This window comes from Anoplopoma fimbria, chromosome 19, assembly GCF_027596085.1.
Source record: "Anoplopoma fimbria isolate UVic2021 breed Golden Eagle Sablefish chromosome 19, Afim_UVic_2022, whole genome shotgun sequence".
Lineage (NCBI taxonomy): Eukaryota > Metazoa > Chordata > Actinopteri > Perciformes > Anoplopomatidae > Anoplopoma > Anoplopoma fimbria.
Window position 1 is genome coordinate 24591435 of NC_072467.1, and position 121896 is coordinate 24713330.

The following is a 121896-nucleotide window of genomic DNA, read 5'->3' on the forward strand; positions in this document are numbered from 1 at the left end:
AGAAACATTAAAAGCAGTCATTCTGCATGCAAGCAGTTCGCTGGAAGGATCTCCAAACAGCGAGCGAGGCATTCAGTGTGAGAGCGAGACGAATATCAGGATCACAAACGACAAAATATTCTCAGAGTGAAGTGCAAGACCCAAAATAAATCCAGTGCACTTGCAGAGGTGAGCGGCTCAGATGTTCCCGAAAGTTTGACACTTTTGACACTTTTGAAGTCTGCAGGACAAGTTTTTGAGCGTATGGAGTTCATTGTGACTCAATCAAAAAAGTGTGTGTTCCTCCCCTGCCTTTAGATTAGTAAGTAAGGAAAGCGTGTGCCTGGAAGACCGCCAGTTTGATTCCCTTGCATGGAGGGGAGATGTAATAATCTCCAAGCCGTCTGCTGTTTGATTACAGCACTTCATAAATTGGCAACTGCAGCGGCCATTAGCAGAGGGTTGTGTTAGGTACGAACGTGTGTGTGTGTGTGTGTGTGTGTGTGTGTGTGTGTGTGTGTGTGTGTGTGTGTGTGTGTGTGTGTGTGTGTGTGTGTGTGTGTGTGTGTGTGTGTGTGAGCAAAGATGCTACAGTAAGTATGATGTTGCTGATTAAGAGCATGTGTTTTCAGCAAAACTAAGCAAAAGAACTGACCTGGAAACTGACTGGAGCAGCCTCACACATTAACACCTTATCTGTACCTCTACTAAGCAAAAAAAAAAAAAACTTAGCTGTTATTCCCTACAGCTGGACAGACCTGCTCTTCCTCCTGGCTGAACGACTGGATGGAGACTCATAAAGAGGCAGCTGTTGTGGCTTTAAGGAGGCTACTTTGTGGCAGAATCCCCATCGGGCCTCATGCTGAAGGGCTCCAGGCGCTCGCTCTCGGGCAGCATGTTGTTGAGGCGCTCCATCAGCGGCACCGTCTGGTCGATGCCCATCTGGATGCGCCTCAGGATCATGGACATCTCGTTGACCTTCTGGATCTGCTCGGCGTACTTGGCGTAGCGTTTCTGGCGCTCCTGCATGATGCTGAACAAGGTTTCCACTGACAAGTCCATCTGGAAGGAGAGAGTCGAGAGAGAGAAAGAGAGATAAGACTTAAAACAACTTGTCAAATTCTACATCAGCAACACCCTAATGTGTGAATGTGATTAATGTGATACAAAAACGCACGGTGCAAGCATCTCTCACTAATGAGATTCAAATCCAAGTTTACAGAATAAGAGGTGTTAATTGGTGAAATCCTGACGATGCCAAGAGTCTAATAAATGTGTAGTTTCACATTTTCTGAGTCATTTTTATTGCTTAGTACTTGATTAATGACTTAAAAAGATGAATTGATGATTAAAATGTATGTAAATGTTCTCCCCCTCCCTATTTAAATACTATTTTTATTTGGGGGATGTGTAGGAGAATCGAAGTCAGATATACAGTACCAGTCAAAAGTTTGGACACACTCAATGTTTTTTCTTTATTTTTATTTTTTTCTACATTGTAGATTAATATTGAAGACATCCAAACTATGAAGGAACACATATGGAATTATGTGGTAAACAAACAAATGCTCAACAAACCAGAATATGTTTTATATTTTAGATTCTTCAAAGTAGTTGAATGAGAAGGTGTGTCCAAACTTTTGACTGGTACTGTACATGTTTCATATATTTCACTCTTGTGGTATAAAATAACTTTGAAAATCAATAAAATATGTTAACAAAACTGGATGTTGATTTTCTGATGGTCACTTTATCATTTCTGCACAACTTGAATTGATATAAAAGATATAAACACACTGAGATCAATGCAGCGTTTCACTTTCTTTCAAGCTTTCTGTCTAACAGACCCTCATCAGAGCACACAGGATGTGTTTAACCGAAAAGCTCAAGATGAAGTGAAACACTGAATAGATCCTCGGTTTGGACTCACTGATGCTTCCAGCTCCTTGGCAAAGATAAAGCCAGATAGATCAGTGTTCATCCTGCATTATGCACAACTTAAAGTAAAATATTTCCTGAAAGATAGCTATGGAATTAAACAAAAGATGCTTATGTTAGTGGATTTTATGTTTCTTAACCATTCTGGCATTAACCCTCTTCATTCAACAGCAAAACACTATAGTTAAAATGGTTATTTTGGGATTAAGGAATTAAATATCTCATGCTGGACTTCTGCAGCCTTACCTCTTTGATCCTCTTGACCAGGGCGTTCTGGTCGAAGGCCACGGCCTCGGCACACTGGTGCAGATGGTCCTGGTAGCGGACGCAGAGCTGCAGAACCTGAGCAGCATCCAGCCTTTCCAGACAAACACTGCTGGGTGACGTCTGGCCACTCAGCACTCCTGTGGAGAGCAGAATGCAAAGGACTTATACAGACATGTTGGAACACTTGACAACTGCGTGACACTATGTAATTATTGTAATTAACTCAGCAAAGGATGTGACAGAGTCTTGGTATTTCAGGAGTGTGTGCCCACACAGGCTCATTATACACCTTCTAACACAGTGCCAATGGGTTGCAGCAACGATTAGCTTTAAAAATGGACTGGTGGGAACTTGTTGAAAATTACACGAAACCCTCAAATGATGGAAGTCAGAAAGAAGATCTGCACAATCTACTGATAGCTTCCAACATAAGTACATGAATAGAGCAACATTTCATTATTAAAATGATCTTTGCCAGACATCAACACTATTCGAAACATTGTGAACTTTTATTTAATTTGTTGGAAGCTATCAGTGTAACTTTTGCTTTCAGTTTGTTTTAAGATTTTGGCACCTGCAAAAGTAATTTATATTTATGCGCTCTGCAACTGAAAAGCTGAAATGGGCGAACGACATGTTGGGTAAAGCGCTTCGAGTGGGCGAAAGACAAGAAAGGTGCTATACAAGCACAAATCCATTTGACATTTACCGTTACTTATTGTGTCTCCTGCATCAAATGAGTTTTATTAATATGCATTTCTACATATATTCCCCAAAAGTCACAGAACATCTGTCAGAGAATACGTGATATCTGCTGTGGGTGAGCAGGTGTCGATTCAAGTGTGCAACCTAATGAACTAATCGATCTGAAAGATGACACAATAATTAATATCAGCAGCTGGAAGACTTAAAAAAGTTACCTTTTAAAAGTGGCTGAAAGGTGGGTATCTCCTGGAGCTTGATGACATCTGGGTCGTTGTGGATATTTCGCATCGACTGGGTCCCCTGAGCCACGACGACGATGTCATCCATCTTTGCCTTCTGCTTTGCCGGGGACGGCACCACTGCAATGACAACATACATGTTAATACCGACAGGCAGCGGTTCCTTCACATCACCTCATCTTGTTGCAATCAGGTCAATAGCTGGTGAATAAGAGAATTATTTAAGTACGATTTTCAAGATTTAGAGGAAATATTTGCTTTGTCATTTTGGACATTTGGGAAATAAGTATTCACATCCTTTCTTGGTGTAAAAAAAAAAGTAATGTCACAATGTAAAAATACACCATAACAAGAACTTTATCCATTATTTGACTAAAGTAAAGTACATACAGTACCAGTCAAACGTTTGGACACACCTTCTCATTCAATGGTTTTTCTTTATTTTTATTTTTTTCTACATTGTAGATTAATATTGAAGACATCCAAACTATGAAGGAACACATATGGAATTATGTGGTAAACAAACAAATGCTCAACAAACCAGAATATGTTTTATATTTTAGATTCTTCAAAGTAGTTGAATGAGAAGGTGTTCGTTATAGTATTGTGATTTTTTTAATATTATATACAGTACCAGTCAAAAGTTTGGACACACCTTCTCATTCATACTTTGAATAATCTAAAATATAAAACATATTCTGCTTTGTTGAGCATTTGTTTGTTTACCACATAATTCCATATGTGTTCCTTCATAGTTTGGATGTCTTCAATATTAATCTACAATGTAGAAAAAAAATTAAATAAAAAAAACCATTGAATGAGAAGGTGTGTCCAAACTTTTGACTGGTACTGTATATATATATATATATATATACACTTTAGTAAAGTATAACAACTTTCTTTTATAAGATAAGAGAGATACATTTACAGCAGCATAGGGTATAGTGCAAACAAGAGACATAGGTAAAAAAACAAGATCAAAAATAAGTATTATAAATAGCAAATAAGCAATAAATTCAGTAAAGAATCCACAATAACTGAAATATTATATATACAGACAGAATAACTATTATAACTTTATTGCACAGTGTATTTGTATTGCACAGGTTTTTAGTGTCATGTGTCATGTGGTCTACTGGGAGCAGAGCTGGTTGTGCAACCTTTTATTCAAGTAAATATTTATTCAAGTAAAAGTAGAACAGAAAAATACAATAAATATATATACATATTTATATTGGACTTTTCTATTCTACTTTTACTTGTATGCATATAAATAAAGTTTATTTATATGCATACTTAAAGTAACAGCAAATCATGCAAAGGTATCAAAAGTGAAAGTACTCTTTAGGCCGAATGGCTTAAATCTGAGTCAGTTTTATGCAAGAAAGTCACTGTTATGGGTAATTATCAAGTAAGTAAGTATTAGTTTGTTGCACTTATTGTATTGGTATTAGTTTGTTTTTAGCACTTATTGTATTGTTCTCTATGTATTAGTTTGTTTCTGTATTTTGCTCTGGTTTATGCTTTAAGATGCTTGTTTAAGAAAGGAGATGCACTTATTGACTTCTGGTGACTAGTAGTTCTCTATGTTGAATACACTTATTGTAATAATGTAATGTAAATACTGAAGTAAGAAATACAAACAATCACTTTGAGATGTAGTATAATGCATAAAATGGGAATACTCAAATAAAAGTATGTTTCTTCAGTATGTGTATTTATTGTCTGTGTAGTTGTATAGTATGTGTATTTATTGTCTGTGTAGTTGTATAGTATGTGTATTTATTGTCTGTGTAGTTGTATAGTATGTGTATTTATTGTCTGTGTAGTTGTATAGTATGTGTATTTATTGTCTGTGTCTGTGTAGTTGAGCTGCTGCAACACTTGAATTTCCCCCATGGGGATCAATAAAGGAATATAATAATAATTTAGCCACAATAGCCAGCACACACACACACACACTGAAGCACACATTCCCAGCCATGCCACAGAGGCCGTCTCACCTGAGGAGCTGTAGTCAGAGTGTTTGTGCTCAGCCTCCACACTCTGCTCGGCCCCCATGCTGCTGCTAGCTGCTGGTAGCTTTGTCAGTCAGTGTTTCCTCCCAGACAGCAGAGAGAAGCCTCCAGGATGTCACAGCACCACCAGGTCTGCATATACTCCTCCTCCACCTCCTCCACCACCGACCTGCAGACACACAGAGACCCACAAGGAGCCAGACAGAGCCAGACACAGGGCCTCTGGAGGGGTTGGTGCTGACAGAAGAGAAGACAGGTCAGGACGAGGAATCACTTCCGTAAATATTGATCACGTGGTTTTCCTCCTGCACGTTTTTCATGACGTAATACTGCCCCCTACTGCTGGTGATGTGAATATATGAATGGGTATGTGTGTGTGTGTGTGTGTGTGTGTGTGTGTGTGTGTGTGTGTGTGTGTGTGTGTGTGTGTGTGTGTACAGTTTATGTACATTTAGTAGTTTATTTAAGAGATGGATTGTTGTTATTGTTTTAAATAACTTTTTATTTATAAGTGTTTTTGTTTTTTTAAGTGCAGTAAAAGTACTGCATTAATTATATTACTTCAGCAAAGTGTACTGCAAGTAAAAGTACTCCATGCTAATCCCCTTGTTGTTATTGTTTTAAATAACTTTTTATTTATAAGTGTTTTTGTTTTTTTAAGTGTTTTGTATCCAGTAAGTACACATGTATCCCTTTTGTTCAACTACAAATTAAAAAACTAAACAGTACAATATAAAAGTACTACATTCCACGTAAAAGTACTGCATTAATCATTTCTAACTTTTTATTTATAAGTGTTTTTTTTTTTAAGTGTTTTGTATCCAGTAAGTACACATGTATCATTTTTGTTTTTCTGTGTTCTTATGAAAAGTAAATAACAAAAAAATTCCACAATATAAAGTACTCCATTCCACGTAAAAGTACTGCATTAATTATATTACTTCAGCAAAGTGTACTGCAAGTAAAAGTACTCCATGTTCAACAAATTAAACAACTAAACAGTACAATATAAAAGTACTACTTTCCACGTAAAAGTGCTGCATTAAACATTTAATCCTCCCCTTGTTGTTATTGTTTTAAATACATTTTTATTTATAAGTGTTTTTGTTTTTTTAAGTGTTTTGTATCCAGTAAGTACATATGTATCATTTTTGTTTTTCTGTGTTCTTATGAAAAGTAAATAACAAACAAATACCACAATATATAAGTACTCCATTCCACGTAAAAAAGTACTGCATTAATTATATTACTTCAGTGTACTGCAAGTAAAAGTACTCCATGCTAAAAAAAAATTGAAAAACTGAAAAACAAAACCCCAGAATACTTAACCCATGAATAATGAGTATGACTATGAAACAATTATCAAAATAGTTGCCTATTAAATACGCAAGCAAGATTTTGAATCTTGTATCAGAGTATTTTAAAATTGTGTAATCGTAATGAAATAAATTCATATTTATTCAACCCCTGCTGATCCAATTCAGACTTCCACATAATAATACAAAACAACAAATATGCAAATCATCTTTAAATCTGTAGATTTAATGATCAGGACAAAAGCCCTTAAAAGCAGAACTGGAATAAAAACACTTCCAAGTAAAATTAACAAGTATAAAAACAAGTCATATACCAACATGTATCACTGTGGAATTAACATAGACATAAACAACATTTTAGAAACATGAATGCATTTTTTTTTAACACTTGTATTTAGAATCCAACCATTTAAATGTAGTAATCTGTAGGAGTAAAACTGCTGTATTTAACTGCTGTCTTGTTATTGATAACAGGATTATATTGACAACACTTGAAAGAAGATATAAACACAAAACAGGCTCATAAACTTACAAAAATCTTCTCAGTAAAACAGCCTGAAATTGAACATAATAATCAATTTAATAATAAAATAACTACTTTTTCCGAGAACACTGAGAACCACTGACATGGTCAAAGAACGACAGTGAAACAGACGTACATACAACGAGGCTTCATGCAGGTGTCTTCTCTGTGTCCGCCTGTCTCCCGTTGTCCTCGTCAACCAGAGGGTAGGGTCGCAGGTCAAGGGTCAGGATGCGGCTGAACATGCATTCTTCAAACTGTGAGGAAGAGAATATCAAAGTCACTGTATTGTAACAACATATAGAAATGAATGAGTGCTTCTTCTTGTTGTTTTAAGAGTTTGTTACATCTGAGTAGACTCCCAGCAAAGCGTCAGACTTGGAGAAAAACTCCTCCTTCAGGGAGATGACGATGATCTGCATGTTCTCCCTGGACTCCTCTCTGATGAAGCTGGTCACCTGGATACAAACAAAATACACACACAACGTATGCAGGGATGTTATTTGTTAAAATAAGATAAAAGTGCATAGATGAACTCACTCAAAGCCTTTAAGAAACCTAAATAATTATGTGATGTAATGTGGGATATATAACATTAATCTATTCAACTGACATTAAACTAAACACACATTTACTTGTGGGCAAAGTAAAGTTGATAGAAAAAGTCTTTGGTTTTCTGTTTGTCATTTCAGTCACAAAGTTGCTAGAAAATCCAAAGAGTGCTAACTGCTCTGACTCACAAGTAAAACTGTGCCCAAAGTAGACAATGCAGTGTTTCATATCAATGTGTGGATATGATTTATTTATTTTCTTTATTGGGCAAAAATTTAAAAATCCTAAATAACCTTTCAGCATATTGTGATTTAAGTGTTCTGAGAGAAAACTACATTTCTGCACATCCTCTTGGCTCTATGTTCAGACTTTAGCCAATCACAGGTCATTTCATAAAGAGGGCTGTCTATTGGCTGTTCTACAAATACAGATGCACGTCCTTTCGGTGAAAGTTGGATTTGAAAGCTAAAGTATCAGCAACATATTTCTCTCTATCTCTGAATCACTTCACTGATAGAGTAGCTTAATAGAGCCTCAAATCACAGCATGTCATCCTTTACAAGCCAACAAGTTTGCAATGAAAATAGTACGGTCATTCTATTAAAATTGCAAGATCAGAATCCGATTGAGATCTTGAATGAACGACTAGTACTTGTACAAGTTACTGTATGAAGCGCTTGCATATGCCCATACTCGTCTGGTGGGAGGGGCTTAGGACAGACAGGTGAGAGTTGCAGGAGGAGGCCTGTATTTTCCCCTGTTTCAAATCAGGGTGATTACTTAAAATGTTCTGTATTGTCCGTCAAACGGTCGAAATTCAAAGATATTCAGTCAAATAGACAAAGCAAATCCTCACATTGGAGAGCACGGAATCAAAGCTTACTGGCATTTCTTATTGATAAATTACTGAAATAGTAAATTGCTTATCTGATTAGTTGTTTTATCACTACTGTAGATATTCATTGTAAACACTGGACGCAGCTGGAATCGTACCTTTCCAATGTTCGTGTTGTCCAGCGCTGCATCCACCTCGTCCAAGATGAAGAAGGGAGCAGGACGGAAGCTGAGGGACAAAAAAACAAATGTGTCAAACAGTGAACCAGTGATGTGGGTCAAATGTTAGAGCCACACCGCTGGGATTAGAAAAGATGGAACATTTTCTTTAAAATAGGTGATAAAGTATTTAATTAACAAATGTTTTTTAGTACAAAAGAGAATAGGACAGAATCAGCAGCAGAGAGATGTTAAGTGTCTCTCTAGAAGAGAGTTCTTTGCATAAAGTTAATGGTGTGAAAGATGAGAGGATCAACAGGCGCTCCAAATAACATATATTTTACTTTAATAGTCCATTCATCAGTTTAAAAGCTCTTGGTCATTATAAGTTAAGTACCCCAAGTCTACTGGGGGAGCTTCTGAAAGACGTTTTGTGTCAACAGATGCTGTATTTCCTGTTTGTTGGCGTTTGTTTTTATAGCTGTGGGGAGTAATTATCCAGCTGTCCGGCTAACACAGATTTTGTGAAATGATTTGGGGAAATATGATGTTGGTAAATCAATCTCTCATTACAGATTTATTATTCTGTTTATTCTACTTGTAATATTGGTGCTTTTATGTCCAGTTTCTGTATCTTGAATTTGATGTTCACTCTCTGTTTTTACAATAACCACAATTTTCCAGTTCCCCATATTTTAAATGACTGTTAATTCAATTTATCTATTTAGCCTTATAAATCAAATCACATATATGCGTCAGAGGGCTTTGAAATCGGTCCAGCAAACGCCATCCTGTCCTTGGACCCTCGGAATCGGAAAAGAAAAACCTTCAACAGTGAAAGAAATGACATAATCTTATGTTTTGTATTAAATATTGTTGCCTAGTCTGCTTGGTGTTACTGTTACCTGTGGATGGCAAACACCAGGGCGAGGGCAGCGATGGCCTTCTCTCCACCGGACAGGTTGTCCATGGACATGAAGCGTTTCCCCGGCGCCACGCAGTTGTAGTTGATGCCGCCGAGATACGGCTCGTCTGGATTCTCTGCACTCAGGATGGCCTGGAGCACAAAAAGCAGGATGTTGTCATTTAACAACAGGTCAGGTTAGTGTAGATGTGTAAATACACCTACTTTTAATACTTTAAAATAGAGTAAATCACATTTAAAGAGCACATAAATCCTACTGGTTGGTTATGAGTAAGTATATCAAAGTAAAGCTTACGTTAAGAGTACTTTTTTACAAACATGAATGTTGGAGAGGCAAGAAAAAACAACTCAAAAGCAGATAAACACATTAAAAACAAAGAAACTTGAGAGTGTGTTTCTGTGGTTGGTGGTTTTGTTGCTTCACCTGGGCGCTGTTGTTCCTGCATATTCTTTTGTAGATCTGATCGATTACGATACAAACGTGTTCGAAGCACCGGCAAAAGAGGTTCAACCGTTTGGCTTTGACTCGCTCGAACTCCTGACTGCATTTTCTGGCCTCTCTGGTGCTGGCGTCAAACGCTGAGCGAGGGACAGGAAACAAACGGTGACTCAGCACATCCGGATACTTTAATTATCGTATTACAACTGTAGCGCTGACTACTGAGAAAGAAGTAAACCCCCTAGTCTTACACATTCATTAATATCAATAGTTTAAATTTGAATTGAAAAAACTTGATAGATGCATTGAAGAACAAAATTACCGTCCGTGACTCCCTGTAGTTTGTCCTTCACCTCCCTCATCTTAGCCAGAGCTTTGAGGTTCGGGGTGGTGGTGCGATGCAGCACTCCCTCTACGGAGGAGACGGACTCCTTCAGCCTCTCCATGAAGGCCTCCACCTCCTCCTCTGTCTGCAGTCTCTGCACGCACACACACACACATATTCAACGCATGTTATAGATGCATTTATGGCCATGGGAATAAACAGCATTGGGAGAAAATGAGGCTTGATGTCTCGCCCTGAGTTCTGGCTCCAGGCCGGAGAAGTCGATGACGAGTTGTGCCTCTCTCTCATAGATGTTCATGGTGGTTGAAGTGCTTTCAGAGTCTGTGTCCAGCTGCACAGAAGAGAGGGAACAGCCATCAAGTAACACTGACATCAAAAGTTGCTTTATTACTTTTGCAAAAACCAGCTGGGTTTCTCAGACTTTATTACTATAATGTGAGGGGGAAGCTACAGCTTATTTTATTACATTTCTTTATTATATTTCAATTTGAACTTAAATTAATATCCAGTACTTTTTCAAAACTGTGCGGGTGTTATTGAAAAGACACAGAGACCACTTCACTCTCTCCGTCTTACCCGCACTTCACTGATTTCATCCAGGCTCCCCGACAGCAGAATGATGGGCAGACTCTGGATCTTGCAGGCCAGCAGCATGTTGTGTCGGGCCAAGCGTTTCTGCTCCAAGGCCGTCTCAGCGCACATCACCTCCCGCTGAAGCTTCACCAGCTCTCTGAGAGAAAGATTGGGAAAGAAGAAACCGAAAGCCAAAGTAGATTGGAATTTTATCTGGACCCGAAAAATTGATTATGAATTGGCCGAATATCTCTGTACTGTCAGAAATATAAAGCAGAGACAGATCCCGACCGAGTTCAGGCTCAGTGACAACAACTCATTCACACAGTGTTTGTTGAAATGTCCCTGTCATACTGTATATATATTAATATATAACAATCAATGATGTTGTGTTAATTATGTGGTAATATTCTTATTATTATTATTGTGTACCTTTTTATGTTGATGCTTTGGCAACATAGTTTTTTGAAACTTTCATGCCAATAAAACAGACTTGAATTGACAGACAGGAGTTAAGCGCCAACATTTGTCTTCCTGTAGGATTTTATAATTTAGGTCATCTGGAAATTTCTTAAACTTGACTAATTGCCTCCTGGTTCTCTGCCTCCGCCAACAAGTCAAGTTGCAGTTTAAATCCATGTCTGTCCAAAAATGTCATTCCTAATTGTCATAATTAGCATATGAAATCTTGAGTTATGACCGAAAAACGCCTTTTTTGATGTTCCAAGGACCTTGACCTTTGACCAGCAAAATCCAATAATTGAATCCTTTAATTTTATGCCACATCTTTTTTCTAAACATCTCGTCTCTGCAGCTGCAAATATAGTTTCCAAGAAAAGAGCCAGAACCTTTGGTCTTGTTGCCATTCTTACATTACGACAAATGTCGAACGAATGTTTGATTTCAATATTTAAATTGGACTTTAAACTTGACACCATTTTAGACTCCAAACATTTTGCACCTTGTTTATGCAGAACTTACTTTTTTACTTTGCAAAGCTGTTGAATAGAAACTTGGAACTGAACTACTTACTAAAATAATAAGCCTACGTTTTTATTTATTTTTACTATGTATACATACATTGACATACAGTTTTGTCAAAATATAGAGATTAATGGATAGAAAATGGGTTCGTTAGTGGCAGCCCTACAGCACAGTGTGTAGCATAAGTGTTACTTGTTGATCTCTTTGAGGCTCTGGGTTTTCTGGTCCTGCTCAGCTTTGGCAGCGGCCACCTGGCTCTTCTTAGACAGCAGCTGGTTGTTCAGCTCCAGCAGCTTTTTCTGACCCTCCTCCACCGCCGACAGCAGCTTCTCCTCATCCTAGCGGAGTAGAGGATGAACACATCAGGCTGAAAAGGTCTGCTGAAATATAACCAGCCACTGAAATATCCCTAAACACGAGACTTCTTAAATCTCATTTGGAGGAAACGGATAATCCAGGAGGATTCATTTAACCATTCTGGACACATTTTACCCGTTTTACAGTTTGACGGTGAGAACACAGAATGAAGGCCTGAGTCGACTGACCTCCCTCTGCTCGGCCATCATTCTCTCCTCCTTGTCGATGGTTTCCTCCATTTTGAGGAGCTTTTTTTTCTGCTGCTCCAGTTGACCTTGTTCGTACTCCAGCCGTGCGTTCAAGCGAGTGGTCTGACTCTCAAACTCCAGCCTGAGAAGAGAGAAATATTAAAGGTAAAACTCAACATCCTTATAAAAACCAATCAATGTAAGACGAGCACCAATCATGTAACCACACACAACTAGTGTATTTTGAACCTGAAGTAGAATATTGAGGTTGACCTGAATGCTTCAAAGCTTTTACCGTTGCCATGGTTATCGACGTCCAAATCCTTATTCAAATGCATTGTTTTTCTTTTCTTTAATATAGGCTATGCATTAATCCACAAATCCCTTATATCCCATGAATATAAGAAATGATAAGAAGTAGTAATCTTGCATTATTCATTATGCATTGAAATGAATTATTATTGATTTATTCTCAGACAGATGTTTGTTGCGTGTAAAGGAGTAAATAAAGAGTAGGACGTTCTCCTTGTATCCATCTTTTCCTGTGTTTGTGTGTGTAAGCATGCATTCTGTGTGTGATTTACAGTTCGGTGATGAAGATACGGCTGTGTGGTTTTATCGTACCGCTTCCTGTCGACCTCAGTCTGCTGCTTCAGGTGCTCCTTTTCATACTCTCTGATGTTGTCCACACCGATCTCAGCACAGAAGTCAGAAAACACCATGTCCTCAATCTAAATGCACAATATCACAAATCACAAATTAGCTTCCGGAGGCTTTGCAATCTGTACAGCTTTTTCAACTTTTAACAGGGGGAAAAAGTGGAAGAAACATCTGGAGGAGCAATTGAGGAGGGCTCCCTCTTCCTGGAAAAAGAGATAGTAAAATTACAGTATGAGCATTCATATGTGACAAAATTATACACCAGTCATTAGACAATGCCCAATAGCTTTAGTAAATGTCAGTGAAATACTGTGAAAAAACAGTAAAAACAAAACAAAGCCACCTTATGATTTTAGGTACTGAGAATGATGAAGACCATACGATACAACCATGAGGCATTTAACTGAAGCTGTTGATGACACTGCGCTGTACAGCCGTACCTGGTAGATCTGGTCTCTGATCTTCCCCATCTTTGCCTCCTTCGCCTCCACACTCTCCAGCTGCATCTGGATCTGAGAGTCCAGGTTTGCTAATTCGCTCTCCATCCGAGAAATCTCCTGAAAACAACCAGCAGGAGATTTACCGTCGATTCTCCTCTGCTTCCTGTGTCACCATCACATAATAGATCCTTGTACAATCACATATGCATTGGGATTAGAAGAGTGATCGAGAAACACCAGGGGCTCTTATTTACGAGCCATGCCAAAGAACACTGTCATAATCATGATAACATTTGAGTAAAATCAAAGTTCTGTTGCCCTTACCGCTTGGCATTTAGGGATGTTTTTCTTCTGAATGTTTTCCAGCTCAGTTTTGGAGTATTTGAATCGGGTCTGAATGCCCTGAGCCTGAGCAGAGATCTGTTTCAGGTCTGAGTCCTTCCGCCTGAGCTTCATCAAATCCTGTCAGACAGAGTGAAAGTTAAATGTGAATAAATGATGCTCTCTTGAATAGTCATTTCAGCCCATTTGTGTGTCTCGTTCTTGACAAAGTAATTCAGCAATTAATGCAAAGTATGACAGCACATAATGTATAGCAACAACGCAAAGTCATGTGTCACAGCCCAGGAAATTAACTAAATCAATTAACATATTATAATTTTGAACTTTTAAGGCACTAAGTTTACATGGTATGATTTTCCAAAATATGTGACATCTGTAGTGCATGCCGTATAACCACAAATATTCTGGGTTCGATTCAAGCATTGGGATATTTGCAGCATATCAACCTCTCCCTCCTCCTCCTCTGTCCTATAATAAGTGATATTTGGTGTGTTGACTCACGCGCATCTCTGCCGTCAGCTGGTCCTTGCGTGCCTTCAGCCGCATCATGTCCTTCTCGTCCCAGCATCGAGCTTTGGTCCTCAGGTAGCTGGAGCCTCCAGAGATCACGCCGGCCTTTGTAAACAGCGTCCCGTCCAGAGCGACCGTCTACAGAAAAACACAGCTGATCACAAGTCTGCTGGCAGTTTAGTCAAACATTTCAGGCAGTAAGCATGTTTGGATTTGGAAGATTTATAACGTTGCCTCTTTTAGGTTGTACTTTTTTGCATTTTTACCTCCATGGTTTGTTAAGGGGCCAAGCTTACCTTGATGCGCGTCTGTCCGTCAAAGGCCACGCTCCGTGCTTCTTTGATGGTCTCACACACCAGAGCGTTGCCGCAGACAAACTGCACCACCTTCCTCAGCTGGGCGGCACCCACGGCCTCTCTAACCTGTACAACATCGACCACCATCTTGGCACCGGGCACCTCCCTCAGCCGCTCATTCAGAGGACTCACCTGGGGGAAACACCGTGGTGATGGTTATCACATATGCATGTTTATGTGCTACTATGATTAGCAGAGAAAGGATTCTGCATACTGAAGAACACAGAAAACGTCGCCTTCTTTACCATCTTGCATTTTTAACCATCCCCAAAATAATGTCTTACATCCAAGTAGTCGATGGGCAGGAAGGTCTCGCGTTCGGCTCCCTCCTCCTTGACGAAACAGATACAGTCCCGGGCAACTTTCTCTGAGGACACCACGATGGCGTTCATGAAGCGGCCAAACACCTTGATGACAGCCAGCTGGTACTTCTTATGGATCGGGCTGCACAAGTCAGACAGACGACCGAACTGGGACAGAAATGATCGGTAAAGGGATAATAAAAAAAGGAATGGGTTCAGAATAATTTGCATTGATAAAGTGAAAGGCTAATTATATATATCTCTCTCTCTACAGAAGCAGCCAGACGTTATGAGAAAAAAGAAGAAGCCCACAGTAGATATGAAGACAGACGAGGGACTTGAAATGATTAAGTTCTAAATGACGAATGACCACGTACTTAAGCGGTTTATAGCTACTGTATACTGTAACGATGCTTGAAGGAATAAAGACTTTGATTTAAAGGGATTATATGTATGGATTCATTATCATCTTCCAGGAAACTGAATTGGGCATGAGGGGGTGTTTGACATCAAGGAGTTGACTGATGTCAGCGCTTTCCAAGGGGCTTGATCTTGAAATGAATTTCATTAGATAGCCTTGTTTGGTTTAATGTTTCAGGGTTTTTCCAAACCAAATATTTTCTTTAACACGTCTTCAGTCTCCTGCCTCTCACCACGGATCCCTTCTCTCTTATCCCGTCTGTCTCTTACCACTGTTTCAGGGTAGAGTCTGCGGAGCCTCTCTAGCAGCTCGTTGCGCCGCTGCTGGCATCTGCTCTCCTGGCTGTCCAGATGTGCGTTCCCCAGCTCCTCCATCACCTGGCCCAGCTCCTGGTTCAGCTCCTCGCTGCGCTGGCGGCCTCGCTGCAGCTCCGCACTGAGGCTCTCCTCCCGCTGACGGCACTCCTCAAGGGACGACCTGAAGCATGCAGTGATTCTATAAAGTATGCTCGGTTTTCTGCTGCGATGTTACATCCTGATTTCAGGAAGTAAAGGATTTGTCTATGGAGTTAAATCAACACCTTCCTGTCATGGACAGACAGACAGTTTATTGTATGTGGTACTAGGTGTGCACAGGACGTACTTGCAGGACTTGGTGTACTCCTCTATCTTCTCTGCTCTGCGTATCAAATCTTCCAGCTGAGTCTGGTTGTTCCTGATGCTAGCCTACAACCGATGACGTTCAAAGAGAAATTAAAGCGGCTGTAATTATTTTCTATTTTGATTCCATCTCACTTCTCTTGTGCTTTTAAGGCCTCATCAGGTACCTGAGTTTAGCTAAAACCACTCTGTGCACAACCTGCTCGGCACAAAACGTTTGACAGATTAAGTTAGTGACCAGCTGGTGAACATAGTGGAGCTTTTAGTAGCAAAAAGAAACAGATATTTCCCTCAGGAGACAAAAAGAAGAGCTAAAAGAGAGTGAATATTGCTGCTCAATCCATGGTCATTAACTGGAAAGAGGTGTAGGTCAAATGAGCCTCTGACAGTACCTCCACTTCCTTCTTACGCCGCTGGTCGAAAGCCATCTTCTCGTTGTCCGCTCTCACCTCCCAGTGCAGTTTCTCGGCCTGCTGGTTGAGGACAGCGCCCTGCTTTCGGGCCAGCTCCTTCAGCTCTTTGTATCGCTCCAGCTGTAGCAGGAAATAAAGGATAAAGATACTTGACATTTAGTAGTCTATAAAAATACCAGTGAAATGCTAGGACTCTTGAACGAAACAAATCAATAATTCCATGCACTCCTTCATTTGCCGTTTGCAACCTGTTTTGGGGAAATGTATTATTAACCCCTAATGATATGCCTGAAGTTTCACATTTTTACATTGTATCATTATCAGGGACATTTTCTATCATCCCCAGGTCGATTTGACGCCGATTTACTTGAGTCTTGACCCTCTGTATCTATGGTACCTGTAGAAAAACGTGTATAGTCATGTTTTCAAATTTTGGCATTGACTTGGTACAGAGAGATTCCTTACAGAAATACATGAAAAAATACATTAAGGTTGTTGTGTTTTTGTGCATTGTGATTTCACGGTATCTGCAGTTCTGTATTGTGGTTATTTATTGCTATTAACATGAAAAAATTAGGATAAAAAACTTTTTTATTTTCAAGATTTTATTCAAATAAATAAATTAAAACAAACAAAAAAATGTCTAATATATATAATTATAATATACATATAATATAAACAAAAGTGTGGACTTAAAAAGTGACCTATCAGTGCAGCTCTGCCAAGGAGTTGAATGATGTTATCCAAACTCAGTGTGTGTAAGTCGCCACGGTAATGTAGACAGTGTATGCGAGTAACACATTGAAGATTTGCACCTACAGTCCACTGGGTTTATTTTTATGTTGAGAATATATGCTGCACAAAACACAAACTTTACAACCCCGATCTTTATCCTCCTATATTCAAGAACATGTTAACTGGAAAGGAGCTGCCGTTGTCTGACACGGACTCACCTGACTGTCATCCAGCTCGATGTCTCTTTCCATGGAGGCTCCCTTCTTCTTCTTCTGCTGCTTCTCATAGTTCCTCCAGGTCCTCTCCAGCTCAGAGATATCCTGCCGTCCCTCTGCGAGCTCCTGCTCTTTAATAGCAATCAGCTTCTGACTCTTCCTCAGGGCTTCACGAACCTCTTCGGCCTTCTTCATGTGATGGGAGGTGTTAACTTTGGCTTTGATGTACTGGGACCGGCACTGGGACAGGACATGATCCTGGGCGCTGAGTGACAGAGTAAGAGGGGATCTATGTTAATTATAGTAATTGGCACAGACCACCAAAGTATTAATAACATATGCAAAATCCACTGGAGCTGAACAGATGATAATCATTGGAGGCTTGTCGTAAAAACATCCCTACATGGAGAAACAAAACAGCTGGTGAGAGACAAATTAATTAAACCCATTAGCTATACTTTAGGGCATTTTCTGATGTACTGGTTAATACGTTTTTCCCACAGTTATAATTTTCAGATCCACACACACATACCGGATCTCCTTCTCTATGTGCTGCTGCTCTCTGGTGAGACGTCCATGTTCCTTCTTGTAGGTTTTGGCCGTCTGCTCTTCCTTCACCAGGGTCTTGTTCTTAGCAGCTGCAGCCAGCTGTTTCTCCTTCAGGTTGTCACTGAGAGCGTTGATGCCCTTCTCATTACAGTAGAGCTCAGCCAGGCTCAGCTGCAGGCGGTTTTGGTGAAGGTTGTCCACCAGCGCCTGGTACTTCTGGGCCTGGTAAAATGTGAGTTTGGGGGAAACCAGTCAATGGATTGAAAGGAAAGCTGAAGAGAAACTAAGGCCACTGAAATACAAAACACGTGTTTCCTGTGAGCACACATACATCAGTTATTTAGGGCAGCAAACCTATTTCTGCTGCTACATCAACAGAGAAAGCATGGGTTACATTCCAGAATGGAGAGAGCAAAGTTTATGAAAAATATCGAGAGGATTGCATGATTAACGGTTGCAGGTACGTGCATCTGCGCTTTTGGCCTCTACAAAAATAAGTGCCCTTTTTGAAAGACTTATATCTTAATTTCCTCTTCTAATTTAATATTTAAGTTTTGCATTTTTTTTTTCATTGCCTTCCAAAACTGAGAATCTGACAATCCACTTTACTGTCCCTTTTTGTGTGTAAAAGCAAGTCCAACACTATGAATGCCTTTGAGGAAAGATTGTCTAAAAATTGTATGCTGTTATCCCAAATGATTATCCCTCTATATGAGAACAGTTTTTTTTACACCACCTTAGTATTTCATAAACAGCTATTGACACTTTTGCCTTGATTCATGGTCGGACAAACTAGCTTCTAGTGAACTGAAAACAAGTTTTGATGTTCATGGATGCCCTTTTTGTTGTTTTCAGGGAGAAAGTTAAAGCCCCTCATTCTTAAAGCAGTAACAGCAGCATAAGTGACTGTTTTATAGTAGCACTGTGTCCTCCAGAATGGAACATTTATATCAGCCAGACTTTTCATTCTTTCCTTCACTGGTTATCAATGTAGCCAGCAGGTAAAATAACGTGTGGTGACCTTGGGGATTTGGGTTGAACGAGCCACTCTAGCTGGGTGTGTGACTTTTGTGACTTCACCTCTATTTTCTCCTGGGACACCTGCTTCCTCTCCACAGTAGCAGATTTCTTCTTGTTGAAGTGAAACTGTGTGTCCTCTTTGGCCTTCATAAGGGCCTTTTTCTTTAAGTCATACTCTGCAGCGTACTCCTTCGACTGACTGATGCACTCGAACATCTTGGTCCTCTCCTTCGGGTCCTTCAGAGCTATGGACTCCACCGCCCCCTGGTGAGAAGAATAACGAGTAACAGACTTGTTTGTAAGGTTTTATTACTACCAGCCGTTATGGTGACTCAACGCAAAGTTTGTCCCTACATTACTCTGCAACCGAAATGAGTGTTTGGGATTGCATGCGATTGACACGAACCTTCAGGTATAACAAGTTACATCATTTAACTTCAAATAGGGAGAATGCTGTGTTTGTTCTCCAAAATATAGAACTATATGTGATATGTATTGTGCTGTCCTGTATCCTGTCTCGTTATCTTTCAACCATGCATTTGTGTGTGTTTTGTATTACATATTTATACACAGGACTTTAAATTCATTCAGTCAGCAACAGAGTCCCCACAATGAATGAAAATTGTCTGGGAAGAGAAGCATGAATATATTGAGTACATATACATCTGCTCATCTTACAAGTTACATAATTTAACATCAAATAGGGAGAATTCTGTGTTTTTATTTCCAAAATATTGTACTATATATGATATGTATTGTGCTGTCCTGTCTTGTTATCTTTCAACCAAGTATTTGTGTGTTTTAGTGCCCATATTCAGTGTGGCTTTTGTATAATGTATGTATTCACAGCATTTTACATTCATTCATCTACAGAGTCCCCACAATGAATGCAAATTGTCTGTGTAGAATGATTATAATAAGTATATACATACATCTGCTCATCTTACAATCTACACAACAGCATGTTTATCTTTGTGTCTACATCAACAGTTTTTTACCTGGAACACCAGACAGTTTCGAGCTTTGGTCACAATGCCGATCTTCCCCAACTCCTCGATGTATTTGGCCAGAGTGACATGATCACCATTGATGCGATACTCAGAGGAGTCACCTTAAAAGACACAATGAAAGGCATTTATGACAGCATCACCATCAAAACTCTGCAAACAAAACTCCTCTTCTTGTTTATAATTAATAATAAAAATATAATATTCTCTCTTTTGCAGCTGTGCAAAATCTGTTTAATGCAAAGTAGAATTGAAAATATAGGAAATGTAATTGTGCAAACATTTTTAATATTATTATTATTATTATATTCCTTTATTGATCCCCATGGGGGAAATTCGGTGTTGCAGCAGCTCAACTACATAGAAACAGATAATAAATACACATATTATACAATAAAATAAAAAAAAATAAGAATAAGAATAAGAATAAATAATAATAATATAATAATGTACAGTATATCCACATGGGGGGAATAAATATAATATACTTATTATTATATTAATAAATAATTAAATTAAAGAAATTAAATAATTATTATATTAATAAATAATTAAATTAAATTAATTAAATTAATATATATTATTATATTATTAAATAATTAAATTAAATTAATATTCTTATTATTATATTAATAAATAATTAAATTAATATTCTTATTATTATATTAATAAATTAAATTAAAATTATTGTTATTATATTAATACATAATTAAATTAATAAAAATTATTATTATTTAATATATTAATAAATAATTAGATTAATATTCTTCTTATTATATTAACACCAAACACAGTGCATGAATTACTTCCTGTTATGTGGTGATATATATTAATTATATTAATGTATATATTATGTTATGTGATGATCACCTGAGATGCTCCTGCTGAACACCGTCTCGTGCTCCTCGTCATCGCAGTACCTGAGGGTCACGCGGACGGGCTCGTGCACGGGCCTCCCGATGTGAGCTCCGTGCACGAGGTCCCTGAGGTGCTTCACGCGCAGAGCGACCACGCGCTCCCCCATGGCGAAGCTCAGGGCGTCCATGACGTTGGACTTACCTGGTGGGGGGGGGGGGGTCAAATCAGGTCAGCGTATCCTAGCAACGGTTGCTAGGATACGCTGACGACGGGTTTTATACTTTAAACAAATAAATGTTTAAAGCTATAATAATGATCATCTCGTTTTTTAAATTATATTTAGTGATTTATATATATATATATATATATATATACATTATCATAAAAATATACATTTTCTTTTTTATTAATATAATAGTAAGAATATTAATCTAATTAATTTAATTATTTATTAATATAATAATATTAATTTAATTAAATTATGTATTAATATAATAATAAGAATATTAATTTAATTATTTATTAATATAATAATATTAATTTAATTAAATTATGTATTAATATAATAATATTAATTTAATTAAAGTTGTATTAATATAATAATTATTTAATAATTTAATTATTAATATAATAATATTAATTTAATATTAATATATATAAAATTATTTATTAATTAAATTATATTAATATTAATTAAATTATTTATTATTTATTAATTTATTAATAATATAATAATTTAATTTAATTATATTAATATAATAATATGAATAATTAATTTAATTATTTATTAATATAATAATATTAATTTAATTATTTATTAATATAATAATATGAAATAAATTTTAAAAATAATAATAATAAGTCCGTTTATTTATATATACCATTATCATAAAAATAGTAATGTTTAAAACGTTTAAGAATTTTTAGAAACGCTGAGGATACGCTAGCGTTCAAATCGGTCAGCGTATCCCAGCAACGGTTTCAGCCGTTGGCTCTCACGTTTAGCATTATAGCTAGCCAGCTAGCTAGCTAGCTCCGTTTGCTAAGCTAACACATTTAAGTAGCATTAATGTTAACACGAATAAATGTTTAAAAGCTATAATAATAATCCTCTAGTTTTTTTTTAATAACCCTTAAATTATATTTAGTGATTTATATATATATATAGCACATTATCATAAAAATAGTAATGTTTAAAACTTTTAAGAATGGGCTAACGGTAGCTAGCATGCTAGTAGCATCGGAGAAGCTAACGGCAGCTCGCTATAGAGCTAGCTTAAATAAGTTCCTTACCGGAGCCGTTTGTGCCGATTATACAGTTAAACCTCATGAAGGGGCCGATAACGGTTCTCCCTCGCCATGACTTAAAGTTTTCAATATCGATTTGTTTAAGAAACCCCATTTTACTGCAAATAAATCAATCAGCTAAACGAGAAATGTGATTTAATCATGAAGGGGCGGGAAGAACCTTTCCCTCCTAAAAACTACAAACATGGTTGTTTTTTGTAGTTCTATTTTTGCAGTTTGCAGAAATGTTGATTATTCAGGGACAAATAAATGCATCATAATACTGTATTTAATGTTTTAATAAAGTAATACCACAGTGGTTACAAGTCAAACATGTACTTAAGTAAAAGTACACAAGTATTACCATCAGAATACACTTTAAAATACTCTATTCTAATAATACTATATGCAGAAAGGCTCATTTTAGAATAATACACATGATAGTAATTAATTATATTTATTGATGCATTTTATTTTGCATTAATAATCTGGATCTGCATAATAATTAGTAAAGTTTTAGATTAAAAGTAGTGCAGAAAAACTACAATAGTTGTCTCTAAAACATAGTAAAGTTAAGTATAAATCACTAAGAATTCACTCAACTTAGTTTATGTGAAAACATTTAATATTTCAAGTACCAAAAGTAAAAATACTCTATACTAATAATACTATATGCAGAATGGCTCATTTCAGAACAATACACATGATAGTATTGAATTATATTTATTGATGCATTAATGTGTCTTTTAATGTCTTTTCCCTCCTTAAAAAACACAAAATATATCTCACTTTTGAATGGCTCATTTCAGAACAATACACATGATAGTATTGAATTATATTTATTGATGCATTAATGTGTCTTTTAATGTCTTTTCCCTCCTTAAAAAACACAAAATATATCTCACTTTTGCAGTTTTTTTATGCTACTTTTTACACCACTACAGTTAGAACTAATATTACTGATATTTTAGAGGAATTGCAGTTAATAATTCCTCTTTAAAGTTTATTTATTTATTGTGCCCACTACACATTAACTATCGCTTTTGTATCAGTTCATTATTATTTGTCATAATTACAGATGTGTTATTTTTACGATTGAATTTGAGATCGGGCTGCACAACTTATCAAATATTAATATTGGATCAAGATTTTGGCTTCGTACAATTTAATTAACATGATTGACTGATATATTGACAATATGTTGACGTGAAAGTTTATGTGAAAATTAAAACATTTAATATTTCATTCTAGTACTTTTTACTTTTGGTATTTAGAGTTTTTTCCGATGCTAACACATTTGTACTTATACATAAGTATGATTTTGAATGCAGGATCTTTCCTTCCAGCACAGTATTTCTAGGCTGTGATATTGCTACTTTTACTTAAGTAAAAGATCTGAGTACTCCTTCTGTAAAAGCTAATAATATTGTTAACTTTAATATTATTTAATGGAGTAATAAGTAAGAAATCCCCAAAAAGTGCCAGGTAATTACACCCAAATTTAAGCATCTAATTAAGTTTTTTAGTCGTTTATAAAGTCCCGTTTCAAGTAAATAAACTTTTTCACACACAGTTTGACTTTATGTGTAAAACAACTGAAAGCAGAAAGATGAAAAAACAAGTGCTGAAACACGGAAACACAAAATATTCACAACTTTATTGGTCAATATTGAAGTCAGATGTCAAACATCAGCAGACAAAGATGATAAAGTTGTTCCTCGTCAATTGATTTTAAAGTTAATCCTCTTTCCACCAGGGTCCCAGAGATCAATAAGGGTGATCACGGACGTACTCCATGATGTGTTTCAGAGCCAGCCAGGTCTCGGAGGCCGTGGGGATAATCTGATTGGCTGGCAGGATGAAACCATAGCGGCCAGTGTCCCTCAGCTCGAAGGCAAAGGAGTACTTGATGCCGATGTCGTAGGACCAGTCGATGCTGCCACCGCTGGCTTGATCTGGGAGGAAGAGGAAGAGGAAGAGGAAGAGGAAGTGATGGTAGCAGATTTACTAACCACAGATTTTTTAGGCTTTTTGACAACATTTGATTTTTAAAAATCTGATAATATATCAACTAATATACTGAGATTTGCATCAACACATAAAATAAAAATAATGCCTTGAATTTCTCAAAGAATATGATCAAAAATATAGATAGAGTAGGACATCTTATAGTTTTTATAGTTACAAAATAAACTCTTAGGTTCTTTCTACTGTATGTAAATTATCTAAAACATGTCTTAGGTACATCTGTCCTCTGATTTGTTGTTATATATTTGTTTATCTGCAATAATAAATCAATACTTTTTGATGTATCGGTACTTGTAGCTAGAATCAGGAACTGTTTCTATATGATGAGAACTAATATTACTGGTATTTTAGAGGAATTGCAGTTATTAATTCCTCTTTAAAGTTTATTTATTTATTGTGCCCACTACACACATCGTTTTTGTAGCTGTATCATTTCATTATTATTTGTCATAAAAACAGTTATTTTTATAATTGAATTTGAGATCGGTCTGCACAACTTATCAAATATTAATAGTGATCAAGATTTTGGCTTTGCACACTTTAATAAGCATGATTGACTGATATATTGACAATATGTTGTTATTTTTAATAAAGTAACATCTTATTTTGATGTAAAGATTAGTACTGAAGCAGGAATGTAGCTCAACATGGAGGTGGAAGCACAATCTATTTATTTATATGTAAAAGTGCCATAAAGATATTCTCTCCCTAAAATCAACGATTACTTGGGATAAAAAAAATCGTGATCTCAATATAATCCAAATAATTGTGATTATCATTTTGGCCATAATGGTCCAGCCTTAATTTGAGGTGCTGTGAAGTTGCAAAGACAAAAAGAGATAAAAAAAAAGTGACTCACAGATGATGTTGCAGATGCTTCCAACCTTGTACCTGGTGCCATAGAGAGACGTGAGCTTCTGCACTGCTGCTCTGCCAACAGAGTCCTACAAGGAACAAACAAAAGAAACATAATACTGTAGTGAGGTAGAAGTATTCAGATCCTTTACTTTAGTCAAAGTAGCAGTACGACTCTGTGAAAATAATCCACTACAAGTAAAGTACTGCATTCAAAACCTTAAAAGTATGTAAGTATTATAAGCAAAATGAAATAAAAGTACTCATAGTGCAGTAAAATGTTCCCTGTCAGTGTTTCACTACCATATATGATGTTTCTGGATTAATATTACTGCTGCATTCTGCATTTTACTGCTGTATAAGTTTATGATTGAGCTAATTTTAACGGCATTATATTCTACAAGATCATGTATTGTATTTTCTTGTATATACCTTGTATCTCTAAAAAGAAAAACAGCCTGTTTTCAGCTTTGTGACGATGCATTTTCCAGCTGATTCAAGAGTTTATTCAGCTTAAGAAGTAGGAGAGTTTTCTCAACACAAAGGAACATCCTTTATCCTTTAGTTTATAGCAAATATTCAACATCAACACATCTGGAGATAGGATATGACACGTGAAAAACTTTGATTTAAAAAGGAACTAAAGCTTTCAGATAAATCTAGTGGAGTAAAAAGTACAGTATTCTTCTCTGAGATGTAGCGGAGTAGAAGTATAAAGTTGCATAAAATGGAAATACTCAGGTAAAGTACAAGTACCTCTAATTTGTATTTGCCCCAAGGGTTTTGTTACATATGAGGACTGTTTGAGCAGTTTCTCTATGTTAAAATGCACAAAAATTTGAACCAGTATTGCAAAAAAAAGGATTCCTGACTGAGTTAAAGGAGATAATTTGTCATATGTAGTAGTGATGAGTTTATAATTGGCAAATTCATCAATCCTGGAGAAAAATAATTTGAATTTTCTGCAATAAAACATTAATAAGATAAGAAACTATTACCTCAACTTCTCCAGCTCAGGCTGTCAAAGTAGTCTGCAGTCAGGATATTGCTTTTTTTAATAATCATTAAACTTACTGAAGGATAACAGAGGCTGACGTTCTCATATCAGGTTATAATAATGTGCCTCCTGGTCATTTTCATGTTTTCCCCTCCTTACCAGCTCAGACTGATGGGGCACGCTCTTGCAGGAGTATCCGTAGGGGTACATGAGCAGCTGGGAGTAGGCGTGGACGGAGATGAAGGACTTGAAGTTGCCGTGGTTCCTGACAAGGTCCACCACGTTCTTCACCTCGATCTCAGAGTGAGCCGAGGGGCCGTGGTAGGAGTCGGAGCAGGGGTTCCTGCTGGCCCCGGGGCCTGGAGAGAGAAGACCAAGGAGGAAAGACAACGTGAGAAAACAATGGACATCAGGACAGGATACGTAGTTAAGAGATCGCACAGAAATCCACAGGACATCAGCTGCCAGTTTATTGGGAACAACCAACTGAAATGAATGCATTTTAATGACAAAATGACTTTATGGTCATTTGGGAGGCTGTAGTTTGTAGTAAAGGTGTTTCTAATATTTAAAACTTTTCTATTCTGAACATGGGGCGGACAAACCATTGGAAACATTCTTCAACATAAAGAATTACAATTAAAGTTAAAAAGTTAAAACAGTACTTCTTTAAAAAGAAAGAAAAAAGTTCCCTAATATTCCTTGTATGGTTGTTGTAATAGTGTGCATTAGTTGTACTTAATAAAATTGACAATTCAGTGTATATTCACATAGTGTGACACATTTTGTTTAACTATAAACTATTTCTATCCATGAAAATTATGCCTTTTAATCACTTAGATATTTGATTATATTCATTTTCAATACATGTTCTTGTATAGAAACTTTATAAAACTATTATAGTTGAGAAACTCAAGGTGAATAGGGCAGACATTTTAACTATTAAGTCATTAAATCCTCCACAATGGTTTACTTACATAAGGAAGATGAATATTCGTATTACAAGGTTTCCAAAAATGGTATGTTTAAGTATGCAAATGATGTATTATCTTATCAAATATGTGCTAATTTGCATTCATTTCCAGAACATAAATCTGAATATTGGATAAAGCCAGGTTCAAAATTCTTGTTTTATTTTGTTGACATGTTAGAGTCAAAGGTTTGTCTCTTAGTATCACTCAATGAATCAGAAAATACTTTAAAAAAAATACTCTTTCGCCATGGAAAATAGGAAAATATGTTGAATTTTAACTTATAGATATCACCATGAAACTTCAGCAGTTGATTACTTCAAATAAAACAATTGTTTTTTGGATTACAGGTTGTCTGAAATGTTATGTTTAAATATGCAAAAAAATTCTATACTGACCACCAAAGCCTGCGTTCCAGTTCCTGTTGGGATCGACCCCACGGCACACAGAGCCTGAGTTCTTGGAGCGGGTCTTACGCCACATACGGTCCTGCACATCAGCACACAGATTCAGTCAGTCAAGCACAAAAAAAGATCTTAAATCAGCCATATTTTCCTCTCTTACATCTATTTTTATACAAAAATATGTCAACACTAAAGACATAATAAAATGCCGTACGTTGGAGTGGGTGTAGGCGTAGCCGTCAGGGTTGGCCAGGAGCAGCATGTAAATGTCCATGGTGTTCAGGAGGGACGTCAGGGAGGCGTCGGTTCCATAATCAGTGGCAATCTGAGCAAGAACAAGGCTTTTATTTTGTAGTAATGGCATTCTAAATAAAAGGAAACAATCTAAACTGTCTCATGCAGGTGAGAGGTATGTCTGCAACAATAGAGGATGAATAAAAGATTATTGAGGGTAAGCCAGCTGTCTGTGTGTGTGTATTTGTTGTGTGCTTTATGTTATGTGATGCTGTTTTTGTCTGTATGTGTTTGTATTTGTGTCTATAGGAACCCCACGAAAATGAGAGGCTACGTCTCAAGAGGCTATCCTTTAATTAATTAAAATAAAAGTATAAAAGGAGTAAAACACAATTTGTTAAGTCCCTTTATGGGAAAGAAAATGTACATATTCATTTCTTGTCAACTTACACATCATTTTAAAGAATATTCATTTTCAGGGCTGCAACTAAAGATTATTTTCATTATCTATTAATCTGCTGATTAGTTTTTAGAGATTCATCGTTTTGACTGTCAAATGTCAGAAGATAGAGGACAAAAATGCCCAAAGTGGCGTCTTCAGATTACTTTGTTTTGTCCAACTAACCAAAGATATTCAATTTACAATGATATATGAGCAAGAAAAAGCACATTTAAGAGTCTAAATGTCTGCAAATTTTGCTTGGAAAATGATTGAAACAAATAAAATAATTGTCAAAATGAACTATTAACCCACTTATCATTTCTGCTCTATTTATCATAAAGAAACTTCTTTAAATGCACCTTGTTTTCCTCTGATTTTTTTTTCTCTATTTCCAGCCTCTGGAGGATATCTAACACATTTCATATCTTATCATATCTTTTGCTCTCGAGGACGTGTTGTACCTTGTTGGCCGTCCACACTCCGGTGGCCTGAGACACCCATTCTCTGGAGTGGATTCCGGTGTCCATCCAGATGGCGGGACGGTTGTTTCCTCCGGTGCTGAACTATAAAAAACAACGTCAACAGAATCATCCCGTTATAAAAAAAGAAAATGGATGAAAAGATATATATTAGTAGCACAGGTGATGATGTAATGAGTCATGTCCCACCTTGAGCACATACATGGGCCTGTTCTCATACGATCTACCGATTTCCTGCTTGGTGACGAGTTTAGGATGCTGAGCCACCAGAGTGTCCATCCAGCTGTAGATCTGAACGGAGAAAAAAGGTATAATACATATAAAGTGGGGTACTAAACAGAAATACTTCAGGTGTTCACAAGGTTAAACAATACACTATTAGTTAACTAGTTCAAGAAAGGACTCTATTTACATTTACACTGCACTTCCTGATAAAAATATTTATTAAAAAGGAAATATTTCTGTTCTATTTCATTGTTTTTTATCCCTTAAGTTTAGTTTTCCAACGACTTGACTTGATTTTTTTGTTTTTTTCTGGTTACCTTGATGATCTGACTTTAATCTCTTCCCCTCTTAAACAAAACAAATACATTTAATACTTAAATACAATTCAAATACTTGTCTGTTAACCGACTAGTCAACTAACTGACATAATAAACAATTGTTTGTGTTGCTGTTAAAAGACAGATAAGAAGTTCATCAATCTTTTCTTCATATTGTTGCTCTGATTAAGTACATTTTTAGATACTTGTACTTTTACGTTGTAGTTTAATTTACAATCTATTTTATGGTACTTTATGCTTCTACTCAATTACATTTTAGAGACAAATATTGTCCTTTTTGCTCCACTACTTTAAAGCTCTAGTTACTTTGCAGATTAATATTATTAATACAAAATATAACTAAACTAAATGTATTATTGTAGGTTAAGATACCAATTAGTACATATTGATTAATTGTACACATTAATTGAGGCATCAATAATTATATACCAGTGATATAATATACATTATGTTATTCTGAAACAATTCTGCATCATAAGTATTTTAACTTTTGGTACCAAAGATACTTTTGTACTTTTACATAAGTAAGAGAGTATTTCTACACTGTTGTTTTGCTACTTTTACTTTAATAATCTGAGTACTTTTTCCACCTCTGTGTATTTGTCATGTATCAATATTCTGGTAACTGATCATCTGTGTCACGAAGATGCTTCTCTCTCTTATCTTCTGTAGTCTGATGAGTAACTTGTGCGTTTGTATAAAACTCTCACCGTCTCTATCGGATGATAAGATCCAAAGTTGAAGCTCCTGGTGCTTCGCTCCTTCATCTGGTTCTCCATCATCTCGGCCTTCTCCTCATCCAGGAGCTCCTGAAGGTGGCAAACAGGAAACCTCAGATTCAGTATCGTCGTCATCTTCTCATTCTTAAAGATCTAATTAAAACTAAAGGAAACAGACCTGCAGGTTGTTGATGATGACGGAGTAGGGGATGCCGTGGGCGGAGAGGAACTCCGTCACAGCGCTCACACTGGAGCGAGGCACTCGGATGTCAACGGGGAGCTCAGTGGAGACCGGGTGGAGCCAGAAGTCCAGCTGGGAATCAGACAGGTTAACATCAGAAATCACAGACTGATACTTTAGTACTTTATCAGTGTCTGGTATCCTCAAAGAGATCCAATGAACATCCAGTGAAAAGATCATTGTTAACTCATAAAGTCATTGAAACACAGGTCATTATTGATCCTAAACCACATCTGTATCAAATTTCAAAAAACAATTTTGAGATATTTTAGAGGTTTTACAAGAGTATTAAATAACTACAAAATGTCCCGGTATGAATCTAAATCAAGTCAAGTCAACTAAAACATTTCAAACTCTAATCTGTTGTCGTAAAATTGATCAAAGACATTTTCTTATTCGTCTTGCTTGCTTCTGAATTTCTATTAATGTATGACATGAAGGGGCAGTGAATATTTAATGAACAGAATAAAAAAAGAGGAAAAGGTTCATCTCTAGATATGTTTTTCCTGAACCTCCTGGGCCTCTGGGAGTTATTGACTTTTTCTGACTCTTGTAAACCTTCAACCCACGAAAAAAACTGTCAAGTGGATTAAAAGTTGAGCCTGATTTGCCTTGTGTATTTCTGGAAAGGTTCGTGAGAAACTCTTTGGCACAAGCAGCTGAGAAAACTTGAGGTACGTAGGTGTTTGCAAAGTGTGTGTTTGTGTGTGTGTGTGTGTGTGTGTGTGTGTGTGTGTGTGTGTGTGTGTGTGTGTGTGTGTGTGTGTGTGTGTGTGTGTGTGTGTGTGTGTGTGCGTACCTCCCACTCCTCTTGAGCCTCCAGAGCCTGCAGGAGTTGCATCTGTTCCTCAGACTCCACGTTGACCCTGAGGACCTGTTCTCTGTGAGGAGAAATTAATTTCAGAGTCTGAGCATCATGATGTATATTTGAGATTTTTTTCAGGCGATCTCCTTTGCACAGTGAGTTCAGCAGCGGAGGAAGATTTAATTCACTGTTTACCAAAATGAAAAGCGGTTAATCGTGCAGAACAGCTAGTACTCAAACCCGTGACTCCCACTCCGTTCCTTTTAATACGACTGTGATTATGATTTAATGTTCCTCTAAACAAAAAGCTCAAGCATTTTCTGCCTGTTGAATACAAATGTACTTTTTCAAATTGGATAGTTATTTGACTTGCTGATTATAAAGCACCCAAGAGAGGTAAAAAAAACTCACATAATCAAGTCTCTTAATCATTTTATTAAATGACTAAGACTGCATGTTATTTTTAATGTTGAGTTAATGGACTCTTAAAGTACTTACTTCAAATTTGAATGTCCAAATGTAGTTTATTCTGGTATTAAGGTTATTTATTTTGTTATTTTGTGAGCAAAAAACACTCTCTTCACTTTTCACCTTAAATCAAAATGTCCTCGTTGAATTTCTATAAAAACGTCTGCAATCCTTTCCTGACTATTATAAATGGTTAAGTGACACAAATATTGATTGGATTTCAAATTATCATACCAATAACATATTGGCATTCTAGAATTGGGAAAAAAAGGTTCATTGCCACGTAGGTTTTTAGGTATTTTTGTGCATAACAGTCAAAATAATCAGCGTAAGAGAGAGGGAAAATGCAAAAGACAAAATCATGAATATGTAATAATGCAAAGTATAAATGTAAAACAAAGAGGGTTGAATGTGCAAGAGAAAACATGTATTATTGTCACCCCTGGCTGGCTTTAAATATCATTGTCTACATAAATTAAGAACTTTAATGACTTCTCTGCCAGTCACAGTTGACACAGAGTTATGCATTTCATTATGGAAACTTATAAAACAGATGAAAACCACAGCGGACGTCTCTTCTCACCCAACAAAGAGCCGCTCAGCGTTGGCCGCAGCCACGAGCACCAACAGCAGCCAGAGGCCTCTCATCTCGTCTGAATGTCTGGACTGTGAGTCTGGTCTCGGCCTCCCTCGGTCTCTTAAAACCACCAGGAGACAGGTGATCTGTTCTCACACAGGACAGTTATCTCACTCTGCTGATAGTATCGTATATAAATGCACTCCTGACGGGAACTTTTTGGAGTACAGACCTGTGGAATCAGCTTTGTTTTATCAGTGCGGAGCTCAGCTGCAGATAGTAGAGGTTTCCCTTGATTCTCTCCGGACTTTATGTAAGAGAAGTGACCAGTGGTGGTAACTACTTCAACAAAAGTACTAATACCGTTCTGTGAAAAATACTACAGTACACAGTAAAAGTTATGCATTCAAAAAGTATGTAAGTATTATCAGGAACATTAACTTAAAGTATCAAAGTAAAAGTACTCATTCTGCAGTAAAATGTTCCCTGTCAGTGTTTCACTATAATATATATGATGTTTCTGGATTAATATTAATAATAAAAGTTGCATTTGAACTCTTTCATATACTGTTGGATAGTTTAATCTACAGCAATGCATCATATTCTATAAGATCATCATGTGTTTGTAGCGTCGCTGTCCTGTGAGAACCACGTCACTCTAAAAAGAACATACAGCCTGTTTTCAGCTATCCGACGATGCATTAATCAGCTGATCCAGGAGGCTCTAAGAGTTTATTAACCTTCACATGTAGGGGGATTTTCTAATAACATTAAGAAACACTTCATCTTGCAGTTTATCAGAAAAATACTTTATTTGAGGTGTCATTTTTTAATTTTCTTGTTAATCAATGTGCCAAATCAGCATTAAGGTTAACATTAAGTTTAATTATATCACCACATAAAAATTCAGATCTGTAATATTATTCGATCAATATAAACAGCGTGCATAGCAACACCTTGAAAAACATTTTTCTCCCATAATGAGGACACGTTTTTTATATATTAGAGGCTGCCATCCTCTTGAAAACATCCACAAACTCCTGATTTAACCCTAACAACCTTCCACCACTCTACTTCTTCACCAGCCATAAACTGACAAATTCAGAGAGGAAGTCAATGAGTACTAGCCAATCAGAGGCAGAGTAGGGCGGGTCTTTGCTTAATGCCCCTGGCTAAATATCAGGCTGGAGTTCTCCCCAAAGAACGAGAGGTTTGCACTGGGAATCAAAAGTCTCCTGTATCGTGGTGGACCAAACGGCAGTTTGTGTGCCCCAGTCTTGATCCTGGGTGGTGTTCTGGAAAGGGCGCCGACTGGCTCCTGGTTCTTCTGGGAGACTCCCAAGGCTCACGTGGTCTGGGAAACCTGGAGGGGTGTGACTGGGAGGAACGGCCTTCCTGATCAAACCCCAATGGTGCGGTTGGACGTGCAAGTCATGTGTCCATAATAAACCCAATGTTTGAATAGGGAGGTTCATAAGTGTACACCAGAACACCCTAGGCCAAAGGTCTATGATCGACATAGTTGTGTCATCCGGCCTGTGGGGATGTTCAGACCCGGTAAACCCAAACGTGTAGTGAGGGTGTGGAACATCTGCTAGGATTGTGGTCAACTCCCACCTCCGGAATAATTTCTCGTGCATCCCGGGGAGGCTGGGGACATGGAATCCGTGGGCGGCAAAGCTGCTGCTAGTGGTCAGAACCCGTGGACACCAGCGGTGAAGGAGGCCGTCAAGCTGAAGAAGGAGGCCTTTCGGGCTTGGTTGGCCGAGGGTCTCCTGAATCAGCAGGCAGGTACCGGTTGGCCAGAAGGGCTGCAGCTGCGGCGGTTGCTGAGGCAAAACCCGGGTGTGGGAGGAGTTCGGCGAGGCCATGGAGAAGGACTTTCGAATGGCCTCAAGGAAGTTCTGGCAAACCGTGAGACGACTCAGAAAGGGGAAACAGGGCTTTTCTCAGGCTGTGCTCAGCAGGGGGAGAACTGCAGACCCGGACTGGGGATATTGTCGAGCGGTGGAAAGAACACTTTGAGGAACTCCTGAACCCGACCAACACGTCCTCTGTGGAAGAGGCAGAGTCTGAAGACTCAGGGAAGACTCGTCCATATGCCTGGCGGAGGTCGTTGAGGTAGTTAAAAAGCTCTTCAGCGGCAAAGCGCCAGGAGTGGATGAGATTCGACCGGAGATGCTAAAGGCTCTGGACATTGTTGGGCTGTCTTGGTTGGCACGTCTCTTCACTGTCGCGTGGAAGTCGGGTACAGTGCCTGTGGAGTGGCAGACCGGGGTGGTGGTTCCCATTTTCAAAAAGGGGGACCGGAGAGTGTGCTCCAATTATAGGGGTATCACACTGCTCAGCCTCCCCGGGAAAGTTTACTCCAGGGTGCTGGAAAGGAGGCTCCGTCCGATTGTCAAACCTCGGATTCAGGAGGAGCAATGCGGATTCCGTCCTGGCCGTGGAACAGCGGACCAACTCTTTACCCTTGCAGGTCTGTTGGAGGGTGCATGGGAGTTTGCTCATCCAGTCTACATGTGTTTTGTGGACTTGGAGAAGGCCTTCGACCGTGTCCCTCGGGGAGTCCTGTGGGGGGTACTGTGGGAATATGGGGTACCTGGTTCGTTACTACGAGCCATTCGGTCCTTGTATGACCAAAGTGAGAGCTGTGTCCGGATACTCGGCACAAAGTCGAAACACCTGCATGTGAGCACAGTAGCCAGTAGATGGCAGTGCACTACCAAACTTCTATAACTGCACAGTGATGATATTTCAGCCCCTTTATGTCTACAGTGAGTGACATCAGAATAAGAAGGCTGGAATTACCCTGAATCCTAAATTATTGATCACCCACTGAGGTATTTTTAGACTTGGTGAGTACGAGTGAGTGGGCGACCAGATCAGATACTGCACTTTAACCTCCATTTAAAAAAGTTATTTTTGTTGTGTTTTATGCTCATATATATACTTTTGTATACATATTTAAATGTAAATGTATGTGTACATAGCAGTTAAATGTTTATACTTACCTTTGTTCTACTTTGTTGTCCTTGTTTTCTTTATTTGTAAGTATGTACCTTATATGTATACGCATACACGGCCAATAAAGCTGATTCTGATTCTGATTCTGGAATCATTGGTTTGTTGATGAGCAGAAAGTGAATCAACAACTATTTTTGGACAGTTGATTAATTGTTTCAGTCACTTTTCAAGCAAAAAATATAAAACATTTGCTGGTATTCTTAAATTTGAGTATTTATTTTTTATTTTCTCTATTTTAATTCATTGTAAACTGAATATCTATGGGTTTTTGACTGTTGGTTGGACAAAACAAGACGTTTAAAAACATCCCCTAAGGAAATTTTAATTGACATTTCGTAGACTAAATTAAAGTAGAGAAAATATGAATAGGCAGATTATCAAAAAAATGAAAATACTCGCTAGTTGCAACCCTATTTATGTTATTATTACACTTAAACACAGCTCAAGTGTATTTGTTTCTTATAATAAAAATGATTTACAGTTACTTGAACACCCAGTCACCCATGTATAGTATGTCATATGGTTCTTGTTAATATGTATTATCAGATTTGATACTCCTCATACTTGATAATGTAATAAAAGAGAGAGCGATAAGGACCCGATTTACAGTCAACCCACAGTTGTGCAAACAAAATCATATTTCATGACTCCGAGGATTTGAGGGGTTTTGTGTGAAGTCATTTGTCCTGATATCCGCTGGCTGATATCTAGATGTGCATCACGCAGTCTCCCATCAGCTGCTGCGACGACAAGAATTAATAAAAAGAGGGTTTTTAACATGTCACTTCTCGTTTCTTTTCACGCCCAAACAATCCCATAAGACAAAGTGCGAAGGGTGGAGGGAGTGGAGGGGTGTGTGTGGGAGTTAAGTCGGGGCTTTCCATCTTTCTCAACATGGAAATTATTTATTGCAATTCCTGCTGTGTTTGTCTAAAAGTTTAATATTGCCATGAAAAGTGGCTTTACATGCAAATGTGGGTGTTGTAGAGTGATTTCTTTTTTCTCTCCCCTGTCATTTGCCTCTAAAAGCTATATGAACAAGGCACCCCCGACTAGCTTGTTCCACATGACTTCCTCTGCTGCTCTATAAATAGATCCATTTACATTGCATTTCATGGCTGAGCTCGCTCTCAATATTTCAGAGGCCCACCAGTAAATTGACCATTAATCATTTATTACTCACTTGTTCATCTCATTTTGCAGATATATGCGCTTTGATATAACAAGGCGTTTTGACACAACACAGTCAAACCGTTTTTTTATCTGTATTTTAAAGAAATGCGTGTGATTCCTCCGTCTGTCCAGTGACTGAGGTGAAAAGTGACTTCTTTTTTTTGATTCAATTAAACTGTTAGATATCAGCCTTTGTGTGCTTGTTCCTTTTATGGCAACTTTTCCTTCGTCCTGAGAATAACTTCCAACAGCCGGTGTGAACAAGATGTAATGAGAGTGAGGAAGTGACAATTTCTCTCTCTCTCTCTCCGATAAAAAAAGTAAAAGTCTCTGATTTAAAATGCATCGTGACTTGCAGCTGAACTTTCTGATCTATTTAGTCACCTGCCTCTTGTGTGGAATGCTAAATGTTTTCTGACGCCGTCGAGGTTTAAACACAGTATTAGTGCTGGTGATAATGTCATACATTATCATATCATTAACTAGCATTAGCATATCTATGCTACACTAGCTACTGTGAAGGTGTACTGAATGTAAACACATGCTGCTTTTGCTTTTGCAGTGAACCAACACCTAACCAACTTCACAGGAAAAGTGTTATGTTGTTCCTTAATTTCATTGTCTTCTGTCAAGTGATGTGTTGTTTCACTTTTACACTGTGATCTGTAGCTTTAGCTTCTATATTTATCTTTTTTGACCTGTTTTTACTGCTGAAGCAGTTTGACATCCTGGATATATCCTTCAAACACATATTATAAACCCTTCTGTTTGCTTCTTTCTGAAATCGCTTTTTAGTTTTCCCCAAAATGTGGTATTTATTCAGGGAGTGCAGTTAGTGACAGTGTGGGCTCCATGATGGCTCTGACAGGTTGAGAGGATGAGGTTGAGAGGATGAGGTTGTTTGCTGCGATTGAACTGTACAGTCTGTGTCCCGGCTGGACAGAAAGGCTTAAAGATCCTAAAAGCTGTGTTGAAGTGAAACGCTGGGTTTCGATTCTCAGTTGGTCTGGCAGTATTTACATGCCTTTCACTTAACAAATTAAATTGATTCAATATCAGCATCAAAATCCGTACTTGTTATTTTAAAGCTACCTTTGTTAGATTCTTGGCCACTTTGTGTCAGAATAACTCAACAAGCGGAAAATACTCACAAACCTTTATAATATATATAATATACCTTTACCTGTATTAGGTCTTATATATGATTTTGGCTGTTTGAAGCCCTGATTCTGGCAATAACATAATGTTAGTCCATGTTCACTGTGCTTTTTGCTCTGTTTTGGTCTCCACCAAAGCTTCAGTTTGTCTTTATGTGTTCAACTTTCTCATGAGCTTGTCGCTGAAACAGTTGAAGCTTTGGTTTTAGGCCCACACAGCCTTTATTAGTAACTGCTTTCACAGTACAGTCATTTTTTATTAATAATAATATGTATTTGAGAAATGTAAACATGAGAAAACCTCTGTCGAATGTATATAAAAAAAGAGAAAATCTAAACTCGCCCCATTTTTCATCATGCCGCTTTGTTGACAGTATTTCCTATCAACACTGACTTTGTTAAAAATATGCATTCAGGCGTTTACACTGATCTGTATTAAGATTATATAAGCTCTGAAACGGAGTCACGTCTCTGGAAAATCCTTCATGGCACTGTCACATTTGCATTTTCCATGTTTTTACCAATTGAGTCTTGATGGAGTCGTACATCTGTGCGACATCACAGGCGCAGCGACCGGACAGGCTTATTTCTCACCAGATGACAACGAGCTGTGATTGTTAACCGTCCCAGGGCTGATACTTTAATGGTGGAAATCTGAATTTTTTTCTCCTCTTTAATACTGTTTCCTCTGCATACTCAAGATGACATGTCTCCCTGAAGACTAACTAACTACCTTTCCCTCCCTGTCAACCATCCGAGCTAACAGCGAGCTGACAAACTGTCCTTTGGGCTGTTTAATCCCGTCAACACTCCAGCACACATCAATCTTGTTCTTGCTTAAAAAAAAAAGCCAAACTGCCTCACAGAAAGCCCTTCAACACATCCTCTCTAATCCCTTTTTTTCTCCTTTTCGCACATGACTGGATGATGGAATAAGTCACTCTGGGTCTGAGTCTGCATTATTACATCATACCATGAGATTTATTTATACGTAATAGTCTAAGAAAAGACCAGAGTAGCCCAGGAAGGCCTCATCTTGTGTTAAAAATAGAACTGCAGGCACGAAGTGATATATTTAGCAACACGCTCTCATCCGCCGCCAAGAATAGCAGGGGGAGATATTTTCATATTCACCCTAAGACTTTGCCTTGTACTCGCCAGAATGTTTCCATCCCTGTACCTTCTGAGTCGAGTGGACAGACGCCGCTTTCTGCAGGGTTGCTGTATGTCCGTGTGCTGGCTGCAGGCCTTTTTTTGAGGTGCATGTCATCAAAATTTTACACACACTATTCCTTATTCCATTACTCATCCCCGCCTATTTCACCGTGCAGGCATCTTGCAGGATGATGAGCTTGTTAGGGGGAACGGGGGAAATAAAACTGGCCCTGAAACGGCAGCTTGGGGACTCAAGTAGCTCCGCATATCGGCTCAAGTGATATTAGAATCATGCTGAGCTTGTTCGAGTCTGCTTTATTGCTTTAGAGTCTTGGCGCTCAATGCATTTGGTCACTGTGGAGAGAAAAACTATGTGATTCCCTGAGAGATGCATATTAAAAAATACATTTGTTTTGTGGTCTGATAAGATGAAGCAGACTCTGATGGAGCTAAACAAAATAATTGATCTGAGAAGCTACGTAGAAGGATCATTTCTGTTCCACAAATTTACTAGATTAGATTATATTGGCTAAATTTGAATCCTCTACAAATAAAGACACCTTATGCTGAAGGTTTTATCGCATATCTTTTGGTATTACTGTTAACTGCTTGTGTTACTATTGTTTTTCCCTCAGTGCAGCGGTTGTATCCATCAATCACACTGTTCTCATTTAAGGAATAGTTGGGCGTTTGGGAAATATGCTTATTCACCTTGTTGCTTAGAGATAGATGAGAAGATCAATACTAATCCTCTCTCATCCCTCCATTAATGATCCTGCTAGAGGGGAAGAGAGGGTTAGCTTAGCTTAGTATAAAGACTGGAAAGCAAGGGGAAAGAGCATTCCGAAGTTAAACTAGAATAACCGCCTCGCAGTTGTATGCCTTGGCCAATAGACCAAAGACGATACAGTGATTTATGTGCACGCAAAAAACAAAGAACAAGCTGCACTTAAACTCACGTCCACAACGAAAAATGTAACTAAATGTCCTTCACCTGAATGTTAAAAAGACTGTTTGTATGTTCTTCACAAAGAGGGCTTGCAAAGTGTCACCGGAGCCAGATGTTTATGTTGCTGGTGAGAGGCTACAGGTAGTGTCAGATTTTTAATATTTAGGAATTATTATTGATTCTAATCTCTTTTTTAATAAAGTATTTTAATGCGATGATTGTCCCCCATCTGACCTACTGCTTAACCAGCTGGGCACAAGCCAGCAGCACAACATTATAATCTATTCATATTCTCCATAAACAAGCTCGAAAAACACTTGATAAAAAACACAAAAGTCATCATCACTGCAATATCCTCACCAAACACCATATCTTGAGTTGGGAGAACCTCATTAAATTCACTGATGTGTGTCTGTTTTTAAAGAAATGACATGGTATGGCCCCGCCTCCACTTAGTGATTTTATTAAACAAAGCACTCAAAGCAGCAGACACACTAGATCTGCTTCAAGAGGTGTTATATATGTGCTTGTACTGTAGGTGTTTGTTCTACCTGCCGCATGCTGCAGCCTGTTATGTCTGCCCTGCTCTAGTGTCTTATGTACACTTTGGTTTTGCTTATATGTGCATTGGTTTTGTCTATACGTTACTGTCTGTTTATCTATGCATTTTAATTCTATTTTTATTTGAAAATTTGTTATTTTAGGCTGCCTTCAAACATCTGGCTGGGGACAGCAGATGAAAACTAGCCTCTCTGGCTAACTCTGGCTCACTTACAGTTTGACTGTTGATTGGTGTGCATTGTCCCTGCAAAATAAAAATCATAATTTAATCATTTTATCCGATTAGACTTTTGTGTGGAATTGTTATAGTTATAGTATTAATTTATATATAGCAAAACTATTTTTGCAAGGTCACAGCGACCTTTTATCACCAAAGAGTAATCAGTTCATCTTTGAGTCCAGGTCAACCTTTGTGCCAAATTCGAAGAAATTCCCTCATGGTGTTCCTGAGATATTGCGTTCACGATAAATTGGACGGACGGGCGGATGAAAGGACAGACAGTGCTGCCAGCCAGAAGGCATCAAAATATGGATATCAACACTTCTAAATTTGATAAATTAACAGGATATATCTCGTAAAACTGAATGGTCACTGCTGAGATCAAACATGGAGTACCACAAGGAACCATTCTGGGACCTGGTCTATTCACTATCTACATGCCACTGTCGCTATGCAGACGATACGGCGTTATACCTCTCATTCAAACCCTAGAAAGTTGGCTTCATTTCGTAGCTGCTTAGATGATGTAAACTAATGGATGTGCCACAACTTTTAAAAATCTAATTCTGAGGCTCTGCTCATCGTCAGTGAACACATTAGCCCAGTCATGTTTTATCAACTGAGGAGAACCATCCATTAGAAGGAAATCGCATCAATTCTGTCATTTAGGCACAGAGAAAATGTGTTGCTTTTTCACCCTCACGCCTCGATTATTGTGATGCCCTTGTAACAGTTGAGCTACCCACAAATTGTACAACAATTTAATTCAGCTGCCCGACTACTGACCTGAAGAAATACGTTTTTCACACATCACCCAATCTTGGCTTAATTTCCCTGAAAAATCATTTTACACTACTTTAAATTACAAACTAGACCTTGCATGGCCTGACGCCAGAGTATATAACTTAACTTTTGACCCCTTAGTTACCAAACAGGCCTCCCAGACTTTGAACTGTTCCAGAGACCAGTTTAAAAGCTAAAGATAATCAGGCTTTGTTGTACAGACTCAAATCTGAAATAGTCTTCCAGAGGTGGCGCTGCTTTTAAATCTTGTCTTACACATTTTTATATAATAGCTTTTCTACACAACTAATAGGTTCTTTCTTTTATTGTGAGACTTTTTTATTAAGCAAATTTCAGTATTTACTGTATACACATTTTATTTCTTATATTTTTTGTTTTGCAGCTGTTTTAATGCTGCTTATGTCCTTGTTATAGTTTATTTTATGTTACAAACACAGAGGAGCACACATATTTTCTATGATGTATGTTTTAATCTTTCAAAGGTGCTCCACAAACTTCATTATTGTCAGAAAGCCATTTTATCATCCCTAGCAGCAAATACAACAGATGCTCAATCTGGTTGTGTTTCTGTGATCCAACATAAACCTACCATGTTTCTGGTGTGTGTGCGTGTGTGCGTAAGAGTGCCAATTAAAGTTTCTGATTATAGCTTCAAGTGGGAGGCGACAGTAATTATATAATAATTCAACGTGAAGTTAAAAAATCACGTGCAGATAAAAGCACAGAGCAGATAGCAATGAGTGCTCATTAAAAACCTTGGACAGGACTGGAACGAGGAAGAGAAAGAGGTCTACTGGCTGTAATTAGCACACTGTCACTTTTTTTTACAAAGCAGCACGCTGTTAGCATGTCAGATCACTTCCCAACAGCATCAACCGATTAGTTTCCTGTTTAGTTTCTATTCTGAAAGCGTGTAACGACCGTGCCAGATAATAAAGCAGAAAAGGCCTCAAGTTTCATAAAGAACCATTGGATTGTGTATCTATAAAGACAGGAGGCTACTCCACTCACTCACCATTGCCTCTGCATCTCTGACTGGGTGGTCAGTTCAGCAGAACCACTGATTAAATAAAATATGACACACAAAATAAAAGATTCAGGTGAGATGCTTTTGTACACAAGCCCTATCTTTTTGGAGGTTTGATTTCCTGCACCATAAATCAGATGGTCCTATGATGTTCTGTTATTTCTGTTCAGTTTTATTACTCTCGTGATGCTCCACAAAGTACTAAATAATGAAGCAGAGATTCCATGAAATGTGATTGTACAAAGAATGTCATATAATGTAAAGGGTTTAAAGGCCTTTGAGGGATTGTTCAACTGTAATCTCCAGATGGCTCGATGTGAGCGAGACACCTCCCACCTCTTTTTTTTTTTAAAACTCTTTGGATTGCCTAGAAAAGCCATGGGAGTTTAAATGCAGACCTTTTTTTGTTAGTTAATAAATCACTGAGATTTTTTATGAACAAAGTTTTAACCAACAGTCAAGGAATACTTTTAAACTGAAATCTGTTTACTCCCCTGGATGTTGTTGCTCTCTACAGCAGCGGAGGTAATCAAATGCTGCTTTACCTGGCACAGATTATGAGAGAGTATGCCTTCCTGTTATTCAAATCCCCCTTAAAGCATGAACTAGTGACATGCACTAGTTTGTTCTTCAGAGAAACTGAAAGTTGTATTAAAATTACTGCAGAAAACAGCTTTTACACACACCTCCATTATTGTGTAGATAGTGTGTTGCAAACTTGCATGGAAAGGAACTTTGATATGATAATAGGTATTTCTTATTTTAGCCTTTTTGTGGCATTTGTTGATGCGAGAAAAGAAAAGTAAAATAATAATCAGCTTTATCTAATGAAAGGTGAAAAACAAGACGCAGATTTTCATCGACATTCAGGCAAAAAAGGAGACTGCTTTTCTCAGCCACATTTGGAGGAGTGTTTGGAATAGGACAGCCTGTCACCCCGTTAAAGTGTAATAGATCTTGAGATGCTGACTTTAAAGGTGCAATGGTGTGAAGTACATCTATTCCAGTGCGCTGGCGCTGTTTGAACAGATTGAATTGGCATCGTCAACCAGGACAGGTGCCCATCAACACGGAGAGCGAATCTAAGAAGAGTTTTTTTGTTGGTTAACACACTAGGATGTTAAAGACAGGCAACAAAAATCATTACTGGCACAAAATTGATTATATCTAAGGTTATTTTTTATAGTTTGACATTCTGAGGATCTAGTGATCTACCAAAAAACAACACAAAAAAAAAAGTTTGATATGAATATTTATTGAAAGACTTCAATTCTTACAGAAATAGTCATTTTAAATCAATCTTTAGTGGCTTCCATTATTTCCTATTAGAACAGTAAAACCTGTGCTGTCATACAATATCACTAACCTCAAGAACTGATATAAAGTACATATTATTCATCAATGGACAAATCATTTTTTGATTTGTGTAATCCCAAGCATCATGCAGAAGCCATGAATCATCTTTTTTGTGGGCTGATGAAAAATGGATTCATGAATTTGGGGGTTTCAGTTTATGATAAAATACAGATTGATTGGAACTTTAACGACGGCTGTTTGAGACTGGGCAACGTTATTCTCAGCTCAATGATTCTGTCTCTCTGTTGAGAGCGAGAGTTTTGATCACCCTCCCTCTTATTCACATCACTTCAACCACTGGGTTTGACAGAACAATGCTATGAGATGATGTCTGATGAGTGGCTGTGCATGAGCGTACCCCAAAAAAACAACAAAAAGAAAGGAATAAGTCTTCAAAAGAAACATCTGAAGGCATTGCACGACTCAAAAATTGATCAGTGAGACTTTTAAGGCATAAAAGTTGTCTAAAATAACACGTAAAGATGTCATATTACAATTATTTTTAAACCCACCGATGCATCTCTGTTAGAAAACATGCAAACTTAATGCATGCTATGAAAAAGAAAAACATCAGAGTAAAAACAGGATATTCATCACGAGCATTCAATTAAAACCACTTTGTTAACATTATAAAAGGTACAGTAAACAACTTTTCACGTTGGATGTGTGAAGATCACGTGGGCGTTCATGTGGCCTGGCATGCTGACACGGTGCCGCCTTGGCAGAGTGACACGGACGCAGCCATGAGCGGTGGAAGCCGGCGTCATTAAAGCTCGTTTGTCCACCGGTGGCTCAGGGTTGTTGTTTTTTGTTTGGTGGTTTACTTTTTTCTCGCTTTGTATTCTCCTACACAATAAATGCTTTTGATTGTCACTCCTACACCGACGCAGCCTCGGAGGAACAGTGATTTCACACATCGCAGCCCCACGTGACAAAAACCCCATGGGTTTATGTTAAGACTCCCAACTCCAACAGAGCTCTTGTGCAAACAGTATTTTAATTTCCTCGTCCTGAGGACAAATCCATGCGGTGCTAAAGAGAAGATCTACTTGCTGTCGTATTTATACCGCACAACAAAGAATCATATGGGTCATATGATGTGGCTTTGTAGTCGTCAGAGTTTCTCAATCCTTTATGGGGCTGATCTTTTTTTAATTGCTTAAAACATTTAGTCAAATAATAAAATCAATTGACCATTTATTAAACATCTACTCCTAAACAGCGTTTGTCCAAAACCAAAAACATGAGCCAAAGTTTGTAACATCTAGAAATGTTGAAATGGTTTGTCCATGAGATCTGCTATCATTAGCTAGTCTAGTTAATTAGCTGACAATCGATCATTACTTGTATTTCATCAACTTAGTTTTTAAGGTTACAAGTTACGACTATATTGTGGGACGTTTACGCTCAAACAACTCCAACACTGTTACTCGAGATAACAAAAGCCAGCCAAACACATCGGCTAGCCTCTAAAATGAGGACTGATTTTAAACGTTATTCTTGTTAAATTGATGAAATTATACTTTTAGCTTAGCAGCCAAAGAGGGGTTTATTAGAAAAAAATGAACTGTCTGATTTAACGCGTTCTCTTATCATAATAACTAATTTGCGTTAACTACTAATACTGTTTCTTTATTTCCATGTCGAGAACATTGAACTTTTTGCCTGTGACCTGTTAGCTTTAGTCTTTTGATGTTATATCATGAATGTCAGCTTGCAATTCCATATTTAAGACCCCTTTAACTGTACAAGATTCTTGTTTGAAAACAAGTGAGCTGAAAAGATGTAAAGGTTGATCAAATACAGCTTTTTATAAACAATTCATAGAGCTAACAGTAGCTTAAGTTGTTGTCATTTCAGCTGGCAAAATCGATGGTTAGCAGGAAAAAATGAGAAGTTGTTTGAAAATGGAAAGCTTGACGGCGTAACTAAGGGGAACGAATCTTAGCCTACGGTCAACTGGTTTTAATATTGTTTAGCATCGTTATCTCAGGTTAAGGATGTTGTGTTTTTCGGTCACATTTGTGTGATTGGTTAAAAGTGTTTTTAACGAATATTTCCACTATTTTTTTCATGGTGAGCTTTGTACAAAGAATCTTGAACATCTGGAACCAGATGCAGATTTAAATGTTCTAAACAGTTTATATTATCAAAAGTTAAACAAAATGTTGCTAATAAAGGATTGCACAGCCTTGGTGAGGATTTTTCTTTCAAAATAGTCCAATTGCTGTTGCCTCCAAGATCTTGAAACTGAATACTGTTTATGCTATTTAGAAATTCCCATAACAACTTCACATTCGTGACCTAAAAATGAGGTCGCAGAACATAAATAAGTTGAGAAACTCTGCTTTTAAAGCTGTTATTACTCAGATAAATGTCACGCCTTGTGAAACCACTGTTTCTCTGCGAAAACAAGCAAAAAAAATGAATCTTCACTCAACCCTGGCCTTGTTATGTAAGTGTCATGCATGTTTCATATATAAATACATGTACTGGATGTACAGTGTATACGAGAGTGTGGGTGTGAGATGAAGCTGACATTGTGTCGTGATAAATAATTGAAAGGCCCTGCCTTGTGTTTCAGGAGGAGAGTCAGAGTCCCGGCAGTTTCGCTGCAAGTCAACTCTCCGGTACACAAAAACAGTATATACAGAATACGTATTTATAATTATATATATATGTATATAAAAAGACTGTTCCTGCTTGATCTGGTCTGATACGGCTCGGTCTGGTGTTGCTCCAGTCCAAACACCAGACCTGAGACCAGTGCTACATTGTGCAATCGGCCATTAAACAACAATACTGAAGAGTACAAAATCTACCAGACCACCTGTCCCCACACAGACGGACCCTATTCAGTCAAACTGAATGACAAGCTTTTTCCGTGATGAGCCTCGGCCAACAATTAGACGCTACACTTAAAGGGATAGTTTGTGTTATTTGAAGTAGGGTTGTGTGAGGTTTTTTATCTGTAGTCAGTATATCAAATACAGTAGATGGCGGTCGGTAGGATCCCAGTTTGGAGAAGCAGTCAGTAGTACAGGACAGGAAGCAAAGCAATGTACTGCTGTGAATGGATGGCGCAGAAATTTGTGTTTTAGACACTTTTAGACAAAAACAATACAGCTGAAACCGCTCATAGAGAAAACTGTAAGAGTGATCAACCCAATTATGGATTGAAAAGCGTTGGGACAGAATCATAAGTAGGGAAATCTTCTTTACATAATTTGCTTTTAGTTATGAAATAGTCCATCTACAGTGTTCATTTTGGGTATTTTCATACAGTACCAGTCAAAAGTTTGGACACACCTTCTCATTCAACTACTTTGAAGAGTCTAAAATATAAAACATATTCTGGTTTGTTGAGCATTTGTTTGTTTACCACATAATTCCATATGTGTTCCTTCATAGTTTGGATGTCTTCAATATTAATCTACAATGTCGAAAAAAAAATAAAAATAAAAATAAAGAAAAACCATTGAATGAGAAGGTGTGTCCAAACTTTTGACTGGTACTGTACATGACAACAAATGGAAAAACATTATAAAACTATGACCCTAAGTGTGTTATTGTGTGACTTTGGTGTTAAAGAGTCAAGTGCAGATTCACCAAAGTCACACAATGAGTTAGTAACTGATTTTGTCAATGGAGTCTAGTGACTTTGAAGAGCACATATATATATATATATATATATATATATATATATATATATATATATATATATATATAACTGCTTCAGTTTGCCTTCATAAAGGGCTGTCTTAGTGCAATGTAAAGCAGTGAAAATATTCTAATTAAAGCATACAATTAAACTGATATTGATTTTTTTAAATGGCTAAGAGACATTGTTGCTGCTGCCCCGTCCACAGTAGCACATTTCTTTTCTCCTTTGCTGGTACTACTGTCTATTTCTTCGTTTGCCATCTACATCTAATAAATGAATTGAAGCAGCTAATACAACCCCACTTCAAAACACCTCAACTTTCCCTTTAACAATGTGTCAAATTTTGGCAGGAAAACGTTGCTACGTAGTGTACTTGATCACCGGGTCTACTTTAAAACACACATTAATAACTAACCATTAGCTTGTTAAAAAAATACAGGCCTGTCGTTCATGATTTAAATATGAATAACTTATGTATAAACATGAATAAGGCCTGTTAGTCATGATTTAAATATGATTCCAGGCCTCAGTATAAAATGTAATACTTACATCAGCAGTCAAGAAGCAGCATTACATAAACAGTATATTAACCGATACACAAAAAAAGGCAGAAATTTGTACAGTGTATAAATATCTGTTTTACAAGCATGTTATTAGTAGATATTGTATTTAAGCATCATCAGCCAAGAAGTATAAGATTATTTTGAGGCATAAGTTTAGAAAAAATGTTGTAAACCTTCTCTTACTTTGATTCCTTGACTGAATAGGGCCCTAAAAAGTACTGATAGGATCTACAGTTTGTAGTAAAGAGAGACAAAAAAATGTATGATCGCTGTTTGTTCACACATTTAGTTAGAAGGAGACTCTGGATACGGTGGCTGTAGCTTTTCTGGCAGGAAATGGTTTGTGCTTTGTTCAGAGTTTTCATGCACACATTAATGGGCAAAACAGCAGCAAGGTTGCATTTGATTTTCTCCCCAAAACTTGGCTAAAAGTGGCAGTGCAATTACCTGTTTTTGATTGAGTATTTCCCCTTTTTAAAGGAATACTTCCCCCGAACAACTAGGTTTTGAATAAAATACGGTGGTTAAAAAACGTCATTATACAGTTTTTGCAGCCAATTAACATAAAGTAAATCTATGTTATCAACAAATGGAAGCTGTGTTTAGACATATTTTTGTTGAAAATACTGCTTGGATGACAGAGAAGAGTCTTGAAAATCAGACTTCAAGTACTAAAAACTCACATAAACTAAAAAACTTAAACAGCAAAAGGTTGTTGATGGAAGTATTTGACATTAAGTTTTACAAACAAAATACAGAAATCTCAGAATATATAACTAAAAATATTCCAAATTTGTTGGACATCATTGCTCAGAGTAATATGCATTTATTAAAGAAAACGACCAGCTGTTTCATCCACGTACGTCGCCAATTTGGATGAAAATTCATTGTCTTCATTTGTTCAGACCCGTTCTTAATCTCACTAACAAACCTCTGAGTGGCTAAGTTGGTTGTCCATCTGGTGGATAAGCTGTTAATAAACACCAAGAGACGTATTTAAATCTATTTTTTTCTTTTTTAAAGAGGGTGAGCCAATATGGAAACTGCTGGAAAACTGCCACAAGGATCCATTATAAGTGTTTTTAAATCTAATTTAAGAGCAGCTGCTGTCATCCCAGAAGTATTCAGAGCCACCTTTCAAGCCTACAGGAGGAGAGTTTGATACCAAAAAACATTTTGTGTTGTTTTCTGGTGACTGTTCCTTTAAGGAGGTGATTAGCGACCTACTACTGTATTAAACCTTTCGGGATTATTACTGATTTTAGTTGCAACATTGTTGGACAACATGGAACATAAAAAACAAATGTGCTCACAGTTACTACTTTGATCCATAAGGGTAGTTTCTAAAATATAAGCATCTTTGCATCTTGGTTTGTTGGTTAACTGTTTTCTGTGCACATATTCACAGTGTGCTGCTAACACAAAGGTGTGACTCACCTGATCTGACAGCTACCAAAGTGCTTTTTAATTCTCATCCTACAAATATTTTATGATGTGAGAAAAGTAAAACTGGGAACTCTTCAGACTGGCACGCCGACATTTTGTTAATTTAAACAACCTTTTTTTTTGACAATACTAAACATCGTGAGAGGTAGAGAGACGTAAAACAGAACAAAAAAAATGCTGCTGAAGAACAATGTTGTTCCATGAAATAAAAAAGACTTGTTACACACACACAGTCAGGTTCGGTAGTGAGATGTGAATTTTTGACTTCTGGGCTTGGAGATCCACATTACCAGAACCCACGGAGGACACGGTGTCTGTGAACGTTATCTGACGATAAAGAGTAAGGCTGGTTCGAGTCCCTGCTGCATTTGATTTGACCCGACTCCCAAGGGAGTACGGCTTCCGTTTGAGTCAGGGCCGCTGGACGGAGCAGAAGGTGGGAGGAGTCTTGGGAAGATTTCAGGTGGGTGATGGGTTTGTTGTTAATGGAACATGGTAGTGGAGGTGATGGTGGTGATGGAGGTGGTGAGGGGGGGGATTGTGTGGGAGGGACAAAGCCCTGAGTGCAGGACGACAGTGCATGCTTCTGTTAAAACTAGCACATGCTCCATTTATTTAAAAAAAAAAAAAAAAAAAAAGATAACATACACCCTCTGTAATGAAGAATGTGGCACCAGGGCCTGAAATGTTTTTTTTGTACAAAGTCACAACTTTCAGTTTCTGCAGCCGAAAAAATAGGAATCTGAAAAAGGTTTTTCACATTGATTGGTATAAATTTCCTCCTGAAAAAAACGCTCCAGTCCCGTCCTCATTTTTGTAAACATTTGAATATTGAGAGACACGATTTTGTGAAAGATACAGGAAGTGGAAATAGAAATAGCAGATGATCAGTGTTTCAATCTGACGGCTTCAAGTGGTCCGTTTCTGTCCTGTCCAGGCTTCCAGGTGGAGGTGGGAGATCTCAGACTCCCATCATGACCCCCTTTTAAAACCCCCACTTTCATCCGCTATGGAAAAAAAAGCCCCTTCTTCCAAAAAGCGGAAGCATCCGACTCTGGGGTTATCCGCATCATGGCCCTCGGCTCATGGTCAAACGTTTCCCCGACAGTGCAACATGAGAGAGAGAGAGCGAGAGCGAGGGTTTCGCCGTGTGCTCAAAAGCTTCCAGTGAAGAGTAGGAAGAAGAAGAAGCAGAGAGAGGAGAGGAGAGACCGGCAGAGTCGGCCGGCCCGGCGTCGACAGCGAGGCCTCCGCCTTTAGATTCGGCTTACCCGTCTGCAGAGGAGCGGGTGGAGAGCCGGTGGAGGACAGGGGGTGTAAGGAGGAGGCAAGGGGCCCGGTTTGATCCCCCGGGTCCTCATGTAGGACAGGAACTGGTCCGGGATTTCGGCGAGCACCTCCTTAGCCAGGCGAGCCATGCTGAGGATGTGGTTCCCCCGTCGGTCAATGTAGTCTCTGAACGGTACGAACTGTGGGGAAGAGAGGAAAGGAAACAAGGTGAGGAGAGGGAACCATGAGAGGAGATAAGGAAAGGATAGAAAACTGAGTGAGGAAAAACTGAGAGGAGATAAGGAAAGGATAGAAAACTGAGTGAGGAGAGGAGGGGACGAAAGAGGAGGAGATCAGGAGAGAACAGGAAACAAGTTGAGTAGAGGAGAGGAAATAAAGAGAGGAGATGAGGAGACAAGAGGACATTAGGTGAGGGGGGGAGAGGTGAGAAGAAGAGGATATGAAGAGAGGATATGAAATTTAAGAGGATATAAAGAGAAGAGAAGAAAAAGAAGAGGAAAGGAAACAGTAAGTTGATAGGAGAGGAAACAAGCTGAGGAGAGAGGAGAAAAAGAGGAAAGGAGAGAAAACAGAGTAAGGAGAGGAGAGGAAACAAGGAGAGGAGATGAAGAGACAAGAGGACATACGGTGAGGAGGGGAGAGAAAACCAAAAGGGAAGATATAAAGAGGAGAGGGAAAAAGGTGAAGAGAGAAAACAAGCAGAGGAGAGGAAACAGGAAGTGGAGAGAGGAGAGGAAACCAGAGCGGAGATAAGGAGAGGAGAAGGTACAAGATGAGTAGAGAGATAAAACAAGGAACGAAGGAGAGGAGAGGAGATAAAACAAGGAAAGGGGAAAAGAGAAGAGGAAACAATGAAATGTGGGGAGATGATAGGAAATGTGGTAAAGAGGAGAGTAGAGGAAACAAAGAGCGAGGAGGCTATAAAATGAGAGAAGAGGATTCAAAGAGTCAGAGGAAAAGAGGAGACAAGGGTGAAAGATGATTTGGTAAGATAAAATATCAGATACGAGAAAGTGAAAGAAGACAAAAGAGTGAAAAGGACACAGAAGAAAAGGTGGATGTAGTGTGGCGGAGCGAGACAGCGGGAGGAATGTAGAAAAACGGCAGACTGAGAACAAGAGCGCAGCAGAGGGTCAAACACGTTGACCTTTTCCCACATTTCTCTGAAGACATTCTGCTGAGCAAACGGCCCTCTCATCCTCTCATCCTCTCATCCTCTCATCCTCTCATCCTCTCGACCCACGTCTCCTCTCCTCCGGGGTAAAAAGCTCTGTACCTGAACGATGTCCCTCTCGGCGTATCGTCCCTGAGATGAGATCCTCTCCTCGTCCCCGTCCAGCTCGATCATCTCTGAGGGGAGGGAAGCACATCAGTCACGCCTCGTGTGTGTGTGTGTGTGTGTGTGTGTTTGGGGTGGAAGCCATTAGCGCGCCACTGGGTTACATTTCCTCAGAGTGTGGGTGAAGCCAAACGTGGCATGAGAACACGGGGGTTAGCGTCGCTGAGCGTGAAGCCATCAAAGCCGTGAAAGCTGCACACGACTATGCAACAAATAGGGGGAAACATGCTGGAATATGGGTAAGCAAGAGTCAACCATGTGCACTGTATGGGGGAGGGGTGGGGGGTGGGGGTGGGGGACGACATCATGCACACTGAGTTCACGGGCGTGAGAATAGTGGAAATCCTGTTGACTTTGCAGGCTAATTAGCTCCTCGTGAGTGAGCTCCTCTGCTTACGGAGGACTGCTCTGTGGATTGTAAACACGAGAACACAGGAGAGAGGTGAGAGGCCGTCGTCGACTGACAAAAGACAAGAAATCAAAAAAAGGAAAAAGCACAACCTCTGGAAAGATAAATTAGAGGAGGAGGAGGAGGAGGAGGAAATTAAGGGGAGGACGAATGGGAGGAGAGAAGAAAAGAAAAGCCGCACAAGGAAGGGCTGAACCATGTGGGAGTCGAGATAGGAAGGAGAATGAAGGCAATGGATTACTGCATGCAAATAAACACACACACACACACACACACACACACACACACACACACACACACACACACACACACAGAGCATGCACACACACATGCACGTGATCTTCGCTCTGCTTACCGTCAAACTCTGCTGGTCCGACCCCGACTATTATAATTGACATGGGCAAAGAGGCAGCCTGTAAGAGGGGCGAAAGGAAACACAAAACAGGCTCATCAAAGGCAGAAAGGGAGGAGGAGGAGGAGGAGGAGGAGGAGGAGGAGGAAAGAAGAAGCTGCGTTCTTTCTTATTCACCATCCGCTATCTTAAACGCCGCAGGCTGTCAGTGAAACACCCCCCCTCCCCCCGAGCGACTTACTAACTGTCCATAGAAAGGAAGCTCAATTGCAGAATTAAACGACATTGTTATGGTGGGGGGGGGTTCGTCCAAATCCATCTGGCCTCTGCAGATGTTTTTTTCATAAAGCCTCTTCCGGATGGAGTTTTTTTTCTTCTAATTTCATGCATCTTAAACTTTTGTCTAAATCTCCTTAAGTTTCACGGCTTCAAAAATGACTCCCATTTACATCTTCCTCTGCCTGCCCCCCCCCCCCCACCCCCCACCCCACCCATCCGCCCTGCACCGCAATAATGTTTATTGAATCTCCGTCCGGGTGGGACAGCAGAGTACAGTTTGGAGTGATGAATGAAGGTGTTTCATAACCTTCCTTCGTTGGGTTATTAGATGAACGTTTGAAATTGCTTGAAATATGGCACGGATTCCTCAGCGGGCTAGTAAATAATTACTCTCTAAATCTTACTTTACAATAACATTACATCATGAGGAGGAGGAGGAGGAGGAGGAGGAGGGGAAGGCTGGGTGACGAAGAGCAACGAGAGCACTGAGGCTTCAAATATACGAGAGAAAAAAAAAAAGAAACGTTACACACATCAACTCTGATCACACTAATTAGAAAGCATAGTTATTAGAGCTCAACGTAGCGGGATAGTAGTGGGGGGGGGGGTCGACCTCTCACTCCCCCTTATTAGTGAAGATGAGCAAGAGAAAGAGGGACAGAGGGAGAGAGGGAGAAACTAAAAAGTGAAGGACAGCTTTTCATATCCTTCCTCTAACAATGTTTGTGCGTCAGTTTATTAGACTCCATTAGAGGCTTAATCACAGCTGGACCTCCAGGGCTCCTCACATGTTTTACACTAAATTAACTGAGGGAATATGAGTGTACAGTACGCGCCACCGCCGCCGGTGAATTGCATTTGTTAAACCGTGTAAAAAAAAAATATATAAAAAAGGCCTCGGCGACACAAAGTCTTACCGATGGAGCCTGCGACAATAACAAACATAGAGCACATAGATTGAGTGTGAATGTGGTTCTGTACGTTGACGATGGACTCCTTCGTCTGCGCCATGTCCGTGATCACGCCGTCCGAGATGATGAGCAGGATGAAGTACTGGGAGCCGTCCGTCACCGCTGACGCATACCTGTAATGAAGGGAGAGAGAGAGAGAGAGGATGGGGGTCAAAGGTCAAATGAGCACAATTAAGAGAGAGGCAGAGGCTCTTCTTTTAACATTTTATTCAAATTAAAAGGGGAATATATAGACGTCTCTTTTTTCTGCTGACATCTACCTCTTTATTCATTTAGAAAGGGCACGCCGCGGATTCAACACATCAGGACCAATTAGGCGGGGAGTAAAACTCAACCTTTGGAACTGGTGTAATGTCTTCTGTGTCTCTGGAGGAGCTTCGTAAAGTCTGAGACAATAACTCTGAAGATGTTGTTGTCGGTAACTTGGAAGGAGGAACTGTGTGTTTTGTTTTGCTTTGACAGGAAGTTATAAACTGGAGGCACAGAGTTTAAAAACACTCAGGGAGGCTGTGCTCAAACGTGTTGCATCATGGGAAGTGTAGGATCCAGTGTTTTTGGAGCTTGACCGAGTACAAGTCAGGATATCATTCTTTATTTCTTTCTGTCTCACTCAAGTCAGCCAACTTTATGGAAGAACAAAATGAACTTTCTGGAGTTTACAACTGTCTCAAACCAAATGAGTTGCTGCTGCAGTTCATATATTAGATAACGTCTCATGTTAGGATATTACCCCTCAGTGATCACTGAAGCAGACTTACTTCATTGAGAACAAATTGTCCAATTACTGCCAAAGAGTATTGGGATTAGGCAAAGAAAAAAAAAAAGGATTGTCTTTAATTAAGAGTTTTGAGAATGAAGTCTTAATGAAAGTCACACTTTCAGTATTAGTGCCAGGCATAACGAAAAATAGTTCAGAGGAAAACGTTTTATGTCATTTATTAAAATGTCAGGGAATAAAGTTGAAATACTGTTTCGAGAATAGAGTCAAAATGTTGTGAAATAGGTCGAAATAAAGTTCGAAAATAAAGTCGAAATGTTGAAAAATGTTTAGAGAACAAATCAAATACTAGCTTTAGCGCATATATTGAAATTTAACTTCATTCTCGAAAATAAATCTTTCTATTTCTTATATTTTTCCTTATGCCTGACCCTAATACCCTTTGGTATTTAAAGCATTAAGTACATTGCAATGTATGTGTGTCTTTATTATTAAATACAAATAACTGTTTTTTATAACCTTCATTTAAACAGGATGAATTTAGCTTTAAATAGACTCATAAACTTTGGAATCTGAACTAACACTTATAAAAGTTTTATGTTATATAAAAACCCGGGTTGAATGTTTGAAGTGATGTCACAGGACAATATTTTGAGAGGACGCGTTAAACAACACTCTGACGCACACGCAGTCAGACAAATAGGAATGTGACGTGACTCGATGTCTTCCTGGGTTTTAGTCAAGACGCTTCCAACAGAAGGGAGCGCTGAACAATGCAGCTATTCTCAGGACGAGTGGGCGGACGGAGAACGAGAGCGAGAGCGAGAGAGATTAGAAGAAACCGTGATGAAAGGTGGGAAAAGTGCTTGTTACAGTCAGCCATTAAGGATCATGACACCAGATCTGGCAATAGGGAATGTCAGGTGGAGGTCGGGAAACACTCATTACATCGCTCTCTATCAGGACTTATCAGTGTAAACTGAGAAAGTGCTTCTGGCAGTATCTACCAGAAGTGTGTATTATTTGTTTTAAATATTTAAAACAGTGGAAGAGAAACTTTTTCTTTTTTAAATTTGTTGCTCCAATAAAAGGGTAACTGTCCTTGAAGGCCCACATGTTTCTTGTTAATGGACTTTTTTCATAGTGAATCACTGGATTCATTTACTTTTATTTGTGGTGAGACATTTACTGTTACTCACGGCACTGTTCCTTCTACTGTGTGTTTTATGTTTTCTTCATGATTTCCTTGGTGCCTTGCCCTGCACCTTAAGGCGGCCCATCAATCATCCAGCAGACTGCGAAGCCTCTAAAAGACTAGAGTGTCCAAACCGCCACCGAGAGAATAGTGAACGTGTTGTGAGGTGATTGGGTCGTTCAAATCACTTTTGAGAGTCTAGTAAAAAAAAAAAGAGGTTTAATCCCATTATTTTATGCTGAAAGGTCTATTTAACTTGGGATGATGGGGCTTGGGGTTTCTTACCCAATAAACAGAATATAACTATATAGGAATATCTATAGAGATACGTAATATTCCTTTAATAAACCTAACATGTTCCTCCTATACAACTCTTGTTAGTGTCTATTTATCTTATTGTAATACGCATTTCTAGCTCACATGCTGCCTCTATAAACATTAAAAACGACAGATATTAATTATACATAATGGCCATAATCACTTCTTCTACTGTCTCAATTAAAATGTCTTGCTCGGAACAGATATTGGATAATACAAAACTTTAAATATGTTTATTTTCTGGCTACACTTCTGCTTAGTAAATGAAAATGTATGCACAAATCGCACTTATGAATGCTTCACTGTGGTAATAAACTATCCAACTAACAGGTCTTTTGTTCTTGCTACTCTCCACGCTGGTCTTATTCTGCTTTGTTGCTAGGCAGGATTCAGGAGTAGCGCCCCCTACTGGCTAGAGATTTGCCACTCATTCCCCCTCAGCTTTAAACCAACATACAGCCTCTTTAACAACCACAGTTTGTATTGATTCCTCTTCGGCGACGGAGCTACTAGCACATTTATTTTAATCCCCCTCCCTTTTTGTCACTGATCTCAGTCCAGCAGCCCACACACTTTACTGCGATTTCACCAAAGACGATTTATCTTACAGGAGTTTTCCTCAGTAGAACTGTAAATGTAGTGGTGTTGCCATTGTACTCCCATGTTCCTCGTGCTTGGCTGTGATTATAGCCGACCTACCTGGCCACGTGGTTAATAACAGGGGAGAAGTGGGTGGGTCCGTAGAGACGCACAGATTTGAGACTCTGGTAATACGCCTCCATCACCCCCTCGATACCACTGCAGTACGGGTTCTGTGGATTGCCATTCTGCACAAAAACAAAGAGACATAAAGACGTAAATTAGTGTAATAGAAGATTATTGAACTGTAGAAGACCTTCGGGTGTCTCCATAAGTTGAGATACGCTTGTTGGGAATCTAGTTTTGACTAGATTTGAGCCATAAACGCCGTCTCTTTATGACTTTGTCCGTATGGCAGCTTGGGTGTAACTAAATTAGTGTGAAGTCTGTTTGGAAAAGATTCCATTATGATGCTTTAATGTGTCCAGCATTGTAATAAACTACAAACGACTAGTCATTCTTTTTTTTTTAATATTTCTTATGCAAAGTGTCCTCAGAAGTTTTTAGTATCCCATAATGGGACTGTTTTAAAGTATATATTTAATGGCAAATGTGTAAGCTGGAAGACAAAGTGCTAACTCTAAATTGGTTATATTTGTATAATAGGCTTCCAATGTCTCTTTGAAGCTGCTGCAACACAATTCTGCAGTCAGTAGAGCCTTTGGTCTTTATTAATCTCACTTTGTCCTTTTTCTTCTTGTGTATTGTGGCAAAATAAAAAAGACAGCGGCCTGTTGTTTATGAGTTTGATTAAACTTTAATGTTATTCCTGGAACTCTAAAATAGCCAAAACCTTAATGCACAAAGATTACTCATTCCCTTTTTTTCCTTCTCCTTCAGGATGATGCTGTTCGCCTTCAGCCGCTTCTCTGCTTTTGGTGTTCTCTACACGCCGCCAGCTAACAGTTAGTTTACATACAGCGAGTCACCATCATTGATTTAATGTCAGCCACCTAATGTGTTGAAAAATGTGTTAAATATATTCAAGAGCAATTAGAATAACTTGCTTACATCACTTCTCTGAAGGGACCGACTGTACGCGCATTTTAACGCTATGCATCAAAGCAAAAAATTTAATTGAACATAGTATGTTTTGATATTCAGAGACACGGTGGCTGAAAGGAATCATAAGAACACCATCACCCTGAAGGAGGAAACAAAAAAGGATCTGTTTATATTATTTTATTACTTAATAGGAAAAAAGGCTAGGAAAGCATTACATTTTATTTCCAAAACAGGCATCTCTTGGCTATAAATTGCAGGATAACAGGATTAAATGCATGCTCAAAAACACCCGAGGGCCAAAATATCAATAATTTTACCTGGTACAAGAGGCACTAGCGGGTCACAGGCCCTTAAGGACGTTAAACGCAATCTTACATCAAACATATTACACATACTTTGTGGAAATGTTGGCAGTTTAAATCTCCTGCTGCAGCATTTCAGTAAAGAATATCCTGAGGCGAGACATTTCACATTTTTAACTCCGAATGAGGAGCGGTGCCAGCCGAGGCATGTTGGTAAAATCCATCATGGTGGGATACAATTAGTTTTTTAACGGAGGTTACAAGAAATAAAAGTCATGATGCTAATTTGTTTTTAGAATGAGTTTGTTCAGCAGAAGCTCGTCCACCGGCTTCGATCCTTGGTTTAATGGGTAACTTTTGGTATTTTCAACCATATTTTCCAATGTTTTTGCATCTAAGTAACTAATGGGAACAACAATGTTTAATATCGGTCGAGTATTAATGGAGAACGCTGCAGATGTAATAGCTCAGGGCAATTCCTTAACCATCGATGTTCGTCCACTAAAAGTGCTTGTTTTTGCAACTAACAGGCTCAGGTTGTTATTTTAAGTGTCTGACAACATTATGGACCTTACAGAGAAATAAAAAGTTTTTCTTCACCTTTTTCATTTGATCTGGTCCGTCTGTTCACTCGGAGAAGTCGCCCTATAAATCTCGTGACGCAAAATCTTTAGATAACACGCTTTCTGTACTTGGCATTCTTCTCTCGAACTAACACTTATGTTCCCACCTTTTTCTTTGGCAACATGTCACATGACATAACAACAAAAGAGTATCAAGTAAAAGGTAAAGATCCTTTCCATAATGTTGTCAGGCACTTTTTATAGCAATCAGAACTCCTAAGCGGGGAAAAACAAGTACTTTTAGTGGACGTACATTGACGGTCTGGAGTCGCCCCGAGCGATTACATAGCAGCATGTTTAGCAGTCTTCAATATTGGACCTATTTAATAAAATATATTGTTCCCATTTGTCTCTTAGGGTCCAGGTTGAAAAATACTAAAGTTGTTGCAAAGTTGTTGCAGTGTTTCTGTTTGTTTGGTTTTTGTGAATTAAAATTGATGTCTGGTTGACTGGGTTTAAAATATCCAAAAGAAACTCTCAAAGAAGCAAACAATACATTATTCAAGCTACCCATATGTTTTGTGCTTTTTAATTATTTCAGTATGAAACCATCCTGACTCTGACTCTGCTTGGTTGCCCATGAGCACGAACGGTGCACATGAGACTCCTTTTGTTTTATAAATGGAGCTTGAATAATTACATCGGAGTCAGTGGTGGCTTTCTGCACAGCTGCAGCCGTCCTCCCTGAGAACCGACTGAGTTAAATCCTTAATGGTTAGATTAATGCATATGCTCCTCGTCTCGACGTTTAGCGCGGTCGGGGAAGATGTTACCCAACGCTGAGCAGATGTAATGGCTGTAAACGCCTCTGGAGAAACATCTGGAAGTGACGATAGACCAGGGAGAGGATTATTGGGTGGCTGAGGAGTGGTCAGGACGTCTGGAGCCCCGGAGCGCTTGACATTGGCAGAGTGATATGGACGGATGGATGGATGAATGGATGGAGGGAAGGAGAATGAAACGATGCATGGTTGAATACTCAGAGTGATGAATGGAGAACACAGCTAATCCCGATCCTCAATGCGTTCTGTGTGCATGATTTCCATAGTTAGAATAATCAAAATATTCTCATACTGTGATATAGTTTCCATAAATAAAGTAAGACTTAGACTGACATTTTTTCTACATAGTAGATGAATAGATTTGGTGTGTTTGCAGCCAAAACTAACCAGCTCATTTGGCTTCAATCACCACAGTGTGTGAAGGCTGGTTGGCTGGATTTTGGTAATGTGTTTGGACCGAAGCGTTCACCACCCACCAATAAACTGCTGCCTGTATCTGGGCATGTGTGTAATGAATCTGCCTGGTTGAATGCTGTGTGTTTTCTTTGTACTTTTAGAGGGTTTTTTGCATTGATCTCGTAAATTTAAATTCATGTTTACAACTTGCTTTGAGAAACGCAAAAGTTGCATGAGCTCTCACCGAAACAAACAAGCATGTTTTTATACTAGAAGTCCTAATCTTAATGTCGAAATTAGCACCACACATTACACATAGTAAGCCGTATGGCTCTATGTCACAAAGAAAATCTTAATTTCCAAAAATTAAGTCACTGATTTGATGATAAATATCTAAACGACTATTGAATGGATTGTCATGAAATTTGGTACATAAATTCATGTTTTCCCAGAAACTACATCGAAATAACTACGATTATCCTCTGACTTTTCCTTTAGTACCAACGGCAGGTCAAAGTTTTCAATTATCCATTATCAAATGAGTCCACATCTACGAGATAAATTGGCACAAATTTGAAAGAGACATTCATGGTTCCCAGATGCTGTATCCTCATGACTTTGGTGCTCATGGAGTCTAAATTTGAATTTGTCCCGAGCAAAGCTTTGTCTACATCCAGCCTCACAGAGCTGCTAGAGTAGTGTTGAATTTATGTTTTATTCATTACCTCCATTAGTCAACATTTCGAGAAAGCTTTTAGCATTGTTAGCACTGGAGGAACAATGTGATTTTCCTGCTTTGTGCCATAAAGCAATATATTGTATTCTGTAAATCAATCCTGCCAAATCCAACCTGGTGGAGGCTTCAGGAAGTCACTTCTTTTTCCCTGTGGTTTTGTTTTGTTACAGTCATTATATGGAATAATTGAACAGGTTTTTGCATGTTTTATGTTTTATGGAGGTGTATGTAGAGAAATCAACAAACGGATAAATTCATAAGGTTGAACCTACAGTATAATTGGAAGGATAAATGACTGGAAGAGTTGTGTGGATGCATCGATGGATGTTTGGATGATGGAAATGATTGGAGAAAGTTGTTTCCTCACCAGGGCAAACTCGTGCGAGACCCTCCCGTCTGGGGGAAGCTTGGCACCGAAGCCCAGAGCAGGAAACATCTTGTCGCTGTCGTAGTCCTGGATGATTTCTCCGACGGCCCGCAGCGCCATGGCGTAGTCATTGAGCTGGTACGGGCTCATATAATGGAGCGAGGTGGGCTGGGACGGGTTTCCTGGGACCCGAATGGTTCAAACACAATAACACACACATCAGCATCAAACTGTAATTACGCCTGCTCCCTCTGGGCTGTGACTCATATTAAAGTAAAAGGGGGAGTGGGTGGAAGGGGGTTAAAAGGCAGACTGGAGTTTTAGTTACACAAACATTTCTCCGAGGCACAGCTGCACTGGAGGCAGAAATAATCTCAATTGGTTGCCTCAAACCACAGCTGGTAGTGTGAGGATGAGGAACCACATTATTTTTAGCATGACTAAGTTACATGAACCACTGTCGCTGTCAAGCTACTACACTGATAAGATTATGATCAAAAGCAACGTGCTGACCATCTAAGAACTTCTATCCCACCGTCATTAGGGAATGAAATCAGTAAACGGATAACTGTGATAATGAAATGATGGAAATAACTCTTTCTTGTCCATAAATGAACGAGGCTGCTCTTTACAATCAAAACTGAAAACAAGGAATGATAAAAATGGTAAAAACAAAGGTCTGTCTAGTCTTTAAATGACAACATATAAAGATAAATACATTAGATTAAATCCAATAACTATAACGACATGATGACAATAAAGGATAAGGTTTCTGGAGCATTTGACCCCAAACTCATTAGTTCTTTTTGAAAACGTGAATCTGTAAAAAAAAAAACGGGTCACAAATACGTAGTTAAAGTTTTTTTAAAGGCTCAATTATTTCCTGGAACAGCTGGGCCCTGCAGTTTTTAGCAAACGTTACTCAAACAGGAAAAAAAAGTTTGTTGGAGACAATTTTCAGCTGCAGAATAATACACCGACAACATGACGGGGTGTGTGGGATTTAATCAAAATAAACTACAGCTCCCATTAGGGCTGTGCTGAATAGTTTGAGCTTCATTTATAGCGTTGGCATCTGAATTCCTAATCAACATCTGAATGATGCGACGCTTTTTTTATTTATTGCATGGTATTCATTCTGTTTAAACCAGTAGTTCTGCACAGTGACAGAGAAAGATCTGGCTAAGCTAATATTAGAACTATTAGACTATTTGTAGACTTATATGCCAGTGGAGCCTCCGTAGGATTGTTTCTTAAGCATTGTTAAGTCTAAAAGTCTAAATTTATGGGAAAATGATTGATGAAATAATTTCCGAAATTAACGCCATGTTTTTATCTAACAAAGTATTCTGCTTCTATCCATATTTTTGGGCGTTCAGCCTTTCAAAACTAACATTTATACTGCAGGATACTTGCTCTCCCGCTTGCCAACACAAAGGGAGCCACACACCTGTAATAATGTGGTGGTCTAGCAGCAATCTAACAGCACCATAAATTACATTCATATGACCATGATAATCCTCGTTTTTAGGGTGATGACAGACATTTGAAGCTTCATTTAAAATCCTCAATAGAGCCTTTAAGTGTAAAACAATGACATTTGGTACCACTCTAGTAATAATACATGTGTTTTTAATAGTTTGGAGGTCAATGGCTCAGAGGAATAAGATATAGGAGATTCAGGTAACAATAACATTATTTGCTATAGGATATAAAGCCATTGTGGGCTTTTTTTGTTTCATGTTCTCGCTCTATAATAAGGAAAACAAAGAATATCGCAGGCCTCGTCCTTTAATATGAATATGAATGAGTGTGTACAGTCTTGTTGGAAGCAGTATAATAAAGGAAAGAACCAAGTTGTTATATTCTGTCACAACTTGTTAGTAGTTTTGTAAAAATGTCAGCATGTTGCCAATTGCCTCTTAAACAGAAAAGATGTACTTCTATAAATATTATCACTGTTATTGCAGCGATTCTGGAGGATGTAGAAAACTGATTTGATGACACTAAAGAGAGCCAACCATTTCTCCCGTGACATAATAATGTGTCCAAAATTGTATTACACAAATTAGCTCACTACATTATCTCCCAGAAAATGAGAACATCATTCATCAGTGCCAAAGTGTTCTGCGCTGAATTTCTCGTTTGTTGGTTTGTCATTAAATTGTTGTCAATGACAAATGTACAGCAGTTTAACTGTGGGGCTTCATAAACACTGAATTGGAAATTGAATTTGAAAAATGTGGGTGTAATGAGTTTCCCTCTACACTGAGGTGCAAATTGCAAAAGTTGAATGTAAAGAGAACTTCAAAGTGAGCTCCTCAGAAGTTTCATAGATAATATTCAAATAACTCTCCAACTTTCAACTGTTTTGCCTTTTTTTCCATCTGTAACTGAGTAAAAAAGGGGGTCATTAGAATAAGCCAATTAAAACGGACTGATAAGGAATCACTAGAGAGTTCACATCAAATAAAGATTAGAGTGTTACCCACCAAAGTGTTATCTGCTCGATACACTTAAGGGATTTCATTGATAACGGCGGAAGCTTTAAAACACTTACCATTTGATGCAGTGAAATCAATTGCCACTGTGAAGTTAATCTGAGTCCTACAAGGGAGAAACAAATCACATGAGAGGTAACGCGGAACCATCAATCATGCTAGATTATACCGCAGCATGTTTCAAAGCACGCAGCAACCAGCAATTAAGCAGCGGGTTATCGGCAGCTGTCACTCCTAATACTGGAGCTGAGCTAAAAAAAAAACTGCGATGTGGTAATCCTCTTGGTGTGATAGTTTGGTGTGTGTGAGACTGAGAGTGACTCTGGATTTAATGATGAGAGTGATCTTAAAGCTGGTGCTTAAATCTCTCTGCAGAATCATATGCGGCCATTTATTTGTGAAACTCACCCGCCTCGGATGTAGTCCAGGAAGGAGAGCTCGGTGTCCACGAGGCAGGACAGGAGGGTGACCTGCCAGTCAGGAAACAGACAATAATCAGGTTTTCACTATGAATAGTGTCCGTTAATGTGGCGCCTCAGATTAAAGCAATGATCAGAATTTTGACATTTTTGTTCTGGTAAAAAGTTCTCCGTCTTGTTCTTTTTTTTGCTTCTCAATATTTCTCATACTCAAGTTCATGCCAGCCAGATCCTCTCACTGCTGGACCACAATGAGATTTTAAAAAATGGAATTACTGCCTCATGGTTGTATCCCTCTGCAGACTTTAAAAAGTGAATCCATGAATGTCCAAAATGTCACTAACACATCATCTTATCCCGTTAGACATTTGATTGAAATAGTCACAATTTGCCTATGATTACTTGAGTTATTGCCGAGAACATGTTTTGTGAGGTCACAGTGACCTTTGACCACAAAAATTCTATTCAGTTCCTCCTTGAGTCCAAGTGGACGTTTTTTGCCAAATTTGAAGAAATTTGTTCATGGGGTTTCCTGAGATAAAAACAAGAGTTAGATGGACCTGAGGTCACAGTGACCCTTGACCTTTGTCCTCCAAAATTTATTCAGTTCATCCTTGAGTCCAAGTGGACAGTGGTGCCAAATTTGAAGAAATTCCGTCAACTTTTTCTTGAGATATAATGTTCATGAGAAGGGAACAAACGGACAAACGGACAACCTACAGAGGTCACATGTCAGGAGAGAGTATAGAAGTATGTGTGGTATCAAATGTGATTATGCTTAAAATTTTAATTTCTCAGTGTTGCAATGTTAGGATGAAAGAAAATGAGGCATAAAAGTGTAAATAAAGCAAAATTGCTCCAGTGAAAGGTATTTCAGTTAAAACCTGAAGGAACAGAGGTTTTAAAAATACATTCATAAAAAAATTATATAAACTATTAATAGTAATCTGGAGCATGGGTGTAAAGTGAAAAAAACATCATTAAAAGCTGTTTGACTCACCGTTCCTGAGTTTTGGTACTTTTTCTTCTTCTTTCCTTTTTTCTTTGGATTTAGAACCTGTGGAGAAAAACAGAAGCTTTAATCGACTTTTTGTTTTTAGGGCTGCACGATTCTGTTTAATATTGAGATCACGATCATAGGGGCAACATATTTGTTATTGCACAGAACGCTGCTTCCACTTCAGTGTTTTGCTACATTTTTGCTGATGTACACAGTGGTTAACTTGTGAGTGACAGGTCAATACCACGGCACTGTCCGGTCTGTGAGGTGTCTGTGTTCTCGTCTTACAGCTTTGACCCTTTCACGGTGTGTTTTCAGTTCATGGAAGTTAATTTGAATCTTTTTTAGTCCCCTTAAAACCTTTTTATTTGGTTGTATTTAGCTCCATTCTCTCGTGGCACATCTGGATTGCATATAACCAGGATGTCGACGGACAAAATGCTGAACTCAAGGCTTCAAACCCATACTCCAAAAAAAAAGCAATGGGTTACGTCACAGTGACTACGGCCACTTGTTATATACAGTCTGTGGTGCAACGACATGATAGCTCCCAAAAGTGAAGCCAAAGTCGGCTGTTGGTTGGCTGTTAGTTTTGGAAGCGCTTGATTTGATCAGGAACAAAAAGTTGTGATCACAATTAATAAACGATTAGTGCAGACCAAATTGTTTTCAGGTTTTGTTTGTTGACAGGTATTTCAGGCTATTACACTCTTAGGCTTCTTGCACTTTGCCTAAATTTTAAGCAAAAATGTGCTGGATGACATCACATGACTCACCTCCTCCTCCTCCTCCTACTGTCTCCACTTCATGGAGATGAAACAAAATGACAGTTTATGAATTGAGAAGAGGTTGAAAGATTCAGAAAATAATTCCAGCTGATTTGAAAAAGGGCAGAGGTGAGATGAGTCTGACGATGCTGAAATCACATATTGCCTCACACGTGTGGAGGGAGAAAACGCCCGCCTCCACCTGCCTCCATACTAAATGATTCAGGTTGTGCTTCATAAGCGCCTCCACTGACTTATGACCTTCGATGATTTATGGTTCGCTCCCACGTAGCTGGTGTGGAAATTAAATGGACCGGGTCAGTGAACTGCAGCGAGCTTTAGAAGAAGACACAGAACACAGTCTTTTGAGGAAACCGCTGCTGGTGTATATATTTGACTCCAGGGCAAAGAATCCTGTTAGTAATCAGTAGAGTAAATGCATTACTGCTGAAGTCAGCATGGGCAGAACGAGTGAATTGACTTGAATCGAAATATAGACCAGAAAGGCGGGTCTTTAAATTTTAAACAGGCCCTATTATGCTATTTTCCGGGTGCATAGTTTTATCTCCAGTTACAGTTACAACATGTTTACATGCGTTAATGCTCATAATCCTCCTTGTTTTTCTCATCCTGGCTGTCCTGCAGCACCTCTTCTCACCCTCTCTCTGAAACGCTCCGTTGTAGCGCTTGCTCCTCCCTCCAGAAAGCAAAGTCTGCTCTGATTGGTCAGCTAGCCCGCTCTGTTGTGATTGGTCAACGTTTCACATTTCAAAAAACTCTTCCTCCGGAGCTTCAGCTCCGTCTCTCTCTTTTGTTGTTTGAGGGCCAAACTAGCAGGAAGGAGTTTTACGTAACTTCTGTAACATTATGACCTCATAAAGTTACATTATGACCTCATAAAGTTACAGAAGTGAAGGAGAGAATTCAATGGAGCCGTTTCAGGAGCTCAGGAGCTTCTGAGGGGGAGGGTAACTCCTTTTAGGAATGGACTTCAGGTTTTACACTCTACAGACCTTTTACATGTACAAAAATATTTATAACACACTAATGAAGAGGGAAAAAGTGGAAAAACATAAAAGGGCCACTTTAAATGAACATGCAAACCTTTCAAATCAATATAAAATCTGCAAAATAAGTATGAGGGGGTGATACACTCCCGACAGTGGGAAGAGCACTAGTTCACCGTGAGGAAGGATCCGGAATGAGTTGGTCGTGCTCAAGCCCTAAATTAATATTGAATCAGTCCACATTTTGAATGACTTGAATTCTACAAGCAATGCATCACTCCATGTATGTATTTTTCCAGTATTAATCAGTATCTATACTGTTGACATCTGCCTCAAGACACAGGGCAAGAGGAGAAGTTATGTCACATTATAGTAGAAATAATGGATTTTTCTCTGACGGCTCCTCCATTATGTTGTATGTCTTTGGGGTATTTTTCTGACCTTGGTCCTGTGCTCGTTGTACAGTATGCAATACGTGGGAGGCACTATGCCAAAAGTTCAAAACTTCGAACACAAGCTGAGCTGACCTTTGTGAGCTCAGCCGGTTGCCGTATGGAAGCACTTGTGCTGTGGGGAAGCCACGCTGAGGACATTTTCCCCGAGAGTTAACAAACCAGTGTTACAGAAAACGGAACACCGGACATTTTATAAGAATGCCTGCAGTATGAAGTGAAGTCTGACTCCTGCTACTCAGTGGTGTGAATCTGCTGCTGCTGTATGAAGCAACTTTCAGTTTATACTCTCAAAAAATGAACAAACTGGGTTATATTTCTTTGAAAAAACAGTTGAAAGAACACCGTGTAAAACCCACTACAGCGTCAAGGCTATTGTGCTGCAACTAAAGATGGAGGAGAATTGAATGTTTGTTTTTTTAAATCTCACAGTCCTACATGAAAACAATTGATCATATAATAAGCCTTAAATTGAAAATATTATTGATTAAAGTATCCGCACTTAGATGCAACAACCAGGTCCATTTCACAGTTTGAGTGTCTGTAGTTCTTTGACAAAGGTTCAATACAGAAAATATTTTCTCTCACATTCTGCCTTTAATTCTTTACTGGTACATTTTTATTACTTCTTCCCGCTCTAATCTTTTTTCCCACCAAATCTGGCTTATCAGGGATCTACTTGTGTTCCTCGAGCCTACGGAGTTTATGCTAGCCAAGGTCTTTGTTCGGTTGCTAACCTCAATACATAAATATTGTTTTCCACTTCATGTTGATCTCTTCTTAATAAGCTGCTGCTGGAAACACGAACACTGAATCCCTCAGCTTTTCTCTGGATGCAACGATCAAGAGTTCTGTGCAAAGAGACGTGCATCGAGCATTGTTTCATTGTTAACACTTCACTTCCGACTGACATCAAGATGGAAATACAAATCTGCTTTTGCATAACTTTTTTACAAATTTCAACTTTTTTAACCTCATGCTCTGTGTCAAAAACTTCTCCCACATCAAAGATGATGAGTGACAGTTTTGGAAAGTGAAAACATTTTGTCCGGTCCTCTAGAGTTTTCCTTCAGCACTGGTTTCCCACCAAACAGCTGACTACTAATTTAAATCCATATTGATTATATTTATTAGTGATTCTAATAAAATAGTTTTGATGAACAAGTTGCAATTTGCTATTCGTGCACATTTTAGGACCACTAACCTCGGTTTCATAACAGAGGGAACATGATGACAGAGAAACGTGCTGTTTGTATCAGTCTTTCCCCTACATGCTATAAATGAAATCATATTTATTCTCATTATTATCTACCAAAGATCTTACGTGTTGCTAGTGTTTTCGTACATTTTGTAAAAAGAAAAAGAAAAAGAACCCAACATTTCTTTTTACAAATCAACACTTGAAATGATGAAGGCACTCGCAAATGACAAGGTAGTACAAAATGTGAACCATACTTTGGTGTTTCATTTTTACCTATTTACTTAAGATTACATTAATTTAAAACACATAAAAAGCTGCATTGATCGCACGGACAGGTGACGTCCTGATTTGACTCGCTACGTCGAGAAAAAAAAGGGTCAAGAAACTTGACGATTGAGCAGTAAGCATTAAAAAGCTCTCTTTCCATATACGCCTAAAACGATAATGGGCGAAATTAATGAAGGAATTAATTATGTTTATTGACCTTCATTTTTTTACACCAGAGTCATCTGTGAGACACATTGTAAACACACTAAAACAGGCAATGTCCTCAAAGAAAGGGTTGTTTGTTTTTTTGGTGAATAAGTGTGAATTTAAGTTTTAAGTAAACATTAAATTAACCATCATTGTGGCATTTCATGACCAACCTAACCGAACCGAACCTAACCTAACCTAACCTAACCTAACCTAACCTAACCTAACCTAACCTAACCTAACCTAACCTAACCTAACCAGTAAAGGTGTAGAAAATCAGAGCATATCTCCCATGGCGACAGCTGAGCTGATGGCTAGAAGCTAACAGTGCTAATGGTGCAAACAACTGCAGATATAATTGGTGTATGAGTGCAAAGCAGAGTGCCAAACCCCCCAAACTAACTACTATTCCTCCCTGGCTAACCTCTTATCCCTGTTCCTCTCTTCTTCAAAGGGCTGTCTGAGGGTTAACACTTTTTATGGTTATGATTTGTATTAGGGTCATGTTAGAGAAAGGGAAAGGACTGGAGGATAATAAATCCACAAGTATGGAAGTACAAGTGTGTGTGTGTGTGTGTGTGTGTGTGTGTGTGTGTGTGTGTGTGTGTGTGTGTGTGTGTGTGTGTGTGTGTGTGTGTGTGTGTGTGTGTGTGTGTGTGTGTGTGTGTGTGTGTGTGTGAGGAACATCACCTCGTAGATGTGGAACTGTGACTGGCTTCTGGACATTTCTCTGTAGCTGGTGCTGAAGTCGCCAATAAAGTCATGGCTGTAAAAAAAAAAAAAATATATATATATATATATATTATATATATTAAAACACACACACAGTCACAACAACATGTTCTTAATTATAGTGAGAGGCGCTGTAGTGAATACAAATAATAGCCCATAATAACAAGAATCAAAGAACCCATAATAACGTACATATTTGATTCAGTTCTTTGTGTATTAATCCATCTAATGTGTATTAACAAGCTCCTTGGATACCGGAGGCGTGGGCGTAGCAACCACTTTCATAATTTCATGGAGATAATCGGCACCGTTTGAATCGTGGGGGTCGTACATTTTGTTCAAAACACCCTTGAAGTGTCAAAAAAAAGTGAAATTAACTCAAGAACTGTGCTCCTGAACGCTGGGCATTCACTTGCTTCAAAAGATAAACATCGTCTCTATTCCCCCGACTGACTCTGTGAGGTTATCTGTCAAGAGACGGTTCAAGCATTATTAATAGTTAATGTATATTTAAAGCAGTGGGGAGTGTTGTCACATGAACAACTCTACAGGGATGTTTTTTTTTTTACAGTATCTGCTCTGAAGATGAGAGGCTGTATCAGGACAAAGATTTTTAGGGCAGTTTTTTTTAAAGCATTCAACATCACTGTCATCAGGTGATTGTTAAATCTACAATTGTTATGTAGGAGCAAAACATAAAGAAACAATAATCACTACGTATTCTGCTCCTGGGCCTTGTTGCAAATGTACGTTGTGATTAATCCACAGCAGGTGGCAATAAATGAATGATACTTCACAGATGGATGGAGCATCATAACTTACGCTGCAGAACGGACGTTAAGTTTAACAGGACAAAAGAAAGAGTGCAATTCCCTCACCCTCCGTCTCTGTCCCAGTCGTACACCTCCACCTTAATGCTCCTGTAGGGAAAGAGGAGAGGGAGGAGAGGGAGGAGAGGGAGGAGAATCCCATTAAAAAACCAATTAGCACCACTTGATTTACAACCTTTCTGCTCAAAAAAAGGCTGGTAGCTGGTAGCTGGTCCGTGGAAGGCTTTACGGGGCAGAAAGTGGTCAAGCCTTTGTAACGCAGAGAGGGTTAGAGTTATCAGTATACCCTGGTGTAACCCGCCAAATAAGAAAAGAATTAGAAAAAGATTAAAAATAAATAAGAATTAGGAACAGAGGCTGCCCAGTCCTCCAAATCTGAATTAGAATGAAATAACCAACGGATCCTCTGGTGCTTTTTGTGGAGGTATTGATGGGAAATATTCTGTGTTCATGACCATGTCATAATAGAAATGAAGCCAGTTGTTAAATCCCAGAGTTGGTAGTGTTAAAAATACAGTGCATGGTCATTATAGCACAAACTCTGGCTGACGTGAGGCATCCATGTTTGTTAATATGTGCTTTTATGATTTTCCAGGGACATAATTAGGAGCTGAATTGGATTTATAAGAGCTTTAAGAGGAACTCTAGTTTTAAGCTACTACTTCCTGAACTGAATGTTGGCAAATTTGGAGATTTTGGATCTAAAAGCAAAACATATTTTTTTCTTTTACTATAAGCTAAATTTGTTAATCAACAGAAAACTAGATTTCTCTTGAAAAATCTAATATAAGCTCAATTTAGCTTTCTGATACGCATGCATTGCAGTGAGTTGTTACAAACAAAGCAGACACAAGACAGTGGTACTTTCATTGTGCTTTATCATACTAGTTTTCTTTTCAAGTTCATGCAGGAACATCTTTAACTTTTCACTGCTAGATTGAAGCCTGAGCTAGTTTGTACTACTTAAAGGTGTCAGTACTTCTTAGTGTAACATTTGGAAAGGTTGAGTTGCAAAGAAAAGTAAGCAACTCAGGTCTTATCAGTGCTGTGCTCTTTATCTAACAAATGGAAAGCTTAATATGCATCAATACGTTACTACAGAAAATAGTGAGTAAAGAAGTTGTTTTTTTGTGATGTTCCTAGTTATATGTCAAGTATTTATAAATCAAACTCCGTCTTTTTTCTATTGATTCTAGTCTTTCAGTCGAGCTGTAAACATTGTCAGTGTGTTCTTCTACTGTACCTGTCGTAGTCTCCGTTACACAGCGCCCTGACGGGGATTTTAAAAGCCTGCCACACCGGATCCAGAGTGTTCTTCACCACCTCTGTTTTGTGGCAGATGGTATACCTGAGAGTGAGACATACAAAAGCTGTTAACAGAGGAAAAATATGCCTTAAAGTCCAACTGAAAGCACATTAAGTCGTCCATTTCTGTAGGTAAAATTTTTTATCATTAAAAGGTGGAAAAAAGGTATTTTGGGTAAATATTAGAAATGCTCCTTTATATATACGATGGCTGGTTTCCATCTACGTAGACGGATCCGTTTATTAATAATAATTAAAAATATTAATATAAATGTCTCCCTTTTGATTTATTCTGTTAGGGTAAACTGCTTTAAGGTTAAAAAAAAGACTTTAAGGTAAAAAAAAACAACAACTCTGTGTGCACTTCCTCTCTCCAGTAAAAAGTTTTTCATGAAGCCTGATCTCCGGCTGAAATAACAGCTTCCTGTTCTTTTTTCTATGTGACACCTAGCCTTGCTCTTTAAGCGCAGCGTGCTGTTGTTACGCCCTGCGGCTGAACATTTAGGCTGCATCAGTAAATACCCAGCTGCACAAAAAGAGAATGTGTTTCTCTACTAAGTCTCTGTAGTCGACTTGAATAAAAGCATCTGCGAGGCGGAGAAAGTGCGACCTCCACACACGTCTCTCACTTAAGTCCATGTCATCCGTCCTCTCTCCTCCCTTTATGTTCCTCTTTGTCAACTATGTCCCATTATCTCTGCTCAGCCCTCTTTCTGCTGCTTCGTCCTGTTAGCGTCTGGACGGCCAAAGTCACGTATACAACACCGAGAATTATGTAACATCACATAGGCAGTTTAGACCGTATATCCTCTGTATGGGGGCTTTTTGGAGCATGATAAATCACTCTCAGAGTCTATATGCATTACAGGCTTGTTGACATACTGTGTGTGTGTGTGTGTGTGTATGTGTGTTTGTGTATGTGGAAAAACTGAGATAGCTGCTTTTGTTAATTCAGCAAACTGCCATCCACAGATAACAAAGCTGCTTGTCGACTTACGATCCGTCCTCGTTGCTGCGGTAAAAGACGAGAAAAGGATCCGATTTTCCGAAGAAGTCCTTCTTATCCAGCTTGTTGCCACAAAACTGCAGCATCACCGACTCCTGGAACGGAGGGAGGTCATCAAGATATCGACTTTACACAGATACAAGTCGTGAAAAACATGAACAAATGCTTTCACGACATGTAACATTAGATACTTGTGTTGATAAACTGTAGATACATTCAGTTATAGACACATTTTGGAGAATAATTCAGATTTTAAAAAGGTGACTTGATCTTTCTGAGTACTTAATCAATCACTGAGTTCTGGGAGCTGATATTTAAATTTGATCATCACCTGCCCGAAAAACAGAAACTAGAAGATTAAATGTAGATTATCAGGCTTAATTTGACCCTCGGACACTCTGACACACGCATGATGTCATCTTTAATCTATAATTAATGATTGTGCAGGGGTTGTGAGTTATGTGTTACAATACATTTCCCTGTGTTCTAGTCTATAATTGAGCAATTTCCTTTGTTTCCCAGGATGACGGAGTGATGAGCAAAAAAGCGAGACCTAATCAACTTCTCTGATTGCTGCAATGCATGCTGGGATGTTGTGTATTGCCAGGAGAGAAACAGGTGTCTCTACAGTGGTTTTCTCTCGCTTTCTCTTGTCGTATTTTGGTGCACAATGGAAGCTCTTTGATTTGACGGAAGGAGACCGAAATGACACGATATTCACCGTTTGATGTTTTGACCTGGGTTAGGGTTTAAAATAAAATAAATAAATCTGCTATCACACCTCACTAGAAATATCTTGTAGTGAAGGTTGTGACGCTATCTCGATCAGAAAACTCCGTCCACCAACTCACACAATCACGGCGTCGCTGTCGTGGCTGGTAACAACAAAATGTGAACCAGAATGGAGAGGAACTTTTTTCAGAAATAGCTGATTTTTCTACCAGTGGCCAAATGTTTGAGAAGATTCTGTTTTCTTTAGAAATAGATAGAGATTCAAATAGACAGAGTCACAGTCTAGCTCAGCACAGAGTTTAACTGAAGACATGACAACAGTCTGCTTTATCTTCTTAAGTCTTCTTAAATTGGTTGAAAACTAGCTGCATGAACAAAAAGTTTTGGGTTTTTGTTTGTCTACAGAGTGAACATAAATCTAACTTTTTTCTGTGCAAAAGCTACTACAAATCTGTTAAAGTGAACATAACTTGTTAAAAGTCAGCACAGTATCTGTTCTGTGACAGTGCTTCATGTTTCCTCTTACTTGTAGCAGAACAGAGGTATTTTCAGGGAAGTAATGTCTTTGGTGCATTCTTAAAAGAACACAGTATCAGTGCTAAAATGCATTCATAATACTAAAGGTTATAATGTTTTAGTTTTAGTGGATTTCACTAGTTTGTGGTGTTGTATAATTACATTTCCATCCTCTTTGTTATATATTAAGATGGAATTTATTGCAATATTGTAAAAAAAAAATACAAAAGAATTTTAGTTTTAGCTAGGTGTAACTCATCAATTATGTACGTTTGTGTCAGTATTCATGTAAAAGTTAAGTATGTATAAAATTAATGTTGTTTTTTGGCAATATCTCCTTATTACAACCAGACTTGTCTGTCATAGTAATTAAGAAGACACAGATGAAACTGTTAAGATACCTGATGGGTCAGACGTGTCACTTTGGAAGATATAAAAATCAGACGCTTGGAGGAAAGTATCTGAAAAGTCAGAAAGTTTTTACTTCAGTGTACTATCAGGGGAAGCAAACAGACTCTTACCCTGCAGTTGCTCAGTTCTTCTGCTCTCACTATGATGGTGCCACATTTCTTCCCCGGGATCCCGCTAGAAGAAAAGAGATAAAAAAACAAAATATTCCCTTTACATGCAAGTAGCCAAAGGCCTCAAACAACGGCTCTGTGACAGGTGGAACAACGGTATGAAACCACGGAGTTACAGGGAAAATATATCTGAGTGGTAAAATGTTCAAACAACTAATTAAATATAATCAATAGAAACTATATTGTATTATAGTTTTTAACTTTTGTATCTGATATTTTATGTTTTTGTTTCTTCCAACTTCTTTTCATCTCAATATAAAAACACAATTATGTGCATTATATATCCCAGAGATAGCTGATACATAGAGCTTCATGAAAAACTGAGAGAGGAAACTCTGACCCGTATTGAACTTAATATACGTCATATTTCATGGATTCTACTGCACATAAAGTATAAAGTTGTTTGTTTATTCGTAGCATTCATTCAACTGTAGGGCCGAGTCTCTTCATTGATTTCCCGAATGGTTTCCAACTCAAAAGGTCCCCCTTCAATAAAATTTCTGGTTTGATTCAATATTGATTTGATTCGGGATATTTAAGGTACAATACCAATATTGCTTGGATATGAAAGAGATTCTCAGAGATCTAATACTGCAAATTTGACAGGGAACCCTCTTGACCTGTTGCATTATTAAAACAAATAAAAATAGATAGAAAAAAAAACTTTATTAAGAATTGAGCCCAAAGCCGACCCCTGTACTTGCCATGTGTACGCTTTGATGTTTGCAGTACCACTATGTTTACATATTACATCCTAGATTAGGGCAGATCAGCTGAAGGCTTCAGTGGAGCAGCTTCCGGCATGTTTTGATTCGCCTGAGGTTTGCTAGACGGGTCAAGGCGTAACACATCCACAGGAAGAGTTATATATCTCAGGTTTTTATGACTCAATATCGGATCATTCAATTCAATTTAAATCATAAATCCATTTTTTTTAAACCCAGCCCTATTCAACTGTATAAACCGTCCATGTATAAGCACTTTGTGACTGCTTGGGCTTTAACTGCATGTTGCTGAACTGAATATTCTCAGTCCATACTTAAACTTATAAATAATGTCTTTCTCTACATGTAGCATTTATCCACCAATCATAATGGTTTCAGGCAAACAGAAGCTCTATGAGAATGTCAGATTACTCTGCTGTTAAAATGTCAATTAAATGTTCAATCTAAAGAAAACTCACAGTATAAACTTCTATCAGCTGAGACCCCTGCAGACCTGAAATCAGATTCCTATTATTCCTCGTCTCTCTCGCATGTATCTGCCTGATTGTCCAAATGAATGATAATGTTTGCTGAAAGAAAAGGGCCATCAACATAATGTATCCACATCCGGTGACATTTCAGCTGTGATGTTTGTTTACGTCCTGAGCTGGCGAGGCGTAATATTCAGCCAATAAAGCCGAGGGAGGCTGACCACTAAAAATAGAGCAGATGAATGCCACAGACCGCGGGCCGGATCCACAGCGAGGAGGAAGTGGGAGAGATCATTTCATTTGGCTAAGGACTGTCCGGCACAATAACACATGTGGAGGGAAACTGATTGCAAATCGAAGCGAGCCTTTTGATACTCCACCCCCACCATCACCCCCCCACCCTCCGTCACCTGAGACGGACCGCCGTCTCTTTGATATATTCAGGGAAATGAATTCACTGTACGAGCAGAGAGATTGCTTGGTAACGGGGGCAGATGGAGAAAAATGGAGACAGAAAGAGGGAGGGAAGAAGAGAAGAGATGGACAGAAGAGAGATTCTAGAAAGATGGAGGAGAGAATGAGAGGCTGGTGAGAGAGAGAGAGAGAGAGAGAGAGAGGCACATGGTGAATGGGATGTGTGCTGATAATCAATACCTCACATATTAAAGCAGATATATATTTTTTTCTCTAGAATGATAAGGCAGCATGTTATAAAACTCAAAAGTGTGTTAAATAACCAAAATGTTTTTTTTTTAAATGCATCTGGATGTTTTTAAAATAATACATTTTTGTTTATTGTCTGGTTTTCTTTGTCTGATGATTTGGAAGTGTAAATACTATGTTAAGTTTTATATGTTAACCTTTTTGACCTCTTTATGATTATTACTATTATCCACAGTTTTTCTGTAAATAACAACTGGCAGTAATACGCCACTGTCCTATTTCCAAGCCTAGTTGAACTGTTCCAGAAAAGCAGCAGTTTTTTCTGCCAACCTGGTTTCTCTCCCTCAGTCTGTACAGTGTGTCTGTTAGTGGTTATTCAGGGCTGTCATGCTGGTCTTAGCCATTAAGACTGTATAAAATATACTGAGTGAAACCTCCCTGGTTCGATTCCTGACCAGAAACCATGGCTGCACATCATTTACCCTCCTCCTATTCATATTTCCTGTCACCTTTCTACCATACACTTTCAACTAGAGGTAAGAAATGCCACAAAAACAAGTCCAGCCTATGCTTTTGCATACATTTTTGAATATTCTCAACTTTTCAGCTTCAATCACGGAGTCAAACCACAGCCTATGAAATCAGGCAAGAGGCGGGGTTTACTAGTTTAACAATTGCTTCCTGTTTTGATACAGGTAGATATGGGAGGGCTAGTTAGCTGTTGGACTCTTGGTAACATGTCCAATCATGACATTACTGCCAAAAAGTAAACTTAACGTGGTCCTTGAACAATCTACCAATCAAAACCATTAACTTCCATATTTATATTTGTCATTTATCTTGTTAGAAAGTTAAATACACCTTTATTGCTGAAGAGTATTTGGATTTTTATATGACCCAGGCTCAAAAAATCTGCCATGTCCTCTCTTACTCCACTATATATATTTACATCGCTAGTAGTTGTTTGCTGCTATATTAATACTCAGAATGTTAAATACAGCTCCTTTAATTAATAAACTAAACTCCTTATTGTGTGGAAGAGACTGGGATCATTCTTTGATGTGTAACATCAGGCTTGACTCTATCATTGCTTACTTTTCTTTGCAAAACAAAATGTAACAAATAAATACATAAATGTACATTTACTGAATTGTTATTGATTCTTATCAAATATAATATAAATATATGAATAAGTCGCACACCAAAGAAATTGTAAAAATATCTTCAAAATGAAGTGGAATTGCAAGTTAAGAGTGTTAACCTTTTTAATTCTGCAAAAAATTGGTAAAAACTTAAACAGGAATTTATATTACAGTATAATTGATATCCGATCCAGCTGTTGATTCAGTATCAGCCGAATGTAAGTCATCTGTATGGGTGCATCGCTAGTTGAAAAAAATAGGAAAATGTTTTAAAATGTTCCAACAATGGTACGTTTATGTATAGAGTCATGCGTTTGCATTTGTATACGAATCCACCAACATCTAACAAGGTTCCTTTATACTTTGGTTTCTTAGCGTGACACAAAAGCAGCAAAAAAAAAGTTCATGGCAGACTTCTGTGACTCAGAATGTGAAACCTTCTCAGAGTCACTGAGGCTCGTTTATATCAGACTCTAAGCGTGACATAATCTCACAACGATGACATGGTTGTGTGTGTTTGGAGCTTATTGTCATCTCAGTCGTCACTGCTGCTCTTTATTTTTGTGATCCGCCTACACTTCACTGAGCAGACGTGTGATGCTTCTGACTGAAGACGTGTTTCTTTGTGTTTCACTCAGAGGCAGCAGAGTGAGCACACACACATACACACACACACACACACACACACACACACACACACACACACACACACACACACACACACACACACACACACACACACACACACACACACACACACACACACAAAGTTGCATTAAAATAAAACATGAACGGATCACACAACAGATCTGAGTGAATGACTGCGGGCCGAGGTGATTACATAACGCGGCGACAGAAACACATTCTTACATCATATTTCTTGTGTGTCACTCTGTAGCAGGCCCATTCAGCTGCAGACACTCATTGATTCTGCCACACACACACACACACAAACACACACACACAACACACACACACACACACACACACACACACACACACACACACACACACACACACACATACACACAGACAGACACACACACAGACAGACAGACAGACAGACAGACAGACAGACAGACAGACAGACAGACAGACAGACAGACAGACAGACATGGATGAAGATGCCAGTACAGTTTCTCCCTCTCTCTCTCTCTCTCTGTCTCTCTCTCTCACACACGCACACATACTCATACACACATATACACACAGACAGACAGACACACTGACAGACAGACAGACATGCACAGACAGACAGACAGACAGACAGACAGACAGACAGACAGACAGACATGGATGAAGACACCAGTACAGTCTCTCTCCTCTCTCTCTCTCTCTCTCTCTCTCTCTCACACAGTTACACACACACACTGACAGACAGACACACAGACAGACAGACAGACAGACAGACAGACAGACAGACAGACATGGATTTAGATGCCATTACAGTCTCTCTCTCTCACTCTCTCTCTCTCTCTCTCACACACTGATAGACAGACTGACAGACAGACAGACATGGATGTAGATGCCATTACAGTCTCTCTCACTCACTCACTCTCTCTCACACACACAGACACACACTGACAGACACACACACACACACACACACACACACACACACACACACACACACACACACACACACACACACACACACACACACACACACACACACGGGTTGAGGCGAGGGTCAGACTACTGATGGCTCGTGGCCTCAGGAGAAAAACCAAAAGCATCAACAAATTGTTCTCTTCAGTAGACGGAGGGAGAAGCTGCAGTTCTGCTGCGTCGAGCTGAGATAATAGGAGACACATCGGTGGAGGATCAATTAAGAAACGTCTGATTGATTTTAGAGAACTTGATCCAGGTCTAATGAGGAGCCTTTGATGGCTTTAAGAGGAAGAATCTATGTTTGCTGTGAATGTCCTGCAGTAAGTTTCACTGGTATAGATTTATCAGGTTGTATTCTTTACAAAACGGCAAAGTTTTATGGTTTCTTAGTGGTTTTGGTATGACTGGTATTCAGTGATTATAGATTATTTATTTACTATTTTTTACTTTGAGTGTCTTTCATTTAACAATAAAACTATATTTTAATCAAGTATCTTTATATTTTAGCCGTTAATTGGTCATTAAATGTTTTACTTTTTATCCTGTATTGTATCATTTGTCTTATTAGTCAGTCACCTGTAAAACAGGAACTGCACAAACCTGTATGACATACATACAGTATTATTATGCTTGGTTGATTGATGTATAGCATTTGTGCACTTTGTACTTGGTAGTACAATATGCAATACATACTTGCATTAAATAAAAAAACAAATTTCATACGTATACAATCACTTATACTTGTGTTACGTTTTTTAATCCCTGAAAAAACACATTTGTGCGTAGAAACCCTCAATATTTAATGTTTTCTTTTGATTAAACACAATACAGTTAAAAATAATGATTAAATATATGTTTTATATCAACCATCATCTTCTCAGAGAATAACTAAAGTCAAATGAGAATCTGATCAAACCAAATAATTTTAACTCAAAATACAATGAAAAACATATTTTCAGTTTCGGCAACCAGAAGCTGTTGCCTGGATACCGGCCTGACAAGTGTTGAACCCTACACCCTTTACTCCAAGTATAGAGAGAAGTATAAATTCTTTGATAACATGCTAAATTATCAATTCTTCCGCTGTTTATGCCAAACAAACTAATGTTTTAAGGAGTTTTTGGGGGATTGGAAACTTAAGAAGACTTCCTGTGCACTAGAGGATGTTTCCAAGGAAACACCAAACACACAAGTAGCAGCATAAGTGATATATCTCATAAACTGGCTCCAGTTTTACTTTGTTCAACTAGAGAGCAGAAATCAGATCATGTACTCAGATGAAAATGCCCCTGATTGTGTCTTTATGCTCCAGTTGAGGCTTCAGTTCGGTTTAGGCTTCCTTCAGACAGCCGAGCTGGGAGCTCATCGCTGACATCTTCCCGTCGGGTGAACTGTCCCTTTTCACTACTCGCTGTTTACCATCTCAACGTGTTTACGGTCTGCCATTAGGGTGCTGCTGCTGTTTAACTATTCATCTCATTTGGCTGATGGAGACAGTGTACGCTCTCATCAACATCTTGGCTCGTCTTCATGATGCCCCTGCTTCGCTTCACTTCAAACACAGACAGTAGCAAGTGGTCTTAAAATAACATGCTGATTTTCAATTCATGCCACTGAATGGACCTGAATCTTAAAATCTGAACCTGAGCCCAAACATCTTTTGGCACCTAATGATAGTGGCTGCCCCATTAAATTAATGCAATACAACCCTTTTTTCCCGTTCGCTTTGAATTATGAATGTGTCAATAACACGGCGGTGTGGGTTTTTGTTTGTTTGTAGGTGCGTGTTGTGTACTTGATTCTACTTACATCAAAGGTTTTTCCAGGCGGCTTCCCAGGGAGCCGACGATCTCGCCGAGCGTACAGAACGCCTGGCCCAGGAAGTCCTGCATGTGTGAGAAAAACATACAATTAATCAGACGGGAAAGAAAAATGTAGTGATGGAAAAACAGAGAGAAATATTAATTAAGATTATCATTTATTTCGTTTCTTTAATAAGCATAAAAGTTTGACCCAAGAACATCATGCTACACCACGCTAACACACAAACTGTTAAAGAAAGTTTAAAGTCTTTCAGCAGTTTGATTTCAAATTCAGTCATTTTTTCCAAAGTTTGTTTTTGTTTCGCTACACTTTTTTCTCACTGATTGTTTTATTTGATTCTGCAACTTAATGTAACAGCCGAAATGATAAGCCGATTAATCAATTAGTCAATCGAAAGAGACTAAATCTGCAACAATTTTTATTAATTTATATTAATCGTTTATAATACTTTCTGGTTCCAGGTTGTCAGATGTGATGATTTTTGATGATCTTTTTTTGTCATATATGATAGTAAACTTAATATTCATGTCTGTCACCTGAGGCTTTAAGAAATTATAATGGACATATTTTACAATTCTTTGAACATTTTATTCCAAAAATGGTTTATTGATAAATTGAGAATTTAACCGGCAAATTAAAATATGTTGAAAATAATCGTGAGTTGCAGCCGTCCTGCCAATTTTCACCAAAATCTCTTTGTCAATCAGGACAAACAGGAGAGACCAAAGGAGAGTCCAACTGAACTGTTCAGTGACAAAAACAACTATATTTTCTCAATTTATGTACATGCGAGCACCATAGAGGCGTACAGAACACAACAAAACAAGGCTTTGCTTTGCAGCTACTCCAGTTATAGAGTATGTCGAGTTCTTACTTGGCCGCATTTAATGTTTGTCTTGTAAAAAAATCATATTTTTGGCCTCATTTCTGTTTTTCATGTGTATTTTTAAACATAGACAGCTAAGCCCAGCTTGCAGAGGACCCGTGTCCTTGTTGACCACTGTGGTGTGACCACGAGGGAGGACTGGGTTTGTGGAGGAGGAGCCTTTGGCCAACAAGAAGAGCAAAGAGCAGAGAGGGAGGACGGGAGGATGGGGGGGGGCATAGAAAGTCTGTTTACAGGCGAGGAGGGATTGTTCACGCACTGCTATTGAGGCCTCCCCTACCAGATTGTGTGTGCGTGAGTAAGCGTGCACTTTCCTGTGTGCGTATGTGTGCGTATGTGTGTGCGTGTAAAAGTGTTTGACAGATGAGCCGCTCTGAGTCCGGCGGGCAGAAAGCTGCTCCAAAGATCTTTGCCGGTGCTGAGCAAATTTCTCCCCCAGCCAAGTTCTTGAAACAAAAAGAGATGACAAAAATGCTCCGGCCTCTCCATAAGAAATGAGCTGCTAGCTTGCAAAAAATAAAAGCCTAAGATATCAGAGGCCAGAGGCTGAGGCGCCTCAGATTAACAGGCTCAGTGGTGGCAGGAGAGAAAAAAGAAGGTTAGGAGGGTTTCTCCAAGTAGAAGAGATCACAGCTGAACCAGACAAGTCCTACAGGCCTTCTTAAAGTCTCCTCTGCTCATTAGGCATCTAATATACACACATATATATATATATCTATGTCCATGCAGAGAAAACTACACTATATGTTAACATGGGTCTGATTGTCATATTTTTTCAGTTATGATTATTGGTCAAAATAACATTTCATGAACAATAAAAAGAGTAACTCCTGAACTTTGACTCAAAATCTAAATGTTTTGATTCCATTCTTTAAAATGTCATACCCATATATATAGGTATGTAATATATATATATATATATATATATATATATATATCCATCAACAGGCTCTATGGCAACAGCTGTAGCTAACCATCAAACCATCCCACAGTATAAAACATGTCAAAACAATGGCAGCAATGCCAAAAACATCTCAAATATAACATACACTACAGTTAAAATGTTAGAAAATGTACATGATATATCCTAAAAAGTATTAAAATCTCAGAGATCATTTCAAAAACATGTCTTTGAGATTGATTAAAGGTTAAAATATATTGTAATCAAGACCAACAGTCATAGAAGACAAAAAAACAGACAGAAGTATAAGAATAATATTGGTGTTGACAAATACTAAAATTTCCTTTTAAGGCCAAATGTTCTTTTAGCTTGTAACCCCCTACAATGAAGTGGTTCCTCTATAGCCCCTCAGTATAGGATGCACACAGTCCAGAGTGCTGCAGGAGTGAGTCCTTGAATGTGAAAATGAGTCAGCGTGTTAGGTTCCCACGTCTCAAAGTCAATGGTTTGTTTGAACGGGTTTGTTGTAAGATGCCTGAAATAAGGTCTGCAGTGAAAACAAGCTTTAGAGATTTTAATGTTTTGTTCTGCGACATAAAATGCATCACGAAATACTCCTCTGTTGTCTAATGTGTCTTCAAAATGTGGTTGCTAAAAAGTGGCTAAATGAGACTACAAAACATCATAACCTTGGCTAGTCCGCCTTAAAAGCACCCATGTGACTGTGGTGTAGTTCGTTTATAGCCTAACGTTAGCATTTCATTTCTGGCAATTACAATTCCGCTTCAAAAACCATAAAAGTTGTGTTGATTTGTCCGGATTATCTTGCTGAACAAAAACATGTATGTATCATGCACTTTTGTTTGCCATAGAGTTTATTTTCTGCAATGGGAAAATCCCACTGGCTCGCTGTCGTGGGAACCAGTGTGATGCCAACTGCCGGAGGGTTGTTCCTGCAGCATTCTATGCATATGAGAGTGTTTATCCCCATATAAACTTCTCTAATTCCCCCGAAAACCATTTGGCATCTCATAAGGAGAAAAACAAAAGACTCATCTCACGACCCCTAAGATTTGTCTTCAGATCCCCTGGAGGGGTCCTGAACCTCAGGTTGGGAATCACTTGTTTTAAGTTGAGTTATGTCTTGGGTTCAAATCTAGTGAAGTCATATTTGCCCCACAACTTTATACAAGCCAATTAAGATGGAAATGTCAAACAACAAAAAAAAAAAGCATTTAAAAGATTATTTTAGTTGCTTTTCTAGCAATAGAACATTTAATAGGGGTAATAAAAGTTTGCAGTTAAATCTTGACAGTCTCCAAATAGTCATGAGGGAGCGAGCAGCCAGTCAACTTAATTACTGCCTGCAAACAAAGAAGCTATTTCACTGCCTGGATTCATTTGCTAATCAGTGAGTTTAAAATAATGAATAAAGACTTTGAAATGAGATGACTGTTTTGTGAGGAGATTACTGCTGTATTCTACCAGCGAAACAAACGGGAGTCAAATAAAGGATTGTGCACGAGGCTGTGACAAACGTCTGTCGGGATAAAAACAACAACAACAACATCTACTACATCTGCTAGTAAACAGGATACACAATCCTTAATGAGGTTTTCTCTGTATGCTCCGTCTCTGCACATCTTCCCCTGCAGCCATATCTGCACAAGGTATGAAAACCAGATGGCACTGGGGAAACATCTGTTTTGATGGGAGGAAGGAGTCATCCCTCAGATGTTGCCATTGAAGCTGCCAAGAAAGACACTGTACTCGTGTTTAATTCTTTTTTTCTTCCTGTTATTCAAAGCGACTGTGGATGGACGGCGATCCGGACAATGGAGCCATCACTGCGTGCCAGATCTCCGATCCCACACATCCACGGCAACGACAGGAGGCATCCAAGCGTCCTCGGCCTTCATGCTGAGAGTGAGTCGCCACGCTCGCATTGCTCAGCGCTCTCGGTGGAAGGCCCGTGGGGCACGCTGGGGTGGGGGTGGGGCAAAAAGCACCGCCTGCAGTTGGCAATGAGTATAAAGCCGGGTAATAGTAGGAGGGCTTTTGGGTGGTGGGGGGGGGGGGAGCGGAGATGGAGCCCAGGTTATAGACAGATCTGGAGCAGGGTGCTGATGGAGCTTCTGTTTGATATGAGAGAACGGATATGAGGATGGAGCTGAAGGGGGCGGGGAAATCGGAGATGGCAGGTTTTGAATCGAGAAGGAGGTCGAGCTTGAAGGAAAATGCCACGGCTCAGAAAGGATGGATGACGTTTGCAGCGGATCACACCGAGACGCGGCATAAAGAAATACCTCAGCAAAGGGAGTCGGGCGAAACAAAACGTAGTGCTCCTGAGCATGAGATACTCTGTAGCTCTCTCACAGTCCTAAAGCTAGAAAGCCCTACACCATCTACCTGCCTCAAAACAGGAGCGAAGTAGCAAAGACCGTCTCTTGCTCGATATGATTGGCTGCCTGGTGTGACTTTGCACCTGGGACTGAAAAATGTTGAATATTTTAGGTCTAAAAAACGCTAAAGGAGAGCATGTCGGGCTCACTGTACCACAGGACAATAACGGTTTTGCTGGCGACGCGTTTTCTAGCGACGGTCCTCGTGTGATCGGCCTCCTTTGGGAGTAACTTTAACCTGTAATCCGTCATCAGCGGTGGCTCAAGGGCGATCAGGGTGTTTGCAAAAACTGCACTCTCATGAGAAAGAGTGTAAGCAGAAACCAAATGTCTGATATGATCTCATCGCTTCATCAAACGACGGTCAGCTGACACGTGTCTGTAATATTTATGTGTTTTAAGCCATAGTCGCACGGGACGAGTTTTATCTGGGGACCTCTAGGAATTAGTAATGATTGCAGAGGTTGTGTGTGATCTTAATCCTGTGCAGATATGCAGTGTCCATTAATTGTCTAGTGACATTTGCAGTGGAAACATTTGAAGTTTTTGGCCCAGCACAGAGGTCATGTGAAATTGGTCTCTCTTGGATTTGGCGTCTATTTTTCGTTCTTTCTGCATCTTTCCTCATTGAGAATTATGGAGGCTGCATTGGCTATAAATCAAAGTTTTTTGACAGCATTTTGGATGCAAATTCAGGAGGCTCATCTCGCTACAAGGCATGGAGACCAATTAGCAAGCCTTAATGATATAACTCATCTTTGAAACATTAAATAAAAGCATTAGACGGTAGAATATTCATAATATAACACAGTAAATCCATTTATTCATTTGCAACTTAGATTGATGACTGGATCGAGAAATGTAATCATAAAGATTAGGATAAATTTACGAATGTCTGGTCGAGATTTATATTTACTTCATTAGACTATGAAGACAAGACTTGAAATTAAACACAATTAATACTGTAAAAGTACAGTAAAAGGGTATTTAAAAGATCCTATGTGACAATAGAGATTATGTTATGAGCTGTGCTGTGAGTTTGGATATTTTTCATTCCTCTTTTCCTCCTCGTTTTTAAGATATTATTTATTTTCAAGTCTCTCAACCACAAATCAATCTAAAACTGAATAAGTTTGAAACTTTATACTGCTGAAAAATACCCAAATATATATAAATAAAGAACATAGAAAAATAAAAAGATCATTAAAAAAGATGTTTATTTGTATGGTAGTTTTGTTTTTTCCTTTAAAAGTTTGCATGTGCAAGTTGTTGTGACAGCTTTCTCTATAAATAAACCCTCCACTCCTGTAGTTATGGTAACTACTTTGTCTATAATTGTGTTTGATTATGAGCCTCAATTTTCATGTATTACTGTTTTGCACTAACACTGCTAACAAACGCAAAAAGCAAGCAGGTCAGAAACCCTTCACAGAGACAGAAACCCTCTGAATGTCTTTGGTACGGCCCAGAAATATCATTTTCTGTTGGAGAGTTTAAATGCCAACACGATTGTTCCCGTTATGCCTCTCTTACCTCTGACATTCTGATTCATACGAGGCTGCTATTGTACTGGAAGGGTAAACATTTGGCCATATAATATCTCCATGAATGCACGGCTGATTGTCGAACAGCTGAGGTGAAGGAGACACTCACGTGTTTGGAGAGGTTGTCGCTCTTGCAGTCTAAATCATACCTGCGGAGAGAAAAGAAGAGATGAAAGGTTTGAGCAGCAGGTCTGTGGCTGAACGGGCTGCAAAAAACACAAATTAGTAGTCAATGACAAAAAGCTTCTCTTCCTCATTAACTACCATTAAAGCGAGGCACTCGTCTGCTAATCACTGCAAAGACGCTGCTCAGGTTTAAAGGAGGATTTAGTGATCCGATTTCATGCATGAGGGTAAAACAATATTGGAGGCCTCAGTATCGTTAATGGCTGTAAGGTGGAAATATTTACAGTTACAACATGTTTACATGCGTTAATGCTCATAATCCTCCTTGTTTTTCTCATCCTGGCTGTCCTGCAGCACCTCTTCTCAGGTGCTGCAGGACAGCTTGCTCCTCCCTCCAGAAAGCAAAGTCTGCCCTGATTGGTCAGCTAGCCCGCTCTGTTGTGATTGGTCAACGTTTCACATTTCAAAAAACTCTTCCTCCGGAGCTTCAGCTCCGTCTCTCTCTTTTGTTGTTTGAGGGCCAAACTAGCCAGAAGGAGTTTTACGTCACTTCCGTAACATTGTGACCTCATAAAGTTACATTATGACTTCATAAAGTTACGGAAGTGAAGGAGAGAATTCAATGGAGCCGTTTCAGGAGCTCAGGAGCTTCTGAGGGGGAGGGTAACTCCTTTTAGGCGTGGACTTCAGGTTTTACACTCTACAGACCTTTTACATGTACAAAAATATATATAACAAACTAAAGGAGAGGGGAAAGGTGGAAAAGCAGAATAGAGCCACTTTAATGTTTTAGAAGCAGTTGAATAAAAGATATAAAAAGAAAAGACAGATAAAATAATAATTGAAGAGATCTATTACTGAAACTCTTTAGTGTTAAAGTTGTACAACAAAAACTAATCATGTCAGCATCATGCTGTATTGAAGAAGACTTGAAACTAGAGATTGAGACCATAAACTCATGTTTACAATGTTTACTGAGGGAATAAATCAAGAGAGAAGTAGAGTCATTTTCTCATAGACTTCTATACAACCAGAGGAGTCGCACCTTATTTGGTCTTTCACTGATTTCACTGGGCAAAGATTTGTTACTCTACTCTTTGATCCTTTTGGCTAAAAGATCTGGAAAGGCATGAACAACGGGTAAAAAAAAAAATACATTGTTTACATTGCAAGGCAGAATGGACATCTGGTAGCGTATGGAAATCACTACATGATATACTCATAGTTATCCATCTGGGGCTGGCAGTGGTCCAGTTTTGACCAAACGTGGGATAAATGATTCACCGAAGCGCTGCATTAATAGAATACTTAAATCATTGTTGTACTCCTGAATCATTGTCTGACTCACAATGGATGTTTTTTTAAGAAAAGGAGAAAAATGTATGCAGCAGCAGAACCAGAGATATCATCTTTTTTATTCCACACATTTTTCTTCCTTGTCAAAACCTGGTTTCTACATTACCCACAATGCAACTCAGAGATGTTCTCATATATGCGGTGTCATTTCTTTGAGGTGTATAATGGAGTTCCCTTTAAAGCAAACACCATTTTCTCTAGTTATCGACCAAGCTTATAGTTGCCAAATAAAAAAAAAATATATATATATTTCTCTGAAAAGTAATGGTCGATACATGACTTTTCACCTGAAAGCACTACTGGGCTTATGAAAAAACGTTTACATAAAGGTTTAACTATCACAGCTTATCTCCGCCACACATATGTGTCCATCTTAAACAGGAGCACTCATTCAAAACAACGAGTGACATCATGCAAACCATGTGAGCCCCCTTGCATCTCCTGAGAGCTATTCAACCAGCTTTATTTACTTCCCATAACCCGTCACCTTCACCTATCTGGGTGTCTCAGGTGTGTGTCCATATCTGTGTGTGTGTGTGTGTGTGCAGCGGAGTGTGTATAAGGGAGAGAGCCAGAGCGCTTCTTTCTGCAGACAGCATGCCATGTACGATAAGGTGCCTGCAGACAAAACTGGGGGATGCTCTGTGTCACTACAGGGGGTGTGTGGGGTGTGTGTGTGTGGGGGGGATGTTATACTAATGTAATTCCATAAGAGCAACGAAACACGCTGCTGTTACGCAACACGCCTAAGGCTAAATGCACAGGTGTGCTTCATGTTCTATTCGCCCCCTTTTGCCTCTGTCACTCCCAAATGTTCATAAATGATTCATGAAATCTTATTTAATAATGAGAAACCCAAAGAGGGAGAAAGAGAGAGTGAGAGAGAGAGAGAGAGAGAGAGAGAGAGAGAGAGAGAGAGAGAGAGAGAGAGACCTGTACGTACTTTAGTCAAGTTAATCTTTATTTATACAGCAGTTTGGCATGTCCCAAATTTTCTTTACTATCTTTATCTGACAGCCTGTTTTCTTTAGACCCTCTATTCGTATAAGGACCCCCCCCAAAAAAAAAATATGGAATAACCCTCAGGATCCTTCTCTCTGGACGGACAGACGTGTGATAAACTATATGCTGTGCAAAATGACAGTAATGACCATAAATACGACCAAGAAATAGATTTGACATAAAAACATATTTGAAGAATGTGATGATTTGGCTGCACATGTTTACCCCCCCACCACACACACACACACACACACACACCTACAAACACACACCCACAAGAGTGTGTGCAGGAGTGCACGTCCCACAGCGCCTGGTGAGTGCACATTTGCTGTGTGTGACTGTGTTTATGTGGATGACATCACTCTGCATCGGCACTGGGCCAGACAGGATTTCTCTTGCGGGGGGGGTTTGTGTGTGGGGGTGTGGGTGCTGCTCAGAGCTGCGTTTGAACTGAGCAATGATGACTAATGACGGCACACAAACAGAACGGGGCCGCGGAGGCCGGCCGACAACAGAGGACGGCGCGCTGACACTTGAGCTCCGTCTTCTAACAGCTTCATGGAAAAAAGAGCCTGATGGAGCCTTTCATAGCGACCGATACAAGATGCTGCACAAATGTTTTATTAGCACGTATTCTGGGCTGTAATTGGTCCTGACAGGTTGTCCTGAATGGGGTATTTTACCAAAAAGTACTGCTATAAAAGGAAGGGGAATAACGCACTTCCAGTTTTTAGGTCATGGAGCTGTTTCTTTAGGAGAATCCACTTATTGTTGCCTTTGACGAAACCTGCTACTGATGAATTAACCCTTTGCTGCTTGAAATACATTTAGATCTACATGGGTGTCATACTTATAATCAAAGAAAGTTTACAGGGTATTTGAGTTTGTAATTCTGCTTATTGATTAGTTAATGCTAGTTCTATTTAAAGGTATTATTGTTTGGCAAAATATGGTGGTTTTTATTGCAGTAAAGTGATTTGTCATCAATTTTGAGTTATTTTTTGTGATTCTGTCTGGCTTCAAGATAAAAATGAAAAAAATAAATATTCGTAAAAACACAAGCTACTCTTATGCAATGAAGCATTACCTGCATCCCCAAAAAATTATTCAAGTAAAAAACTTTTACTGCAATAAAGCTGCATTTTATTAATTCTTTTGCATTTTTTCTTAATTGCCTGAGTGGCTTCTTCTATTACATAAAATCATTTCTGTGCTGTGATTATATTTGAATGTAAAACTACAGTCTTGTAGTTTTTTAACCATGCTGTTAAGTTCTAGCTCCAGTCCATCATATTTTCAGACACTATACAAATCCAACAACATATATTTTTCATCCCTAAAAATCGATATGTGAAAATGAAAAGCATGTTTATTAATTCAAGGTTCTGATGAAATTCTAATTGTTTAAAATATAGAAACGATTCGTGATTAAAACCAAATTCAATATAGCTAAATTCTTCTTTTATTACTTTTGGGAGTGTGTTTCACGTTGATTTTTGCTTTTTTTTTTAGGTCTGATCCAATTTGCAACACTTGATTAGACAACCATCCACCCGCGGGGGTCTTGACTGGCTTCAGTGAGCATCTCGAGTTTCAATTCAAAAAAAGGAAAAAAGAGGAGCACTGAACGTGGCCGGCAGTGAGAACGGGGTTAACAGGATTTTCCAGGAGCGGATAGCAGCAGAGGAAGTAAAGTGTGCCGTGGCTTTGGGGTCTTCTGGGTAAAGAGAGCATGGTGATGGTGCAGAGGCAGGGAGCTGTCTGGCTGTGTGGACGTCCCGAAGGGCTGCAGAGCGCTGAGTGGGAGTGAGGGAGGTGGAGGTAATGAAGGGATGGAGGGAGCTACAGCGGAAAAGACTTCCAGACCTCATGACAAGAGGCTGAGGAAAGCAGGAGCAACCACTGGTTCTGTAATGAGTGTACTGCATGTGTGCAGAGGGGAAATATGTGTGTGTCTGTGTGTGAGTGTGTGTGTGTGTGTGTGAGCAAGTGTATTGGATATTTTTTTCTTTTTCTTAAGGCATACAAGAGAGGTGGGGGGGGACGACAACAAGCCATGTCCTCACTGTGAGGGACTGTAGGGCCATCAGCCCAGCAGGAAGTACCGGGGCCTGATGCTCGCCCACTCACAACGAGCCCTACAGGGAGTCGGACAGGCCACGCACACACACACACACACACACACACACACACACACACACACACACACACACACACACACACACACACACACACACACACACACACACACACACACACACACACACACACACACACCATCATCCTCCATCCCCTCTACCCATTGCTTGTCAGCTTTAAACATCTTGCATGAAAAAAAAAGTCTCCATTAAATTTGTCAAGTACACAGGAAATATACATTCAGATGGTTAAACACACACAATGCAAACACACACACACACACACACACACACACACACACACACACACACACACACACACACACACACACACACACACACACACACACACACACAATGCAAACAGACACACACGCACATACACACACAATGAAGCCACACACAACAATGAAGCCACACACAAACAAACATATTGTACAAAATATCACACCTATAATTTAATTGCCTTGCCAAGCACACAATTAGTTGAACAGGCATACTCACATACATAAACACATGCCCAGATTCACACACACACACACACACCCACACACACACATAAATAACCCTCTACATACCTGAACACACATGTTTACATGCATAAAGGTATACACACAGACTTTATCTGACCCAGGCTGTACATACAACTTAAATACAATGCACTGCTTGTCTCACACACACACACACACACACACACACACACACACACACACACACACACACACACACACAAGCAACAGCTAGCGTCTCTCCTTGACATTCACCGTAACCTCCTACAGCTTGTAAGCAGCATGCGGCCCTGCTGACAGGCTAACAGGTAAACAAACAAAAGAGCCGTTCCATATTTCATGAGCTATCACAGAGGAAAGAATGGTGGAACTGCGTGAGGCTGGAACACAATAGAGGAAAAATACATATTATCATAATTACTTGGACAGCTCAACTTTTAGGGCTACATGAGTAAATATATTCTGTTTAAAATTCAAACTACAAGTGAATCTGATGTGGACAAGAGAACATGAAAATGTCATATTCTTAGTTAAAATAAAATACATTTATGTTGTCATCTAATAACCAATCAGAATCATTTTCATCATTCAATCAAAAGCACGACTCACTCACTTCCTAAACCAAAAGCCTGATTAAGAACCAGCTAGATTACAGAGGTTTTCTTGACTTCATGTCAAAAACAAAAAATGACTGCCTCACTGGTTGTCTCCCTCCTCCAACCAGTTATTTTATGCTATTAGACTAGATTATTTGTGTAAAATTGTCATAATTAGCATATCAATTATTGAGTCATGGCCAAACCGAAAAAACGCTGTACGCTTATGATCCGAACCAAAAATACGCTTAATTTCAACATTTCTAGACATTTCTATTTGTGTAAATCAAGGTTATAGTGTTTTAAACTCTCATGGCTTTTCTAGTGTTTCGAAACTCAATAACGTTCAGGTTTAGACAACAAAACTACTTGGTAAGGTTTAGTAAAAGATAGAGTTATGGGCTCATATAACTAAGTGACTTTTGGTTTTCTCAAAGGACACGACCGCCGGTCTCCTGGGTGAAAGTCTTGTGTTTGACCCATCCATCCATCCATCCACCCCAAACTCCTTCATTTTAACTAATCTTAAAAATGAGGCTATTTCTACTTAAAGATTAGGCTATACTGAATCAGCAACTAGTAACTCATTATGTGAAATAAATGTGGGGAAGTTAAAAGTACAATATTTTCTTCTGGGATGTAGATGACTAGAAGTACAAAGTTATTAAATAGAAATACCCATGTAAAGTAAAGTAAAAATACCTCAAAAATTGTACTTAAGTACAGTACTTGATTAGCCTGAATGTACTTATCCACCACTGCTAGAACAAGAGCACAAAATTGTTTACAACAGCATAAAATCTATAGATCCAACCTTTAAATTTTGCTCCCGAACTGCACCAGATTGATGGATTTCACTTTAAAACCTGCAGAATTCTCTTCCAGGGAAGCCTGCCCCAGATCCCCCTAAAGCGTCTGAGGTCCACCGACCATAGTCTTACAAAATCCTGCGGGAAACACTGCCCAGTGCTTTAGGCAGTCAATTAAAATTGTATGATCAACTGTGTCAAAAGCCGCACTTAGGTCTAAAAGGATTAAGGCCGAGCAATCTCCTGCATCTGCTGCTGAAAGGAGGTCGTTTGTTACTTTCATACTGGCCTTTTTCTGCACTGCTTAGAATCCTAAACATGATTCAAACTCATAACAAAAACAATGTTGAATATAAAAAAAACATGTTGTACAAAAATATAATACAACTGACAGAAGTCATGGTCGTAATCACTTTCAATAAATAGATTTTTATGCAATTGTGTGCTTGAAAAAATTGCAACATTCCAGTAAAACTTGTCTTTTCAATGGATGCTGGTGGAAAAAGTGGGGTTGAAAACTTGTCTTTTATTTAAGAGGGAGAAGACTTCTACATCTCCCTTCGTGCAGACCATGAATATTTCAGTCTTAGCTCAGCACCCACGCTTTCACAACACACACACACACACACACACACACACACACACACACACACACACACACCAACACGCATAAGTCAATTGTTAACTCACAGGTCAAAGCGTAGATTCTGCCTCTCCTCGAAGAAATAGTCCACGATGAACTTGCGGACAAAGTCAGGGTTGAGGGTGTTATCTATGACTTCTGTTCTGCCGAACTGGAAGACAAAGGAGAAAGGTGATGTTTGATAACTGCAAGACTCATTGTTAAAAAGAACACTTCAGAACCTGCCAATATGCTACATGTGAAATGTTAAATTTCCAATACAAAGCTTTAGTTCAACTGCAGTAATTTACACTGGTGAAAGTTGAAAAATGAAAGTCTTTAAAATAAGTGCAGAGTCTAAGCTGAATCTTAAATGCCAGACAAGGCCACTGTATGGCGGATAAACCATTTAAAGAAAGTCAAACATGACCTTTCCACTAATGACAGACTTTTAAGTAAAGCCTCTTTAGAATGACAAAAATGTCCTCTCCATTTTCCTTCCAGCCAATTGGATTTGCTCCAAAACTAAAAAGGACACATGGATAATGTAGCGAATGGTTTTGTACCTTTTGTCAATTCTTCAAAAACACAATTTCCAGTGTGAGAACACTTTCTCTCGTTCATTTCGGCGTGTTTCTTTCGGTAAAACAAAGCTTGTGAGCCTGCAGGACTCGCAAATGACTGCAACTTGCAAGTGTCTGTAATTAGCGAAATGCAAAAAGCTGCCACTTTTTGCAATCTGCATGTAAGTAGTGCTTGCAAATCACTTTTGTGACCCGACGGTAATTACTCCTACTCCAATATGCAAACAACCCAAACTAAGAGAGAACAGCAACATATTAAATATGATTTGTACGACTCAGGCCCCGAGTTTCACTGACTAGTTTACATGGTGTACACTAAATCTGAATTTTTTTCACGCTAACATATTAGCAGGAATGATACTGCAACATTTATACCTTAACTGAAGAGAGATGCCTGTGCAGGATTGAGTTGTGGGCTGGTTTAAATGTCATTGATGGAATAGGCTTAACCAAACATTTCTGAGGTCTATTAAACAGCATTACTTGCTGTGATCTTATAACTTATGAGATACTTTAAGATGGCTCACAGGCCAGCCTCCCAAAACCTCATTGTATTCCCTCAATATGACTTGCTGAAAAGCTGCCATTTTGCTCCTTGGAAGCTTTCACTGGTTGTAAATTATTCCCACACCGCCCCACGGGTGTACTCACCTCTCTCCATTCCCTGTTGGCTATTCCTTGAGTGTACAGCACACAAACTGTTGAATTAGAAAACAGAGGAGGGGGAGAGAAAAAACAAGAGAGGGGTTAGACTGATTGAAGAGTATTTAACGCTGAGAAGTCAGCTCAGATGGTGTTCTTTCCCCAGACCCCAACATGAGAGGAAAACTCCCTAATTAAATGTCACTAGAACTTTGCCTTGCAGCGTGATGATATTTCAGAGAGGAAACGAGGAGGAAGGGAGGACGGGGTTAGTGAGTGTCTGTGTGGGTGGGTGGAGGAAAGTTCTCCCTATTGACATTCGAGCGTCTCCGTCCGAGGGAGTCTTGGAGTGTTTTTTGATTACGGACCACTGGTGAAAACACAGCGAGGCAATCAGCTGGCACTAAAATGACATTTAATTTGCATTCTAGCAGCCTTGACTGTATTCACACACATCTGCCACATGGCAGAGACTCACAACTCTAAAAAAAAAATAACCAAGGACCAGACACTTGGAAATCTGCTTTAACTGGTAAAAATGCAGTAAAGGTAAAGGTACAAAAGCATTGGCATCAAACTATACTTAAAATACCGAGCAAAAGTACATTTCTCATGCTCATTTCAAATAATATATCTATATCATTGGATTATAATTATTGATGCATAATTGTGTTCATCACTTTAATCTTAAAGCTTGTTAAGGTGGAGCTAATTTTAACTACTAATTACTAATTAGGCTATATAATACTTAATAATACATCATAGTTTATTAGTTGATTTATATTTTGAAATAAGAATATTAATCTGTTAAATTAAAAGTACAATACTAGAAGTATAAAGTTACATAAAATGAAAATACGCTTTTAAAGTACTACTTGTTTATTGGTTTACCGTATTTTATTCTACATTTTCATATTTCTATTTTTTTATTTTGTCTTATATTATTGCACTGTGTTTACTGTTACGCAACAATCAATCACCAACCAAATTCCTTGTATGTGTAACATACTTGGCAATAAACAGCTTCTGATTCTGAATACTCAAGTATAGTACAAGTACCTCAATTTGTATTCAAGTAAAGTACTCGAGTTAATGTACTTACTCACATTCCACCACTGCTAGAACAAGAGCACGTGGTTCTTCATAGATCTAGCCTTTTAATATTGATCTCAAAGTGCACCAGATTGATGGATTTGACTTAACATATTCTTCCTGGGGAGCAAATGCCGCCATACCCCCTCAGAGGGTCCGATGACCACCCACTAAAGTGACAGAAAATCCTTTAGGAAACACTCAGTAATGGATTTACAAATAGTGGGTTCATTTGAAATAAAAGTGGTAGTGGAGACAGGAATAAAAACTGTTTTCCTTTTTTTAAAACAACTACATCTCGACTCACAAATGTAAAAACATCTCTGTTATGTATTCTTAGCATTATCTGCTGTAATCTGAGCCCCATCCTTCTCTTTAATAATCTCTAAATCACTCCTCATGTGGAAGACAGAGCAGCCTGTTTCCAACCTATTCCAACCGAGCAATAATGATCGCCACAACAGCAACCTCTGTGTGTCCTTGTCCTATCTGGTCGAAAAGACAGCACTAAAAAATAAAGGAAAAGGAAAAACAACTGGCATTAGTCTGCTGTATTGGGAGCTAAGTAACCCTTAAAATGGCCTGGTTGGTAGAACATCCATTGGAACCCACTGCCAGGCTGCAGCTCAGTGGATACAGATGCTGACAGAAGCTTCCCATTTATCAGCTAAATACTACCACGTTTTCTTTTAAACAGAAATACCTGCTGATTTAAAAAAAAGACAGTGATTTAACCCATGTTTACTAATGGCCAAGGCTGAGTCCAAAACCATTTACTACTCGTGGGCTATCTAGGGAGTTTCATAATGCTCTCTGAATTACCATACCCTTTAAAGTGGACCCAAAGTCCCACAATGCAATTATAAAAGTGGCGTACAACCAATGATAACAAACAAGGCGCTATATTCCATCATGCATTGCGTTAGAGAAATAAACGGCAGACAAACGAGAGGAGAGAGAGCACCGTGATTAAGATTAATCCATGAGTTTTGGCACAAAAATAATCTATTAATGTGAGCCGAGCAGCACATTACAACATAAAACGGCCATAAATGACTTTGTATTTATTAATTTCTGAAATATACACTTATTGACCGCTTTACTCCTTGTATTTCTACCTTTAACAATAGAAACCCTAGACAGAAACAGGGCATATTTCTTATAAGAGGCATCTCAACACAATATTGTATCTCACAACAAATAAGTCTGTATTTACAATGGATGGTCGTTGCGACGTTGACCTGGCAACGATTGAATTGTATGATAGCAGTGATGTAATTAACTCCGCAGAGAAAATGACCCGAGTGTCTAAAAATAATTGTTGTTTTTTTCATTTAGGTGATGAGCTCTCTATATAAGCCTCTACATAGAAGTCCCTAGATAGTGAGTAGTGGGCGGTGAACGAGTGAGTGATTTTGGACGCAGCCCAAGTGTCATCTAACAAGACACTGATTTCATGCCTGTCATACATTTAGGCTAGTACTCCGACCAGGAGACTGCAGATGGGGAGAAGGAGCTGGATCTGCTACAGAGCATCGCCCACTTCCGTTTCCCAAACTGTCTTGTGCTATTACAAAGAAGAGAATTCTTCTCCTCCTTTTTGCTGCAGCCGTTCCTTATTCTTCCTCCTTTCCTAGTGTCCCGGTGTGTTACATGGTTGTCATTTTACTGGTATCAATAAAAAACCATCAGAGGCAGACGCATGAAAGAGGAAGTGGAAGAAGAAAAGCTGCCTGGCAACCTCACGGCGACAATAAGAGAACAGGAAGTTGCTGCGCCTGGCCGAAGAAATAGTCCCAAAGATAACACCTCCAAAGACAACAACATGTTATTTTAAGATGCTCGGTTAGTTGACCCTTTGCTTGTACGCTTCTTTTAATGTTGCATCTCAAAAGAGGATTATTATATTACATTATACTATGACCTATAGTGAGTAGGGAATCATTTTGGACTTTGAATTTAATTAAATTGTCCAAATAAGTGGTGTTGAGCAATGAATGAAGAGGAGAAGATTGACCCTGTCCACTCAAAACAAGACTAAATTAAATTAAATGATGGTTATATTAACATTTCATTGCAAAAAGTAAAGAAAAAAAGCTACTTCATATTAATAACTCTTTATTACACTTTGATACTGTGTACAAAATTTAAAAAGTTTAACTTAGACAAGCTTTAGGAAAGAAGATCATTGAAGACCAAAATGTGAAACTATTTAAATGTTGCATAAAACCTCTAAAATCAGGCTCCTAGAAAAAAAAAATTAACGTGAGGCAATCAGAAACTCTAAAAAAAGAACTTGAGTTGATCTTGTGACATCTGATTATGAAGGCAACGCGTTCCACGGAGGCGACATGCAATATCATTAATTACAGCATTAATTAATTGTAAATTTATGCCTGAGTTAATGTATGAGCTACCACCTACTGATGAAATGACATGACTGATTTAATCATGGATTCATTAACAGTTGTGACTGGGAGGGAAAATCATCCTATCTGATGAATTCCATTTTTTGACATTTCCATCTTTTAGAGTGAAGCTCCTGCTGAGCCCAGATAAGTTATTATATTAATAATATTCTGTTTTTCAGACTCTGACAAAGCCGTGTCAAAAAAAAGTCCCTGTTTTTGCCAGCAAACACACCAAACAAACCAAACCAAGCTCCTAACTACCCTTCGTCTGGTGCGGCGGCAGAAGTGATCAAACTGTTGCAGTGTTTTGGCCGACCGTCAGTCTGGATGTCGTTTATGTTGCATTGTGGGTGGTGTGCGGCGAGCTGGGGCTCAGCTGGATACATATACAGTCATCCTTTAATCTTGCACTGAAGCATCGGATGACACATGGTCTCTGCATTATTGTGCGGGGAGGGGATAGCGATACATCAATCACATGCCCCCGTAGATAGCGAAACATCCTCGCCATCTGTACGCGCGCACTTTAAAGTCTCCAATTCATTGGGGCTGATGATTGGGGGGGGGGGGGGCACATGACCTCCACAATAGAAACTGCTTTCTCCGCCTCTGTTTCGAATGAGGGAGATTCCGACGGTGCAATGTTGTTGTCTCCTAAATGCCCTTTTCCAATCTGCTGAACCACACTGATCAAAGCACATTCTTGCAGCAGCTAAAACGCACACACACACACACACACACACACACACACACACACACACACACACACACACACACACACACACACACACACACACACACACACAAACAAAAAACACACAAAAACACTGGATTGTTGTCCTGCGTTATAAGCTAATATGAATATGGTGCGTGAGCCTGCCCGAGGCCCTGAATGTGTGCACTTTTTGTGTGTGTGTGTGTGTGTGTGTGTGTGGGGGGGCTCTGCTGAGGCGGTCTAATGCTGTGTGACTGGGGCCAGTGCTGTCAGCAGAGCAGAGACATGGACGCAGCACAAGTGCCTCCTTGCATAAATGTTGGGGGGTGGGGTGGGGGGGGATGCTCATCCTCCTCTCCCACAGTCTGACACTTAAAGGTCCAATCCGCGATTCTAGGGCAGCTCATCAATTATGGGTTCACGCACAGCGGCCAGCACCAAAAAACACCATTTGGGTTCACTGTACCTGTGCCAGGTGGCAGAGTGTGGGATGTTTTGGGAATGAAGCTGAAGGTGATGCTGAGAAAAAATTAAATAAATAAATAAAGCATAGTAACCAAACCCCAGATGAAAAGAGGGCAAAAAAAAAAAATACATGTATTTCAACTTTATCTTTTTCCTCATAACTCTGAGTATTTTCCAGCGTTCCTGTTTTTTTATTTATAGAAGGGCTTTTAACAGACAGGACTGTCACAGTCTGTTACAGAAAACAAAGCTGGCACGACAGATGAAAACAGCAAGGAACTACTTTAAAATCTTCAAGGCTGCGTGTGCACATGTGCCCGGGTGCGTGAGTATGAGAGGATCGATCTATTCTCAGCGTTTAGTCGGGCTGGGTTTTTACCTTTCACAATAAAAGCCCCAGGCACATACAGAACTCTGCGTAACTGTTTACCAGAGGGAACTCAAATATACTCAGAAACTCAATAAAATAGCTTACAGTAGCTTAGGCTATACAATAATGAGCTCAGACAGACTCCAGACGCTGCTCTGGGTCAATAGGATCATGGTTGTTGGTCCTCCTGTTTTATAGGGCTGGGTAAAGGGTTGCAGGGTCCCAAAATCCCCCTACTGACAATATTGAAAAACAAGGGTATACGACATTATCGCCCAAAAATAAAGCTGAACATAGAGGCGCTCGTTATAAATATCTATCCAATCTGAGTGTGTGCCCTACTGGCTAGCTAATTAGTGCTGTAATGCAAAGCGTTCCCAGGTCGCCCCCACACCCCCCAGGTCAAAACTAGTGGTGTAACGGAGAGTAGTCCATCTGTGTGGATCCCCCCTCACGGTTCAGCCTGCATGTGCAGCACGGATTAATTACACAGTTTAAGAATCATAGTATGAAATAAAGTTTCGTTATTGGCTGACATTCAGTAAAAACATGCGATCAGGAGATCAACACTCGTTTTTTTAATTCTATTCGCTCATCCTTTATAATGCTACATTGTAAACACAACAAATCCATGTTGAAATCAGCTAGTAGCAGCAAATGTACAGAGGTCTGATTTGGTTGTATAAAGATGTGTTCAATGTTATCTTGTAAAATGTAGTTTTTGGCAAGACACTTGAACAAATAGAACAAATGATCTGAAGGAGAGGTTTTCTCAGCAATATAAAATAGATATTAGGGATGGATCACCATTAAAACTGCTAATCCCATTAATATCAATAATAAAGGTGAAGGCTGGCCATGTCTTTTTCATTCCCAGTTGGTAGAATCAGCTGTGTGATAAGTTTGCTATTATGCTGCTGACCCTTCATATAATACCAGTTATGGGGATTTGAAAGCTTTCCATACAGTCTGCTATCCAGCTCCTGTGTTTACATAATGACTCAAGACAAAAGCATTTTTTCTAAAATGAGAACTCTGTTTGCATGTTTACAAGGAAACAACATTTTCAATCCAACATTTAATGTTTCTCTATCAAAGCAAATTACTGTTGGAATCGCAGACTGGGCCTTTAAAAACCACTGGACCAGTTGCCAAATTGAACCCCTGTTGTCAGGGGAGTGAGGAGTGGGTATGTGTGAATGTGTGTGTGTGTGTGTGTGTGTGTGTGTGTGTGTGTGTGTGTGTGTGTGTGTGTGTGTGTGTGTGTGTGTGTGTGTGTGTGTGTTTAATCTGTCGGAGGGAAGTGGCTGGTTTGTGTGTGAGGATGATCTGGTTCCCCTCACTTACACTGGGAGAGAGAACAGTGACGAATACAACCCCTGACATATGCAAATGTCTACTGATTCACACAGGCGAGGTAGAACGAACGTGTGTGTGTGTGTGTGTGTGTGTGTGTGTGTGTGTGTGTGTGTGTGTGTGTCCTTTCCATGTGTAGTACAAGCAAGCCACGTGCCTACATGTGGTGGATGTTTGTTCGAGCATCTTTCTGTTTGTCTGCAGATGTGTGTATGTGTGTGTGTGTGTGTGTGTGTGTGTGTGTGTGTGTGTGTGTGTGTGTGTGTGTGTGTGTGTGTGTGTGTGTGTGTGTGTGTGTGTGTGTGTGTGTGTGTGTGTGTGTGTGTGACAAGCTTACTTGGATCAGACTTGGAGAACGTGTCTCTGTCCAGTAGGTTTCTGGAAAACAAAACAAAAAAAGAGACACATTGACATCAAAAATAATTGCACACAGCTCTCAAACTTCACGATAGTGGAAAGTCATTACATTATTATTTTCTCGCCTAATTAGCTCCCGCTACTGTCCCCGACAACTGGTTTAAATGTAACCCTCCTCTGACTTGATTAACAAAACCCATTTCATCCAGTCACCGAGGCAGGAACATTAAACAGACTGTAACACTGAGCTTAAAGTAGAGCCCATTTATATTTCAAACATACAGAGAAAACACAAGAGGACGGGACCTATTTTCCACTATTTTGAACTCCCCGGGTGCCAAAAACAACAGCGGAGGCCAACATCAAATTTACATGACATTTCCAGTCTTTGCTCTTTGCACGGGGAGGGATAAATGCACTGAAGAGTCCCATCACAGAGCAGATGCTCGGCACCACTGAGGTACTCCGCGGTTAAACAGCTCAGAAGGAATTAAATATGCACAAGGGGAAGACAAGTCACAGCTGCCAGGGACCAGAGAGGAGAGACAACGAGGGGCGGCTCGGGCTCAGGGAAGGGAAACCCGGCGTGTTGCGTCAGTGCTGGTCCTCAGTGGGCTTTAACTCATTTGCTTACAGTGCCCCGGTCTCAGGGGTGGGTAGCCGGGAGGACAGGGACGGGGCTGCCAACACCCAAAGGGGCCGATGTGAACCCTTCACTCGCTCGCTCAGCTTTGTAGTCCTGCCAAAATGTTACATTAAGACCCCATAAAGCATTCATAGAGCTAAGACAAAATAATATGAGAGAATTGGCCAACTGCTAGTCAGGGGGGACACGTTCTACTGTTGTGGAGCAGCGGAGAGGATTTTAAACCATCAAAAGGTAACACAGGCAAAATGTACGCTCTTAAATGGCATTTATATCATAAGACTGATACGGTAGACACAATAATGGGATATACCTTAAAGTAAAATAGTACTTCACCTATTTAGGGATTCATAAAGTCAGGGGATTTGCAGAAGACAATTTAAAAAAAGAAAAAATGTCCTTACGGATGAGACTGAACCGGACATTTTTTTTATCCCTTTCGCTTTTTTGTACAAAAAACAAGGCTACTACATTACCCATGATGCACATGAATTATTTATTTTCCTCAAGACATTTCTTTGCACGTCACACTGGTTAACAGAGAGGTTGAAGACACGTATATGAGGATTATTTCTTGCAAACAAAGATGTCAGGTGACCAAAAAGCAAAGTGTGAAGATAAATGCATATAAACATATAAAGTTTGCAGTTATACAACAAGTCCTCCAAACTAACAACAACATTGGACAGTTGTCATTATCTTCCTAATTGAAGGTTTGTCATTGCGTTCCAAAGCAGTTGGAAATGACAGTTACAAGAATGATTCGTACAACCGTTTTTGGATCTTTCAATCTGATCTGAAATCAGATCCTTTGCACACCTGTACTTCCTCCCCAAGAGGTTTTGATGCGCTGTAATAATGTCATGCTTCTACCACTAACAAATTGCACGGCCACAAAAACGTGAGCACATGTCTTATTGAGCATTTGGACAAAATGTTGTTTTTATGCTTAGTTGACGTAATAGCCACAACAAACTTTTTGCAGCCACTTCCCAACGCTGCAGAGTGTGCTTTCGATTATTAATCGGGGGGATTCTGAGCTTCATTTTAAGTGGCAGCGTGACTCCGTCCATATTGTGCTCCGATGATGGAGACCGGAGACGAAGAGGGAGAGAGAGGCGCTCCTGCTATCATGCTAGCCGCGGGGCTCACGTTCTGTTGCCCGTCCTGTCCTGTATGACAAGCAGCGAGTGTCTTGGAGCCGTTGATGGCTAGTGATGTATCTAGATCAGGCACTCGTGTTGTGCTGATCTCAGTGTGGCCCAGATGGTAAAACGCCACGCTCGGCTGATCCTCGCTGTCAGGGCACGCCTACCGGCTTTACCTCGGCTCTGGGACCCTAAATAAATGATAATAAGCGATGGAATCGGGCCTAGTGGCATCGAGGCCGTGTTTATGACTTGCGGAGAGTCTGAGAGATTTGTGCAGGAGTGAGAAGTGGGCGACTTCACCTGCCAAGTGGGATAAATGTCCAATAAAAGATAATACAGTACTCTGTTGGCTCCCAGAGGGGTATGAGTGGAGGCAGGGGAGGAGATCCACGGAAGGAACAAAGAAGAAAGAAACAAGGAGTGTATGAAAGACAGGGCGCATTGGTACGTGTGTGAGTGTTGGCAGGAGTGCACACACGTGTACGGATACGGCAACCTCCCTCTCTGATTCATGTGCACCCTCGGGCTTCCACCTGGCGCCGATAGACACGGGCCACTCTTTAAAAAGCCCTTTTCCACCGCGGGCATCCCTGGAAACGTCCGGGCGGTCCGAGCAGAGTGCCTCGTCGTTCATCAAACATTCACGAGAGCGGTCCCTCCTCGACACCAGAATCACATTTGAATTCCCCACAGTTACATCACAGGCACCTAAACATGGCAGCTGGCGCTTTAAATACCTGTATGTGAGCAAGACGAGTGGGGGGAGGGGGGATCTGAGAGAGCAATTGAGAGGAAATTTTCAAAGATGTGTTCTTTTAGAGAAGGGGACTTTCACTTTTAATGGTGGTTTGTTAATCATTGATTGTATATATATATATATATATATATATAAATATATATATATATATATAGGCAAAGATATTTGCTTTAAAATATATATATATATATATATTTTAAAGCAAATATCAAATTTGAACAATGATCGAATAGTCGATCATTGTTGATTATTTCAATATCTTTTATTGAAATACCCTTCTTTTCAAAGCGGAAATCTTAATCATTCAACCTGCGTTTTTCATCAGATAATGATAAGATGAAACATATATAATAATATAAAATAATAAAAATTACATACAAATATATTAATATATGAATATACAAATATAAAATATAAAAATAATATAAAATCTTTACTAAAATGACAAAAAATATTGTTTTGGCTAGACTCGATTGACTGAAATATTCTAAATAATCTGATGAAAATGGACATATCACACAGGACTAAGACCACATTCACTTAAAGTTGACTAAAACGTTATGACTTTTCGGCGACTAAAACTGGACTTAAACTATGGAGAGTAAAAATGACTAAAATGGGATTAAAATTCATAAGCATTCATCAAAAGACTAAAATAGCTGCTAAAATGAACATTTATTGAGAACACCTACCAAATTGCTAACGCACAACACAGATTCCTTTACAAAAAAGGCCAAATATACTAAATATTTTGTTTTTCATTTCAAAAGCACCTCCAGCACTGTGATTGTCCCCCATTTTTAAATCTTCATCACCTAATATGATCATACACCTGTAGTAAAACCGCCATTGATACTTTCAACAAATTTTTTCCCGACCATTCATCTTCCTCTAACTAGCCGGACTCATCCTATGAGATGGATGAGAGTGCCTACATTTTTAGCCCGGGCTGGCCTCGGTGGGATATGAAGCATTAACCCTGGCAGTGTTAGTGCCAGCCTCCGCTCACCAGACTCCACAGGAGAACAAGCAGCAAGGAAACCTTCTCAGCGAGGAAAAAGCTCCTCGCCGTCTTACTTCTTAAAGTCACAGAGAGCTCCGGATGGCAGCGTGGGCGTTCCCTCCCATTGCGTAAGCCGAGTCCACTGGTTTGACATTCAGCCCTCCAGCCAATGTGCAGGTTTGTTTGCTGTTGGTGCAGTAACGGTTGTCTGTGGAGCTATGGACCGTCTTATAAAGAGCTCCCTTACTCCTCAGTAATGAACAGGCCGGGCCCGTCATGCTGGGAGGATAGCTCCGGATCAATAAGGTCAATTGAGTCTGTAGAAGAATCTGAGCTGCACCGATCAATCCACCTTTGTAGCACCTGAGACACTCTTTTAAGTCTCAACGATTTTTCTCACATCCTCAGCGGTTGTTTGTGTGTGTGCTGAGGGTAATGTGTTGTGAACCCAATAGTGCACTAAAGGAATCCAACGTCAATGAGAAGAACCCACAACATCAGCAGTCCGTTTAAATCTGAGTATTGACTGTTGGAGCAACTTTGGAAGAACAGACTTCTTCAACACGACCGTCGGAGCAAATGTTATAAAACACGTCAGTTTATATCCCTCCATTAATGTTGTACAAAAACACTATTTTCTCCATTCTTACCAATGGGCATCAGCCTTCTCGCTCCATTTGAGCTCTCAGGCACCATGGCGCTACTTGATTTCTTCAGTTGTTCTATAAAAATCCATTAAACTTTTTTCCTGACAGTCATCAAAATACCCCCAGTACGCTCCTTATTCTGCATTCCCATGGAAACAGACAAAACAGATCAGGACAGTAAAATCAGGTGAAGCCGGCAGAGAAGACCCACAACGTTAGCATGCAAAGTTAAAATATGTAAACTTGTCCTCCGGGATGTAAAGTTGTTCAAGTTTCCAATAGAATATTTGCATTTTATTGCTACATGTAATACCAGATTAATTACATGAAATTGTCAACACAAAATGATTTAATATATTTGATTCCATCACCATAGCAACATATCATTAAGTGGGTTTTGTTTGTTTTTTAGCGTGCCATCCACAAGGGGTTGTCATTCTACCCTGATTCCATGTGGATTCAGCGTGATGCTCATCTGAACGCTGCCTTTAGCTGACTCAAAGTGTTGAAGAGGCTAAAACTGTAAATGTGATTTTACCAATATAATCAATATTTCAGCTCCGCCAAGACAAAGCGTCTAGTGCCACAAGTTGTTTCAGGTCATTGCAGGTTTTGCGGGGAAAATATCGTCAACTGACCAGGTAATGTGGACATGAATATATTTTGTGCAGCTAGAACTGGCATTCTTATTCAATATTTCAATATATTATAGTGTAAAAATACTCTTTTACAAGTAAAAGTCCTGCATTCAAACTCTGACTAAAGTGAAAGTACAAAGGTTAAAACATTCTTACAGTACTTGAAGCAGAAGTACTTATGCAGAATGAGTAATTTCAGAATGATATATTATTAATGGATTATAATTAGTGATTTATTAATATGCATCATTATTCATGAATGTAGAAGCTGGTAAAGGTGGAGCTAATTTAATTTACTTTAATACTGCTGGTTAGCTTCACCTCATGATGATTTTCCATTTCCTAGTGTAGTAAAAGGTGCAATATTTACCTCCAAAATGTTGTAAGTAGTAGTTTAAAGTAGTGTGTAATGGAAATATTCAAGTACAAGTATCTCACCGTTTTACTTAAGTACGGTACCTAAGTAAATGCACTTAGTTACACCATTGCTGATCAACATTTCTCATTATATAACAATAGAAAGCAACTGCAGACACTGTAAATGCACATTTCCTAACCGTACTACCTTGTACTGACTATAAAACTATAAAGTATTACAAATAACAACATTGTAAATGCTGTGTGTTATGCTTTGATGTACAACCTGCTCTGAAAGTCTACAATTTTATGGATTATGTTACGTTTAAAGCGCACCAACAACATCCCATATTGTGCACAGCAGAAAGGCATCAAACGCGGCCAATCAACAGAACGTCTCAAATCCACCGGCATCGATCACAGAGACGGAGGATAAAGTGGCCGTGCAAAAGATGAAAGCAGAGGAGAAGAGGGGGTGGGGGGGGGGCAGGAGGTGAGCTGGTGAGTGATGTGATGGAGCCACGTCTGCTCTCTGAGGTAACCAGGTGAGAATACGGTGGCTGGCTGGGGTCTTAATTAGGCCAAATGACTCCTTCAAAAGCTCATTAATGCAGACACTCTGTATGACCCCCCCCCCACCGGGCCGCCCACGGTCGGTCCCGCCACATGAGACCGCCTTCATCTGCTGGTTTTATGCTCTTTGCTCTGTTACACCTTCATGGTGGAGGGTTCGTAATAGCCAGGACCAGTACACTTTAGGTGGCAGAGCTACACGGAGAAGCAACACTGAGAAGAAAAAAAAACTTTGATTCATTAAGGCGTTGTTTTAGTTGTAAACAGATCTACCGGGTAATTAATAAGAATAAAATGGAATCGAGTGGAAATATGAAACAGTAGGTGAAATAATGGAGATAAAGAATAATAAATCAATATGAAAAAGTGATAAATTACGTAAACAGACTCCTGATTTATAACCTTGCTGCTCTGAATACACCCTCCCTCATGACCAGACAGGGATTTTTCAATATTAAGGGGTCGGCACCATACAAATAAATTAATTTATTCATAATAAAGCGATTAATTGTTTCTGTAGATTATACTCTTGCCCGTTGACATTGATCTTCCATGTTCTTTGGGTTAAAGTCAGAACTTGTGGCTAATTCCACTTTGTAATAAGTTAGTTTTGTTTGTGCATTTTGATTGTTTGATAGCTCTAATAATAAACTTTATCTCCTAATGCAGAACTCCTACGATCACTTCATCATATTTACCTCCTGACACCTAGAAACTGCTACCTATCCACACCTACCACCTAGATAAGACACATAAACAATCCCCCTGAACTACAGTTCCCATATTCCAGGGGGGCTTTGGGGGAATGTAAACAGGAAGTTTACAACCCTATTTATTTGGCAAATTGTCACCATTAAAAGAATGTCAGAGTAGCTATTAGCAGTTCCTGTTTCCACTGTAACCATAGATGTACAGATAACCATCACCTGAATACTGTGATAGTGAAGAAAGATTAAAAACATCATAATTATCAGACAAGTTCTGGAGTTATAAGGTGTGTTTTTCTTTAAGGAAGACGCATTAGCAACCATGACATCTAAGATAATCATATCCAAAGGAAGTGTAAGGCACACTGAAGCAAATCTAAAAATAGGTATATTATGTCTGCATGTTCAAAATGTTGACGCAAATTGCAACAATCCAGCCCCAAGTGTTTTTAATAATTGCCTCAATGAGCAACTCCTGGTCTGTTGAGAGGGTTTTTACTGTAAGTGAGCTCAGCCAGCGGCCCAAATTACAATAACCCCACTCATGGCTTTTTTGTTGTAAACACCAGCTTGCACCTTTCCATCACCTCTGCAGCATCTTTGCCAGCATGTAGCACCACTTGGACTCAGCGGCTATCAGAAAGACAGAATTCTGCAATGAGAGCGCCAACAGCCCATGGTTCAGAATAATGAAAGTGTAAAAGACTAAACAACACATTCCCCAGTCTTGAGAATCCATTAGGTGCTTTGCAGACCTTTCAGATCAAGTAGCTTGCATTCACATCATTGCAATTCTATAAACATCTACTTTCCCTGCAGCAGCCACAAGAACAAAGCAGGTGTAATTGTTTTTTTGGGGGGTGGGAATTATGTTTCAGAGCACAAACTCATAATCACAGATACTGATCTGTCTGTCTGTTTTTGACATTTGGACACACAATTAATTGCAAAAATAATAAATCAACACTGAAAATAATCACCCTAAAATTGCCACCCTACTTTGAGTCTTTTCTTTTCCAATTTAAACACTAAAGGTTATTTCCCTTTGTCCTCATCTTAAACCTGCTTTATATTGCAGTGAACATAATAAACATTCACACAGGATTCAGTCTCTGCCCCAACAAGTCTTTCTGTCTCTTTCTTCACCTTCCTCGTGGTAAAGCACAACATCGGCTGTGACACATCGACCGGCCTCCCAGCAGGTCAGCGTCCGGGCTTCAATACAGCCACATCGCAACACGTCAATTCTTCGACGAGACACACTTCCCACCTTTTGTGCCCCAAAGGTCACGGCTATCTCTCCGCTGTGGACCACTCAGATCAGGTGACAGCCACGTCGGCGTGAACACTGACTGCTGTGTGCACAAACATTTCTGCAGCTCTGGAGACGTAGAGTTTACTATCCACGCACAAAGCTAAACGCCATCTGTGTGTATGTGTGTGTCATCGAGGCCTTGTGATCAGAAACGATAGCCGCTCATCAGTCAAACTGCTGTTGCAGCAGACGGGGGGGGATCTGCTTCTCGGTGATGCACAATATTGGACTTGAGTTAATCAATCTGTCAGTTCTTCCGCTTGACTACACACATGATGAGCGCGGGCCGCCGTTTCGGATGTATTGAGTGGAGGAGGGCTATCACTGAAGAATTGGATCCATCTAGTCTGAGTGCTTCAGCAGCTTAGCCCGACATGCAGAGACACCAAAGTGGGAAAAATCACACCACCCACCCGCTCAGGGCCGGTGAATTTGGTGTCGGCGAGGGTGCTTTAAAGTAGGGTTGTATGAGGTACTTATCCACCGTCAGTGTATCACATATAGCAGACTGGGGCTCGGAGAGGCAGACAGGAAATACAGCACAGGAGCAAAGAAATGTGATGCTGTGGACGGAGACGTCAGCAAAATGTATTCCAGCCACCAGAAAGAAGAAAAAAAATCAATATCACTTTAAGTTTACACTATATTTAGAGTACTCCATTGACAAAAACAGTGATTTTGACTTGCAGAACACAGGGGCTGCTGGTCTCCCGTTACCTCGGTAGTTTGTTTGTGTTGTTGTGTGACTTTGGTGAATTCGAAATAAGCAAAGTCACACAAGAACAAAAACAAACTATTGCTATTTAAATTGCAGATTTGGCAAATTGGAGAAGTGAATAGATTTATTTGGTGAAAATGTTGCAAAAGTTAACAAATATGAATTGAAGCTGAATATTTCATATGATAACATCGTTCTTTTTTAAGACTTTTGGACTTTACTACGATCTGGAGTTGGAAATGTTCGATCACACGATTAGGAAACAATCCAACCAAATAGTGTAATACATATAATATTGGTGAAGCCTGATCTTTATATGCAATTGTGCAAAAATACCGCCCCAAAACATAATAAATAGACGTGAAAAAAAAAGAAGCTTTGCAGCATTTAAATGTTGATTTACAATTTGAATGTCAACATTATGAATGTAGCTTTGAAGCTTTAAACTATTCGGTACATCCCTAGAACTGTTTGTCGCTGTCCATTGAAGGGGGGTCTTGAATCCAGCTGCATAGAGCTGTTCAAGGATGACATACATACATTTTGTAGGCCAACCCCAGAAGTCACTGGGGTTCAACTGGATCTGGGATTATAGCAGAAAATAAACAAGTTTACGATCGTGTTTTTGTTAGCAACTGCCTTTTTTTAAGAGAAGTTAAAGCTTCAAAATTAAGGAGAGGGATATAAACTGACGTGTTTTATAACATTGAACAAAACATTAGTCTCTTGAACGCAGATGGAGACGTGTGGTCACCGTAACCCAAGGCATAATAACAGCACTACCTCTACTCATCATGACTCATTTGGTTGGAACAAAACGTGTGGGGTTAACCTCTGAGTCAGAGAAATTTGTGTTTTCCTTATCATAAATAAAAAAACAAAAAAACATGTTTTCCTTATCATAAATAAAAAAACATGAATTGGGGAATAAAAAGTCACCAGAATGCAGGAAACTTAGTGTTTGACGCTGAAAATGTCTGTTATGATCCCACCCCTTTAAATAGCAGGAAATACAGCAACTTTAGGCCAGGTTTTGTTCTTCAATCGTGAAACTGCTTTCTGCTGACTCATGATAGCAATGCGCCAACAAGGAAAGCACCTGGCCACCAACACGCCAATGGGCGCAACCATATGTGCACAACGTTGATGCAAAAATGACAATTGTAACTGTAACTAAAATAATCATTAGTTACCGCCCTGATGCAGATTGTTTGATTGGTTACTTATTGCCTGCCTTGAAAAGCATCGTTTCTCTGTTGCACCTCAGACCACAACCAACAGTGGAGTAGAGCAAGATTTTCAACTTTCAGAGTGTTGCACTTCCATAAAGTTGAGGTACACGTTGGCCTGTCACAAATAACTACTTTTGTTGGACACTTTATTGTCCCAGAAATGATTGCAATTAACGTTGTTATTATTATTGTTATTTTAAGATAATTTCATGCCAATGATGTTATAAAAGCATAATAATGCAAGTACAAACTTTAATTGAGCAATTGAACCTTTAATTCTTAGGAATATTCAGACTCAGGAATCGGAAATATTGAAATATCCTAAATGAATAAAATAAAACCAACCAACGAAGAAAATAAAAAAAATTGTTAACGATAACTTCCATTTGAATAAATATTAAACATTTGGCACAGGTATTCTTTAGGATCTTTCTTAAGAAAAAATGCAATCAACAACGTACTAGCTACAATTTAGATATAAGTAACAACAACACCTCCAATCCCTCTAGAAACCTATATAATCCCACACTGGAGTTGTTGACAATAAATCCATATAGTGATTATTCTGACAGGCCTAGGTCCCCACAGGAACAGATTAAAAAGAGGTATGTACAAAATCAATAAGATATGTCTTCTACTCCAAACATTCAAAATGCTACATTTCCCATAATGCAGATCAATCATTTTGAGCACCTTTCATCAGACCCTCATTGTCTGATAAACACTCCACACCTCCAGTTTGTAGTTATGTTTTCTCCAATATATTGTCTCAGCCCCAGAGGTGTTGAGAAATCTGTCACTGAGATTCCTGCCGCCAACTCAATACAACGGAGGTCAGTGGGATGTTTGTTTGCTCACAGTATCCGGGAACTGACATGAAACTTGTCACTCCAGAAATACTGTCGGGGTTACTCTGCAGACCTCCATGGGAACACAAGGAGCTGCTTGCTACTAAAGAGATAGTACCTATGAGGCTATCGAGGGTAAGGAGGACATTGTTTTGGGTGAGAAGACACTCACAATTCTCATTTTCAAGGATCCCAAAAAGTAAATAACAAACCATCGTTACTCCAAGTTTCTACATAGTGATAACTAGTTTGCTCCTCTCTTTTGTGAGAGGTGACTTTAATATTTTTGTCTATCACAGGTCACTGTAAGCTGTGCCAAAACCTCTGTCCATACTGGTACACCTCCTCCTAAGAGCTGGGAAGACACATCAATTAATGGTCATGTGACTCCAAACTCCTTTACAACCATTAAAGAAATGAAGCTGCAGTTTGACATCGCACAACCCTTCCATCCATTTTCTATTATTCTTTCTATTCATGGTCACATGAGGCAGATCTTATACATTATGTTTGAATAAGAACAGTACTTTGTAAGAAAGCAAAGATGATTCATAACTCTTAAAGGTAGAGCTCTTATTTCATTGAGGGAGCATTTTCCAGTGTGCAGACTTCTATTTTTCTATCTAGTTTTTATTATCTGGATGTGTGTGCATTTGTCAACTTTATATTTTTTCTATTTCTTTCATGATGCCATCATTTCAAAAGAACAATTATTTTTGTCCAGATGGTGGCTTCATAGTTTTCGTAGGCTCTGATCTCAAAAGAAATCGCTCAGGTCATTACCAGGCTGACTTCTTCTGTCGAGTCATTATCGGTGCTTTTATCTTAGACCACCATAAAAACAACAGCAGCTCGGTCTCCTGCAGCAGCTGGCTGATTTTAGGTCAGTAGAAAGCACACAACTCAGTCCAAAGTCTTTGTGTTTCATCTGTCTCATAACTGATTTACACGACTTAGTTTCCCGATGATAACAGTGAATAATCAAAATTATTAACATTTATAGTATACATATTGATATCATACAGTGTTTTCAGCATTACTGTATATTAGTGATGATAGTTTAGGGGTGACTGGTTCTTTTAGAGATGAAAATAAATTGATTAATTGATTTGTCAATCGACATAAGATTAGGAAGCAAAAAATGTGCTCGTTCCAACTCTTCATATATGAGCATCCGCAGCTTTTCCCTGCTTATATAACTAGATATATTTGGGTGTTGGACTGTTGATAAGACAAAACTAACAATTTAAAGAAGTCAACTTGGGTTTAGAGCAATTTTGATAGAGATTTTCAGTATTTTCTGACATTTTACAGACAAAATGATGAATCAAATAATCCAGAAAATTCAATTGAAATTGAAATTGATGATTAGTGGCTGCAACTAATAAATACATTTTCTTATCCTTCCATCTGCTGTTTAATACCCTAATGATTTGGATGATAAAATAATATAGAAACTGTAAAACAAAGCTCATACAATTTTACAAAGTACAAGTTGAGGTGCTCAAATAGATGCTTTTGTCCAACCACCAGTTCAAAAGCCCATGAAGATATTCATGTTATATATTTCCAAGGAGTTCAATTTCAGTCTCAGCTTTTAAAGCCAACATTGACAGGAGGAACTTAAAGTGCTCAAAATAGCAATGCAATCCCATGACAACTGCTCAAACTCCATCTTCTGAAGATTAAGAGTGAGATTGAAAGCTTCAGAACAGCTATGATACGAGGAGGAATCGTTTCGTGAACTGTCTCCTGGTGATGATCAAAAGTTTTCTATCATAGAAATCAAACAAAAAAAAAGGCTCATTAGGTATTTTTGTTTGAAAAATGGCTGTTGTTTCATTTTCTGTCGATAATAAATCAACTGTGGTTTGAGGAATAATCAATTCAAATCTCAACCTTACTGTCATCAAAACACCCAAATGAGCAGATATCTTCTGAAAGGATGTTGTTTATCACTGCAGCAGAGACTTGGGAATTAATGCAAAGGAGCACTGAGGTAGAGCTGAAACAGTTAATTGAATAATTGACTCCATCAACCGCAAATTGAATCACCACCATTCTCTGTTTCCAGATTCTCAACTGCAAGGATGTGTTGCTTTTCTTTGTCTTATATCCAAGGTGGCAGTGCTTTTTTTTTAATAATCTAGAGTACGGGTTGAACATATTTCTAATAAATCGCACTGTTTCTACATTGCATACTAGTTTAAACACTAGAATGTTTATGGCACATGGGGTTTTCTGGTCTTGAAACACTGATTTTCTTGCACTGTAACTGGATGAACTACACAAACTACTCAGACACTCTTTTTTTCAGATATCTCTGTATATGTCCCACAATCAAAAAAAGATTTGTCCACCCCTGTCTTCTGTTTGTCACTTGGTTTGTCCCACCAAAAGTCCGGAGCCATACCTTGTGCTTTAGGAAAATTGTGCTGGGCATTTTTTTTTTACCTACTCTTGAGCATTTCATGACCAAGAGTCAATCATATTGAATAAAAAAAAACATCTGCAGCTCAACCAAAAACAATTAAAAATAAGTCAGATGCAGCTCTACACTGAGGCTGTTCTGTTCGCTTGTGGTGGATGAACATCATACCAAGACATTTGATGTTTTTGATTGAAAAGGGACAATTAATCAATCAATCATCAAAACAGTCATTGAGTCATTTTTTGTGGATTGACTCAAATGTCTCAGCTCTAAGATAGAAAGATAGAAATATAGATAGATAGATAGATAGATAGATAGATAGATAGATAGATAGATAGATAGATAGATAGATAGATAGATAGATAGATCCAGAGAAATTAAGATTAATAAAATACTCTACATGAACTGTGATTAAGGGGGAATACGGTGGGTGTGTCTCATCAGCCAGTCACAGCATCCAGAAAATCCTCCATCCCTCCCTCCCTCCCTCTCTCTCTCCCTCTCTCCCCATCCACAGTACAACCCTCTACTATCAGTAAGAGAGGAGTAAAAAGGACGGAGCTTCAGTAGTAAAACTACCACAATCCCAACCAAACACACAGAACATGCCTGCTTCATCCAGTCTGCATGCACGAATGGAGAAAAAAAAAAGTGTGTTTTAGGAATATAACCATCATTATCACCATGCACGAAAACCAAACATATATTCCCACAGATGTGCATATGGCATCAGAAAAAGATGCCAACAAGCAGCAGTATTGCCCTTCAAACTCCACATTTAAGTGGATTATAATTCAACTTTCACAGAGAAAACTGACCCTTACAAAGGATGGATACATGGCTAGAATCAAACAGAATGGAGATGCTGGTGCGTTTGCGCTCCATGACATTCATATATATATATATATATATATATATATATATATATATATATATATATATATATATATATATACACATAGAAATCCATGTGCAATAACCCTGTAACTTTAAATTCAATTTTTTTTTATTCTAAATGATATACATACATCTCACCTTCCTTATGTTCATAAAACATCCTGTCACAACCTTCTCATATTGATTCAATCAGCTTGCACTCTGCATGATTGCACTTGTATCTACATTTCATTGTCATTGTTTTTTTGTGACATACAGTGACCGACAGTTCCAAGTGTCAAATATCAAAACTATATATATAAAAAGCATTGTTAATATATATAAAGGTTGCAGGCTGTGTACTCACCTGCAAGACACAGTGAGTTCAACTTTGGTGGCCGGTATGGCAGCGGTGAAAGGGTCCGCGTCCCCGGTGCACGCCATCATATTCATGGGAGCTGAGGAGGCTTGGTCGGTCACAAATCTCCCCGTATCCAGTGCCTTAACGGCGGCATGAGAGGAACCGAGAGGACAGGAGGGGTTAGGAGATGAAAAAAGCCTTTTGCAATAAGAGAAAACAGACAATAAGCCGGGTGTTTGTGGGAGAGGGAGATGGAGAGAGACGAGGATGAGGAGCAGCAGTCTCTGTGCGTCTCTGTGCGCCTCCAGCTCCGGAGGAGAGAGGATGGTGTGGAGGGGAGGACACACACACACACACACACACACACACACACACACACACACACACACACACACACACACACACACACACACACACACACACACACACACACACACACACACATTAACATTCAGGCTACACATGAAGTGGGAGTGTACAGTATCCATCCCCTTTTCATAGCTTGACAAATATTCCTCCTATTCTCTTTAGAAATGAGTTCATATACTGGTACTGTATATGAAAAAGTTTGGACACACCTTCTCATTCAATGGTTTTTTTTATTTTTTATTTTTTATTTTTTTATCTACATTGTAGATTAATATTGAAGACATCCAAAGGAACTATGAAGGAACAAACAAATAACAAACCAGAATATGTTTTATATTTTAGAATTATTAGTTGAATGAGAAGGTGTGTCCAAACTTTTGACTGGTACTGTATATTTTATTTTATTTATTTTATTTATTTTATTTATTTTATTTATTTTATTTATTTATTTTATTTATTTTATTTATTTTATTTATTTTATTTATTTTATATGGAATTAGTACCAGTCAAAAGTTTGGACACACCTTCTCATTCAATTTTTTTATTTTTTTATTTATTTTATTTTTCATTTTTTTTCTCATTCTACATTGTAGATTAATATTGAAGACATCCAAACTATGAAGGAACACATATGGAATTATGTGGTAAACAAACAAATGCTCAACAAACCAGAATATGTTTTATATTTTAGATTCTTCAAAGTAGTTGAATGAGAAGGTGTGTCCAAACTTTTGACTGGTACTGTATTATATTATAAAATAAAAAACGTTAAAAATAAAAATAAAGAAAAACCATTGAATGAATTTAAGTCTGGTGTGTCCAAACTTTTGACTGGTACTGTAATTAGCTGTGATTATGAGAAATGATTTAAAACGTGTCATTTTAAACACTGGTGTTGGAGGTAGACTATTTAATTCGATAGGATACATAGTTTATTTTTTAACAATACAGATACTGCTACTTTAAAAACTTTGCATTTAAAGACGATTTTTAAGATGTAAATTAAATAATTTGACTGAAATTTGACCACACACACATCAATGCTCGTGTTAATTATGACATTTCTCACCAAATTCATAAAAAAACAATGATATTTTGTGGTCGAAATGTCTCAAAACGCCTTTTAATTTTAAATAATCCATAATCTTGCAAGGCTAATTCTAAAATAGATTTTGGTACTAATCAAGCATTACCTCATTAAATAAAAGAATGTTAACGCCCTCAAAATCTCCCAACTGCCTCTATATTTTGTACTTTTTGCATAACCACAATGTGGCCTTACATCACAGCATAGCACAAGCCCGTTCTCTACTTTCTGTGTAATGTAATTTAAGCTATCAACACATTACAAAATCTGGTGAACCAGCGTAAATGACTCATTATCTGGCAATGGCAATGTGCTTTCATACGCTGTGAGTGTGTAGAAGAAGCATTAAGTTGTCAAAAACTACTTTTAGGAAGCCATGCAGAAGGGAGCAACCTTCAACCAGCTGAGAAGAAAATGTATTTAGAGTTCAATATAGTAGTCTTTAGCAAAACAGATCTGCAAGCGGTTGATAAGGTTGTTGATCAATAACCTCATTGATTACTTGGCTGGGAGCTGAGATTCATGCATTTTAAAGCTCACATTTCGGTCTGTTTTTGGAACAACAACTTGGTTCTTCTATTATATGTATATCAGACTTTGCTATTTTGGTCTGTTGAGTCAGCGGGATATGAGGTGTGACGAGGCCCTGTGTTGTTGCAATTAAATGATCTCTTTTCCCAGCAGTACGCTGGCAATTACTGCTTAAAAAAATGAGCCGTTTTGTTATTTAATTACTTGTTTTCACTAATGTTATGAGCTCCTCTAATCATGTGGATGAAGTTGAATTAACTAAACGCTAATTTACCTCACAACCCTTCTTCGATATATGAAAGTAATTGAGATGCAAAACAGGTGAATAAAACAGAGAGTTGGCTTTCCTAACATCTAAATATTAAACATTATCGTTTCCCAGGAGAGCCAACTGAGTTATCTATGTGGGTGGGAGGAAATGCAATTATCTGTGTCTGGATTAAAAAAGCCAACTAACAGTGTGACTTAAATATGCTAAAATAAGTTCAGCAACAATGTTAATTTCAAAATAATTAAAGATGTCTCAAGATGAGAGTGAAATCGTCTAGCTGACAGGTAATTAACTCATCCAAAAGCAAGAGTAATAATGGATAAATTGGGTCACGCATGTATTATTGCAACATACTTTCTTCTCTGCACACATTAAGCGAGCAGCTTCCTTCAACGACAGGTAAAAAGGTGTGTCACTGGAGCGGAGGCCGGTGTCACAGCCTGGATGACAGAGACCACCTGAGGAGCAAAACAAACTCAATTAACCAGCCCAGCGTGGAAATGAGAGCTAAAAATGGGAATGTGTGTGTCAGCTCCAATTAGTCTGAAGGGAAAGACAGAGGGTTCATTCTGCAGGTCAGACACCTGTTAGATTTGCCAAATGAAGAGCCGTGTCGATTTTCCGTGGGGGTGATATTGTTTTCACTGACTTGCATGTTCCAGTCATCTGAATAATCAAAATGTAGCTCCTCAGCATCCTGTTAGCATCACTTAGAGCAGTGGTTCCCAACCTTTTTTTATCTTAAGACCACTTGAAATGAAGCAGTTGTGTATGTCGCCAAGTGCTCGTCTCTGATTGATTTATTTAAATATTTTTTAGATGTCTGAGAGGTAAAACAATCAGGTATTACCCTCAAAACCAAGAGGTCCATTATCATTACAAACAGGGACATTTTCAGAGGTAACAAATCCTGTCCTACTTTTCCTGCCGTTTCCATATCGAACACCAAACTGAGATATTGTACAAACATAAGCCTGTTTTTGATTTTTATTCAATCTATATTTACACTGCCGAATTATAACATTATTCTATATATAAAGGAATATAATAATAATAATAATAATAATAATAATAATAATAATAATAATAATATTCATATTGAGCAGATCTAGATTGTACTCTACATTTTAAAAGAGACCCAACATGTTAAATAAAGTTATGTCTATAAGATACTACATGGCAAGAAGTATGTGGTTATCCTAACAAAGTATCAGGTTAGATGAAAATCCAAAATCCATGGGCATTATTCTGCTATAACATAACGAGCATGCAATATCTATACATGTTAGTATCTCACCCATTCCTCTGAGTCACGTTTAGGATGAAGGAACTGAATGTAGCTCCCAAAAAGTGTAATTTTCACACAACAGACCCTACATCTCTACCTGCATTCAGCACCTGGCAATTTGTACAACATAAAAAACGCCCACAAAATGATCGGACAATTTTGTGTGTTCTCATATCTGTCCTGCAGACCTTTGTCCTGTGGCTACATCTTTTCCCTCTTTGAGACATTTATTCAGGTAAAAGAAACTGAGAAAATGAGACTGTTGGAAACACTTTGCTTTCAAAAATTCAAATATCTGCTCCTTCTGCTTCATGCCAGGAATACAGAAGACATTTTAATATCCTAATCAAGTGTGAAAAACAACAACAACCTCTCAGCTTCACACATTTAGTGACTGTTTTTGCAGTCGTTGACGACAAGTACACTGTGTTCTGGATTGAGACTGTTGGGGATTTAAGAAAGTTAATATGAACACTTTTTATTTGTGATTGTGGAAAAAAACAACCACAGCTGTATTGGCTCTATATCCAGTGCAAACAGAAAGGGAGATAAGGAACAATGTTGGTAAACTCCATATACCAAAATGGAGGCAAATATATATATTTGTTTGCATAATGTTGAGCCATCCTATTTATTTTTTATAAATGGCACAGTAAGATGTCTTTTTGACACATTTTGATGGAACTTAATTGGTGCAACATTATGTTTTATTGTGACAAAATATAAATAAATAGTGGATATTGTATGATAAAATAATTTGTGATGGATTGGCACAACATTTTGGATGGCTTGCCATGAATTGTTATTTTTATGTAGATCTCAAGATCATTTCTTTTAGCAATTTGTGACTTAAAATGTCGTGAATCATTAATGACATTCCCATAAGCCTCAGCTGGCTAATTAACAAATGTTAGCATGACCATCATGCTAAACTACGACAGTTAATATGGTAAACATTATACCTGCAAAATATCAACATGTTAGCATTGACATTGTTAGGATGTTAGAAATCTGACATAGCTAAATATCAACATTTTAGCTTTGACATTGTGAGGATGTTAGCAAGGCAGCCTTATTCATATACACATTTCAAACAGAGGTAATTCCAGGGCTTTACATTACTAAAAAAACTGTAGAATGACATTTAAAACAACAACAAAAAAAGGTTTAAAATCAATTAAGACAAATGACATTTTAAGCACCACTCTGTTTAGGATGTGCTCACATGGCTATCCTCTCGGTTTGGGAGTAATAACAGATCATTTGACCTCTTAGGCCTCTAAATAACATTCAAATTGAAACAATCAGAAAAGCTGAAATTGTTAATTGACATACTTTATGTTCATGTGATGAGAGGTCATAATAATAAAGAAAAAGAGGGAACCACTACTAACAGGATTCTGAGAAGCTACATTTTGATTTCCTCAGAGGACTGGAAAATGCTTCTTCAGTGAAAACCCACATCCTTCCACAGAAAAGACATTGCTCTTTATTTGACAAATCTAACATGTGCTTGACCTTTATTTAACCGGCGAAGGGCCCCGTTGAGATGATAGAAACATGCTGACGCTAGCATTTAGCTCGAGTGCACCCTCACAGAACTGCTGGCATGGCTGCAGACACTTAGGCCGGGTGCAGTCTGTATTGTTCTTTGGGTTATATGATGGGTTTAAATCACCTCAGCCTTTATTCAATATAAGTACAAAATGATCTCCATACAGCAGCTGAGGGAGCGATCCAGATGAAGTGGTGAGGTGATTTAGAGAATGCTTTGTCCGACTCCTTGGTGTAAGTGCTTGACAAATTAGCTGTATTATTACTATTTAATCAGCTCTTTATTGGGAAACTGCCTGTTCTCCAAGATACATTTGTCTTTGGAGATCCATTCTATTAACAATTTCAAGATTACATTTTGATTGAGACAGTATTTAAAAATCCTTTTGGAAATTAATGAATTTCATCTAGAAATGTAACTTTTTTTTTTTAAAGTTTCATTCTTTAATAGCTGAATCTGAAGCTTGAGTTGAGCAAGTAGTCAGACTTATAATCAAAATGCTTGCATGACTTGATTTTGGGTTTAATCCCTTAAATTGTAAAGTAGTTTTTGCTATTAAGCTGCGAGTGTATCTGGACTGACAGAACTGTATTATATTCATGCCTCAGTGACACAAATAGATTTCAAATTATCAGAGTGTGAAGCTGCTCTGACGGCTTCTAATGACTCCGTCCTCAATCTCCAGCTCTCTTAATTTGCCAGAAAGATACACAGACTGCACAGAGCTTCTCTAAAAATGTATTAACGTCCTCAGCGCTGCCCGACCCACCGCTGGATTCATTATTACCAACACATGTGGTGCTGCTCAAACTTTACTTTAAACCCTAATTAAGATCCCAAACTTACCATGAATATTAAATAAATCACGCCACAGTGTGAGGAACAGTGCTTTCAATTTGATTTGAACAAACTGCAATTACAAATTAAGTTAGGTAAATTCTATATCTGCAACTAACATTTGTTTTCTTTATC

General features: G+C 38.8%; 4 protein-coding genes across 4 annotated transcripts; all 4 read right to left on the reverse strand.

Moving 5' to 3' along the window:
* Positions 1 to 562: 562 nt before the first annotated feature.
* On the reverse strand, positions 563 to 5294 carry borcs5 (BLOC-1 related complex subunit 5). Its single transcript, XM_054620689.1, has 4 exons — positions 5132 to 5294; positions 3105 to 3248; positions 2164 to 2321; positions 563 to 1041 (listed from the first exon to the last, which is right to left on the reverse strand). Exons 1-4 carry the CDS (start codon positions 5187 to 5189, stop codon positions 808 to 810), a joined length of 594 nt encoding a protein of 197 aa, XP_054476664.1. The 5' UTR covers positions 5190 to 5294; the 3' UTR covers positions 563 to 807.
* A 1734-nt stretch (positions 5295 to 7028) lies between these two features.
* smc1b (structural maintenance of chromosomes 1B) lies at positions 7029 to 22231 on the reverse strand. The gene is made up of 25 exons (XM_054620124.1): positions 22123 to 22231; positions 20842 to 21030; positions 19963 to 20075; positions 19025 to 19228; positions 17928 to 18166; positions 17399 to 17660; positions 16425 to 16565; positions 16016 to 16098; positions 15643 to 15850; positions 14935 to 15120; positions 14591 to 14782; positions 14286 to 14432; positions 13767 to 13904; positions 13443 to 13559; positions 12967 to 13073; positions 12343 to 12484; positions 11990 to 12135; positions 10817 to 10970; positions 10473 to 10571; positions 10217 to 10373; positions 9880 to 10034; positions 9436 to 9587; positions 8531 to 8600; positions 7333 to 7443; positions 7029 to 7242 (listed from the first exon to the last, which is right to left on the reverse strand). Exons 1-25 carry the CDS (start codon positions 22229 to 22231, stop codon positions 7135 to 7137), a joined length of 3729 nt encoding a protein of 1242 aa, XP_054476099.1. The 3' UTR covers positions 7029 to 7134.
* A 1523-nt stretch (positions 22232 to 23754) lies between these two features.
* On the reverse strand, positions 23755 to 32005 carry cpa4 (carboxypeptidase A4). Its single transcript, XM_054619848.1, has 11 exons — positions 31906 to 32005; positions 30849 to 30930; positions 29987 to 30121; positions 29800 to 29898; positions 28716 to 28817; positions 28509 to 28610; positions 27586 to 27696; positions 27366 to 27456; positions 26156 to 26355; positions 25004 to 25088; positions 23755 to 24071 (listed from the first exon to the last, which is right to left on the reverse strand). Exons 1-11 carry the CDS (start codon positions 31968 to 31970, stop codon positions 23884 to 23886), a joined length of 1260 nt encoding a protein of 419 aa, XP_054475823.1. The 5' UTR covers positions 31971 to 32005; the 3' UTR covers positions 23755 to 23883.
* Positions 32006 to 50257: 18252 nt separating this feature from the next.
* Positions 50258 to 115915, reverse strand: LOC129108047 (copine-8-like). Its single transcript, XM_054619690.1, has 20 exons — positions 115830 to 115915; positions 101544 to 101584; positions 94807 to 94853; positions 93640 to 93743; positions 86523 to 86562; positions 80666 to 80742; positions 74186 to 74249; positions 72408 to 72511; positions 71349 to 71453; positions 70154 to 70195; positions 69234 to 69309; positions 64643 to 64699; positions 63632 to 63693; positions 63283 to 63329; positions 60723 to 60904; positions 56572 to 56699; positions 53652 to 53754; positions 52395 to 52452; positions 51568 to 51641; positions 50258 to 50470 (listed from the first exon to the last, which is right to left on the reverse strand). The coding sequence occupies exons 1-20, from the start codon at positions 115913 to 115915 to the stop codon at positions 50258 to 50260; spliced, it is 1710 nt and encodes a 569-aa protein (XP_054475665.1).
* Between the last annotated feature and the right edge of the window lie 5981 nt (positions 115916 to 121896).

Coding starts and splice junctions, on each gene's coding strand:
- borcs5 (XM_054620689.1), bottom strand. CDS start 5,189: ATGGGGGCCGAGCAGAGTGTGGAGGCTGAGCACAAACACTCTGACTAC. Junction 3,249..5,131: donor CTCTGACTACAGCTCCTCAG/GTGAGACGGCCT, acceptor TTGTCATTGCAG/TGGTGCCGTCCCCGGCAAAG. Junction 2,322..3,104: donor CTTTCAGCCACTTTTAAAAG/GTAACTTTTTTA, acceptor TGCTCTCCACAG/GAGTGCTGAGTGGCCAGACG.
- smc1b (XM_054620124.1), bottom strand. CDS start 22,231: ATGGGGTTTCTTAAACAAATCGATATTGAAAACTTTAAGTCATGGCGA. Junction 10,971..11,989: donor AGCCTCAAAGAGATCAACAA/GTAACACTTATG, acceptor TCTTTCTCTCAG/AGAGCTGGTGAAGCTTCAGC. Junction 8,601..9,435: donor CTGGTGTTTGCCATCCACAG/GTAACAGTAACA, acceptor TTTGTCCCTCAG/CTTCCGTCCTGCTCCCTTCT.
- cpa4 (XM_054619848.1), bottom strand. CDS start 31,970: ATGAGAGGCCTCTGGCTGCTGTTGGTGCTCGTGGCTGCGGCCAACGCT. Junction 30,931..31,905: donor GCTGAGCGGCTCTTTGTTGG/GTGAGAAGAGAC, acceptor TTCTCCTCACAG/AGAACAGGTCCTCAGGGTCA. Junction 27,697..28,508: donor GAGTGTGGACGGCCAACAAG/GTACAACACGTC, acceptor GTTCTTGCTCAG/ATTGCCACTGATTATGGAAC.
- LOC129108047 (XM_054619690.1), bottom strand. CDS start 115,915: ATGAATATGATGGCGTGCACCGGGGACGCGGACCCTTTCACCGCTGCC. Junction 94,854..101,543: donor GTTCTCCAAGTCTGATCCAA/GTAAGCTTGTCA, acceptor CTAATTCAACAG/TTTGTGTGCTGTACACTCAA. Junction 69,310..70,153: donor GACTGGGACAGAGACGGAGG/GTGAGGGAATTG, acceptor TTTTTTTTACAG/CCATGACTTTATTGGCGACT.